The 141117-nt window shown below is 35.3% G+C and overlaps 14 protein-coding genes and 2 long non-coding RNA genes across 33 annotated transcripts; 9 read left to right on the plus strand and 7 right to left on the minus strand.

The window, feature by feature from the left end:
* The first annotated feature begins 3384 nt into the window (after positions 1–3384).
* Positions 3385–6989, plus strand: LOC130741217 (uncharacterized). Of its 2 annotated transcripts, none has more exons than XM_057594051.1 (6): positions 3385–3529; positions 4123–4201; positions 4336–5085; positions 5260–5397; positions 5482–5760; positions 6625–6989. In XM_057594051.1, the coding sequence occupies exons 3-5, from the start codon at positions 4762–4764 to the stop codon at positions 5755–5757; spliced, it is 738 nt and encodes a 245-aa protein (XP_057450034.1). In that variant the 5' UTR covers positions 3385–3529; positions 4123–4201; positions 4336–4761; the 3' UTR covers positions 5758–5760; positions 6625–6989. The 2 variants fall into 2 exon arrangements, with proteins under 2 accessions (XP_057450034.1, XP_057450033.1); XM_057594050.1 differs by having other exon boundaries at positions 4123–4182.
* A 4610-nt stretch (positions 6990–11599) lies between these two features.
* LOC130741218 (uncharacterized) lies at positions 11600–14366 on the plus strand. The gene is made up of 4 exons (XM_057594052.1): positions 11600–12430; positions 12599–12745; positions 13202–13471; positions 14036–14366. Exons 1-3 carry the CDS (start codon positions 12365–12367, stop codon positions 13469–13471), a joined length of 483 nt encoding a protein of 160 aa, XP_057450035.1. The 5' UTR covers positions 11600–12364; the 3' UTR covers positions 14036–14366.
* Positions 14367–21103: 6737 nt separating this feature from the next.
* LOC130741219 (uncharacterized) lies at positions 21104–22975 on the plus strand. The gene is made up of 3 exons (XR_009020343.1): positions 21104–21377; positions 21547–21616; positions 22665–22975. It is a non-coding gene; the product is annotated as an uncharacterized LOC130741219 (long non-coding RNA).
* Positions 22976–27483: 4508 nt separating this feature from the next.
* LOC130741220 (uncharacterized) lies at positions 27484–35171 on the minus strand. 3 transcript variants are annotated; one of them, XR_009020345.1, is made up of 5 exons: positions 34882–35171; positions 34635–34712; positions 29092–29300; positions 28845–28922; positions 27484–27828 (listed from the first exon to the last, which is right to left on the minus strand). It is a non-coding gene; the product is annotated as an uncharacterized LOC130741220 (long non-coding RNA). The 3 variants fall into 3 exon arrangements; XR_009020346.1 differs by lacking the exon at positions 29092–29300; XR_009020344.1 differs by lacking the exons at positions 27484–27828; positions 28845–28922; positions 29092–29300 and adding an exon at positions 33303–33639 and having other exon boundaries at positions 34882–35165.
* A 3227-nt stretch (positions 35172–38398) lies between these two features.
* LOC130741221 (hydroxyproline O-galactosyltransferase HPGT1-like) lies at positions 38399–44504 on the plus strand. Of its 3 annotated transcripts, XM_057594054.1 has the most exons (13): positions 38411–38999; positions 39092–39291; positions 39395–39458; positions 39674–39723; positions 39836–40035; positions 40503–40566; positions 40652–40724; positions 41151–41274; positions 42101–42188; positions 42283–42333; positions 43174–43245; positions 43335–43447; positions 44119–44504. In XM_057594054.1, the coding sequence occupies exons 2-13, from the start codon at positions 39179–39181 to the stop codon at positions 44139–44141; spliced, it is 1035 nt and encodes a 344-aa protein (XP_057450037.1). In that variant the 5' UTR covers positions 38411–38999; positions 39092–39178; the 3' UTR covers positions 44142–44504. The 3 variants fall into 3 exon arrangements, with proteins under 3 accessions (XP_057450038.1, XP_057450037.1, XP_057450036.1); XM_057594053.1 differs by having other exon boundaries at positions 38411–39291; XM_057594055.1 differs by lacking the exon at positions 44119–44504 and having other exon boundaries at positions 38399–39291; positions 42290–42333; positions 43335–43448.
* Positions 44505–49656: 5152 nt separating this feature from the next.
* LOC130737312 (uncharacterized) lies at positions 49657–50316 on the plus strand. The gene is made up of 3 exons (XM_057589063.1): positions 49657–49719; positions 49889–50156; positions 50234–50316. Exons 1-3 carry the CDS (start codon positions 49657–49659, stop codon positions 50314–50316), a joined length of 414 nt encoding a protein of 137 aa, XP_057445046.1.
* Positions 50317–51863: 1547 nt separating this feature from the next.
* Positions 51864–54379, plus strand: LOC130741222 (putative glucose-6-phosphate 1-epimerase). Of its 2 annotated transcripts, none has more exons than XM_057594056.1 (7): positions 51864–52441; positions 52538–52594; positions 52680–52840; positions 53184–53318; positions 53417–53519; positions 53757–53856; positions 53973–54379. In XM_057594056.1, the coding sequence occupies exons 1-7, from the start codon at positions 52244–52246 to the stop codon at positions 54140–54142; spliced, it is 924 nt and encodes a 307-aa protein (XP_057450039.1). In that variant the 5' UTR covers positions 51864–52243; the 3' UTR covers positions 54143–54379. The 2 variants fall into 2 exon arrangements, with proteins under 2 accessions (XP_057450039.1, XP_057450040.1); XM_057594057.1 differs by having other exon boundaries at positions 51865–52435.
* Positions 54380–56125: 1746 nt separating this feature from the next.
* LOC130741223 (uncharacterized) lies at positions 56126–59679 on the minus strand. 3 transcript variants are annotated; one of them, XM_057594058.1, is made up of 12 exons: positions 59534–59679; positions 59220–59387; positions 58783–59124; positions 58415–58663; positions 58131–58227; positions 57907–58028; positions 57729–57813; positions 57488–57617; positions 57225–57379; positions 57001–57118; positions 56686–56877; positions 56126–56559 (listed from the first exon to the last, which is right to left on the minus strand). In XM_057594058.1, the coding sequence occupies exons 5-12, from the start codon at positions 58166–58168 to the stop codon at positions 56422–56424; spliced, it is 978 nt and encodes a 325-aa protein (XP_057450041.1). In that variant the 5' UTR covers positions 58169–58227; positions 58415–58663; positions 58783–59124; positions 59220–59387; positions 59534–59679; the 3' UTR covers positions 56126–56421. The 3 variants fall into 3 exon arrangements, with proteins under 3 accessions (XP_057450041.1, XP_057450043.1, XP_057450042.1); XM_057594060.1 differs by having other exon boundaries at positions 57729–57801; positions 58783–59387; XM_057594059.1 differs by lacking the exons at positions 58783–59124; positions 59220–59387 and having other exon boundaries at positions 59534–59669.
* A 1018-nt stretch (positions 59680–60697) lies between these two features.
* On the minus strand, positions 60698–73758 carry LOC130741224 (uncharacterized). 7 transcript variants are annotated; one of them, XM_057594064.1, is made up of 19 exons: positions 71487–73621; positions 70876–70930; positions 70690–70761; positions 70399–70479; positions 70069–70140; positions 69856–69945; positions 69326–69764; positions 68314–69242; positions 66979–68196; positions 63526–63665; positions 63089–63350; positions 62872–62968; positions 62647–62768; positions 62469–62553; positions 62248–62377; positions 61924–62078; positions 61669–61786; positions 61391–61564; positions 60698–61285 (listed from the first exon to the last, which is right to left on the minus strand). In XM_057594064.1, the coding sequence occupies exons 2-19, from the start codon at positions 70892–70894 to the stop codon at positions 61142–61144; spliced, it is 4347 nt and encodes a 1448-aa protein (XP_057450047.1). In that variant the 5' UTR covers positions 70895–70930; positions 71487–73621; the 3' UTR covers positions 60698–61141. The 7 variants fall into 7 exon arrangements, with proteins under 7 accessions (XP_057450047.1, XP_057450046.1, XP_057450050.1 ...); XM_057594063.1 differs by having other exon boundaries at positions 61924–62081; XM_057594067.1 differs by having other exon boundaries at positions 60706–61285; positions 61924–62081; positions 66979–67077.
* A 177-nt stretch (positions 73759–73935) lies between these two features.
* On the minus strand, positions 73936–79945 carry LOC130741225 (uncharacterized). The gene is made up of 12 exons (XM_057594068.1): positions 79782–79945; positions 78967–79037; positions 78549–78810; positions 78297–78393; positions 78053–78174; positions 77873–77951; positions 77634–77769; positions 77305–77459; positions 77051–77168; positions 76752–76943; positions 76161–76590; positions 73936–75011 (listed from the first exon to the last, which is right to left on the minus strand). The coding sequence occupies exons 2-11, from the start codon at positions 78991–78993 to the stop codon at positions 76234–76236; spliced, it is 1545 nt and encodes a 514-aa protein (XP_057450051.1). The 5' UTR covers positions 78994–79037; positions 79782–79945; the 3' UTR covers positions 73936–75011; positions 76161–76233.
* Positions 79946–80311: 366 nt separating this feature from the next.
* LOC130737313 (DNA-binding protein BIN4-like) lies at positions 80312–83455 on the plus strand. The gene is made up of 10 exons (XM_057589064.1): positions 80312–80329; positions 80875–81154; positions 81282–81343; positions 81501–81554; positions 81857–81974; positions 82243–82289; positions 82423–82449; positions 82695–82770; positions 82878–83014; positions 83090–83455. Exons 1-10 carry the CDS (start codon positions 80312–80314, stop codon positions 83186–83188), a joined length of 918 nt encoding a protein of 305 aa, XP_057445047.1. The 3' UTR covers positions 83189–83455.
* Positions 83456–83628: 173 nt separating this feature from the next.
* Positions 83629–85426, minus strand: LOC130741228 (pathogenesis-related thaumatin-like protein 3.5). The gene is made up of 3 exons (XM_057594070.1): positions 84492–85426; positions 84123–84387; positions 83629–84013 (listed from the first exon to the last, which is right to left on the minus strand). Exons 1-3 carry the CDS (start codon positions 84967–84969, stop codon positions 83854–83856), a joined length of 903 nt encoding a protein of 300 aa, XP_057450053.1. The 5' UTR covers positions 84970–85426; the 3' UTR covers positions 83629–83853.
* A 4006-nt stretch (positions 85427–89432) lies between these two features.
* Positions 89433–95788, minus strand: LOC130741227 (uncharacterized). Its single transcript, XM_057594069.1, has 15 exons — positions 95353–95788; positions 95094–95270; positions 94505–94659; positions 94290–94425; positions 92724–92873; positions 92580–92633; positions 92335–92430; positions 92191–92250; positions 91963–92037; positions 91825–91878; positions 91500–91601; positions 90793–91395; positions 90606–90710; positions 90200–90307; positions 89433–89799 (listed from the first exon to the last, which is right to left on the minus strand). The coding sequence occupies exons 1-15, from the start codon at positions 95716–95718 to the stop codon at positions 89647–89649; spliced, it is 2394 nt and encodes a 797-aa protein (XP_057450052.1). The 5' UTR covers positions 95719–95788; the 3' UTR covers positions 89433–89646.
* A 10233-nt stretch (positions 95789–106021) lies between these two features.
* Positions 106022–107798, minus strand: LOC130741229 (uncharacterized). Its single transcript, XM_057594071.1, has 2 exons — positions 107646–107798; positions 106022–106789 (listed from the first exon to the last, which is right to left on the minus strand). Exon 2 carries the CDS (start codon positions 106731–106733, stop codon positions 106293–106295), a length of 441 nt encoding a protein of 146 aa, XP_057450054.1. The 5' UTR covers positions 106734–106789; positions 107646–107798; the 3' UTR covers positions 106022–106292.
* A 7091-nt stretch (positions 107799–114889) lies between these two features.
* LOC130741230 (probable inactive receptor kinase At4g23740) lies at positions 114890–118584 on the plus strand. 4 transcript variants are annotated; one of them, XM_057594076.1, is made up of 4 exons: positions 114890–115367; positions 115497–116769; positions 117653–118232; positions 118315–118584. In XM_057594076.1, exons 2-4 carry the CDS (start codon positions 115569–115571, stop codon positions 118379–118381), a joined length of 1848 nt encoding a protein of 615 aa, XP_057450059.1. In that variant the 5' UTR covers positions 114890–115367; positions 115497–115568; the 3' UTR covers positions 118382–118584. The 4 variants fall into 4 exon arrangements, with proteins under 4 accessions (XP_057450059.1, XP_057450056.1, XP_057450058.1 ...); XM_057594073.1 differs by having other exon boundaries at positions 114894–115367; positions 117653–118584; XM_057594075.1 differs by having other exon boundaries at positions 114894–115178; positions 117653–118584.
* Positions 118585–125141: 6557 nt separating this feature from the next.
* On the plus strand, positions 125142–127066 carry LOC130741231 (ethylene-responsive transcription factor CRF1-like). The gene has a single exon (XM_057594077.1). It carries the CDS (start codon positions 125842–125844, stop codon positions 126835–126837), a length of 996 nt encoding a protein of 331 aa, XP_057450060.1. The 5' UTR covers positions 125142–125841; the 3' UTR covers positions 126838–127066.
* Positions 127067–141117: the final 14051 nt, after the last annotated feature.

Below are 141117 nucleotides of genomic sequence, written 5' to 3' on the forward strand. Positions count from 1 at the left end.
AAACATTACCTCAGGGTTTTTATCAAAATAGAGATGTATAAGCTAACCAAACTGCAAAGAGTTCGTCTGAGCATCATGATAAAAATACAGTAAACATTATGAATGCAGAAAACCTGAACTACTTCTGTATATATGTCAAAATAATAAAAGAATTGCCACTCATGTAATATTGGAACTAACATAAAAGCCATCAAAATAAGATAAGATGTAATCCAAACAACTTCAGCTTCTGCCATCCAACAAAGACACTTTCTTTACTGCAAAAAAAAAAAAAGATTTCAGCACTGCAAACAAAGCCACTTTCTCCACTATAGTTAAATTTCTTCTACTTCACATTATCAATCAAAGCCAGCCTCCAAACCGCCCCGGCGACATAGATAACCTTGGAGGGGCCATCTGCAACTCACTCATTAATAAAAATAAACCAAAAAAAGGTAAGATAGGTCATCAACTTAGACAACCATGGTAAAACTTGTTTAGTGTAGAAGGCAAGTAAAAAAGGGGGAATGGCGCCATCCCTAAATTGAAATTTGGAATTAAACACATTATTTGGGTGTTCAGGGTTCCGAAATCTTTTTATCAGATACAGAGAAAGGGCTAAAATGCTTGTTCAGCCGTTTATAGGGAATCAATAGTGGAGAGATCATCAAGCTTAAATGTCATATTGCCATGGCAAAAAAATTCCCTTATTTCACTCGGTTCGAATGCTAGAGATCAAGCAGAAGATGAATGAGATAACATAACCATATGAAGGGCTTTTATAGGGAGAGAAAGAGGAGAGAGAGATATTGGAAAACCATGAAACAATTGAATTGCTTGTTCTTGGAACAATGCACTGAAAACTGGAATAGTTTGGAGTGGGAGAGAGAGATATTGGAACAACCAATAAAGAAACTGGAAAAATACGTTGGGAAACTGAGAAAGAAATGAACAAAGAATCAGATTTTATTTTAGTCTCCTTGGGGAAGGGAAAAAACTCAACAGACTCTTAAGTTTAAAGCTTAATGAACCTTTTTTGAATTTAAAAATTGGACAATTATATATAAATTTTTGTTTAAATTAATATAATTAAAATTGAAGAAACCAATAAAAAATGAGGATTTATAAGGAGCACAAATTTTTAAAACCGGAAAATAATATTTAAGATTTAGATATAATTTTTATATTTTTACGATGACAAAATTGAAGCACAAATTATATTTAAGATTTAGATATAATTTTTATATTTTTTTGAAAGAGAAAATTGAAGCACAAACTTTGTGGGTTTGTAATTAATTTCAAAATTAATTAGTATTATAATTTTTTTTGGTCCTTATTAGTATTATAATTTTGAAGTGGATAAAGGAAATCATTAATAACAGAATTCAAAATCTGGATGTAAATGAAATGATAAGCATTGAAAAAGGAAGGGGTGGTTTTAATAGGAGAATGAAAAAAGGGAATATGAGAGATTTATGCATGGAGAAAATCAAATGACATGTGTTTATATTCATTTGATTTTGGGGGAGTGTTAGTGGGAGAGAGAATGAAAAATTAGATTGAATTAAAAAAAAACGAAAAAACAGAGGAAAAGACATGTGTTTATATTCATTTGATTTTGGAACAAAGCAAATGAAATTGTAAGCGTGAGAGAGAGAGTCTGGAAAACCATAATTGAATTAATTGACTGAGAGTGTATCTAGAAATTTGGAAGAAAAAAGGGTAATTGAATTAATTGACTGAGAGTGTATCTAGAAATTTGGAAGAAAAAAGGGTTGGAATCGGTGAAGAGTTTGAAAATCTAAACATGAGTCCAGATAATGACAGTCATTTTAAATATGGGGGAATATGAAGAGATTCAGAACAGATTTGGAATACAATCTAGATTGTTCTTTTGTTATTGGAAAAAAACAACTTAGGATGAGGGAGGGAGTAAATGAACGAAATTAGTGGGGAAATATCTTTTTCATTTTAATTTTAATTGAAATACAATCAAATATTTTAAGAGCTTTTAATAATTTAGTGAAGGAAATTAGTTTTTTTTTTCTTTTTCTAAATGCTTCTGAATGTATTGATCACCGAATAGTTAGAGCAATTTTGGGGGGGGGAGATTAATTTTTTTTGTAAAGGACCGAAATTAAGGGAAAGAATGAAAGGGGATTAATAAGAAGTATTGGAAATAGATTTAAATGGGAGAGAGAGAGAGTGGTAAAACCAAGATTATAATGAAGATTGTTCATAATTTAAAAATTGAGTAATAAATTGGGAGAGAGATATATATAAAGTTGAATGTGAAATAGAAGCATTTAATAATGCTGAATTAAAAAAATCGAAAAAATGGAGGAAAAGACATGTGGCCAAGGAATGGAGGGAAGCAATATCAGGAAGCCACCTAGGATTTCCACTATAAAATTGCACCAATAAAAAAAGAGGATTTTTGTGGAACTAACACATATGCAATTGGTTCTCATAACCCTTACTGCTTTAATAAAGTTATAGATAGATATATATATATAGATATAAATAGGGCCGATTTTAACTTGATTCATATCATCAAAACAAATAAGTCAAAAAATACTTGCTTTCTATCACTCAGATCAGGATCGTCGTAGTTATCATCATCACTGCATGCTGTCACTACCTACATCATCATTGTTGTCACTACCGTAGTTATTAGGACCACCGTAGTTATGATCAACAATGTTGTCACTACCTACATCGTCCTTGGCTTCACTATCCTCAATCGTAATGTCGCGGAATTATATCTTTCGAGATTCCACTTATTTACTACCTAAAAACACTATTCAACAGAATTATTTCCTTGGAGATTTCGCTCGTTTACGGCCACAATCATTCTTTTCATAATGACTCGTGCTTCGTGATACAGATAAGCGTAAGGCCCAATTCTCGCTCAAACTTCACTAAATGATTCAACTCAAATCTTTTATGATGATAGGTCGTGCAAAGGCTTCTACTAAGCACTAGGGTTTTTGTTACCCTAACATTGTCAAAAGTCATTCTCATCTTCATCGGAATACTTAAATTTTTTTTTGACTCATTATTTAAATATTCGGGTCTTACATACCCTCACTCCTAACCCTCAACCTGTGACCCGCAACCCGAACCTAATTTATTTTATTTAATTGAGATTTTTAAGTCAAAAGAAAACCAAAAAAGTAAATGATAATCCTAATCCAAGTTATTTTTAAATAAAAAGAAAATCTAATTTTGAAATTATAATCTACACGACATGTTTGACGAAAGACTATCAAAAGTTTTTAAATATATAATTTCAAATTTCAATTTCAATTATCTATAAACGAAATATATAGTATTTCATTATTTAGTTTTTTCTGCAAAGGGCCCATGAATTTTAATGGCCCAAGTCCATATTTCAGCTTCTAAACCACAAATTCAGAATAGAAACCCTATTTGACCAAAAACAAATAATAGAAACCCTAATTTCACCCAATCTCCTTCCCATACCCGGCCGCCGCGCGACCACCGTAGACCACTCTCGCAGCCTCCGGCGCTCCGCCGAAGCTCTCAGGTAATTTTTTCGTTTCTCCACTCTGCGTCCTCTCACCTCTATTTCTCAGTTTCGCATCTCCGAAAGGCTTGTTTCTTCTCCTCTGTTGTTATTTACTTTCTGTTGATTTTTTGTTACTTCTCCTTTTCGTTTCGTACTGTTCCTTCTCCTTTCTCCTGTGTTACTGTTTGCTTAAATTTTTGTTTTCTTTCCCCTTTTTAGTGCTGGTCTCTGTTTTGCAATACACTACATTCTACTGTTTAGACTTTATTTTTCATGTCAATTAAAACATGAAGTCTTGAATTTGTCATGATGTTTTGGTAATTGGTATGTAATATGATCAATGAGAGTATGAGACTTAATATCTATTGAACCCTTGTTATGATTACTGCAAGCTGCTATGCTACCTGAAGTCTTCTTTCTATTCTGTTTGTGTCGGCAACTATTTGGTATTGTACAATTTATATACATATCTGTTTTAACATATTGGGTGCACTTTATAATCATCATGAATAGCTTGAACATGTTGGTTTGTTATTTAGATTAAATTCTACTGTTTAATTGGATGTTTGAAACGTATATTGATAAGGATATTTATTTTATTGGTGATACAGAAAATGGCAGAAAGTTCCCAGCCAAAACAGAGAGGATGCTTGGGATGCAAAGACTATCTTGTGAGCTAGAAAATGATGTGTATATGATTAATAATTTCTGGTTTAAAATTTGGACGCAATGACACACACCAGCCCAAGTCTTGTTTTAAAATTTGATTTTTCTCCCTGCTTAAAATATATATTGATAGGATATTAATATAAATGATGATTCAGGAAATGGCAGAAATTTCCCAGTCATTGCCAAAACGGCTGTGCAACCTCCCAAAATCTGTTCTTGCAGAAGTCCTCTCTTTGTTGCCGATCAAGCAAGCAGTATCTACCAGCATTTTGTCCAAGAGATGGGAAACGATATGGACTTCTGTCTCAGTCCTTGACTTTGATGACTCCCTCACGGTGGGCAAAAAGATGTCAGACAGGGAGCGCAAACTAATGTTCAGGGATTTTGTTTACTCTGTGGTTATTCGCCATCGACCAACGGAAATGAAACGGTTCTCCCTTGTATGCAACTTGAACTATGATGCGGTTGATGTTGCTACGTGGGTGGGCTATGCCCTGGAACACAAGGTGAAAGAGGTGGAGCTTAATATCAAGCTAGAGAGGCTGCCTAGGTGATTATTTAACTGTGATAGCCTTTCTGTCATGAAGCTGAAATTGGTTAGCTTGGTGGCACTTGCCTCATTCTCGGTGTCTCTTCCACAGCTCATGGTTTTACACCTTGGGCAAGTTACATTTAAGCACCACGATCACTTTGTGAAGCTCCTGCTTGGTTGCCCAGTACTTGAGGAGTTAGTGCTGGAAAACGTGATTCTTGATTGCGAATGCCTTCAAAGTAAATTTGAGTTGAATTTGGAGAAATTGTCACGAGCTAGCATTGGGTTCTCATACTATAAAGAATGCATGAAGGTCTTGTTTTTTCATGCCGTCTCTTGCAATGTTACGAGTTTGTTCATTTCATGGTCTGCGGTATGTTCTCCACTCAATCCTTAAAAATAAAGATATTAACATGATCTAGCAATTCAACCTGAAATAGCATTATCAAAACAGCTTTTTTCTTAATTGTTACTTTATTGTTTAGTTAGGTAATAATACTTAGGAGTTTATTGATTGCTATATGTTTGTCTTGTTTTCATTATGTAGGATCTATCCTTTGATTCAATTCCAGATGTGTTTATGAATTTAAAACAATTGGAAGTTTCATGGGGAATCTATTATTGGGATCGGTTGATAACATTTCTTCATCATTGCCCCCAACTTGAACAACTTATCATTTGCAAGGTTTGTTTGTTTGGTTGCAAAGTAAAACTTTATTTTATCTGATATTTCACCCTCATTTAAGGGGTTTTGTTTCTGTTATTGCAGGACACACTGACTAGTCCAAAACCACAACATGAATGGAACCCAATTCCTGATACTCCTTTGGAGCATTTGAAATTTTTTTGCATGAAGAATTATGTAGGATCAGACATTGAGCTTGAAATTATAGGTTATGTACTGAAGAATGCAATTATGTTGGAGACTCTCAAAATATATTTTGCTGGCTCCTTACCTTCGAATAAGGTAAGGGACCAAATTGTCAAGAGTTTATCTAAACTTCCAACGACCTCTAAAAACTGCCATGTTCTGCTCCTCGCTTAAAAGGTATGTTCTTTTTTTTGCAATTTTTTGTGCATGTATAATAAAATCATCAGAAGGTTTATGAAACTAAAGACTTTAGTGGTCTGACTTATTTTAAATTTGGAAGCTTTCTTCATTATGTGAGTGTTTGAGGCTTTCTTCAATTTTATCTTCACTCATTCCTTTCCGAAGGAAATAAAAAACGTTTGCTTTCCTGCTGCAGTTTTTTGTGATATTTGAGTGTCTTCAGTGAGTTTAATGTGCACGCATTTTTATTTTTGTTAAATGAATATGTATCTGTGTTTGTCTTGTCCCTCCCATGTGTCCTGTTACTTCCATTATTCTTGTCAAGGACCCTTGTCCATTTACAATTTCTCAATTTTTCAGTTTAAAATTGTATTCTACTACTTAGTATTAAAATAAGCCTATGAATTTGACCCACCAGGGATTCTATCTTGCCTCGTACTTTATTTGTAAACCAGACAATTGTGAAATTGTAGATGGACAAGGGTCCTTGAATGTTGGCGGCTGCGTTGAACAAAGTCTGCTTTAACCATTGCTTTGTCTGGAGAAAACAGAATAGGAACCCGATTGGATGTGGACCAAAAAGTAATTATCGGAGCTTATTCAATGCTTTTTCTAGTAAATAAGCTTTCACTAAATGCTCTTCAGTCTGTATCCAAACAGGCTAGTCCGTATCCAAATGGGTTCTTGATAGCATGGCTGAGGATGTAAAATTTTAAAATCTGTCATACCAGTAGTAAATTAAGCATACTTTTCTTGAATGTGATCAAAATCTTATTGCTCTGGTTTTTGTACTTTTTTGCTTATCCAATTGTCTCCTTGTTGGTATTTCATGTGTGTGTTTTCAATTTATGTGATTGACAGGTTTGCGTGCTGCTGCTGCTAATGGAAGATGGAGATATTTGAATGTGTTTTAGATTGGAGAACGAGCAAAAGGATCCTCTCGGAAAAGGTCTAAGCTGCAAACATAAGATGTCAAGTTTCATAGCGTAGTCTTGATTTTAATGATTACTTTAGCCATAGTGATCATGATGCTGTGGTGCGTGGCAAACACATTTTCTTGCTCTTACTTTAGCCATAGTGATCAACTACATGATTTTCTTTGCATTCTGCACCTGTAGCGGAGCTTTATAATCATAACCAAATTAGCTGAATTAGAGCAATTTTATCGGCTCTGTAGTTCTATATTTCTATGATTTTGTCTCGGTAAAGAATGTTCCTTGAACCAATTATCATCTCAATTTGCGCTTTAGTTCCTTTTAGGTGCAATTTTTCGTACACGGTTAGCTTGTTGAATCTGCATGTTCATCCCTTTGACACTGGGGTGGGGGGGCAATCTGTTCGACTCATGTTTACTTACAACCTTGTTTGTTTCTCCGTAGTATAATGTTACAAATGTTTTTGTTTGTTCTTAGAATTTGGTTTGAGCTTTACCATTACCTTAAAGCTAGCTGCTTTGGAGTGGGAATTGTTCCTTCCTTTGTAAAGAAAGATTATATCTCTAGTTAATATGTGATTGCGCATCACATGAGATGGACTTGATGTCTAGCCTTCCCATTTTCATAACCGTAAAATGTGAATGAGTTTTTGTTTCATTTTTAACCAGTGTATCACTCATTGATAATTAAATATCAATACATTGGTTATTTGAAACATCTGAAGTATGAGATTGAAAATAAGGATGTTTCTTAGAAAGTTTTGTTATTATATTATGAGGAGGAATTTGAAGTAACACTGAGTTAGTTTTCAATCATGCAGCCTATTTTCAATTAATTCTCACGTGACTCTCTTTTATATGTTTTTATCATAATCCTTTTATAGAGAAACTCACTTTTGAAATACATATTAGAGTTAATGAAACCTAGACGAATAAGATCTTAAACATAAAGAAAGGCATGAGGTGTTTAGTCATTTCTCGTGTAGGTTTTTCCGAAGGGATCATAGTCTTGGCAGGGGACGCTAGAGATGCCCATTCGGCTTCATCTACAAACATGTCTCCATCCAAAGCTGTGATTTGCCCAAGCCTAGGAGCATACTCCTCGGGTATAACCCCCATAGCAGTCACATCCAGGTGACCATCATCCTTGAGAAGGGTATCTTACTCCTTATCCTCTGAAGAAAAGTCCAAGTCGAATCTTTTTCCTCCCTTATTGGGGACAAGAGCGTCTAGCCCCTCTAGCCTAATTGGATTTCGATAGACTTTCCTATGTCGACGATAGATACATCTTGATGAACAACCATTAATTCTAAGGCTGAGTTTTGATGGGCTTCCATCACCCTTTCCCATTCCGAGGCGAATATTATGGATTCCAAGTCATCATCATCGACTTTCTTTTCCTCCTCTAGCTTAAGAGTTTCCTCCACCTCACGTATTTGTTGGACTTCTTCAAGAAGACTGGTTTCTTCTGCCTTTCTGCCTTCAAGCTTCCTTAGAGACCTCAAGATCCTTAATGGTAGATAAAATTGGATTTAAGGCAATAAAACAAACAAGTACTAGAAGCTCTCACATGGTTTTCAATCATTTTCAGCTTTCACTCTTCGCACACTGAAATTGTCTTCCCTTTCTAAATACTCCATGTGACATTCACATGCTCTCAAGATAAACACATGTTGTTGTTGCTGTTAGATATAGTTAGTTAGAGTAACGATACTTACTCAGATCCTCTCTCTGTCAAGCTATGAGCAGGTCAAGTTCATGTTCGTCCCCGCCGGGAGAACGAAGTACTTGGCCGCCACATTTAAGGTCCAGTCTCTCACCTTGGGCCTGGGCGGGCCCAATGGGCTTGATAATAGTGTTGGGCCCACGATAGAGATGTAGACTAGGATAGAGATAGCGGGCCGGGTGAGGGTGTTGCACCTGTTCAGTCATCACGTGGAGGCTAAAGCTAGATGCAGGGTGGAAATTGCAGTTTCTGATGGATCGGTGCTAGGATTTCATTGCTAATAATTCTTTTTCTTTTTCTAATCTTTCAATTTTGTAAATGTAAACTACCACGATTGTAGCAGTGGAAGTACCTTTCTCAATTTTTACTATATCATATGATTGGGCTTACTGTATTTTGAGGAATTTAAAATAAAGAAAGCGGTAATCTATTTAACCAAACATAAATCAACTTTATGTTAAGTAATCTCTTTTTTCAACAACTAAAAATCATTTTTATATAATTTTTGTGAATCTTTAACTGATTAATATATGACTATTGACCTATCAATTATAATGGATATTGTTTCAAAAAATAATTATAAGATATCCAAAATCTGTTCAACCGATCCATATGACAACCCTAGGTGCCACCGCTTATAAATGCATTGGTACATAAACCTCTGTCACGCAGCTTCCCACATACAGTTCTGTTTGCATGATGGCGGTGACGGAAGGAGAGACCACAAACAGTCCTAACTGGCTTGAACTTCCAAACGACGTGACACGAATCATACTGCAGACGCTTGATACCATTGAAATTGACGGGTGCATCTGGAGTGTGCTCTTTGTGGTGGAACATATATAAGGACCCTTCCATATGGCGAACCATTGTCATGATCAACCTCCCCAATTCACCCTATGATTTGAGGAAGATTTGTTGCTTTGCCGTTAGTCGAAGTTGTGGTCTTGTGGAAGACCTTAATATTGAGTATTTTGCCACAGATGATCTCCTCTTTCACATTGCTGATAGCAGTGGCGGAACTTGATCGGGACATTTGGGGGAGCTAAAATATTATGTTAATACATGAACTAATTTTTTTAATAGTAATACACAAATGGTCATTGTTGATTTTTTTTTAGCTTGTATAATTAATAGTATAAAAGTTATTATCAAGATTAATGATAAGTTAAAGGATGTAAATGAAGTCTCAAATAAATACTTAAAGACTTTCAAAAAAAATTACTTAAAGAGTACTAGAGACAAAAAAAAAATTAAAATTTCTAAGACTTATAAATTTAAAATCTGGTCAAAAGTGGAGCCAATTGGATAGTTGATAAAAAATAAAACAATGTGAAAATAACACCTTAAGAACTAGTGCAAATAGGATTCGATTCCCAGACCTGGGGAAAAATAGCAAGGTACTAACCACTAGGACATGGAGATAGCTTAAAACAAGTACGCACTACAAAATATTTATTATATTTTCCAAAGGCTGCGGGAGCCAGGGCTCCTCCCTGTCCTCTCCAAGATTCGCCAGTGGCTGATAGGTATTGTTTCTTGGATCAGATAACTTTTTGATCATATATTTTCATGTATTTTGTGGCTCTGATTTTCCTTTTCAAGCATTGTATTTGTATATCTTTCTATAAAAAAATTCATTCATATGTTTACAGGACAAGGAACCTTCGTCGCTTGCGTCTTGCACACTGCATGGACGTTTCAGAGAGAGGATTGCTCAAAGTTGTGAGGAACTCCCCTATGTTAGAGGAGCATGATATTTCTTTTGGCAATATATATTGTGATTCTCTTGGAGTTGTATGCCAGTTATGCCCCCTTTTGAAAACATTAAAATACAATTGGGCATATCATACGACATGTCTTTGTGATGCTCAGGCTTGAGGTGGGTTTCCTTGGAATTTTAACCCTTGAGGATTCTATGGCAGATTCACCGGCATAACCGGTGGTGCTGTCCTTTGAGGTGGTGGAACCTAATATTGGAAAACCTGTGGAATCGGCTGCTCATAGTATTGTGATTCTTGTACCCCTCCAAAACCAGTATTTTGCGCCAGTGTCCATGGTAGTAGATTCTCCCTCCCAATCCATGGAGGAATGTTGGACCAATTGTTTTTTCGACTACCAACAATGGCGACTGAGGGAAATAATTTCCTCCAGCGTAGTAGGAGGGTTGTGGGAACAAATTTGGCTGTTGCGGGCTGCCGATTCTGACGCCCTCACTACGTTGCATCATGGAAACATGTCCAAACTAAAGGGAAGTCGTGGTATGGTAACCTTGAGCGGCTTGCCCCCTAAGTGGGGATATATATTAAAAGACAAGAAGCAGAGATTTCCGCCGTCACTGTTGCACATCTTCTCTTGCAAAGTGCATCTCGTTGTGAACCATAGGCTTAACGATCTCTGCCAAGTTTTTGGAAACTTGGGCAATGATGCCATTAAAACCCAAGTCGATCTGCTGCCGGATGAAGGAAGTAGTAGTGACCTTATAGTATTGGGTTAAGTATGAAGTTATGAATATCTAGTTTCATAAAATGCATGAATATTGGACGACTAGCCGCTAAGGAAAACTCGTTTTAAGCCACCGACCGAAGCTTGGGAAATGATTGGACTTAATGATTATCAGTAGGACGATGTAAGAATGATTGCAATATTTATGCAAAGTTTTGGCAACGCTCGGGAAAGTTAACCGATCGCCGCAACCGTACGTGAAAACCTTTCGGCAATAAAATGAGAGCTCGGGAATCATTAGACGATTTCCGAAGACTTAAGGTATAAATATTTCGGGTGAATAGTAATTTTAGGTCGTAAACGAGCGAACTCTCGAAAGAAATATTTTCGCGACATGACGACAACCGATGCTTGAGTTTCACGAGGATCGATTAGACAAGGATCGGTAACTTCCAACCAACATTGGAATAGTGTCAAATAGTGTATTTGGTAGATGGAAAATTTTAGGGTTTTAGGTGTGTAAGATGATGGGAATTCCAAATAGTCTTTGTACCTCAAGTTTTGACCTTAAAACCAACCCACCCTAGTTTTAAATAAGCTTGACCAAGGTAAAAAGTAAAAATTCTCCCTCCCCATTTACCGTTGATGGCCGAAGCCACACACACACACACACACACGTTTGTAGGGTTTTTTACCTCAGTGAAATGGATGGAGTGAAGGACTGAGTGTGAAGTGGGTTTGAATCAAGAGTGATGAGTGAAGTTTTTGAGCCTCTTCGCCTCTCTTTTTCTCTTCCATGGCCGCCGCAATCACCACCCCCAAACGCCCTTGTTCTTTGATTTTCTCACTTGATTTCCTTGAAAGAAAATGATCTCCATCTTGTTAGCTTGCTTTCTATGGTTTTTGTTTTTCATTTAGTGAATCTTGGGCAAGAATCCAAGCTTAGTTTTGCTTAGGGTTTTGTAAAAGTTCTTCCCAACATCTTAGCAATTATGAGTTTTCCTTAATTTCATGAAACCACTGATCGACGTCCCGCATGACATGAGTTTTCCTTTCCGGGGAGAACTGAGCGATCTTCCAGATAAGATTCTTCACGAAATTGTCTCACATTTGCCTTCTAAAGATGCAGTGAAGTGTCGCATTCTTTCTCGAAAATGGCAACAAATTTCGAAATATTCACGGAATCTCGACTTTGATAGCCAGCGTGAATTGGACGCAAATCTTGACTTGAGAATGTCATTCCTCCAATTCGTTCATTGGGTTTTCATTTTCAACGAGGCTGAAACGATCGAGCGATTCCACCTCCGATGTCATGAGAAAAATGTCCCGGAAGAGCAACGTGTCAAAGAAAGCCACTTCCATATGTGGATCAATAGCGCCGTATCAAAGAAGGTCAAGAAGGTGGAGCTTAATGAAGGTGCCCTAATGATATCAACCTGGACATTAAGAGCTCTGTGCGGGTCAAGGTTGGGTTTTCATGGAAGATAAATTGTGGTATGGGAAAGGTCTTCCAAGCTCTTTGCAAGGTTGAACGTCTCTCAATTTCATCCATCACAGTTCAGGTATCCTTTCAACCCTTTGTCTTTTCTTTATGTTTCATTTGGGCTATTTAATTTTCCTGTTCATTCATCATTAAAATTTCCTTTTCTTTTTATGGAATGTGACAAATGAAGTTTGGTTCTTGACATCCCAATCAGATGATGTTTTGTTTATCTTGTTTCTTCATGCAGTGTCTAGTGGATCATTCCCATAGAGATATTCCAAGGAGCTTCGACAATTTACTCGAATTAGAGATTTCATTCAAAGACTCTCACTGGAATTTGTTACTAAAACTGCTTCAACGCAGTCCTAAGCTTGAACGCCTTGTGATTCATAAGGTTGGTTGCGTTGAACCGTTAATTTTACCTTTTGATGTTAGTTAACTTTTGGCTTTGGTTCCATGTTATTTAGATTTTTGTAGCTCAAGTTATGCCATGATAACACATAGTAAGGTCATGATCATGATGATAAAATTTGAGTTTAGCAATTAAGTAGAGATTTGTAGGAATGATTGACACAAATTATAGGAAAACATTTCATGATTGTACGATACATGTGTTTTAAATCTCTCTCAGTCCTCATTTACTACTTTGAATATCATAATTAAGATTGAAAATTTTGTAATGTATGAAATGAATAGATAATGTATCTAGTGACTCTAGTTTATTTATAATATGCATCATGATAAGCAAACAACATATGATATAATGGTAAGCAAAGTAAGCTTTTCTTAACAGTGGTTTTAAGTCAGAATTCATCTCATATTTTAGTGACTCTGTTATTTGTGTTGATAGGAATCAAATTCATCCGCCACACCAAAGTTGAAAAAACTTCCTGCGTTACCTTTGGTTCTCAAAGTATTTGCATTTAATAATTGCGAAGGTTCGGAAGATGACTTGGGCTTCATAGAATGCATGCTTCAAAATGCAGAAGGGTTAGAGAGGATGAGAATTGATTTTGCGAGTTCAACAGATTCACATACACAAAACCAAACTGCTGAAAAAGTATCTTCCTTTTCAAGGAGGTCTACAAATTGTCAGCTCAAGTTCAATCATATACCATAGGTATGTTTCCATACTCTCATTTATCCAATTACATGTTTTTGTTTAAATATACTAAGAATTGAAATTTCAATGACAGAGGATCTAAGTAGGCCCATTTGCTCTTGACTCCATATATCATATGTGCCTTTATTAAAGTAATGGAATGATGAAAAAAAACCGTTTATAAATGGAATGACCCAAATCATCTCAGGAACAAAAGTGAAATAAATAAAGTAACAAATACAACAGGGTATGCAGTTTGTTTTCGGGATATTAATTAAATTCAATCATGTCATTGAAGATATGCCCAAACACCTTAATCTACATTATTAATGTCATAAACAACTTTCCTGTTTACAATAATCAAGTTTATTATCCTTCCTAAATGGGCCAATTTTATTTCTTGTTCTGTACACACGATCCTAATTGGGCGTCTAACAGATGATTTCAAAGTAATGAATTTTCGACGGTTGGTGTTTTTATAATTTTATTGGAATTGTCCTAGGCTCTAAGCTGATGGTGTATTCTGCTTCTCAAACAGCATTTTGTTGTTTTCTCACAGGGTTTTTGTTATTTTTTTTTCAGGAAAGTTGAGGTGCTATTGTGGTTTGTGAGAGCAATGTTCTAGTTTTGGTGGAACTACAGAACCACTTGTTTGTTTAAGCCGTTGTGGACGTGAAGTTTTTTTGGCATTGTTGGAATTACTTGTTTAGTTCAGACCTTTGGTATTAGGAATGTTTAGATGAAAAAATTACTCATAGGATATTGTTTGCACGGTTTACTTTTTTGAACAGGAGAATTCATTGATATTGCATTGCAACTCAAATAGATCAGAAGTTCAGAACAATCCTCTGATCATAGGAAACTACTCGACATTATTAATCAGTACAGCCTAAAGAGTTGTTTACACGGTTTATATCCTGGCCTTTTCTTAACACCATTTTAAATTTAAGCTTAATTACACTTTTAGTTACCTTATTATAGTATACGAGGGATTTAAGTCCCCTAGTTTTCTTCGCTTAATTTTAATCCTTAGTTTTTTAATCATGCAATAATGAATGATCCTACCGGTAAATTACCATCCAAAAGTGACTGGTTTTTAGTGACTAAATTTCAGTTTCAGAGTTTCTTTAGCATCAATATGATGCTGCCATTATTGTTTATCTAGTTTGTTTTATGGACTTATGCAACGATAATGAGTTGGCACCCAAAGGTGGAAGTATCTAGAAGGCTCACACTTAGGGATGTCAAAATTACTCACACCACGGATACCCACACCGATAAAAATTTGCTATGGGCAAAATTATCCGCACCCATGGATATACACAGATTTAATTTTAGTGGATATTTTCATTATCTATTTCTTGATGATGGGTGGGTATGGATCTTGAGGTATCAATGCCTATGAATACCCACCCGATATATAAAATGCTACAAATATATATAATGGTGGACCATATATAATCCAACAATATATGTATATTGAGTCTAATCTTTAATGACTTTGTACTTTGGGCCTTGAGTTTTAGTTTTTCTTCAAGTAAACATGCACAATGGTAATGGTAAAAAGAAGTCATTAGACCAAAAAAAAAGGAAGAAAATAATTACTCGTCTTTTATGCATGGATCGTGAGTCTAACTTTAAATTTAATTTTGAATATTATTGTTGAACAAATATGTGCGAATCCATATGTGTCAAGTGGGTATCCATAATCCATAGATTATCCAAAATCTGTTAAAAATCCACTTAATGGATATCCATATGGGTATGGAGCGAGTACGCGTAAAGATTCTTACCTGCGAAGTGGGTGATAGATATATACTATCCATGCTCACCCGTACTCATTGACATCCCTACTCACACTACATGGCAAATAGGATCATGTGGCGGAATCTCCAGCCATTCGTTACATCGGTGGAACTGCGAGGATGATGGAAGAATCTAAGTTCAATTTCTATTAGGTGTGTATCGATCGCTTGTGAAACTCGAGCATCAGTTGTCGTGATGTCGTAGAATTATTTCTTTCGAGATTCTGCATTAGGTCCTTAGGAATTGTCTTATAATTCTCGAATACTCGTTCTGAGGTCTAGAAAGCTTTTCTCGTTCGGTTGCGGCGATTGGTAAAATTTCCCAAGCGTTGAAAACAAACTATATATAAGTCACAATCATTCAATCTCTTTGATTCCTCTATTGATATCTATTGACTTAATGTTAGATTTTCACTTTTCATTTCTAGGGTTTTCAGTTCTTACTTGATGATCGATTAGGTGATTTTTTGGCAAATATAAGAGAACTTATGAAATCAAATTTGTTGTTATTGAAATTGAAACAGGTATATTGGCGACTTCAAAACCTAAGAAACAAGACAACAATGATCCAATAGTTTCCTTTAGCCGGCCTCCGCCGCTTCCTCCGGTTATAGGACCCTTGCTTGTTCTTTCGCTGCTGGAGACATGGTGGAACAGCGGTTCTGATGATGATGAATGATGATGGCAACTAATGTGAAGTGAGATCATACTCATACATACCCTCTACTTGAATAGGATTTTAGAAATAAATGCCAAAAGCTTGAATGCGTCGATAAGCAATCGAACCGTGAAGCCCCATAGTTTTATGTACCCATCTAGTAGTGGTTTAAGCATAGGCTCTATAAATATGCTGTAAATTTTCAGTATCCATGTTAGTATTGCATGAGGCTTTCTTAAGAACCCTGCATGAACAGAGCACAAACATGTATGTATTAGTCGATGTTTTAGGATATGATTGAAATGAAATGAAAAATCTAGTTATGTAGGAAAATTGACTCACATTCAGCTGCATTTGGAAAGGCATCAAATAGTGAAGTCACGGTCTTCAACACAGTCTGAATTTCTCAAAAGGAAACAAAATTACCATAGGATTGTCATATTTAGGATGAACGAAAGGAAGATGCTTAGATTATCATAAGAATCAGAATGCTTAGAAGAGTTAGATTGTGTTCTTTTGGAGTTACCAAAACTATGCTTCCATGTTCTTGTTTGTATATTGTATCAACTTCATCTAGTTTTTCATGTTCCATCCTCTGTAACTTGTTTTTCGATTTTTACAGCGCTAGTTTTCAATTATCCAGTTTTGAATATAACTTTGTCAATTTTGAGGATGAGTTTTGCACTCGTACTCATTTTTTATGGATCCATACTTATGCTATATTAATACTGGGATCAAGGTGTTATATTTTATTGAGAAAAGATGTGTGGCACGACCCAAAGTGTCCACGAATTGCACACCGTGAGTAAAATATGTAACAACTCTGATTCTTTTCCAACTTAATCCATGTTGGTCCAGTTTAGATTTCATTTAGTTTGTCATCGTCTTCGTCGCCCGTTTTCTCGTACCATATAGCTTTACTCTATTTTATTTATTTACACTAGTCAGTAGCCCGTGCAATCCACGGGGTTTTTTGTTTTTTTTTTGTTTTTTGAACGTGGGGTTTTTTGTAAAATATATATATATATATATATATTTGATTTTCTAATAATATTTATGTTAAAACTATTACTTTTTAAAAGTAACTATAAGTTTATTATTCCTACGATAAATATATTTATTAAAATGAAAACTTAAATGATATAACCGATGAAAGAGTAAAATAGCTGATCAATATAGAAATAATATAACTTTCAAAAAAAATATAGAAATAATATAATAATAAAGTTTTGTGAAAAAGTTATATATACTTTTTTTTTTAAACAAAAGTTATATTTGGTAGCATTTATTTAGAATAGAATTATTAATAAAAAATATTTACGACATATATATTGATTGGATGTTAATAATTTAGTATATGTACATATCCATTAAACTCTTAAATAATAAGCAAAACATGTATTACTCTTTTTTGGTGCAGAAATATTTATAATATCAGAGACAACTAAAAGCACTAAAGAAAACAAATATGAATAAAAAGCTTGAACTTCACTAAGCAAAAAGACCTGAGTAAGGATGGCACGACATATAACCATCAATAAGACTAACTTAATGAATATATTAAAACATAGACATGAGCTTAGACATTGCCATTTTATGATTTTATCTGAGTTGTCACTTTTCAAAATCTTGCAATATGTTCAGGCACCTTGTCGGTTGGTTATTACCCCTGGTGGAAGGCAATCCTGGTCGACTAAAAAACAACAAAATCAGTATTGTTTAATGAAACTATAACGCAAAAATTTTATTTCAACAGGAAATCTATAAGCTAATTTTGTTAATAAAACTCTACAAAAATGATAACACAATTACTCTTTAATTTGTGAAGTGACTCCATATAATATATGGAAATGGAATCCTACATTTGTCAGCTGATGGTTAAATGTGAAAAGAAACATTTTTTCAGAGTAAAATTAATAATCCTATAGTTTCATTATTAGATTCATCTCTTTGGGAGAGTGAGATTTAGGATCCATTCCAATGAATCCATATGGAGATACAACAAAACATGTTAAGAAACATCTGAATGGAAGAAGTTTGCCTGAGGCTTCCAACTTGGTTTAATAAGTTTAATTAACTTACCAAAGTGAAAAATAAATTATAATAAACTTGGCTTATGTTGCGGGCTTAACCTTTACTCCTTTCTCATTCTGCCTTTACTCTTCTCTCCATTTCCAACCCATTACCCATGATGTCTTCTTTGGATTCTACAATGAAAAATCCTCAAAACTACAAAATCATCACTCCATTTACAAATTCATTCACCCAAACACAATAATGATATTTTCAGTCACTTGTAACATGCAAGAAGAGAAGGTTTATATTATGTTAAGAATTTTTCTCATATGATATAATTATCTTCCATTTAGGTCCAAGCATGTATGAAATGTTCTTAAATTTTTCCCCTGAGTTTGATTTCTTATTCTGCATAAAGTCACAATCCATAGATAAAGACCACAAATACCCAATTTTCCTTTAGGTTTATACCATGTAATTTAATGAGAGCTAGTGCTATCAGTAAGCAAAAGGATGTTGCTAGCTGGCATCTTATATGAAGGCTGAAGCTAAGAATGCAATGGAATCTAAGGTGGAAAATGGTGGCTCTATGATGGCTCTATGGTGGCTCTATGATACTCAATTTCTCGGGAGGATGAATCACCGATCGAGTAGCACCTGCACAGCCAAATAACAACTCAATAATCAACATAAGAACTTCAGTAAATTGCAGAGATTGAAATTTCCCAAGGTTGGAAATCATGGAATGGTAAAAGGGACATAGTAACAATAATTATAAAAAAGACTGAAACTTGCAGTTTTGAAGATTGGAGTTGATTCAACATTTCCACTCTTTCCAACCTAATCTTTCCAGGGAGAAAACCTCAACTTCAATATATAATAGTTGTTAGAATATAATCATTCTTGGGATCAAATAGTTCATTTAAAGGTGAAAACTTTGGGCCTGTTTGGTTGCAGTTTTGTTTTGGCTAAAAAACACTTTTGGCCCCTGATATTTTAAGTTTGTGCAAACTCTGCCCCTACTCTATTTTTGTTGATGTTTCTACCCCTCATGTTTTCAAACAGTGCACCGTCTACCCCTCCGTCAGTCAGACGATAAAAAACTAACGGAATAAGCTGATTTGGCTTTTTTTTACATATTTTTTTGACCTGCCACGTGGAAATTACAAGTGAAATTGGAAAAAGGCGGCATGAAAGATTCAAACTCAAGACCTCTAAGTAGCAAAACATGCATTTAACCAGTTCAATTACATATATAATTGATATATACATCAAGCAAATTTAATTTATATCATTTCCTTGATCATCATCAACTTCATATACTCCTCTTCATCTCTCCAATCCACTCAGGAACCTCTCATAAGAAAGCCTTACTAACGAAGGGGTAGACGGTGCACTGTTTAAAAACATGAGGGGTAGAAACGTCGACAAAAATAGAGTAGGGGCAGAATTTGCACAAACTTGAAACATCAGGGGCCAAAAATACTTTTTAGCCTTTTGTTTTTCAGTTTTTAAAACAATTTTCAGAAACAAATTTTAAAAACAGTTTTCAGAAGAAGAAAACAGGTTAAATGCCATGTTTTGCAACATTTAGAAATCTGATATCTGAAAACTAAAAACTGAAACTAAAAACATCTTTTAACTGTTTTAGTTTTTTAGTTTTAAAAACTGAAATGAGAACTATTTTCAAAAACAGTTTTTGAAAACAGGTCATACCAAACAGGTTTTCAGTTTTCAAAAACTGAAAACTGTTTTGAAAATAGGAAACAAACAGGCCCTATATGATCCGTCCCCAAAATATCTCCTCTGTAAATCTATGTCTAACACATTAAAAATACAATTGTCCGATAATCAAAACACATTCTTTGACACATTGGAACTCATGCAAATTCTGAACCAATATTATGTACTCTAACTTCTAATAAAAATGATACTTTTAGATTGGCAAATCAATATTTCATTGACCGACAACTAACATAAACTAAATTTCTACATCCCACTACTCTAAGTTTGCTTGACTCTTTGAATTGATAAGCTTTCATATCCCATAACCATGAATTCATAGTTTTCTACTGCAGAGAAATCGGTGATAGAAACCTTAAAAAAAGTTTAAGGGAACACATAAATCCCAATCCAAATTTGAGCAAGACATACAAAAGCTTATTTAAAGAAGGCTTAATTGCAATTTTGGTCCCCGACGTTTACCAATGCCACGATTTTAGTCTCCCACCTAATTTAATTACATGGATGGTCCCCGACGTTGTAGGCTGTGTGCAACGTTAGTCCTACCGTTTATTTCTTAATGGATGAGGTTTACGTGGACGTCCAGTTGGAGAGAGAAAGGAGGTATGAGGAGAGAGGGAAGCACGTGAGTATCACGTGACCCTTATCTGAACCCATTATACCCAAACCCTTGACCTCCCTGGAACGAAGAAGGTAACGCGATTTAGATCCCTAGGGTTTCAGATTTGGGTATAATGAGTTCATATAAGGTTCACATGAGTTTACGTGCTTCCCTCTCTCCTCAGATCTCCTTTTTCTCTCCAACTAGACGTCCACGTAAGTCTCCTCCATTAAGAAATAAATGGTAGGACTAACGTTGCACACGACTTACAATGTCGGGGACCATCCATGTAATTAAATTAGGTGGGGGACCAAAATCGTGGCATTGGTAAACGTCGGAGACCAAAGTTGTAATTAAGCCTTTAAAGAAATATAAAGTAATAAATTTCTTTATGAAAAACCACAGTTTACTGGTTTCGAACTAAATACAAACAAAAGAACCAATATCCAAACCAAGAGTTAAATAGAGAAAACGGTGATATTGGTCAAATAAAAAAGAACAAATTCAGTTAAGAAGTCCAAAAACCATATAAAAGTAAATAAATCAGATCACTAAAAATATAAACTAACAACTTAGGAGTGAAGAGTACCTGATACATGAATCAGTTGTTGCTAGGTGAGTGAGCATCAAGTCGCAATAAGAAGCCTGCAAGACAAAGGGGAATAAAAATAGTATCAGATTTTTTGAGTTTGAGAGTTTTTGAATTTGAAATCAGTAGAGGAGATGGGGAGAAAACTTTTTGTGAATAAAGAGGCATCAGAGAATGTGAAACGCACCGTTTGGTTTTTTTAAAAAAAAAAAACAGCATTTAATAAAAAGAAATGGTAACCGACCCACCCCACCACTTTCCCTTTCTCCTTTCACTTTTCCCATTTTCCTCTCCTTCGACAATAGCTTCTCCTCTAAATCACTTCTTCATCAATTTCTTTCTTCTTCACCAAAGAGCTACACTAATACCCACCATAAACTACAAGTATTTGAAGAAGAGGCTTGATGGTTCACATGGGAAGCTTTTGGGTCAGTTTTGGGTGCTAGGGATTATGCTCTAAGAGAGGAGAAGTTTACCCACCCCATAAAGAGTATTCACTTAAGCTCAATGAGGTATTTTCATAACCCAAAAATCCTAAAGATTGGTATTCTAGTGTATGATAGTTATGGGTAAATTAATTTTAGGGATTTGAGCTCACAATTAGGGATTTCATGGTTGTTTTTGGATAATAGATAGTTAAATTAAGTTCTTAACGAGTTGAAATCTATTGTTGGTGTTCAGATTTGCCAACCACGAACTCATCCGGGCATCTTGAAGTTGTTGGGAGCACTTCTCTTGATCCTTCATAGTTGTGAGTGGTTTATGATCATTGTGACATATTTTAATTACTCTATGTTTTATGGTTTTAACTATTTTATTATAACTAGGAGATGTCTATTTATTTAAAATTGGGGGAACATCCTTTCATTCACTTGACTATCTTTTAAATGGTTTATTCAAGGTTATGTGTTTGAATAGATAAATTTGAGAAAGTTTATGTATTGTTACAAGCTATGAAGTTACAACTTTGTATATTGAATCATGTGATATTGAACATGACATTTTGATGAGCTTGATGATTATTGAGAATAATCATATATGAAACTTTGATATGAGATTGATTATGGTTTTGAAAGATTATTTTTGGAATTCATGTTAGAACCCCGTAGCCGTTAACGGAGGTAATGGCCTAGGTGCACCTAGTTATTTGATTCCGGGTGGAGAGGGCTATCCGTTAGATGGAGCCGCCAGTGCACGGAAAGGGCTATCAACGAGATGTAGCTTCCCCCGATGAGATTGATGAGATATGTCACGGTTCCGGGCGGAGAGGGCTATCCGTTAGATGGAGCCGTCTCTTGGATAAGACAATCCTTAAGAGGAAAGGGCTATCAACGAGATGTAGCTTCCCCCGATGATGCGATGTGACTTAAGAAAGGAAAGGGCTATCCGTTAGATGGAGCCGCCCTTAGGGGAAAGGCCACCTCGTAGGAGGAAAGGGTTATCAACGAGATGGGGCCGCCTCATGACTTTGGTTCTCTCATGTGTGACCCTACTGGATTGAATTATCAAATTTTGAGTGATTTTATAAATTTAAAATGATTTAACCGCATTCTATGATTCTTTAAGTTTTCTCTATGTTAATTTGATATTGATTTGAGATAGTAAAGCATGAAGCTTTTGCCATAACATACATGTTTTATGAAAGTGATTTAAATTACTTGACTTGATCAATTGTCATATTTATCCTGAGTTTTAAAGAGAAACAAATCGTGCTTATGATGTCCCCCCTTCTAGTTCATGGTGGTTAATAGGCCCTCACTAAGTCTTTGTGACTTACCCCTCCCTTATTTCCATTTCAGATTCGCAGGCAGCTGTGTAGGAGGCTGCTTCAGTTGTAGATTGTACAGTTACTTCCTTTTTTGTAGGCCTCCTTTGATTGGTGGCCATGGTGATGTTTTGTTGATCTTTTTGGTATTCTGCAACTATAAGGAATATGTAATAGTCATATTTTGTAAAGTGTAAAAAACTTGATGTACTTGATGATGTTAACTCTTGGATAGTGGACATGTTTATATTTAGATCCTTGGCTGGATTTTGAACCTCATTGGCAGGTCTTGATATTTTGGGAAATGAAGAAATACAAAGGAAACTCTGTCCAATTATTGTTAAACTGTTCATTTTCATAAGTGGTATTACAGAAATAAGTTGTGTGAAAGCAGGCTTGCTAGGCTATGGTAGTAGCTTATGCGCCGGTCACGGCTTAGGTTTATGGGTCGTGACAGAATGAGTAATGGTTGAGATAGAAAAGAAATAGTACCTTCTGAAATTGCAAATAGATTGAGAGTGAAGGATGGTTGATCGAAAAAGAAAGGTATGTTGAAATGGATAACTTTGAATAGAGAAAACAAAAACGGGAGGCTGGTAATTAGGGATTTGAGGTTGCGAGAGTTAACAGATTTGCTGAGAATCAAGGATTTGGGAGATGATTGGGGCGATGAGAGTTGTTAAGCGAGATTTAGGGAGAATTGGAGCTTAAACCGAGGTGATAGTTATGTGGAGGTGAGAATAATATGGCAAAGAAGAAAACGATGCAGTAGGAGGCGCGTGTGAATCACCGGGAAACATATGAAGAGAGAGAAGGAATAATTTAAAAGAAAAGATGACTTGGAAATTTGTGCACGAGTGTGTGGTGTTTGAGTGCCTCACTTTTCAGAGTGACGTCTCAAAAATATTAGATAACATGTGGATGTGGATGTTCTTTGACATTTTTCTCTTTCTGTTTTGATGTTACCGATTCATTAGCTTTGAAGTGGTCCGCTTTTGCCTTTTTGTTTTGGGCACACATTCATTCAGTGTCCAACCCAACTACCGTTTTGAGAACTCATTTTTCTACTACTGTTGCTTTGTCTGTCAAAGTTGTTTCAATGGTTAATCTATCAAGGAGCACAATTTTTTTTTATAGGCAAATGTTAGTTGTTAGAAATGATAGTAAATTAATCTTTCATTCGGGTTCGAACCCGGGACCCTTCACCCTTATCTCACCCAACCCTTATGTCCTCAACTCTTACTTCTTACTACTTGAACTATCATTCTGAGACTCAAGGAGCACCATGTACTTGGAAGTTGATGAGTCAAAGATCACAGATGTTGGAAGTTTGACAAACATAAACTTTGACACACAGCGCCAGAGTAGCAGAGGAATGGGTTCAACAAGTTTCATTCACGCATGGTGAAAGCCAAATGGTAGTTGGGTTGGACACTGAATGGATGGAATCCGACAGTTCTACAACAATGTATTGAGGATAAATGCCTAATCTTCAAACTATATATCACATAGATTATATTCCCAAGCCGCTCAGAAACATCATGACACATTTCGAGTTCAAATTTCTTTGGGTTGTGGTTAAGTTTTATATTTAAAATCTGAACAACATGATGTCATGGTCAGTTTTTTCACCAGGACTAAAATGTTTGGCAAAGAAGCTCATAGCTAGGTCTTAAAAGAACCAAATGCATCAATGCAAGCATGTTAACCTTAGTGAAGGGCTTGCGTACGCTTGCCTTGATGCCTATGCTTGTTATAAGATTTGTAAAAAGCTCCTAGTTGGTGAAGGACGTGTTGCAATTGCAAAAAACATATTCAAGCAAATGTACCCGGTCAATAGATCACAGGGTATTGCTCAATGTCATTAATGTCGCTATTCATATGTGTTTTCAATTTTGAGCTTAAATTTTTAGTTTATTAGGATATGATGATTTAAGGAGATTATGATAGAGTTTAAGGGGATTTTATTGTAAGATAAGTATCAGTAGAATTTACTATAAATTTGATAACATTGTAACTCTAAAGCAACACAAGAGGCAATTGTGTAATTGAGAGAAATTGCAATTGCCGAGTAATTGATTATACAAATCAATGAAGAGAACTATAGTTACTCTATAGCTACATAGGTAGGCAGAATTTACCGAACTAGATGACCAAAGTTTTATGTGCTTATTCTTATATATGGCTTTAGGTTCTCGCTCCATTATACTCTTTGCGATCCAAATGTTTTTCCTAACAATAAGAAAGTTTGTGAAATATAATTTTGTTATTGAAATAGGTAAACTGGCGACTTCAACAGCTAAGAAACAAGAGAACGAACCTGGTGTACTAAGGAGATGATTGACCCAATAGTTTCCTTTAGCCGGCCTCCATCTTCCACCAGTTATAGGACCCTTGCTTGCTCTTTCATTGTTGGAGACATGTGGAACAGCGGTTCTGATGATGATGGCTACTAATGTGATAAGCAATCGAACCATGAAACCCATAGCTTTATGTACCCATCTAGTAGTGGTTTGAGCATAGGCTCTACAAATATGTAGTAAATATTCAATATACATGTTAGTATTGCATGACGTTTTCTCATGAACCCTGCATGAACAGAACACAAACATGTATTAATGGAATGAATGAGAAATCTAGTTATCTAGGAGACTTGACTCACATTCAGCAGCATTTGGAAAGGCATCAAATAGTGAAGTTAGGTCTTCAACACAGTCTGAATTTCTCAAAAGGGAATAAAGTTACCATAGGATTGTCATATTTTGGAAGATTGAAAGTTGGGGAAGAGGGGGGGGGGGGGGAGTGAATAGGCTTTGATTATCAAAAAATTACCATAGGATTGTCATATTTTGGATAATTACCGTATGCATTCATCCATTTCTTGAGATTTCGCATTTTTATAATTATTTTAATCTTTTGTTATATATTTATCTTATCCTTATCCATTTTTTATTTTTATTTTGAAACAATTTTTTGTTATTCTTATGTAATTTTTTTACGGTATATGGTTGAATATCTTTTTAAGTTATTTATATTGTCATTTCAAAGTTTTTTTTTTTCATCGAAAAACTTTAAAGTTATTTTATTACAAACATTTTGATGATATAGGAGCATATTGGAAAAGAGAAAAAATATAAAAATACATCGGACTTGGTTTTCACGACTTTAAGTCTTTTAATCAAGCTTTAGTGGCTAAAAATTGGTGGCGGCTGTATACTAACCCGGGCTCCCTTGTGGGGAGGATTTTCAAGGCACTTTATTTCCCACAGACTGATATGTGTGGTGCTACTCGAGGGTTCATACCCTCTTATGCACGGATTAGTATTAATGGGGTTAGTTGGATTTTCCAATGGGGTGGGATGTGGAAAGTTGGGGATGGTGAGTTAGTTCGTATCTGGGAAGATCGATGGCTCCGTAATGGGACCCCTAGTTTATAATCATGGGGTGGCCTCAGACTTTGGCATTACTCATGTAGCTCATATGATTTCTTCCCTCCACGGGGGGTGGAACCGTTCTTTGCTGGAGATGTTATTTCCTCAGGAAATTGTTGCCTCTGTCTTGGCAATTATGTTACCAGCTGTTCGTTGTCCTGATATGTTGTTTTGGCCTGAGGCCCAGAACGGTCATTACTCTACCAAGCTGGGGTACCGGTTTGTGATGGGAATTAAAACGGGGGAAGCACCGTCTCCTCATCCATGGGTCAGCTCACTCCGTCTTTCTGGAATGGCTTATGGAGGTCGACAGTTTTGCCCAGGTGCAAGGAGCTTTCGTGGAGGGCTTGCAAGGGGTGAGTTCTAGTGAAATCAAGCCTGTTGAAGAGGGGAGTGGTGGATTCTTCTGTTTGTCCAGGTTGTGAGAGTGCTGAGGAGACTATCGAGCATATTTTTCTGCATTGTCCAGTGTCTAGGCGTGCCTGGTTTGCTTCTGCACTGCGGGTTCGTATTTCAGATGATGTGACCAGCTTGGGCGGATTTTTGCAGCAGCTATGTTCTGATACTGATGCAGAGGTGAGGGAAGTTTTGCACGTTCCTGTACGCAGTTTGGGACGCTCGAAATCGTTAGGTGTTTGATGGTGATCCGTTCACGGTAGAGAGGATTCTCGTTAGGATGTAGCACTTGGCTCCAATGGCTCCAGCACCAGTTCGGGGACCACCACAGCAGCGTCATCAGCCCTCGCATTGGCAGCGACCAAGTCCAGGTGTCTACAAGCTTAATTTTGACGCATCTTTCGGCACATATGGGAGAGATGGACTGGGAATGATAGCCAGGGATAGTGATGGTGCGGTGATTGTTGCAGCGACTATGAGTCATGTTTGTGTGCATTCGGCAGTCTTGGCTGAAGCGGGAGCTCTTCTGTGGTCCCTTAAGCTCGCGATTGACCTTGGTCTTCGGAGGGTGGTGGCGGAAACAGATTGCCTCTCCTTGTTCTAGATGTGGAAGAAGAATGGCGAAGGGGGATCTTATTTGGCTGCAATGGTTGGTGATGCTTGTGCTTTGTCTTCTTGTTTTGAGTTTCTTACTTTAAGCTTTGTTCGTCGTAGTGGTAATAGTGTAGCGGACTTTTAAGCTCGTAATGTTTTTGATTTTGGCTATTGTGTTTGGGTGGAGGATGTTCCATCGACCGTTATGAAGTTTGTAAGTCGTGACTTGTTGCCCCTTGGGCCTTTGTCTTAGTCGTAATAATATGAGCAGTTTCAAAAAAAAAATGATATTCTTTGTTTCTTTTTTTTGCTGTTTTTTTTTATAGACAGATGTTAGTGGTTAGTTGTTAGTGAGTTAGAAAATGTCACGACCCAAAATCCTAAGCCGTGACCGGCGCACAGACTACCACCCTAGCCTGGCAAGCCTCTTCCTCATAGAATCATTTTCCAAACAATTTATTCGAAATGTCTTTGTACACATATATAAAAGCACTAGAATCTCTTTTGTAATTCCAATAGTTACAAATTAACAACATCTGCCAATAAGTTCTTCCATAACCAGCATTTTAAGTGAAATATAAAATCAACTCGAGCACTCAAGTGCCAACTCTTAAAATATAACAATAAATCACAATCCCAAATCTAAATCCACCTAGGACTCCCTATAGCTGCAGATAACCAGGATTAAATAAAAGACACCAATATGACAACCTGCTAAAGGAAATAAGTCGAATGGTCTGAATCTGACAACAGTCTGCTACTCAGTTGCCTGAAAATCTGTGGAGGGAAATAAGAAATGGGGTAAGTCACAAAGACTTAGTGAGCAGTCAACAACCACCATGAACAGGAAGGGGAAACAAATTAGGCACGATTTTTTCCCGCTCTCAGCTCAGTATAAACAATTTATATCATCAATAATACCAGTTTAAATCATTTCAACAATGAACTTGAAAAAAATCATAAAGTTCATCAATAACCATTTCAAATAAATACAGTTAAAACCATGTCCAGATATAAAAAACATAAAACCAGAAATATAATTAATAGGGTCACACATGTAGAACCATGAGGCGGCTCCATCTCGCTGATAGCCCTCTCCTCCTAAGGGATGGCCTCTCCAATAGGGGTGGCTCCATCTAGCGGATAGCCCTTTCCTTTCTCAAGTCGCATCGTGTCATCGGGGGAAGCTACATCTCGTTGATAGTCCTTTCCTCTTAAGGATTATCTTACCCAAGAGGCGGCTCCATCTAACGGATAGCCCTCTCCACCCGGAATCATGTCATATCTCATCAATCTCATCGGGGGAAGCTACATCTCGTTGATAGCTCTTTCCGTGCACTGGCGGCTCCATCTAACGGATAGCCCTCTCCTCCCGGAATCAAACTAGCTAGGTGCACCTAGGCCGTTACCTCCGCTAACGGCTACGGGGTTCTATCAAGGATCCCCAAAACCATTTTTTCAAATCATATCAAGTCTCATCAATAATCTCAAAATCAGCTTTCGAATACTCATTAAAGGTTTTCAAAATAACATTCTCAACATCAACTTTTCAATTCTCATCAAAGCTTTTCAAGTTCATAATTTCAAAATTAACCCAATGTCATTTTCTTCTCATACCAATTCATAAAACATGCTCAAATCAGCTTCATAAAATCAGCTTTCAGAGTTCAAGAATGATAATCAAACATATAAAAACATGTTTCCCCAATTTAGATAAATAGGCAATATGATAAAGTAATTAAATCAGTTATAAGACTGTTAAAAATATGTCATAGCAGTTGAAAACCACTCACAACTATGAAGAATAACCACAATTGCTTCCAGCAATAAAGCAATCCTACGACCACCGAACGACCCTATCGCCGTCGAATCTGAACACAAAAATTAGCCTCAAACCTTCAGCATTTATAACCCTTTTGACATACTACTAATGAGCAACCATAAAATTCTCAAATGTGTAACTAAAACCCTAAAAATAATTCTACTAAATTCTAAACTATGCTATAATATTATTATTGAAATTTTGGGTAGTAGGAATACCTCAATGGAATCAATGGTGTCACCTTGATCCGATGAATACCCTACTCCTCCTTCCTTGGAGCACCAATCCCTAACACTCAAATTAATACCCAAAGTCTCTTCACTGGCCGAATGGTAATTTGGTTCAAGGCTGTGGATTAATGGAGGGGTTTAGTGGTTCTTTGGTGGGGGAGAATTCAGACTTGAGGAAGAAAGGAACAGAGGCGGCGCTGCGAATAGAAGAAAGGAAGAAGGAATTGGTACTGGACGGGTTTTATGACTTAGTGGGTAGTCAATTTCTTTTATTTTTTAAAAAAAATTAAGAAGTGGGTTACGTGAACCCCTTTTATACTCCCTGGTCCCCTTTTTTTTTACCATTCTTATATATAATAAAGATAATAACAATAAATATTAAAACTATATTAACACTAAACGAGTTGTTTCAATCTTCCCTCCTTAGAACAATTCGTCCTCGAATTTTAAAGTACATGATTACCTCAATTTCCCCAGTCATCTTTTTGCTAAAGAACTTTCACTAATCTGATGTCCAATGTACTTAGAACGTAGATTTTCCACCCTTATTTCAACCATGGCTACCAGTTGCTCCATATAAGATACATGTTCATCTAGTTGTATATCCTCATGATGAATAATGTGATAAGAATCATATGAGTACCTCTGAAGCATAAAAAACATGAAAAAAAACTGTATAAACTACAAAGGATCTTGTAGAAGTGTCAATCGAACCCTCTCTAAGTCCGACGAATTTTGGACTTAGCTTTCCAGTTTTACCAAACCATCATACTTCTTTCATTAGAGAGACGCACCAGAGCACATGGTCACTAACTCCATTCTTTAAAGGGCGTCGCCTCCTATCAACATAAGACTGTTGCACACTCTAAATTGTAACCAATGATTTCAAACCATCTTAACATATCTCTATTGTATCTTGGATAAGTTCTAAGAGTCTACAAACTTAGCTTCTTCCACCTCAAACCAACCTATTACTAATCCGTCTTGCCTACCAAATAAGGCCTCAAATGGTGTCATTTGTGTGCTAGACTAATAGTTGTTAAATTCCATCAAAACCAGCTCAATTCCAAACCCCTTTTAAATTATAAAACACAAGCATGTTGTATCCACAAGGTCTGAATAGTCCTCTTAAATTATCTGAGTTTTTTGGATACTAAATTGTGCTCAAAGTTAAGTGAGGTCACACAACAACTTTGAAAATCTTCTAAAATAGTGCACTCCATTAAACTCCTTGATCTAAAATTATAGACACGCTTACATCATGCAAGCAAATGATCTCATCCAAGGTAAATCTTAGTATACAGAGTTGTAGTATAAATGCTATTCATAAGCAAGAAGTGTCCATACTTCATCAATACAAAATCATACACATTAAATTTCTAAGGAAACCTATCCCCAAGTTCATAATAGTACCTTCCAACTTCCTCTATGGTATCTTAAATAGATTGAAGGAACATTTCTTGCTTTTGTGTTTATCCTTCCCTGCTGACTTGCTAAAACAAATTTTTTTTTAATGTCTTTCTTCGTCATTTCCCACCAATAAAACCTTTCACACCTTGATACATTTTACTAGAACCTAAATGAATGGTGAAAGCATGATTATGAGTATTCTCTAATATTTTCCTCCTCGAACTATCTACATTAGGCATACCCAACTATCATACAAGTTGTAAAATATCACTAGAGTCTTGAAAAAAAAATGTGGAACCCTTTCACCTTAGAAATCCTTTATCCTCTTTGCCATCTACAAATCTTGACCATGATCATGTTTAACATCACCAACCAAATCTCTATTCAAACTAAAACCAATTTGCACATAAATCAACAATGAGTTGGAATGGGCAAGCCTAAACCAAAATCTATTATCAACAAGCTTCTAGTTTTAGTCCTTATACTTTGGAATATACCAGAATAATCAATAAGCACAATCAGTAAATAATCCAAGAATGAATGCGGCTCATTAAATCCATAAAAACAGCAGTGGCATCACTAAGTCCAAAGGCATGAATAATAAGTAATAACTCATATCATGTTCCAAAACTCATCTTCAAAATGTCTTCTTTCTTAATCTCTGATAAATGATACCCAAATCGCAGGTCCTTTTGTTTTCAAAAACTATTGTCCTCATTGCAGCCCTCAACAACTCATGTAGGTGAGGTAAATGATATTGCTATTTATTGGTACATTATCCAGTGCATAATTGCACAGTGCACTGCATAGTTCCATCTTTCTCTTCACACACAAAACTAGTGTTAGGAACCAAATTTATGGAAAACTCTATCCCCTTATTAGATGGTACACCCGAAAATTCTCCAAGGAACACATTCAGAAAATCACACACTAGAAGAATCTCTTTTAGTTTCATTTCAGCTGTTTGAGTATCTTTACCAAAACCAATTATTATAGACAACCCTTCCTTAGCAACTTGCTAACTCCAAATGCTATGGTGTTCAACTTCATTCTCCAGAAAATGTGTAATCTCCAAATAGTATAAATTTCATTACTTCGTGACAACCCAAAGTGTTTATGAAAGATTAACCAATCTATATCCAAAGATCACATTAAAATCAATCAGGTCTTAAGCTATAATGGCTATCAACAACTCTCAATCTCCAATCGATACCTTAAAAAGAATGGTGCACAAACTCAACCATCAAATGCTCCTCAAGATGTGCAGCAACGGTCAACGCCTTATTCAGGAAAGAAGATAATTCACTAAGTTGGCTACAATGATAAAAAGAGTATATATCCTTAGCATGAAGCATAACATAATCATCTCAAGATCATATAAACAGTATACTTACTGCCACGACATTGGTTGCCTAAGCATCTTGATGAGTCAAAGCAAAGACTCGAGCTCGACTCTCCTAACACACCATTGACCTAGACTACCATCTCATTTACCATTAGTTTTAGATACTCCACGACCTCGGCCAAAAGAACTCATAGCTTGTCTAACAAGTATTGTAGGGGGTCAAAGAAAATGCTAAAGCCGCTCTTGCTAACACTTATCCATGATTAGAGGAAGTTACACCACCACCATATGTAAATCCCTCCTAAAATGACTTATCTGAAAGCATTAATTTCACACCCTACTTTCTCCAAAGAAATTTACATGTTGAAACATTTGACAAGCAAACAAGGTGTAGATTTCGGGCAAAATGCATTTGAGGAAAAATTGATCATAAAGGCCCCCCAAAATCTAGTCTATGACTCAGCACAAAGCTTTAAGATTATCTACTATAACTACTCTATGGTATCATTCTACTCAGTTTACTCCAACAACTCAAGCATGTGAGTCGAACCATCTATGATAATCTCTAGAAGAATACGATTCATCAATTTATGGGAAAAAGTCACCTATGTTATTAGAGGTGATCACAACACTCTCGTACACCTAAAGTCATCACGTCAATCATATGCTACACGCTCCAACTCAACGATGTTAAATCTAGTACCCTTATGCATGAGCATCCAAGTGCTCTCCATAGACTCTCAAAAGCATCAATAAACCTCTGATCCACGCTTGACTAGTACTAGGAAAGCATGAGAATTAAGCTTAACGTGAACAATCAATGTGACATCAACCTCTCCGATGACACCTACTTGTTGTTGCTCCTCTTTTCTAACCCTTGGTCGACAATCCCAATAACAACTCCAATACATTGATTCATATCATGTTGTAATCCCCTCAACCCAATAGCAAGCTCTATCATTCATGAATTTCATTTCTCGATATAAGGACCTTAACACTTTCTACATCAACGAACAACCAACGTCTATCGGCGACGACCTTTGGCTTGCACTACATTGTCGAACACTACCAACCACAAAGGCCTTATAGAGGGTCCTAAGAAGATAATCGTCTTATAGTAGAAATCCTAATTTAGGTGACATCCTCACCGAACAAAGAATACTCATCAAACATAAGACATGAATCAAATTTTTGTGAATGAGGGACGAACTCAAATCACACTTGGAAACAACATTAAGTCTCTCATGAGGCATTAATAGCATCTTTGAAGTAAGTTGTGCCGCGGTTCACAATTTACTAGAAAGATTTCATCACTACCTCATGTCTGCAGCTAATAGGACCTACAGCCAAAGCTCTGATACCAACTTTGTCACGACCCAAAATCCTAAGCCGTGACCGGCGCACAGACTACCACCCTAGCCTGGCAAGCCTCTTCCTCATAGAATCATTTTCCAAACAATTTATTCGAAATGTCTTTGCACACATATATAAAAGCACTAGAATCTCTTTTGTAATTCCAATAGTTACAAATTAACAACATCTGCCAATAAGTTCTTCCATAACCAGTATTTTAAGTGAAATATAAAATCAACTCGAGCACTCAAGTGCCAACTCTTAAAATATAACAATAAATCACAATCCCAAATCTAAATCCACCTAGGACTCCCTATAGCTGCAGATAACCAGGATTAAATAAAAGACACCAATATGACAACCTGCTAAAGGAAATAAGTCGAATGGTCTGAATCTGACAACAGTCTGCTACTCAGTTGCCTGAAAATCTGTGGAGGGAAATAAGAAATGGGGTAAGTCACAAAGACTTAGTGAGCAGTCAACAACCACCATGAACAGGAAGGGGAAACAAACTAGGCACGATTTTTTTCCGCTCTCAGCTCAGTATAAACAATTTATATCATCAATAATACCAGTTTAAATCATTTCAACAATGAACTTGACAAAAATCATAAAGTTCATCAATAACCATTTCAAATAAATACAGTTAAAATCATGTCCAGATATGAAAAACATAAAACCAGAAATATAATTAATAGGGTCACACATGTAGAACCATGAGGCGGCTCCATCTCGCTGATAGCCCTCTCCTCCTAAGGGATGGCCTCTCCGATAGGGGTGGCTCCATCTAGCGGATAGCCCTTTCCTTTCTCAAGTCGCATCGTGTCATTGGGGGAAGCTACATCTCGTTGATAGTCCTTTCCTCTTAAGGATTATCTTACCCAAGAGGTGGCTCCATCTAACGGATAGCCCTCTCCACCCGGAATCATGTCATATCTCATCAATCTCATCGGGGGAAGCTACATCTCGTTGATAGCCCTTTCCGTGCACTGGCGGCTCCATCTAACGGATAGCCCTCTCCTCCCGGAATCAAACTAGCTAGGTGCACCTAGGCCGTTACCTCCGCTAACGGCTACGAGGTTCTATCAAGGATCCCCAAAACCATTTTTTCAAATCATATCAAGTCTCATCAACAGTCTCAAAATCAGCTTTCCAATACTCATCAAAGGTTTTCAAAATAACATTCTCAACATCAACTTTTCAATTCTCATCAAAGCTTTTCAAGTTCATAATTTCAAAATTAACCACAATTCATAAAACATGCTCAAATCAGCTTCATAAAATCAGCTTTCAGAGTTCAAGAATGATAATCAAACATATAAAAACATGTTTCCCCAATTTAGATAAATAGGCAATATGATAAAGTAATTAAATCAGTTATAAGACTGTTAAAAATATGTCATAGCAGTTGAAAACCACTCACAACTATGAAGAATAACCACAATTGCTTCCAGCAATAAAGCAATCCTACGACCACCGAACGACCCTATCGTCGTCGAATCTGAACACAAAAATTAGCCTCAAACCTTCAGCATTTATAACCCTTTTGACATACTACTAATGAGCAACCATAAAATTCTCAAATGTGTAACTAAAACCCTAAAAATAATTCTACTAAATTCTAAACTATGCTATAATATTATTATTGAAATTTTGGGTAGTAGGAATACCTCAATGGAATCAATGGTGTCACCTTGATCCGATGAATACCCTACTCCTCCTTCCTTGGAGCACCAATCCCTAACACTCAAATTAATACCCAAAGTCTCTTCACTGGCCGAATGGTAATTTGGTTCAAGGCTGTGGATTAATGGAGGGGTTTAGTGGTTCTTTGGTGGGGGAGAATTCAGACTTGAGGAAGAAAGGAACAGAGGCGGCGCTGCGAATAGAAGAAAGGAAGAAGGAAGTGGTACTGGACGGGTTTTATGACTTAGTGGGTAGTCAATTTCTTTTATTTTTTAAAAAAAATTAAGAAGTGGGTTACGGAACCCCTTTTATACTCCCCGGTCCCTTTTTTTTTTTTTTACCATTCTTATATATAATAAAGATAATAACAATAAATATTAAAACTATATTAACACTAAACGAGTCGTTTCAGAAAATCCCTTCAAATTTCCCCAACTCTTATGTCCCCTAACTCTTATAAGGATAAAAAAGATTAGATGAAGATAAGATAAAGATAGAATAATATACAACAATAGTCTCTTTTATTATGAAAAGAAGTTAATACAAGTGAGAGGGCGAGAGAGGAGAAAGAGGTAGAGAGAAGCGAGAGTCAGAGAGAATACTGTAGAATGAGGGTTTTGTTGCTTGGTGCAACTACCCGTTTTTATTTTCTTTTCAAAAACCACCCTTCTATATATAACATTAGGTCAAGACAAATACACATGGGCCAAGCCCATAGACTTTCTAGTGTGGCCCAAACACCTAACTTTGATTGGTCATCCAACTATTCACAACATCTTTGTAGTATTTGGATTGAAGTAGATAAAATTCTTTAACGAATTTATTTTTTTATTTTTTAAATTGCTACAATTAAGTTCTAATATAATTTTACTTTACTTAAAAATCTCAAATTATAATTTTTTCAAAAGTGAAATATTCACAAATTTATTTGATTATATCATTGTACATCTTGGTTTACTTAATTTTAAAAAGTTTTACAATTAAATCCCAAATAATTTTACTCTACTTAAATTTACATTATACCTTTCAAAAAATAAAATTACATTATATTCTCAATCCATCAGCATAAACACCAAAATACTTGAATTAAAAATAAAGACTGAAACTTTTTTTTATGTGAAAATCAATTGATAGATTAAATTCTCCTACTTTTAAAAGAATGAGGACTTTTTTTTAAGTAAGAATGAGGACTTAACTAGCTAAACATTTAACGGAACAAGTACATACAATATAAATTAATGGGAATAAAATGAAATTAAATATTTCTTTTATCATGAACTACGCAGAATTCTATTTAAAAAAGAGACAATGTTTGGGCCAGAAAGCCCAGTTTCATATAACCATGCTTGGGCCAGAAAGCCCAGTTTGGGTGAGAGAAAAACGACAAAACAAATTTTTTTAAGTACAAAGTAAACAAAACAGAATCTAATTTTTTTTTTGAACGTGTAGAATCTAACTTAGATGTGCTGTATTTTATTTTAATTAAATGCTTATTTATTTTAAAACCAAACAAAGTTTAACTTTGGAAACGGTTTCCAGGTTTTGCCCTATATATATTACGTAGTACGTACAAAGGAAAATAGAGAGCAGATAACAATTTCCTCTTTGATTAGAAAAACAAAACAAACTACCTTATTGTTAGTTTTGGAAGTCATGTGCATGTTGCATATTCCCGGATTCGCAATAGTGAACATCTTGATTCTTGTTTGTCAAGATGTTCACTATGGCAAATATAGGATTATGTAGGATTAGCAGCTTATCAGACACCTTCCTCTTCAACATATTCTCTCCTTCATCCGAACCAATAATGTTATGGATAATTTTGATGGGAAATTTGATGCATCACGTTTCTGTTTCTTTTCATTTATCTTATTTTCTTTTGGTGGTACCAGATTTGCAATTTTGATGTAGTTGTTGGTTTTCCGGTATTTGCTCAGACATTTTCTTATCGTTTTGCTAGCACTAGCCCTTAGGCTTGATTATTTGACCATTTAAATCAACTTGTCATTTAATTACACTTGCTACACCAAATTCATGTGGTTTTTAATCGAAAAATATTCAATAATAGTATTAGACAGCCTACTGCCATGTAAAACCAACCTCTGTTAGGCTTTTCCAGGTTTCTGTTTTTAATTTTAATATTCAAGTGGTTCATAAATCTAATGCTTCTTTTCTTCAAATTGCAGGGATATAGAGTACATGCCTAGATATTGTGCAATGTCTTTGACCCACTGTTGATATTGACTTATGTTAGATTTTCAGTTCTTATTTCTTGTCACTTGATGATGGATTGGATGAATTTGCACATATATAAGAAAATTTGTGATTTAATTTTTTTTTGTTATTGAAACAAGAAAATTGGCGACTTCAACCTAAGAAACAAGAGAACAATGAATCTGCTGTCTTGAGAATTTAATTGTTTCGCTGCATACCTAATGATCATGATTTCTCCTTCTTTTGATAACTTGAAGAAACTGGATACTACCTCTGGTGAATGGGATCTGTTTCTTTCTTCATTCTTCCATATACCAAAAACTTTTTCATCAAGCCCTGTGTTGTTTGTACCTTAGGAAACAGTAAATAACAAGCAGAAAAAATAGTAAATCACTTCCTGCAATGTTATTGTTAGACTTTGTAATGTAGTGTAGTTGCTTAGTAGATGTAATTAACCCTGGCTTATATTCAGGTGTGGTCATTATTGAGAGAGAGAGATGCCCTCGGTGCAAGGGAAACAAGACTCCCCGGTAAAAAAAGGTGCAGGTTGTGAAGGGGATGCAGCAGTGTCCAGAAGATTGTATTAAAAGGATGAAGCTGATCTGAGTAGAGATGATTACTGTATTAGCTTAGGCATTGTAATTTATAATTCAATGTTATATTACTGTGTTTACATTATATATTTGAGTGAAACCAATTGGGTTTGAAAGGTTATACATAAAAGTATATTACTGTTAAGTTTCATCGATTTTGGACTTATAGTTTGATTGCAGTTCATAAAAAACCAGAAGTATCAGATTCTGAATTCTGATATAAGACAGTTAACTTGAAAAGGTTGTATCTTAAGTTATAGGACTGGAAATTTAATGATAATTATCTTTATAGAAAGCTTATAAGGTCTATTTTTTTGTTGTAAAATCTCATATGTAGATAACTTATTGTTTAAGTGAGGCAATCCTTCTAGTTTAGTTTAATTTTTTTAAGAAAAGCTTTGCATATCTCTAACTATTTTAGTCCAACTCAAGTTATTTTGGAGATTAGAAAGGTTGAGTAAGATATTTGTAATGTCAACATTTTAATTGCAAAACCTTGTTTTCATTTTATTTCACATGTTTAAAGTTTAAAAACTGTGAGTAGCTTTTGGATTTCATAATCCATTCTTATGAAAAAATCTAATCCAAACATGCTATAAAATAGCTAATACGGAAGTGAAATGAATATTTTCTTCTTCAGCTAATAAGTCAACTAGTATACAGATTTAACCATACTTGTGATATTGATAACTGATATAGCAATCTAGCCAGTCAACCTCTTTGATCTTATCCTCTTCCTCCTACCATTTCTTACCAATTGGCAAAAGAGGCTTTCACCCTCTTGTTTTTCACCTCAGCTACGCTTTGCCCTGCAGGTTTTCTCTCATGTCTTGCTTCTTTGACTTCCCAGAACAAACCCTGAAGCACTTTGTAAACGGCGTGGTGGAGATGACCCATCAGAAACTCCGAAGAAATGGGAAAGAGTAAGGGGGGAAGAAGGTTATTTAAAATGTTACGTAGAAAAAATAAAAACGAAAAATATAAAAACTGACATGTGAACATATTTAACCCTTATTTTTATAAGTAATGAGTTCATTGCCCGTTCATCTACTTATTTCAAATAAGACTTGTCAATTGAATTGAACATCGAGTGCCAGGTCGTGTGTATTTTGCTTTCTTCCCTCGCAATTAGCACTGATCCATTCACATGTATGTATGTATGTATGTATCTGAATCTGAAAGTGGTTCTTCATCCCAGCTTTCAGATACTTTGTTGAAACTGGTAACCGAAAAAGCATAGACTCATCAACATTGATAGAGCGGTTATAACGTCGTCGTCTTCTTAGTTAAAACTTGTAAACATCAAAGCCCAACCAAACAGTTTTCTTTCTTTCTCAAAACATCGATTTGATCCCTCTTTTCGTTTCCATATCCAAATTTCACATAGAACAATCAATCTCCCCGGATCTGGAAAAGTACAGGAATACGAGTCGATTGCATGAGAAATTTCTGAAACTTTTTCCAAGTTGAAGAAATGCGTAGCTGGGGATCGCAAAGCCGGCTATCTGGTCAATCTTTTGGATCTCGAGTTTCAGCTCTCGTGTTTGCCATGATCGCTACAATGGCTACTGTTTATGTTGCCGGCCGGTTAGTTATTCTATGAAAAATTCTCGTTCTTCTTCAATATTTGTCTTTTGAAGTTCAGTTTTAGGTCGCGGTTCGAGTTTTTCATACACTGTTTCATGTGCAGGCTGTGGCAGGACGCGGAAAATAGGGTGCATTTAGTTGAAGAGCTTGAAAAAAGAACTGGTCAGGTATGATTTTAGTTTTCTTCATTGCAGTCATGGCATGTCATACATTGCACATTATATGTGTTTTCATATAGGTATTAATATTATTAATTTCATTTTGGTTACTTTATAACATATCTTGTGTTGTTTGTAGCGCCATTGCTCGCATGTTTATTTTTAATTTTTAGTTATAATAGTCTTAGGATGTTAATGGAGTTGCATAGTTCATTTGATTTCAGGGTCAATCTGCCGTATCTGTTGATGATACACTGAAAGTTATAGCCTGCAGGTAATCTTCCTATAGTTAGGGTCTTGCCGAAGTCATTTTGGTTGCTGAATTCAAATTTGGTTGGGATTGATTGAGCTTTATTTGAGATTATTGCTGACAACCTTGATTTCAGGGAACAGCAGAAGAAGTTGTCTGCCCTTGAGATGGAACTAACTGCTGCTAGAAAGGAAGGTTTTGTTTCAAAGCATTTGTCAGGAGACAATGAAAAGCAGAAGCATCCTACGAAGAAGGTTCTTTCAGTGATAGGAGTAATGACAACCTTTGGCCGAAGAAAGAATCGAGATGCAATCCGCAAGGCATGGATGCCAACAGGTATGTTTTTCATTTGCTTGGTTTCCTTTTGCAAGACCACTGCATATTAGCATTCACAGTTTTATTCAATGGAACACCTGCTATGTGTCTAGAGATTTCAGGTGCTTTGCATTTTGAAAGCTGGTATCTGATTACAATGATTGTTAGCTACTACTGAATAATCAGGACTATCAAGTGTTCTGTTATTGTTTTTGGTTTAGGGTGATTTGCAGTGAATTCGTAGTGAAATCAGAACTCAGATTTGATAACAGCTCGAGCTAGGTGTTGATCACATCTCAGTTTCAAGTTATCCACGATTCTCTAATAACCTTTGTCACCTATTTCTGTGGTTTTATAATTTATTTTTGTTTAAAAAATTTAACATCATTATTCATTAGCTATATGTTCAACCAATCACATTAGTAATTTGTTCTATACCGTAAATATTGTAGAAGCTTTATTAGAACTCATTGATGCCCTATTTGCAGGTACTGCTATGAAAAAACTAGCAGATCAGAAAGGTGTCATTGTGCGATTTGTAATAGGAAGAAGGTATAGTTTTGGATGTTCAAATTCAAATTTAGCAAATGATTGTCTTTTTTAGTTTTTAATTGGATTGACATTTCCTTCCATACAGTGCAAACCGTGGAGACAGTTTGGACAAAGAAATTGAAACAGAAATCAGTCAGACGAATGACTTCATCATTCTTGTATGTTAACTTTTTTTTTGAACTTTTGTATGTTAACTTTTATAATGATAGTTATGAGCAAAAAAAAATTGATGGGTATAATAGATTTAATTACTTTCCCAATCCCCATATGACTAAATGGAATGATTGAATGTGCAGACCTTATAATTACATCAAATATATTTTTCAATGCCAAAAAAGTCTTGGTGTGATTGAGATGTGGGTTTCAAGCTTCTTTTTCTAAACTCAGATTTCTGGTATATTGTTGGCATACATTTTGGCCATTGTTTGTTTTTACCCTATGATTGTGGACCTATTGAGTTGATGTGGTGATGGACTCTTGGTTGGTATTTGGAAGCATGGCATGAAGTTGTATTCATATACTTTAATATATGAAACAAGTAAACATCATTACGTCATTAGCATATCATTTACTTTACTTCACAGGATAATCAAGTGGAGGCACCAGAAGAGAGAGCAAAAAAGATAAAATCGTTCTTCATTTATGCGGTGGACAATTGGGATGCTGAATTTTATGCCAAGGTCAATGATGATGTCTATGTTAATCTTGGTATGTGGCCCTTAATTCTATCTGCTGATGAAAAATATATAAGTACATAAGGTTTATTTCTGCAAGCAATAGACTTTTAAAAATTAGATAATATTCCACAGTTTGCAGTGTAAATTGATTAACTTCAGAGGGACTGAAGAACACACCTTTCATGAAAACAAACAAGGGAAATTATTTGTACTGATAATATGCTGATGAGCTGGAATTTCTTGACTCAAACCTCCCACTAAGTTATATAAATCTCTCGAATTCCCTGAATATTGTGAAGATTCAGAGGTGATGACATTAATCAAAGCCAATTGGATTACATATCTATTAGCTGTGGTAGGGTTCAAAACTTCATAAGAGACTCTTTTGCTTACCGAATTAACATGTATGAGTACTTTTCCAATTCTAGTTATAGATTCAGTGGACTATTAGGACTTGCTGTGCGACACTGTCATTATGCACATGCAACTTCAGATCAACAGTTTTCTCCTAAAAATTAGGAGTGTTTCAGAGGCTAGAGAATGAAACCACTTGTTGGATAAAGTTATATCGAAGTTTGGTGTATTCGCGTAACAGGAGGTAATAGAGAAGAATGAGCAGTTTGACAGATTGCATTTATTTGTTTGAATGTTCACCCAGAGTGCTTTGTAATTTCTACCAGGTGTTTAGACTGGAAAATGAACTTTATACTCTTGTGATTAAACAAGCTTTCATAAGCATACATGAGTTGATTTCAGATATACTTTCATAAGCAAAGGGAGTTATTGAGATATTTAACAATATCCAACATATTCAACAGGAGTTATGGTTCTAAACATTATTATCCTTTCTTCTTCAGATGCCCTCGGGGGAGTACTAACTTCTCATTTGGACAAGCCCCGTGTTTATATTGGTTGTATGAAATCAGGCCAAGTTTTCTCTGAACCGTGAGTCTTGTCAAAACATTTCATTGGGCTAGAAAGATAGTTTATTTTGGTACTATAACTTCTTCCCTTTTCTCATTTTGTCTAAATCTTATAGGACACAGAAGTGGTACGAGCCAGACTGGTGGAAATTTGGTGACGGAAAATCGTGAGTAATACAGACGTAGTTCATTTTATTTCGTTTATGATAGAATGTTGATAATAAAGTCAAGATTTTCATTTCTAAGATATTATGAGACATATTTCTTTATCTGAGAAGAATTTCTAAGTTTTATTTATTTATTTAGTGACATATCAGTTTTAAATTCATTTTTCAGAAAAATCTACTGATACCTTTTGAAAAGATGTTTCATTCTCATGAAATGAATTCTTCAATGAGCTTATGCAGCAGCATTGTAATTTTGATTTATTATGATAAATGAATTTGTAAAAAAGTTGAAGCATATAAGTTTTTGGTGGTGGAAATTTTGATTGATTCTTGTGAAAAAATTGAGTAATGACAAAATCCACTGAGAATGATGTATCCATAAGTATCATATACACTCTATATGGTATAAAAGGAATCATGATATAAAGCTTCCACCATCAAGACCTATTGTCGGTCTATTCTATAGGCAGTATTACCTTACGTTTGCAAGAGGTTGATTTTAGGACTTGAAATGTGATCTCCTAATCACAACAGTAATGTTATGTGCTTCAGACAAATGGGATTAATTTTCTAACAGTTTTTCTAAATACTGGTCCATTGTTTTGTGCTTCTATTAAGATAACAGATTCTTTTTAAATCAATTTTTTTTGAAAAAACCTTTAAAAATTTATTTAGTACTTTTCTCGTAGTAGTTTCTATGAAGTTATTATATCACAACTCACGAGAAACTTGTCCAAAAAACACTCTAAAACTACTTTGTCTAAATCATTGTCCTAGATCCAGAAATTGTTTCCCTCTTCTTTCTTTGTTGACATTCATATTCATGCTTGCTTGATGCAGGTACTTTCGACATGCTTCTGGCGACCTCTATGTCATTTCAAAAGCATTGGCTCAGTTTATTTCAATAAACAGGTATAGTTTTCCTTCATCTTATTGTGTGTTTTAAGAATGGTTGTAATTATTAGCTAAGTATGCCGGATCAACAAATGTTTGCTTTGCAGATTAATTCTTCGTACATATGCACATGATGATATAAGTACTGGATCATGGTTTATTGGGCTTGATGTGATGCACGTTGATGAAACGAAGTTTTGCTGCTCCTCCTGGTCCCCAGGTATGATTTCTTTCCGCCCTCGCTCTCGCACACATGCTTGCCATTTATATATGGTCAGGAGTTAGGATCTTATCCATTCAAAAATTATGGTTTGGAATCAAAGAATGATCTTGCAAATAGTACATTTGATGAACCACAACTTTTTCTCAAGCAAAAAAATGCTCAAGTTGGATTATTGACATAGCACTACTATTGCCATTTTGCAATTGGACATTTTAAATCAGATAACTTCTAATGGATTGAGATTAAATACGACTAACAGGATTAATTAAACAAATCATATCGGATGTGTATTAACTTTATTGTTATGAAGTAGTATTGATCTTGATCCTAGGCTTTTATCTTGAGTAACAGACATTTAGTCTGGAACAGGTTAAATATTACAAATTTTCTATCCATTTTGTGCTCTCTTAGCAAGAGTTTTAGCATCGTACCATACACGCCTCGCAAAAGGTGATTGATTTAGGCTATGTTAGATCAGAGTCGGTATGTGTAAATGAACATTAACACTTATTTCGAGATAAAAAGTGAACATAATTCTTATGAATTGAGATGAAGTCAGTTCACGTTGCACTAAACTGATATCTCAAAACACACTTTGCCACGTCCACGGTTCTATTGAAATGGATCAAATTGCAATTATATATACTGTTTATCCTACATCTTTTCAGGGGCAATTTGTGCAGCAGTATGACGACTTACCACTGATAAATTGAGTGACATACAAATGATGTATAGCAAACCGAAACCTGTTACTTCCTCCATCATCATTTTTGCTTCAGGTGATTTTCCATTCTGATAATCTTCAACCAGAAGTTGATTCTTCCACTAGATAGTTACATACGTTCTTCTCGGGATTGTTCAAAGTATTGAGAAAGGATTTTGATACATTCACGACTAATATGCGCTTGCCTGATTTTGACTTTTGAGAAAATTATCCCATTCAATTTTGTAATATAAATTGCTCTCACATCCTAGTCAAACTACATATTTTTACCCTCATGGGATGATTAATGAGATTCGTATAAATTACTTAATCACATTAGACCTTTTTATACGTCCTGATTTTGTTATGTGGTGGAAAAAGTTAACTTCCTTGTAAATTCTCAAGTGAACTTTTGGATGTTTTTCCCCAGTTACATCACCTGGGAAGTTCTGGTTAATGCCAGAAGTTGGTAGAAGCAACTTCCGGGAAGTTCCTCGAAAAGAAGTTTTTTTCCCTTCTTTGGTGGATGCTCCAAAAGCTATTTTGGAGGACACTTGATTTACGTATCTGACATAACTCCATTCTTAGAAAGAAACAAAAAATACAAAACGTTGATCCACACTCAAAGTTCTAACTGAAACCAACCTTGCGATAAGGCTATTAAATTAGAGTCTGTTAGTATTATAAATAGGAGGCAATTCTTATCAAGTGGCTATTGATGTGGTGTAATACATTTAATGGCCAACCTTGCGATAAGGCTATTGATTTTATTATCAACCGTGATTATTATAAATTTAAGAAAATATATTAAATTTCAAAGTCATACTATATTTTAATTACATTAATATATTAACTCTAATAATACATCATTTTTATCCAAAATGGCCGGTATGCACTTAAGTTTCAGGCTTATTAATAGGTTTTGCCACGTGCAATCGTATCATATTGATAAGTTTGTTTCTGATTTCTTATTTTCCTTCCTCATTTTTTCCAAATTATGATCACGTTCATGCACGTTGACCAAACAAGGTGAACTTACTACTTCGAATGATAGGGTAAGAGTATTTTGCTTTAGAGTATGTTTGAATTGATGGTTGGTAGTGGGATGGTGTGAGATGTTTGTATGTGTTATTATTTGAGTATGTTAAATGAGGATGAAATGGAATGAATGTGATAGAATCCATTCCATCTCATTTCATGGCATACAATCAATTTTAAAACTCTCAAAATTGGATGGAATGTAGAAACTCATTACTAGTAAAACTATATATTCCTATCCTTACTTACCCATATATATAGTACGTATCATATGAGAATGAAGCTTTTACGTGAGAGTGAGAGGAGTTATTATATGTCATTAGATCTAATCATGAACAGTCAAGATTAAAACATAAAGTTATATGACTTTTTTAAAAAATATTTTTAATTGATCATGTGACAATCACATGATGATTCAAATCTTCTAATCTTGATCGTTCATGATTAGATCTAATGGCTCATAATAACTTCTCTCAATCTCACATAAAAACTTTATTCTTATATGATACATCATATATATATATATATAGGGGAATGCTAACTTACTCCCACTTGATTTTATGAAGGAGTAAGTTAGCAACCAACACCTTTTCCTTTGGAAAAAAAACCCAACCCTTTTTCTTTCAAGTCAGTTTTAATTTGAGGGTATTTATGTAATTTTCGTTTTTAATTCTCAAAAATCAAATTTCTCTCTCCTCCCACTTCCCTAACCCTTCTGCTTCTCTCTTTTCAACAGAGTGAAATGATTTCACTCTTTCTCACTTCCTCCATTATCACTCATTTTTTCATTTCCCACCATTATCATAATATCATATGACAAAAAAATTTGTAAGTGTTGATACCAAAATTTTATATATATCATGTGCCAGAACCTTATAATTTCTAGTCGAAATATGGTGCTGGTTTTGGTGTCGAAATTATATGTTGATGGAGCATTGTTCATGGTATTGGTTATCAATTCAACTATTTTTTAATGTGTCCAAGTTGTCTAATTGATTGGTGAAGTTCTCGACTAAAGACAAGGAAAAAGATGGCAACTATCAAAGAAAGTGGAACGTGGTAATCATGGAGGTGGAAATGGTGCAAGGAATTACCAGAAGTATAGCTACGGGAAGTTGATAGAAGTTATTTTATTTATAATTATGCCAAGTGTATGGCTCTAATGTAGGGAGTTATTTTCTAAGATTTAATCTCTACCGTAGGATCTAGTGACAGTTTCATTTCTTGCTCTATAAATAGCACATTTCATTGTAAAAATATTCAGACTCACACAATTACTCAAAACTCTCCATGGATGCCTCCAAGTCTCATGTGATATATGGCTACAAAGAGACTATGAGTGTGCTGTGATTATCACCTTTAATTTTCAATGCAATTTCATTTCCTTTGCCATTTTGATTTCCTTTTACTTTCTGTTATCCTTTTTTTCTTTCAATCTTTACCTATCTATTCTTTTTTCCCTTTTGTTCATACCGTTCTTCACAAAAAACCCGACCTTGACATTTAAAACGTCTTCACTAAAGAACCCAGAGAGGACTCCGAATCCGGTCCTTAAATTGCTTTTAGATTCTGTTTGTTTACCAAAAATCGGTGTAAACAGTAAGAAAAAACAATGGAATCATATACCTTAAGTTCCTTTTCAACTGTGTTCCATTTTGTTCCCAAACAAAACAACACCAAACAATTGACATGCTTACAAAAAAAAACCAATCAATTCACAATACAAATTAAGAACACCTCTTGGCTTCACTGGTCATTGCGCGTCCTAAAATACTCCCAAATGATAAAACACTGATTTCTAGAGAGAGTCCAAAACTAGCACACGACACAAATAAAAAAAATTCAGAGAAAAAGAGAAAAAGAGGGGCAAAGCAACTGAACAACGAGAGGAGGCAGCGAGAAAGGTGGGAAGTGGGAGGAGAGAGAAAACGGTTTTGTTTGAATTAAAAAAATTAGAAACAAAAATTACACAATTACCCCAAAATTAAAATTAGCTCGAAAGAAAAAGAGTTGGGTTTTTTGTCCAAAGAAAAAAGGTGTTGGTTGCTAACTTACTCCTTCATAAAATCAAGTGGGAGTAAGTTAGCATTCCCCATATATATATATATATATATATATATATATTCAATATTAGTGTTTTAAAAGTAAGGGTAATATAGGAATAAAAAAGTCATTATTCATTCGGCTAAGTCTATTATCCAACCATTAGAGTGGTAAATTGTTCCACTCCATCATAAAATATTTAAACAATGAAAATAGATTTTTATTTCATTCCATTTTGCTCCATTGTATTTCATTTCATTCGCTTTAATTATGTTCCATCAATATAAATAGAATTTTTGGGTATGTTTATATTTATTGAGAGCACTTTTAACGACGGGTGATGTATTGTTTGATAAAAAAAGGGTTGGGTCAAAATCCCATCCCATACATTTAGTTACTTTTCAATGAATTTTGTGTTGTTGCAAATGAGATGAGATCAAGATCTTCTATTTTTAAATGATGTTTCATTCTCTGTCTCGCCACAATTAAATTATGTTAGGTCAATTAAAAATCACTCATTAATAGGTTATAAATGTTGCGTCAATGTATTTTTAATAGACATGTCGTTATTTTATTGGTTGGACAGAGAATGAAACATCATTTGGAGACAGAGGATCCAAATCATACTCTATAGGATGTTTAAATCAATTAATCAGGAATAATTTTGGCATAATGGAGATATGATTATATCGTGCCTATTTGGAAAATCGTGTCATATATATTTATAGTAGGATGTAGCGGTTAGTCACCACATGGTGATAATAACGAGTAATGATATATACACACCTTATTTTTTGAAACACTTCATTTCCACATCTTTTTATTTCTATCTCTCTCCTCTTATCATTTATCACATCTAATATTTTCTCTCTCTTATTTTTTCTTTTATTCCTATCTCTCTCTTCATTTCACCTCTCTCCACCTCAAAGAGAGGTGTAAAGATAACATCTATATACTTTAGAAAAGAGGAAGGTTGTGAGCCCCACCTCCTTGGTTTGGCACTCCAAGAATGACTCTCGCCCACCCCGCCTCTTTGCATGACAAGTGTCACCTTCTAATTGTTTTGGACCAAAATAGTAGAAGCCCATTTTAATTTCAGTTTTTTTATAGAGGCCCATTATTCAAAGTCATTTGAATGATGATTTTGTTTTTATTGTTTTATAACCCCCTAATTAATTGTTAACATAAAAGTTGTATACATATGTCATTATATCATTGATTATCATTTTTCAAAAAAAAATTGAATTTTTGATAGGCATGAAAAAGGTAATTTAGTAAGGTGAAAACATTCTCAAATTCAAAGTTTAGGCTGCAGAAACTTTTTTGTTTGAATCTGAATCTTCAAATTATTTTTAAAACGGATATTCACAGTCTTGAATTTGAGATTCAGCACCTGCACTGAATGAAGAATTAATGGTGTTAATTATGTAAAGGAAAAGAAGTCAAGAATTAAAAGGGTGTAAATTCTACTGAGCAAGACACGTGTTAATTTGTTTCAAGCATTCACATCATGTTAATGCTGCTTTACAAGTCATACCTTAAAAACTTAATTTTGAGAACCATATTAATGACCCGTTCTTGAAAGAAATACGCACTGTTTTTTTTTTGTGCGAAAATAAAGAAATTAATTCTTGAAAGAAATTAATATGATTTGCAATAAAAGTCAAACCTTAAATACTGTAATAACACCATGTTAATCTTAATTTCTATTTTCCTTTAATTACTCATCAGAATGAGTAATTCACGTGGAACGCATGGTATTTGGTCCATAATAATTAATTTCAATAGTGAAAATTGACCTGAAAAAAAAAATTTACCTCCTTGCAATCAGATTTGTATTACCGTCCAACCTTTTTTTTTTCTTTCCTTTTTTAACATTCATTGACCATTAACCCTAATTCTCAAATTCCTATATAAATCATCTCATGCTATTCTTTAACTTCATCATCCCTTCCCACCAACTATTAGCTTTGTAATGTACTCCCTCCGTTTTTTATCTTTTGAAGTTTTAGCCTTTGGCTCTTAGATTAAGGAGAAGTAATTGTATACAAAGATTTTTCTCTTAGACAAAAATGACCCTAAATAAAACCTCATGAATTTAGGTTACAGTTTCAACACTATAAATATAGCACAGTTATCTGTATAATATTGATAGTATAGTCCACAGATGATACTTGATAGGCATACTAATTTAATGATATGGCATTGATAGTTGTACATGAGAGCATAGGTAATTGTATACTGATTTAATTCAGTTTTGAAAAATTAAAAATCACAAATTTTAGTGTGGTTTCCAATAAGGGTATATGTGAAAAAAAAAATATTAATTGAACTTTGAATTCCTAAAACTTCAAAAGATTTGAGTTAAATCACAAGTGCTAAAACTTCAAAAGATAACAAACGGAGGGAGTACTTTGTTCTAATGGCTATCGACGATCTCGCCACCATCGATGCCTCAAAGGAGAACTGGTCTGTTGTTGCAAAGGTGAACCGGTTGTGGCTTAGTCCGAGCTTATATGGCTCCAAGCTTCCATTTTCCATGGACATGATTCTTATGGATGACAGGGTAAATCACGTTTTCACATAATAACCATGTATTACGTTCTTTTTTTTAAACTATAAATCTCAAATTTCCTCATTTTATTGAATTTTAGGGTTGTAAGATTCATGCTACGGTTAGGAAGACTCTTATATACCGATTCCAATCTTTGCTGAGTGAAGGACGTGTATATCAGATTTTGTCTTTTGGTGTTGGTGAAAGCGGTCGTGATTTCCGTCCAACCTCGCACCCATTCAAGATCAACTTTGATATTCATCCATTTGTGCGCTTGGTTCCTAACAAGGCCATCAACTTAAGCCCTTACAAATTTGTGTTAATATCTGATATAATGTTTAAGGACCTGTATACGTCTTTTCTTATAGGTATATACTATTTTTTAGTCTTTTGATTTTTAAATTACTGTTCTGGGTTTTGGATTAATGTTTCTATGATTTTGCAGATGTGATTGAAATTCTCACTGGTGCAAGTGCTGAAACTGAGTTTGAGAAAGATGGAACAAAGCAGAAAAGAACATTAAGTTGAACTTGACCAAGATGGGTACACACAATGTTTAATGCTTATTCATATTTTTTCCATCTTTGATTATTATGAGTAAGGTTTTATAATTTCTCAATTTTCTTAGTAGGGTTCGGGTTGAATGCACCTTTTTTGGAAAGTATGTTGCTGAAGTCGTTGGTTATTCTCTTTATTGTTGACAGCATAAAAAAGATAACAAGCAGTTTATTGATAATCTAATTTGAAGGTGTATTGACGTTTCTATAAGTATGTTTAACACTTTCGAATTATACACAGTTTATGTTTGTATTGGCACTGATAATTTTTTTTCCTTTATAGGTTCTATAGCTCAAATATGCTTGATTGACAACAAGCTCGGTTATGAAGTCTTTATCATTAATCATGGACTACAATTTCGAATAAGGGTTCATGTTGTTGTCATTGTTATGTTTATATTATTTCAATTTCAATGTAATGCATTACTTAAAAACTTGGCTTTTATTACTATTCAAGTGTTGATACTGTGAGGTATCTACAACCTCATCAAATTAATATATTTACTGTGGTCCATTCATCTACATGTTTGTAACATATGTTTAGTTCCATATCTTTTATACTTACTGAAAAGAGCATAAACTAAGTTAAAACACATTACTACTGATTCATCTTTACAAAAAATTCAATCGCCGTGCAACGCACGGGTAAAGAACACTAGTTATTGTGATAATAACTATACTTCCTGATCTCAGCATGGAGGGTGGTCATCTGATTACAACAGGTGGCGTCTTTGCATTCTCCTTGTTGAAAAATAGATGGGATTTGTCGGATACATATCTGCAGTTATGAGATGTCCTTTATTCTAAGGTCATCCATGGAAATATCTATGGTAGCTAGATTAGGTCGGGTCGGGTCGAAGATGAGCATATGAGCTCAATCTAATGGATCACAATAAGTAAATTTAAATTCCACCTTAATACACGAAAATTTGAAAATCTCAAGTCAAGCTCTCTTCTCTCACAAAAGCATTCAATTTACAAGGTTTCTCCATAAAACAAAATTTATTAGTGCTATAAATGAAAATACATTAATTTAATATTCTTGAATTTAGAATCCTCTAATATGGTTAAAAATTACTAATCCAATGGAGCTTGATTTCAATTACAGAGCTGAGCTTAAGCTCTGACTAGAATGTTCCACTTGAAGGCAACCCATATTGAAGTCGTTAGTTAATTCCGGTATTGTAGAGTCAATTGTTCCTATTGAAGTCCGCCGTTGAAACGGTAACCTTTTCGTTTACGAAATACTAGTACGAAGAGTATTTGTTAGCCTAATTTGAAACTAGTGAGACCCATCAATCAATAGATTTGGTCTTAGGATCGTGTTTATGACCACCCACTACTTTTCTTCTTAACAACACACAGCGTTTTAAAATCACCAAATAAATACTCACGCTGATTTTAATAGTATTACCGTGACGTTTAACGGCAAATGATAGAAACAAAACAAAACTGTCGTTGTTACTCTTAATTAAAGACCAGATAAGATAACTGAACTATAAAAGCAAAAGCGTTTTGGAACAGGCGGTGCCAAAAATTGATTACTCTTTCTTTCTATCTTCTCTTGTTGTATTACTACTAATCACTTGAATTGGATTGGATTTGGTTCCACTTCCACTTGCACTTGCACTCCATCATCACCCATTATAACCCAAACACCAATTACAATCCATCTTTCTGGATCTGCTAGTTGGTGGAAGTTGGACTATCGGTTTCAAACTTCACAAGAAAGGTCTCTTGGGTTGGGAAGGAACCTTGTGATTTTTTCACCTGCTTCCTTCCGTGACTGCTCAACCTCTTCTCTTCTGTCACGTCCAATTTGGGGTTTTATTGATAAGTCAGTTTCAAACTCCATTTTCTTCAATTTGAATTGATATCTTCCTCCTCAGTGTGGGGTTATGGAGACCGTTCATTCAAGTGCAGAAAGCGATAACAGACCAACGGTTGAAGTCACCAAGGACAAGAATGGAATTGACCAATTCGTTCTTCGCAACCTTCGTGGTTCTTCTGCAACGGTAAGCTTGCACGGAGGCCAGGTTCTTTCATGGAAAACAGAACGCGGTGAGGAGTTACTGTTCAGTAGTAGCAAGGTGAATGTAATGAGCTTCAATTTTGTGACTATTATTTCTGAATTATTATCAATTAGGCAATCTTCAATTGAATTTGTGAATCTTTGTTGACTTTTCAATTAGGCAATATTTAGTCCTCCGAAACCCGTGCGAGGAGGAATTCCAATCTGTTTTCCACAGGTAATTTTAGGTCAATGCTATTGAATAATTGCCGAAACATGTGAATTCATAGTTAACAAATGAGGTTTGTGCAATTGATTTCCAGTTTGGAGCCCGTGGATCGCTAGAGCAGCATGGATTTGCCAGGAACAAGCTATGGGTTATTGATCAAAATCCTCCACCGCTTCCCGGTGATTCCAATGGAAAAGCCTGCATTGACTTGCTGCTCAAACCATCCGAAGACGATATGAAGTTATGGCCACACAGGTGAATTCTTGATTTAATTAGCATTGAATCCTCTATAGTTGACTTGCATCAGAACCAGCATTTTACTTTTCTTTTGAATTTGGGGCTAAGAATAACTAAGATAAATTGGGAGGATACATGCTGTTATTGTCACAATCTCTGTATGTGAATTGTATGAAAAGATAAATGAATTGTCATCAAGAATGTACAAGCCCTAAAAAATCATGTAAACAGTTTGATTCCTCACTTGCCTGGGCTACAAGCAAAAGCAAACCATAGGCCAAAGAAAGTTAATCATCTCTTATCATCTCATTAGTATAGTCATATCTCATGCATCTTGATATTGCTGAATTGTTTTATCCAGCTTCGAGTTTCGGCTAAGGGTCTCTTTGGCAGCAGATGGCCATCTAATCATGATATCCCGCATCAGGAATGTCAATAGCAAGCCTTTTAGTTTTTCCTTTGCGTACCACACGTATTTCTCCATCTCTGATATTAGGTCTGTGTACTATTTAAGTCCCTATCCATCACTTGCCTAATCCCAAGTTGCAAAATTTGAATAAGCTAATTAAGTTAACATGTGCTGGTTATTGACAGTGAAGTGAGAGTAGAAGGATTGGAGACTCTTGACTATCTGGACAACCTGTGCCAGAAGGAACGCTTCACAGAACAAGGAGATGCTTTGACATTTGAATCAGAGGTAAGGCAATTGATGATGTCTTCATTCAAGTCATATGCATACTTTTATCAACTTCAGTTACTCTGCCAAGGTGGTGTGTTTGGTTTTCTGTTTACATCAATGTAAATAAACATCCACATCTACTTCGAGACAAAAAGTGGATCGAAAGTTCATTCACGTTGCAGTTAATTAGTATCTAAAGGCACACTAAGGTTTTATCAGAAAGCTAAAATCTTATCTTTCCCATATTAATTTAAGGTGGATCGGGTCTATCTTGATTCCTGCGACGTGGTAGCTGTCCTAGATCATGAAAGGAAGCGAACATTTATGATAAGAAAGGAAGGACTACCAGATGTTGGTAAGGATCTCAAAATCAAGTACTATCTATTATTGGTAAATTCTGTCTTTAAGTTGCACAACCAACATAACTAAAACTAACCATACCATTCAAAATAATTTTGGTGTTTCATATAGTTGTTTGGAATCCGTGGGAGAAAAAATCCAAGTCCGTGGTGGATTTAGGGGATGAAGAGTACAAGCACATGCTATGTGTTGATGGTGCAGCAGTTGGAAAACCAATCACCTTAAAGCCAGGAGAAGAATGGAGAGGCCGCTTGGAGCTTTCTGTTGTGCCTTCTACTTGATTTCAAAGTGACTTTTATACTAACAGAATAAACCACCATGCAAGCATTGTTTTTGAGTAAGTGGTAGTTGTTTCTGCAAATCTTGTCACCTAAATAAAAGTCTTTAATGAGCATGTAAATATATGAGGGAAGTCCTCATATCTAAGATGGTTGACTGAATTTGAATATTCTTCACATGGTAGGGTATATAACTTAGAGGAATGTTAGCAATGCTCTTTTAACATAAACTTCAACGCACCCATTGGTTTATATTTTTAAAAAAATGTATGGGTCTTTTTACTTTTTAGAAAAAAACAAACTAATTTCATGAAGAAGTGTGTGAGAGAGCGTGTTTAAAAGACTCATGGATATGTTTAAGAGATTGAAATACTCTTTCTCATATCTTGTCCCACCAATAAAATTCTGACTTGTTCAGGAAACTGTGGTTATTCCTTCATTTTATTATGACATGTCAATTAAAAATACATGTGTATCCCAGTTATAACTTTTATAAACTTAAATTTCAGATTTTTAATTGACAAGAAGCAATTCTATTGGTATGACATGCTAGGGGATATTAACTGCAAAGGATCTTAATCCATGTGATCAAAAGCTTTTCCCTTTTACAATATAAACGTGTAAGTAATGTACATGAAAATAGTGCAGTTAACCTTAAAAGGTTTATGATTATGAATATATTATTTTTTCTCCGTTTGGTATACTTTGCACCCAAAAATAGTCAAAATTTAATTTTTAGTCATAAACTGTATTAGTTGAAAGTTAAGCAAATATTAGTTGATTCAATTAAAAGTGTTTGGTAGGTAACATGAGATATTGGTTTGACCCAACACCAAAAAACATATTGGTTTGAACTTTGAACGTTAAATTTAAGAGTTTAATTTATCATACGTACACTGACAGTGTAAGAAATACAGTCATCCATTAGAATGCATGTCATAATTAAATTAAATTTTAAAATAGAGAGACGTGATTAGAGATGCATGTACAAAACTATTTATATTGTCAGTGCATATAAATTAAATCCTAAATTTAAATGATACTTGTTAATATAAATTTTATTCTAATTTTACAAATAATTTTTTAGCTAATTTTAAATTTAATTTTTTTTAGTTTTATAAATTTTTATTTAAACATCAATATTTGATTAAAATTACTAATAAAAATTAACAGAAAAATAAATTAATATTGTACAATAATTAATTTTTTTGGGGATTATATTATAGGAGGTCCAATGGCCCAAGAATCTTTTTCAATAATGGGCTCATGAGAATCTAAACTAACATGGATCTTATTTTGGTGTGTAAACTAACATGGATCTAGAGAAACTTTATTACTGTGGGATATTATTCACTTTTTTTATTCACACAACTGAACGGCTGAACCTTTTGTCATCATGTTAAGAGTATGTTTGTATTAGTATTTTTTTTCTTTAAAAAAAAACTAGGACTATAGCCCGTTTTCCGTGCTATGCACGGACGAGTAAATCTACAATTTATCATATTTATTCATTAATTAGTTAAACTTCATTATATTAACTCACATATTATAAGTAATTGTATCATATAGTAATAACAACACAACTATGGCTTTGTGGAAAAACAATTGACAATATAACTACACAATTACAATGTTATAGTTTTTGTTATAAATAAACAAGTGCTAAGATCATAAGACAAATGATATTTTAACAAAACAAGAACCTAACCAAACTATTATTTTTAGAAAAAGAATTAAATTAAATAAAAGGAAACAAAATACCATGATAGGTTATTTATCAACCTCCCGTTACATATTGGTATTAAGTACACAAATATCATACTGCAATACAACGAAGAATAAAATTTGAAAATCAAAGAGATTTGATAAATGATAACATAGAAACTCTCATGATTAGGTCAGAAAAAGCTCCAAAAAAGAATCAAATCCAACCAATTATGCAGCACAAACATACAAACCACTCACCTCCACATGTGCAGAATGCAATTAATCCCACAACAACGTAATTGATTGGAAGAATTGAAACTAACCACACAGGCAAACCATAGAAAGAAACAAAACAGCCAAAAAACATCCTAATACAATAAACTTACTTGATTACTACATAAAATAAACAGCAAATAAACTCCCCTAATTACATTGGTAGTAACGCTTTTAAAATCTTCAAGGAAACTATCAACTAAGAGGAAGTACAACCATTAAAGAAAAAGTCTCTAACATAACAAAAGGAATGAACTCCATCTAAAACATGAATGCCCCGAGTTTAATTGCGTTTGTGAAATTTAACCTTCAACCTGATTCCAATTATGCTTGACATTACTAATCATCTCATCTTCATCCAATAAGCCAACTTTTTCTACAACACATACAGCTTGCTTATTGTCTTCCTCCAGATAAGTGACCCGTGAATCACTCTTAGACTGAAATTAACCAAATAATACAAACTTCAACAATTAAAACCACATGTTTATAGATATACTTTCACTAATCACAAGGTTAGTCACAATTATAAATAGTTGCTGGTACAAATAAAATAGAACCTGTACCTCCACCAATGTAACACTTGTACGTTTAGCACTAAACTTGTCCATTGTTTCAGAATCAGAACAAATGTGAAGAACATCATAACAGAAGCAGCCATCATATAACCTCCTAACATCATTACGAACTTTGAATAAAACTTCTGCACCAACCAATTTTTCTTCAACTTCAGGTGGAAAATGCGCTGCGAGCGGTTGCTTAATTCAAAGAAAAATATAAATTAGATCATTTAGCAAAAAATCATAACACAAGTAGCATCATGTAGTGCTCAGCTATGATTTACATGATATAGTATAGAACTATAAACAATGACAGATTACCGGTGATGCATAAGCAAATTCTTCACAAGCTTTTTTAATGATGTGTGTAGCTTCTGGATCACTTAGAATAAACACGGAACTTTGAACACCATCAGATACATGAACATTAAGACGATACCTATAGAAGTAAAATATCATTATCTATTGTCATACAAGAAAAAAAATACTGACATAATTTTGATTTTCATGTAAAATCAAGTAACCAGTAAACACAATTATCTTGCCTATGCATCATTTTCACCATTGTTCTACAACAACGACTACAGCTATAACCATGGTTGACAACTTTCAATTCAGAATAGCAACGGCAGGAAGGGTATGCCCAGCCAGCAGCTTTAATCACAGAAACAATGCGAGCTTGAACAATGAATACACCCCTCTATAGAAAACAATAAAAGAGATTTCAAGAAAAGAACATATGATAAAAATGACAAACACACTATATTCATTTGATCTACAACACTCATCCCAACTAAATTTTAGAAACCTGTTCTGTGTGAATAAGCTGCAATAATGTTTTAGCTGGATGCAAGTGAATAAAATCATCTTGCAAGTTAAACTCACTATCACGATACCCAAGATATTCAACCGGCTCTTCAATTTCAAATCCACTAAATCTGCCAACATAAAACAAAACAACAAAATTTATTAAAATAGATGTAGAAAAAACATTAGGATAGGATCTCAACATGCAATAAGAATACTCATATTTATAGAAAATGGTTTACCTCTCATTGAAAACTGACTGGTCTTCCACAACAGGGTTGATATGAAGCTTAGTCACATTAGGAATACTTTGAACTATAAGTTCCCCTTCAACAAAAGTTTAATCAAGTTAGGAATAATATGTTTAACAAATAATGTCAACAACGAAAGTAATTACTTAATCAAATAATAGCTTACTACCATCCTCATATTTAAGTGTAACAAACTGTAGCCCAACAACAAATTTTGCAGTCCAATTTGAGCAGAGGTATTGAACAAACATAGAAACAATATCTCCAGCTAAGATACAAAGCATCTTCCCCCTATAAGTGCATTTGAACAAATTAAGTAATCATTTACACAAGCATACGATTACTGAGGACAAAGGAATTTAGAGGTGCAACATAGGCAAGTGAATAAACTACCCATTGTCAACAAGTTCCACATTTATCATTTTAAGCATAGTGTTATTCTTTATAAGTAGCTTCTCCTTTGATGCAGAAGAAACCAGCCCAGGAATATCTAGTTCACATCAAAGACAAATATAGTATATCATAAACAATACAAAAGTAAGAAACAATAATAATTTCTAGAAGTTAGATAGTATAGAAATAGGAAAAAAAATTATAGGATAGCTTTCTTTTATGCAAATAAAAACAAACAACTACTACTGAAATTCTGAATAACATGGACTAAGAGAAGTTAAAACCTATCAGGTAGGTGAATGTGTCAAAGTCTCTTCGAATATGCCCAATATCAAGGAAAAAGGAATACTTGATTCCACAGATGGGAAAATCATAGTACGAGAGTGCAGGAGCAGCTTGTAACGATGATTTGTGACACGATTAACACCATGATTGCAAGTGACCTGGAAAATTGAAAACTTATACACACCACCAGGAACAATGTTCTTAGTGATTGGGTCTTCCTTGCATACATATGCTTCAATCTTGACAGCCTGCATATAAGAAGAAACAAAGATAAAAACATCTGAACAGGTAATAAAAAATAAATCAATAATAACAACTATGCAGAAATAACTTGAGAATGAGATATGTTTCAATGAGATGAATACACCTCACGATCAATCAAAATCATCTTCAAGGATGAATGACTCGATTCCAGCATCTCTTCAGGAGTCTTCCACAAACATATTACACGAACTTTAATTGTCCATATATGTGGCCACAGTGAAAGTTGGTTTAACGTGTGGAAAGGAATCACAGCAGGGTCCATGGCTCATAAACTTAATTCAAGTGTAAATGGACACCAAGAAGTTCAAGAAAGAAACAGAAAGTTCACTACTGTGGTAGTATACTTAATAATACTTGCTATGGATATTTATATAGACAACACAGACAGCTCGTGTAGCCTTTTAGATAGTATGAAATAAAAAATGATATCTTCATATAGATTTGCCTGTGAATGAACATAACAGAGAACATGAGACAAATTTCTTATCAAATAAATTAAAAAATGAACAATGAACAATATAAAATGTGGTGTGACTTAACTTGAAATGCCAACTGGAAAAGCTTAAAGCCACAAATAAATAACTGACAAATTGAGAATGATGATTTTGATCTGTATCTGACTAAAAGAGTATAAGCTAGGTTGTAATTTAACATTTGGATGGGATATAACATAATGAATCACTTGATGTGGACAAACAAACCAAACACCTGCAGATAGTACACAATAATGAGAAATCTTGTTTGAAGTAACCATTCCAATTCCACAGAGAGAAATCATGAATTCAAATCCTGATTTGAGATGACACAAAATAAGGAGAGTAACCAGAAGTGGATAAATCAAAAAAAATTCTAACCTTGCTCTGGAACTCGGAATCGATGACAGATAGCAGCTACTCACAGAGACAAAACTAAGAGAAAAGAGATCTACTTAACGAAATAAATATTTAAGTGTTTTCTATTGTATAAATCAATAAAAACAGAAGAGGTAACCTCAAGTGTGGATTATAATAATATATTTGATAATCTAAAATACATCAAGTTTTATAGTGAGATTAAACCCCTTTAGTTAGCCTACTTTTTAGAAAAAAAATATATTTGAGCATTGTAATTTGGTTTGTGATAAAGATAATTAATTTGTTAAAATCAATTTCATCGTCAACTTTTAAATTTCAAAACTCTTTGATTTTTTTAAACCAATTCCAATACTCACAGAAACATAATTTATAAAAAAAATAGCATTTTAGAAACTGAATAACTAATTTTCTACCACACCTACCATTCAAACAGAAAGAAGAGTTTTCAATTTTCAAATACAAACACTTAGAACAAAATAATTACATTTAGGAGATTAAGTGTTTATATATCTAATACAATTAAATTTGATGGACTAAGATTAACAAAATGGCGTGTTATACAAGCAGACTAATAAATTATGACTAAAATGTACGTGTGTGCATTTAAAAAAAAACATAAGATGTACATGTGTGGTTATATCTAATATTTGTCTTGTTTTCAAATGTCATTTTGTGCTTAGCATCTCAAAAACATGATCAGCGCCCAACACCATGGTAACCACACAAATGGCAGTGAAACTTTCTTTCACATGCTAAGCACCTTCGCGACACGCTAAGCATGAATTGGGCAGTTGATGATATAAAAACTTGCGGGCTAGCAACAACTTAGGATGCCAACCATAAATTCAGCAGTGCATCTGACCAATCTCACTTCCATTAGGTGCGTGCTAAGAAACAATTCAGGGCGCTAAGCATTAATTGGACAGTAGATTTCAATGAACATCAGCTTTCTTTAGCTGCTAACCATGATTTTGCCAACTTGCACAAATTCTGAAACTATAAAATCCTGAAGTGGAATTCTTCAAAGGTAACTGGGTTGAATCTTCCTAAACTTCTTCTATTTAAAATCATCAACTTGTTGATAAAAGTCTATAGCCTACAAATAAATTCGAGATTGGATACATATTCACATGACCCTTGCTTTTTTATAACCACTGTGGAAGTTGGTATGGCTGAACAAAAATTTGTGCTTCACAAAGACTCTGAACTAATACTATGGAAGAACTTGTAAGAGCTTATCCAACATGAACAGCAAACTAACATAAATAGATTGATAACGCAAGCAATTCTTAAACATAGAGTTAACTTTAGATAACAATGAAATAGGAAACATAAGTGGCATCAGTGGCTTTCATTGTACCATAAAATATTCTTGACAGACAATATGACTTGCATCAACTTAAGGAAGCAAAAGTTGCAAATCATAATTTGAAAGAAAATTAAAATAGCTGTCGCAGATAGTCCTAATGCTAGCCATCACCAAAACAACAGTTGAAATTTAAGCATCGTTTACAGCAACAAACACATCAATTAAATCTCCCACACGACCTTTCTCAATGGGAATGGCCTCATCACCCAGAGTAACAAACTCATCTTCTAAGTTTCCATTTAACTAGAGTTGTGAGAAACTGAACTGCTGCTTTCACCACTTTCTTCTTCATCAATATCATTACCCTGAGAAACATCTATCATGGAGGAATCCTCATGATGTGATCCACCATCCATATTACCAGCTGGAGGAGGAATCTTTGGCTGCAATTAACCAATTCAAAAAAACAGCATTAACTATAAAATGAGCCATAACAGTAGAACACAACTAATTGTCAAAAATAGAATCAGTTGAACACAGGTAACAACCACATCATCTGCATGGAAAAGTTCCAGCATATACTGATCAAAAGAAATCCTGATGATCTCATAGATTTGCACCCCTTTGTATGTGACCCCTGTGCTCTTCCTAATCTTGCACAGAATTTCCTTCCCAACAAGCATGTCTTTAAGATGGACAGGAAACTTAACAGCATTTGGTAACTTGACAATTTAACATGCAAAAACCAATAACACAATTAATTCTTGTGTTAAATAATAATAATAAATATAGTAAATATGAAGACACATAAATCTAAGTAGACTACCCCCTCAGATGTTACAACTTCCACACAAGATGAATGCATTAGCTGAATAGCTTCACTGTCTTGTAGCAAAAATACGGTACTATCAAATCCGTCAAACACCTCCAGTTTAATACTGAACCTATTACATACGCAAACAATTATTAAGAAAAAATCCAAGTGTGTTAATCCAAACAAAATAATCAACAACTAAAATCAAATTTTAAAGGATAACCAAAATAATATTGAAGTCAAATGATTTCAAACATAGATACTTGCCTAGGAAGCATCTTTCCAATGGTCCTCTCACAGCAACCACAATGATAAACACCATTGTCCACAGTTAATTTAGTATAACACCGACAAGATGGGTACCACCAACCACCCTCTTCAATCACAGCTAAAATTCCAACATGCACAACGAAGATGCCACTCTTCTTGCGAAAAAAAATATATAATATATAAATATCAAATGAAGATATGCCTAAAAATGGTTGACCTCATTGTATATGGCAATACTCCCAATAGCTTGTTGTAGTTAATTCTACTAAAATTTCTAATATTTCTACTAAAAGTGCTCTAAAACATATAAAAATTACAAACCTCTGTTGTCTGCAATAGCTGACCTATTGTTTTCTTGGGATGAACAACAAGCATATCATCAAGAATATTATGTTCACAATTGCGGTGGCCAATATACTCAATAGGTTGGTTGTTTCCAATTCCAAGAAGCCTGCATAATAGACACAATAACCTACATAAGAGAAATTGATCCTAAATGAATTAATAAAGCACACTAAAGAAATGTGGAATTCAATACCAACCTGTCACCTATACCCCTCTCATTGTCAAAAACAGGATCAATGTGCATCTTTGTCAAATGGGGAAGGGTCTGCAGAATAACCTTTCCTAAAAAAAGAACACAATACTCCTGAGAAAAATTCATATCATACAGCATGGAATTAAGGAAGACATAATTATAGTAACACCAACATAAATCACCTCTGACATAATATACAGCCATAAACTGCAAACCCATTACAGGCTGGACAGTCCAATTAGAAGCCATGTAATCAGCAAACTTGTCAACAATGTCACCCATCAAGATACATCGAACAGTGCCCCTAATTATGTTATTGAAAAAAATAAAGTAGATAAATAATACATATAAATGAAATCAAAGATAGAGCTAATGAAGATATCAAAAGGTTAACATCACTAAACAACCTAGTGTCCTGGAGATCGACAACCATCACTTTAGTTATGCCACTATTCTGCACCACGAGTTTCACGTTGGATGCAGCCTTAACCAGCCCAGCAACATCTACATGTGAGACTTAATATTTTACTTATACAATACATAACAATGCAAGCAAGAAATATATGTAATAGGCTAACCGTTTATGTAAAAATTCAACCAATAATACCAAATGATTTACACTACCTATCAAATAGTTGAAATTCCCCCAACTACTTTGCACATGACCAAAATCCAGAAAATCCCAGCCATAATAAGGAATGAAAGCATCAACATCAAGAACTATCCTGGTACGTGAATTGAAAAGCAACTTGAAACCATGGTTGGTAACACGTTCTGAATCCATGTTCCTCTTCACACGAAAGAGAGATAGTACATACACACGCCCTTGGATAATGTTCAATTTGCTTGGAATGTACTTATGAAATGATGCTTGTATTTTCACATGCTGTAAATGAAAACAACAAATAAGTGAAAATATGTCCAAAAGAGATAGCAACAAACGAACAGATTGATAAAAAGATAAATATAAGAAGATGACATAAGTTTTATTAACTTCCAAAAAAATTATTTAAAAAATAGTGTAATAAGAAAACATTGTAACAATATTCAAGATGCTATACCTCCTTGTCTATTAGCACCATGTGCATGCATCTTAAACCATGGGCTTGGTCAAGATGATCTACATTCCACACAGCAATGACTCTAACCTTGATTTTCCATGGATGTTGCTTCAGTGAAAGCTGCATAACAGAGTCAAATTCTGGCACAGGAGAAGACATATTTCGTTTAAGCAAGAAACTAAGAAAAAGTATCTGTGAACAATATATCAAAAACTTAAGAAGAAGTTGACAAAGAGTACTTGATATGTGAACAACAAGTGTTTATATAGCAAAAGGAATGGTTGCACTGATTTTGAAAACTACTGTCACTTAACTCTGCCAAATTTATTATTTAAGAAACAAATTAAAAAACATATTTAATAAAATAGTTAAAGTACAAGATACAAATTAAAATTAAAAAAATATCTAAAAAAAGGTTCAGAGACTATGACTAAACACAACAAACTTCTGGTGAAAGATTATTGATCATTGCAACAACTACATCATGTGCTGCAGTGTACTTTTTCATTAAAATTATAAAATGTAAATCTAGTTCATGTTTAAAACAAAAATAGCAAGATAATATACTAATACTAATATACTAATACCATGAAACACTCTTCATTAATATTAATATTAAAATTACATTTATAGTACAATTTGTGACACATTAGCCTGACATAGGTAAAATTTCAATACTCTTAACCACTATATCTCTCATCTGTCATTCATTGCACATAAAGAGAATGGAGAAAGTAATCCAAGTGATATTATACAACCTAACTGGCACGGCAGTAGCAATGAGTACATATATTTCCATAGCACTAACACATTTTCCAATTTCATTCATTATAAGATAAAATTTGGATATAAATATAGGAAAAGATGTTACGTGAAAGAGTAAAACAAGAGTGACTACACATTGATTGAATTATTACTAATGATACAAGATATCAGAACAAAATGAATGGAAAATATAATAGGTTATCAGTAGTGGCCAGTACAAGTTAGCAAAAACCTGATATGTATCATCTATCAACTGATTAAGATATTAGAATATAATAATATTGATTAATATTATATATGAAACACGGAAAAGGGAGGATTTGAATATACTTAGGTGAAGATAATTGTTTCAACTATTATAAAAGTGTTTTTTAAAAATCTAAACACATTAAATATAGAATAGAAAACTTTATTTAGCATAGAATGAAGATCTATTAAGTTTGATAAAAATGTTTTTTTTAATAAACTCGTGAATCCAAACACAAAATAAAGTATACAATATATCTTGCTACTATATTTACAAACTTAATTTAACCATAAAAAAAATAATAAAATTGATATGATATCTCATAAAGGTTGTCGTTAAAGTTTCAAGATTAGGATGACTATCTTGTATATTAACGCTTCATACTTGAAAAAAAAATGGTATTAAGAACTCAATCAGATTTTACGATATTTCTAACTTTGAAAATATAGGAAACATCAAATAAATATAGGGTTTACCACTAAACTTCTATTTCAAAACTAATATGTCTTCCAATTCTTAATACATGAGTTATCACACAAGAGACAAGAAAATAAATATATTAGCCAACATAAAGAAAAAATAAAAAAAAATACTGGAAAAACTATCAATGAAATCATACAGAATGTAATCATATTAAAGTAGAAAATAAAACTCAAAAAAAATAATAGTAGGTCAAAAAATTTAAGAAGAATAAATCCTTTGGAAAACTTCCTTGAAGACAATGTTCTTCGTGACATCTCGTTGACTAATATCCTCATTGCAAATTAGAATTTTCAACCCAGCTCTTGTCTTCACTCGAGATATAGCAACATACAACTGACCATGTGAAAACACAGGATTTGGTAAGTAAAGACCAACATGTGATAGAGTTTTCCCTTGGCTTTTGTTTATAGTCATAGCAAAAGAAAGTAGGAGGGGAAATTGTCTTCTTTGGAACTTAATAGGCATGCTCCCATCAGTTGGCATTAAATCCATTCTACCAATAAATACTTGTCTACCAACATGTGTCCCTGATATCACAATGCCACCAACCACATTTGGACGAAGATGAGTAACAACAATTCTAGTTCCATTGCACAAACCTGTAGAGACATCTAGATTCCGCATGAGCATAACAGGAGCACCTTCTTTCAATACTAATTTGTGATCAGGAATACCAGAACATCTAATGTCATTCAAAAATTCAGTTGTTATCCAATCAGCTTCAATACCAACATCCTCAGTAACACTCCATACTGAATACGAGCTTAAATAAGTTCTTTCATTACCAGGAAATAGTGACAACACATATTGGTTGACCAAATCAACAACATCCAATGTTGGAGCTAGAATAGCCTTGTCTTCATAATACTTGGCACAACCAACATTCTCCATAATTTCAGGGTAAATAGCACGAACAATATCAGCTACAGGATTAGAAGATTGTTGAACCAAGGTATCCTTTGGCACTTTGATATCAGCATCACCATCATTATAATCTCCAAGAACTCCATCACCAATATCTAGAACCCACTCTGCAAAGACCTTAATTTTCTCTACATCTGAAGTTTCTGAGTTAGAAAATAGACGCATGTTTTCAGTCAAAGTGAGGACCTTACAAAATCTCCACAGTCGAGATGAGTTAATGGTAGCCATAACAATCTCAGCTCTACTTCCCTTAGGGATGACAGGTAAAATTTGTCGAAAATCACCACCTAGAACAACAACTTTCCCACCAAATGGTTTATTAAAACACTCAGGATTACAGATCCTCATTATATCTCTTAAGGTTCTATCCAATGCCTCAAAAGCATATCGACTTACCATGGGTGCTTCATCCCAAATAATGAGACTGCTTAATTTAAGTAATTCAGCCTTAGGACTCCCTTGCACTATCCCACAACATGAATCTTCATCTGCATTAAGTGGTATGCAAAAAAGGGAATGTGCAGTTCGACCACCATGAAGTAGAAGAGATGCTATACCGCTGGAAGCAACATTCAAGATAATTTTTTTCTCAGACCTTAGTTTGTAAGTTAATGTTGTCCAAAGGAAAGTTTTTCCTGTTCCACCATATCCATAAACAAAGAGAAATTCACCACCATCACTATTAACTGCAGATATAATCTCCTCATATATCTTAGCTTGCCCACCATTTAACTTATTCAAACACTCAACATGCAATTTGCTCATCTCAACTGTGTCAAAGTTAAGCTCATTGAATAGCAAAATATTGCCATATTGAATCAAAATGTTGGAGTCAACACATGGCATATTGTCAAAATCTTTAAGAGATCTACCATTTATCATCAAGAGCTTCTCTATCTCCATTAAACATAATTGTTTCAAATGTTCATTATCAATAACCAATTCTACAAAAAGGAATGAATTAAAATTGCAACAAATATATACACGAATATAATAATTAATAAATCATTAAATAAAAGTAACAAAAAAATTACCTAAGTTATTGTGAGTTCTTCGCAATGCATGCACAATTCCATCAGCCAAAACTGACCATGTCTCCCTCCACACATGCGACGGGTCAGCCATAGCATTCCCTAAGAGAAATGAAACAAACAATTCCCTAATGTATGAACCAGAAGCAAACGTGGCCACATCAAGTATACCATCAATGTATTCACGATCATCTTTTAGTAATGACAATGCAAGACATGCCTGTCTAAAAGTATCATGGACATGATTGTTAACTGATCTCAAATCTTCAAAGCTAGTACATCCTCTTTGAACATTCAATAGCATTCTCAAGTAATACAACTCTCCTGATCCAGGTGGGACAAAGTTCATGCGACCAATACAAATTCCTTTCTTCCTTGGATGCCACTCTTTTTTTTTCTTATCATAAACAAATGATGATGGAAATTCAGCATACGTTAATCCTCTACCCAATGGATATTTACAATTTGCTTCCATCCACGCCAAAAACATGCTTTTCTTGACTTTATTTCTTTCAAGTACATCATCAATTGGAGCTCTTTCATTGAACAAAATAACTTGTTTCTTAGGTAAATGGTAGCTTTGCTTAAGAACAGGTGGCCATTTATCATGAATATAAAATGAGAAGGTTCTCCACACAGCTTCACATGGAGAAAGATATCGACAATCATGATACTGCTTTATTTCATCAACAACAGTTGTTTCCTCGTTACTGCTTTGAGTAACAGACATAGACATTGTTACCCTATCAACTCCTTTGTTAATATATTTGAAGAGGTATTTTATACAATTAGACTTGTTGCAATACTCAATGTTGATATGAGCCTGATATTTCATCAAAAGTTTAGGATTATATGGAACAACAAAACCATTGTCCAAATCAACCCCCCTCCTATTGGTAGAGATACCAGTATTCCTTCTTCGATAAACTGGATACCCATCAGAGTCAAATGATGTCTTTTCTACAAAATTTTTTGGGAAAAACTTGGAGCACCTACCATTCTTCATGCAAGGAGAGTTTGTTCTATTCACTCCACATGGACCATGAACCATATAATTTGACACACATTGATATAATAGAGGGTAAACCTTAGGATCAGGTAACTCAGCGCAAATAACTGAGTCTATCAACTCAATAGAATGTAGTTTATCCTTAGTACTAAGCCACAATAAAATATGTGCATGTGGTAAACCTCTCTTCTGAAATTCAATCGTGTACATCCCTATTTATAGATAAAACTTATCAAAATATTTAATCATCAAGGAATATGATAACTTAACGGAAATAGAAATCATTGTACAATCTAATATAATCATACTAATAAAAAAGTAGAACTTACAAGAAATTGCTTGCCCAAAGAACTTTCCTTTCTTCAAATTTTTCATGAGTTGATCTAATTTCATACGAAACACTCGACATGCAAGATCTGGTCGATCATAAGCAGATAAACAACGGGCAGATACATGACGCTCAATTTCAGGCCATTTAGGATTGCAGGTCATTGTGAGGAACAAATCAGGATAACCATATTCCCTACATATACCCATAGCATCCTGGCAATTGTTGAACATATAGCGCCTACCACCAGTAAAAGACGATGGAAGAACTATCCTAGAGCCAACCATTGATGGATCGGTATCACCACGATGAATTGCCTCCTCAATTCCTGATAAAAAATCTCTACGAATGGTTTCCTGATTGTTTCTGAGATAATACAAACGCTGTGATTCAATCATTGAATAACAATCAACGACTAATTGTTGCAACAACCTTCGAGATAGAGTTATCCTCTTACACTCAAATTGCCTTTCTTGAAGTCTGAAAGCAACCCATTCACGTAATGAAATGGTCGTACGCTTGTAGATTGAACTATCATAATTGATTCCATCAAACCCGATCTCGTCTGAGAAACCTTCTTCCCCATAAGGAAATATCAATGGGTATTGTAATGGCAAGAAAGATGAATGAGTATCATAAATCCTTTGCAAATTGCCACTGCTTGTACGAAGTATTATATCACGACCACAATCAGAAGTATCAAAGTCTTCAACAATCAAAGCAGCAACCTCATCTACAGTTGGGAGATTGTATGTCTTAGGATCATTAACACGATGTCTAAACAATCTCAATGCAACTTGATTCGAATTAGCCTCTTGAACATGGTCTCGTACCCTTCTAAATGACTTTGCTAAAACATTGAACTCATCAACCATTGCCATTAACTCCACAACTAAATCAGAGTTGAGGCTACATTTTCCAGTAGAATCACTGAAAACAACAACAATAAAACATCCAAATTGAATTATATAAACAAATTTTAATATAAATGATATAACAAAAAAAAAATATACCTGAAATGGTTTAGTCTATTCTCAAATTCATTCCTCGTGTCATATATGTTTAATTGAGCAAATTTGGGATTATCACCTTCAGCTGGCAGCAAACTACCTATACGATGGTAATTTTGGCCACTTATAACAAACTGAGGAGGTCCCTGCCCGTTGTTCACACTACCGTCCACTTTACCACCAATCGATGTGAATGCAAACATGCTATTATAAGATCTAATGTTATCAATAAAATGGCCACTCCTTGGATCTATATTTGTAAGCAAATTGGACAAGAGGGTCGGCGCATCTTGTAGATAAGGCAGAGATATTTTCCCTTTCATACAACAGATTGAGAAGTCTGGAGAAATTGCATTTTTTGCCTTCTGAGCTCTTTCGTGATACCACAAAATAGCTCCACAATACTGACACGCCATATTCATCTCTCCAAGGTCAAAGTACACTGGAACATTAATCAATAAGAGCCTAAAAAACTTTTCAAAATTAATGTTCCATACTTAACTTAAATTCAATCTTAAAGATTAGAGCCTTACTTTGAGACTCAGCTTCAACAAAGGCAAAATTGGTGTTAAAATTATTAGTACAATCCGAGACATTCCTTTGCTGCGGCAATAATTCTTGACCTTAAAATAAAAATTATGATCATTCATAAAACTATTAATCAATCTCCAAGTTGAAATTATTAACAACAATTTTGAAAAAAAAAATCAATAAAGAAACACACATTAATTTAAACACATATAAACCTGAACAAAAATCTGGATTACTATGCACCGTATTAGATCGACTGCCTTCACTTGATGTTTCCCACTCAACCACTGAAAAAAAGGAAATGAAGCAATTGCAACACTAAAACCGTAAATATAATACTCCTGTTGCTAAATGAATTTCATAGATGCTACATAACCAAACTCAAATGGATGTAATATAATACGAAAAGAATTACGACATAAATAAAAGATAAAAACCAAAAAAATAATTTATGTAATCTCGGAGATTAAAGTATTCATGTTGCCACATTCATTCTGTAAATTTGAATTACTTATAACAAATACAATCTAATAAAGTAAACTCACTCATGTTGAGCCTTTTCTTTGAACGTTGCATATTAGGCCTCCTTACAGCAAAACCGCGTTTAGACTTCTTCCTTAGTGGTTCTGTAGATATAAAATGGTTAGTAAATTTTTTTTCCTAAATTCATATCTATATGGAAAAAAAAAAATGGATATTACTGTTGCAAAAAATTACTTTTTCCATGATAACAATTACTAATAAGCATGATTTTTAAGGCAAACTATGTAGCTGAAAAAATAATAATGCAAAAAAGTTCTGTTAAAATACTTTTTCATAACATGTATCAAACTAACCTGTATTTGATGTCAACTCCTGCTCAATATGACTTGAACTTAGTCCTTCATGAGATAAAACTTGGCCACCGACTGCAACAACAATATGCCATAAATGAAATAAATATTAACATGATTTAAAAAGAAGCCATCAATCTTTGACTAAAATTAATACCCACCATTCTCTACACTACTCACGATACATACCTATAAAGGGAGACGACATCCCTTTGCGAAGATCTGAGGAATTAGCATCTTGAATCTATAAAAAAAATTTGTGGATAGCTCAATGACTAAATATAAGAAACAATCAATAACAATTACATTCTGGTACATTAATTGATAACAACGGATTAATAAAACCAAAAAAACTTATATACACAAACAAATTTGCTACATTCAATTTTAAGAAGAATGAATTGGCTGTCCTGAATTAAATAATCTAGTATTTTAGTAAAGAATGAAGACTACTTATATACAAAAACAAAATGTAAATCCAAAGGGGCAAGAAACAAACCATGTTGATGAATAAATGAAGGTGAATGAAGACACATGCAAGAGCGAGTTCAAGAATTGAAGGAGGAAGAAAATTGAGTGAAACTTTGTCATAGAGTATGCTTATCTCACTTATAAACTACTTATATATAGTGTACTCAAACAACATTGAGGCAAAAAACAATAGATAAATAAGAGAAAAAAATGATTAAACCTATACAATTACTTTAAATAAAATACAGTAGCCTATGTATAGAATCAAGTTTATGCCCATATCAGGCAAGGTTGGATCCTGTTCTCAAGACAAGGGTGCAAGGGTATACCGAAGGTGATATCAGAACATGATTATGTGTTGACCGTCTCACGGAGAAAGTGAAATTGAATGGACCAATCCCTAGAGCTCATATGTCTCAGAAAGCTCAAGTTTGGACAAATTTTCTTCTTCATAATATATGGCCAGCTGCCCATACTTCAGGTCTTCCCATTAATAAAGCAAGATTACTTTGTGCTATCTTTGATAATTGTCAAGTAGATATAGCAGCTGTTATTTCTGATGCTATTGCTGATATTATTGATAGGGGTGTACGTTTTTTTTTTTTTTTATAAGCAATGAGATTATATTGAATGGGAGTACAAGGGGTACTCCAACCCAATACAAGAAAAACAGAAAAGAAAACAACAAGCTAGATAAAAGAAAAAATACAAGACAACAGCCCTACAAAGACGAATACTACCCACCCCCACTACCTTGAGATTAGACAATATAAAGGGGGCCTCATTAAAATTTTACTTGGATAAAACCCCCTTGGGAAAACCAAGAAAGGAAAAAGAGTACCCAATTTATAAAGTCAAGAGGAAAATCCAAGGAAGTTTACAAAAACAGAAATAAACCCCAACCTAAAACCACCCCAAAACCAAATACCAGCCATGCTAATTGCCAATAATAAATTAGGAGTCCATTCCAATCAAGCTGCCACCAAGAAGAAAAAAATCACCAACACATCCAAGTGGCCTCCAATTCAAAGCATAAAATAAGCAAACAGCCAGCTCCTAAATAATTCAAAGCAAACAAGTCACTTTCTCACTATGGCAATGACGGATCCAGTAGACAGATTGCAGACCAACCAATTGACAATTCACAAATCCAATCCCACTAAAGTTGGGTAATACAAGAACATGGGTCCATAATCCATTCAAATAATGAACTTCTGAAATCCTTTACCATAGATGACAGCCATAGCCAAGCCTTCCACTGGATAATACCTAACAAATTGTTCCAATCAGGAACCTCATTGGAGAACACCAACCTATTTCTCACACACCACACGGACCAAACCACTGACCCCCAAATAGCCCACCAAGCCCGAGACTGCTTCATATTCCAACTGCCATGGACAAATTGCAGAAAATGCAATTGAGGATCACAAGGTAAAACAGAATTGAATCCAAGCCAGTGAAAAACTGAGTACCAAATAGGTGAAATTTTCCTGCAGCAAAACATGAGGTGTTCTACATCCTCCAGTGAGTCATCACAAAAAGGGCATGCTGAATCAGAATCATTTAAATGGATCCCCCTCCGAATAAGGTTTTGTTTAGTTTGAATCCTTCCCCAAAGCAACTTCCAAATAAAAGCTTTCACTGTTGAAGGGACATATATTTTCCATAGATGCTTAAATGCTGGAGTCTGATCAAAACTTGTTGTCCCGGTGATTAGAGAATATGCTGATCTAACCGAGTAGCCACCACAAACATCATCCTTCCAAATCCATTTATCCACAGAATCACGGCACAAAGGGACCTGGTTGACAACAATTAAGATTTCAGAAACCCAGGCTTGCTCCCATTCCCGCAGATCCCTGCGCCAAGACAAGCTCCAAACCCACTTATTGTCCTCCCAAAGTCCCATATCTGATATCATACAGAGCTGTTGGGTAGAAAGCCTGAAGAGCCTATCAAACTGCACTGCGATAGGGGTGTACGTTTTGCCCACACGAAGTATAAGAACTCTCTTATCTTCTATGTAGTAATATGTAGTAATATAACAGGTAAATTACTATTACTATATCTTTTTATCTCTCTATAAGTACAAATCAAACACAAAAACAATGTACTACCTTATTTGAAAACACGAAATTGTAGGTTAAAGAAAATAATGATTTCACTACATACCAAACTTGATTTTTCCTTGTCAATCATAAATGAGATTATTCTTTATTGTGGACAGTGTATGCGAGATCAGTTCAGAGCATTAAATGGAAGAATTGACAGTCTCACCAAGTACAAAAAATATAAAGAATAGTTGGTGGGTTCATTAAATGCAAACAATGATTATTATAACTCATAAAAAAAAAAAAGATCAACAGATTCTACTTGTAGCCAATTTCAGGGAAAAATCGAGAATAGCACTAATCTTATTCAACAGTGATATGTCTATCCATTCGGAAAAAGCTAAAAAAAAATTACCTTCTCTTAATATAACTTGATAACACCTTCCCTGAACAAATAACTCAAATCTACCACAACATGGAAAATAATTAATCAAATACTAAAAATTCATAAAATCTGGGTACATAAGACAAAGAACTTGAATATATAATTTACTTCCCTTTATAGGTACAGATTTAAATGTTCAGGAATTTGAGATTTATGGTGCTTAGCGCCCCATACCATACTAAGCACAAAAGTGATAGAAGACCTTTCAATTTACATGTGCTGAGCATCTGCAAATCACGCTAAGCATAACTTGTCAAGTGGATGATATCAAACCGTGCGTGCCAAGAATCAATTGAGAATGATTAGCAATAACTGGTCAGTGGTTCTCACGAAACATAAAGCATAACAAATATAAAGCAAAGTACCAACAATATAACAAACTACTAAAAACATAACCAAAGTACAAAAATTAAGTCACATTCTAGTAAAATATCACTCAACTTTCGTGAGTCCTTCTCAATCCATTGGAACATCCCCTCCTTCATTTCCAAGCCCATCCTGTTGTCCCTCCCCTCCCACCGAATATGGCCCAGCCCCAAGCCACGGTACCTGAGCAACATACTCCTCAACTGTGGGCCAATAGTATGATTGAGGCTGAGGTGAGTAATAAGAGTCCCTTGCATGCCTATACAACTCAACATGTGCTTGATAGCACGCATGATATTGAGCTCTGTTTTCCAACCTCATATCCCCAATTGTTGTTTCTAAGCGCTGCACGGAGGCAATAAGAAGCTCTAATTGGGAAGCCTGGTTACCAACAGGTTGCTCTTGAGTTTGAGGAGTATATTTTGATTTCCGCTTCTCAGCAAGTTCTTGAATAATAACATCCACTTGTTTTTCCTTGCAAAAGACATTGATATAACTTTCATCAATTACACCTATTATTGCTTCTGTATACCCAGATAGAATCGGCACATCAAGAAAAAAGCACAAGGCAGTAATAAGAGAGGGTAAAATCATCATCAGAACTACAGTGGGCTGACTTCCATGGGTTCCCAAGATAGCTATCGATAGTTTTCTTGTCATATCCTACTCGAACATTATTCACCCATGTCCATCTGTTTGCTTTTGCTTCTTCATTGTATGTGGCATTGGCATAGAATTGCTGCACTATTTCTGGATTGAATTGTTTCGGTGGCTGGGCAACCTTCATCCACTTTCTATTCATGAGTTCCTCCAAGAAAACTTCAGTTGGGTCATTCACCAAGACCACCCTTTTTTCTGGATGAAATTTGATACTCTCTTTCAATATATAAAACTTCTTCCTACTGGCACTGCATTTAAACCAACCTCCATCTGCACTTGTACTAACAACTTCTCGGGTTCTCTTGTTAGCTTTGACCTTTGATCTAGGCCTGCAAAATAAGTAGAAGTCCCAATATCCAAAAGCAACATAATTTTGTTTACACATTTAAGAAACACAAAACAAGCAACTTCTTCAGCTACATTTAATATTTCCTTGCAAAATGTTTTCATTCCCAACTAAGACATATACACATCCTACTTAATTGTCAAAAGAACAAATTAATATTCACAATTCCCCTTACCTTCATTGACAATGTCAAAAAAAAAAAGAAATCAGGCATGACACTTAACAAAACTAAAGCCATTTATGTACTATATTAACTTGAACCTTTCAACGAACACATTGTAGACACATCAATTTTTCATTCTATCTAAATTTGAAGTTAAAATGGCTAACTGATCCCAAAAAAATCAACTGCACCAATTACAAACCACAATATTACAATTAATTTTCTTCATTTACAACAAGATTTTATCCCAATTCAAGTTTCAAATAAATCTCAATGACCACAATGAAAATATCAACTACATGCTACTAAAGACACCAGGAAATTGATTACAAATTTCTAAAATTCCAAAGTTAAAAAACATTAAATCAAGAACTAACATGCAATTCATTCTATTTTTATAAACAGCAAATTAAAGGTTTCTTGATAAGAAGGTTCTTGGGCACAAACCTACCAAGTACGGAACAAAATAAAAGTGAGAAAGTAATTTCCACACATCCAATAACTAATATAAGAAGGAAAGAAAACAACTGAACATACACAAAATTAACCAAAACTATACACAGAACAGTTAAGGAAAAAAAAACACAACGACAGTACCTAGAACCAGCTAAAAAGGATCTCACCAAGGTAATCTAACAACTCCTAAATAGCCCTTCCAACAGCTCAGTCAACATGCAATCCATTCTTTTAAAAAGCAAGCCCATACGCTAACATTCAAAGAAATATTGAAAAACAGAAAACTCCAAAAATCCAAATTTGTAACCTAAAGGTTCAAAACCAAACATGTAAATTTTTTCAACTATGGAACTTTAAATTAAGAAGAATCACGAAATCACTCATCAAGAATGAAAACCCACAACTTATTACCCTCAAACTTTTAATTAAATTCAAAAATTTTAATTCACCCATTTGCTAACCTACGTTGCGAGTTCAATGAAGAATGCAGAAAAAAGAGGAAAAACAACTTACTAATGAAAACTAAAATCCACTTGACCAAATTCAACCAAATCTCCATATCTTCATACTTTCCATGAAACAGACGCTAATGAATAGGCAACTCAAAAGTCTGATCCTCAACCTCAGAAATAGCATTCACCTCGTCAGAGATTTTAATTACTTTTAGACGATTAATCTCATCTAACATTTCCTCTCCAACATTGCACTGATCACCATCATAGATTTTAAGTGCTTTCATGCGCTGAATTTCACCTAACATTCCTTTTTCATGGTTTTCCATCACCTCACTTTCATTCTGATTTAACTTGAACCCCACATCGAGACACACATTTTCAGCTGCTCCCACTAACTTCCTCTTCATAATTCTTTCATCACAAGAACCATTGATACTTTCTCCAGCTTGCAAAAATTGTTCACTCAAATTTGCATCATCAAGTGAGCCCTGTAAATTATTCAACAAATTAATGAAACATGTAATAAAGACACTAATTTGAACAATATAATCTTTATCTTTGAACAAAAAAATAATAATTATAACATATACTTATAAATAACAAATAACAAACACTACTGAATCTACGATAAAGATCTCAGCTTACAAACCTGCAGTGGTGTGGTAACTGCTAATCCAGAACGAAACATTTCGATAAGTTCCAAATCAGAACAAACTCTTATAACTTCATAGCAAGGGGTTCCATTATATGTTAAACCCGCAATTCTTTCAACCTTGAATAACATTTTCTTGCCAATAACGTTTTCCTCAACCTCCAAAGGAAATTCAACATCCAATTGAGCCTATATAATTAAAATAGAAAGAAAAAAACATTACTTAAATAATTTTAGATAATCACAAAATTTCCAAATTATCCCTAACACCACAAAAATAAAAAGAGCATACTCACTTCAAAGGGAATGACAAATTTCTCGAAGGACTTCTTCATCACCTCCTTGACCTCTCGGTCACTTAAAACAAATACAGCACTTTGGTATCCATCAAAAACTTCAATCTTCAAACGATACCTAATCATTGAACCAATTACCAAATAAGTTAATTCCAAATGAACCAGCCACTTACCAAAAAAAACAATGGAGAAAATGATTCGAAATTAAGTATTCAGAACACAATTTATAACATAATCGAAACAAAAGAACTTGCCTGCGTATCATCTGATAAAAAAACCGATCACACCTCACACATTCATACACACCGGTACGAACAATCAGCTCATCATGACAAATACACGATGGATAGGTCCATGGTTCATCTCTAATAAGCCCAACAATACCACCATAGGTAACGCACACACCAGTCTATAACCATTCAAGTAATTAGTTTTACTGCCCTATTTTGAATTTTGAATATATTCAATAATCAATACATACGAATTTAACACCTAAACAAATATAAAAATCAAAATATGTAGTGAATGTTGCTGTTTGAAAGAAAAATAATAACTAACAACTAATAATAAAGTGTGAAACAACCTGTTCTTCAACCAACAGCTGAGTGAGTGTTTTTTTGGGATACAAATTCATCATTTCATCCTTCATGTTCATTTCCAACTTTTGATAAGGAATGAATCCAACATGCTCATTAATTTGGATAGATTGCGAAAACAACCTACAAGTAATAAATGACAGTTCTTAATCAAAGAATTACAAATAATTTAATTGCTTTCAATTAAACACAAATGAATTTTAATAATAAAATAAGGAATGAAAACCTTCTGGTAAAGATGGAAACAGCCTCAAGATTGATGTGGAGTTGGGAGGAGTGAGGTACCATTTGAATAATCATTTGATCTGATTATTAACAAAACAATTAAAAAACAATCATCATAGAAACAATGACAAACATAACTACATAATTACATGTATTATTTAAAAATTGATTAGTTAAATACCTGCAAAGCTTCTAACTTTTACAAACTGGAGGAGCAAAATTGGTCTCTTAGTCCAGTTAGAGCATAAATGCAACATCAATCGATCAACAACTTCGCCAAGTAATACACAACGAATCTTGCCACTGAACGCATAATAAATACATTTAAAAAATTTACAACTGTGTATTATAATAACAATCAACTAACATCCATAAACTTTAAATAAATTAATCAATAAAATTAAACAAAAAATGTGGTGTCTTACACAGGGTCTACAAGTTCAATAACTATCATCTTCTTATTCCTTCCTCCAATAACCAAACGTCTCACACGTGACACAGCAGTTAACAAACCAATAAAATCTGAAAAAAAAAATTAAACACAATAACTCTTGCTCAATAACCACAAACACAATGAGTTAATGAAAACAAAACCTAGTAAAATATGCAACTTATGTGCAACATCTAAAACGACAATACAATATATAATTATATATGTACAAGGTTTCATAACATACCAATCAGGAATGAGAAGGTCGCCCCACGTCTTTGTATGTTAAGAGTATCATAGAAAGACCAACACTCGCGAGGAATTGTTGTATCATCAAATCGGACAATATTCGTCGATGAACCGAATATAAGTTTGTAGTTGTGATTGGTGAAACGGAGACCATAATCATTTGGAATAACATTAAACTTGGAAATCTTGTAAACAAATCCAGGCAAGATTTCCAACCTTAATCTATGAAACTTACAAACCGAAGCTTGTATCTTTGTCCCCTACAAATATACAAAGATAATAAAACTAGTGTTGTTTACATCAAATTAGACACCAAGAAAAATACAAACACACTATAAGAAAATCAAAGGATCCAAATCAACCTTTTTAGTTAATAGATATATAAATATAAAATATGATAACTAATACGAGTTTACCTGCTTATCAAGAAGAATTAATTCCATGCAAGACCTCACCCTTTGTAGAATAGAATGAGGGGTTCTCCATACTGAAATAATCCGAACCAGCCAGTTACAATTTCCAGAGCTAAGTAAAATACTACTCACATCACTAACATTATCATAGGACATCAATGCATTTGCCATGGCAAAGAAATAAAAAACAAAACACTAAAACAGCTGCAGTATCAAGAATCAAGAACTTCACTATGATTGTTTTACATATGGGGAAAACTTGTATTTATAGTAGATGTGAAATATTATTTTAATCAGTCAGTATAGAACTGGTTACATGAACTAAATACTGAAACTAATAACGTCAGTAGAAAAAAGATTGGATAGAATAAATATAAGGTACACATGGAAGTCATGAAGGATTATGAATTAGAAAAGACCTTTCAAAAGTATGGAAACTTGAATCTAAATTGAATGACAATACATAGAAACCACTACCATAAAACTAACAACTACACACAATTAGGCAGAATTGTCAATCAAACTTGTAACACACCATTGATGTTGATAATTGATAATAATTAAAACTGAAATGACAGAATTGGTACAATTTTTTTTGATCAAACAGATACTGGAATTAATAAAATAAATAAGAAATTGTACTGTCTAATCAACCCAACGTGCAAAAAGATATTGTATACTCCAAATAAGAAAATGTTGGAAGGAAATATCATATGACTGCAGTCAAATGATGAAAGGAAAACACCACATAAAGAATAAGGAAGAAGACCTAGAGGATGAAAAGAGAATACATAAAGAAATTGACATAACGCACGCACCATAAATCTGGAAATCGATCTACACGCAAAATCGTGAACAGCACACAGACCGGGTTTCAGAGACAACTCGATGGATTCAGTAATAAGCTTGTAATTTGGGTACAACTGCAGATCGTGTGAAACTCATAGGTTGAATGATAGGATAACAAAGATGAATGAATGAATGGGGGGCTGGGCTGTAAAACAAATCATGACACTTGAAATACAATAAGAAATTCTTTTATATTAAAAATTATTTTATTTTAATATAGAAAAACTTAGAGGAATAAAAAATAAAAAATTTCAAAGTATTTCAATTTCACTTTGAAAAACAGCTACAGCAACAGAGATACATAAAGTTAAATTAAGGTATAGTTTTTTTTTTTTTAAATTTGAAAATATTTGAAATTGAAATCTAATTTAATTGATAATTTACAAATGTCTTAGTTTGAAAAGTTATTTATAGATACATTTCACAGAGACATCCTAATAAGTTACAACATTTTACCACATATAATTAAGTTAAAATTAAGGGAAGACAAAATGGCAAGATGAAAAGATGTGATTGGGTATAAAACTGTTTATATTGTCAGTATACTAATTAAATTCATTTTTTGTTGATTGGAAAAAATAAGTATTGATTAAAGGAATTAAGGAAAGTAACATTATCCTCTGGTTGAATGACTATTTAAAAAATAATAATTATTTAAAAAGATAATTTATATTGATTTGTCTTTTGTGACTTCATGAGATTCAAGAATGAAGACTCAAATTTATTATGCATGGTTGATTGACATGAGCATAGGATGTGTAAATAATTCTACAGCTTGATTTTTCATTTAATTGACATTTGGTCCTTATTATATGACCCAGGAAACAGTGAGGAAAAGAAGATTGTGATTGAATCGAACGTTGACAAGCATATAGACCATAAAGTAAGACCCATGCAGTTACCTATAATTAGGGGGGGGGGGTATGCCATGTTTGATCCATTCAGATTTTTCTCCCAGTTTGTCTTATTTTGCTTAATGCCTTCGTTGCCTTCTATGAAAAATAAGTGTTTGGCCTGCTACTTTTTTTGTAATTACTGATAATATCAACTGATTTTGCCTAGGAATCTATTCATTCAATTTGGAATCTAACATCAGATTCTGAGTCATGCCATGATCATAGCCCAAAAGGAGAAGATCATATTGATCAGGTGGAAACTTCTCAGCAGCAAATATCTCAAATCCTTGGTGAAGGAGAACGTGGGGATGGAATTTCCCTTGGCAAAGATGGAAAGTCTCCATCCAAAAAGACTTCAAAAGAAAAGTCTTTGCAAAAACAAATAGATACAGAAGGTTGTACACCAGTAAAAGGGAAGAAAATAAAGGGCAGTGCAAAGGGGAAAGGTACAAAACAAATTCTGAATATTCAAAAACAGATACAAGATATCACTCCAATCCCATCTTCATGCATGTGGATTTGAGATAGTTATTCCTTACCATTTTATGTGTGTGACATGTGGAAATGGAACAGATAATGATGGAGATGTGGAAGCTGCGGAGGAAGAAACTTTTGAAAAGCTTGTTGAACCAAATGTAAGAATGAAATGATTAAGGTTATAATAATTGCCTGAATTTTTTCATCAATCCCATGACTCTGAAACATGGATAATAACAATCAAAGGCCACATTGACTGTTTATATAGCCTATTAGCTTGGCATATGAGTTGTGCTTGCTGTTTGTAATTTGCAGGTTTCCTCCTCAATGCTGCCTTTGATGCTTTCTGAGAAAGTTCATCGTACAAAGGTTAGGTGATGACTATATGTGGTACATTTCCCTTTGGTATATGTTAAGTTATATAATTGTAAGGACCATATTTAATTACTGTAATGGGGATGAAAAATTCAGCAACAGAGGTTTCACTATTAAAAACAAATAAAAATTTGAGAGAAGAAAAGTTGCTAGTTTGGTTTGTAGTTTTGTTTTGAGTAGATAGTCATGCGACACATTGTAGCTTTCTTGTAATTGTATTAATTTTTCTCTTCGTAACTTCCTTATCCATGAGAAAGGAAATGAGCACTTGACAAAGAGCTTCTCTGCTTTTACAGGCACTTATTGAGTGTCAAGGTGACTCCATTTATCTGAGTGGTGATATGGGTGCTGTAGGTCGGGTTATTATTTCAGATGCTCCGTCTGGGGATCAGGAAATGTGCTTAGACTTGAAAGGTATTTTACATGTTGCGTTTTTAAGAAACAGCTGATCTTGTGCTTCAGGTTTTAAAAAAAGAAGTGGATATCCCAGACTCATAATCATAATACCTTACCTTTGAACTCTTTATTTTTTCCAGTTACTTTTATTTCTCCTTGAAGTTATATGCTGAGATAATCTTTCCATTATAAGCCTTCCACTTTCTGAGTTACTGATATACTACTTTTGTTTGATAGTGGTGACCTGTATGTATCTGATGGTTCATATTTTACTCATATTTTTCAGGAACAATATACAAAACAACTATAGTTCCTTGCCGGACGTTTTGTGTTGTATGTTATCTGCATTAAGCATCATGACCTTGATATTTTCTATTAGGACAATTAGCTTGTAGCTTGTTACTTTTATGATTAAGATATCGTACCTTTCAAATACCGCTTTTATATGAGCTTGTTATTTTTCCAGGTTAGCTTCGGACAGTCAGAGGCAAAGGTCTGTTGGTTATCTGTCTACTTATTTCCTCCCTTGACCTTGAGTCCCTTCTGCTTTTTTGAATTTTTTTTTATATATTTGTAATTACTAATTACTACCTTTTATCTTTTAGTGAAATGTGTTCTAATTTATCTTTTAATTTTTTTATATATTAACATTCTTACCTGTTAGTGATTTAATCATCCTCAATGAGTATTCTGAAAAATATGGCTACCATTGATGTTTAACTTGAAGTTTCTTCTCAGATAGAGGGCGTAATGAATGACTTCATACAGCTGAAGCCACAGTCTAACGTTTATGAAGCTGAAACTATGGTTGAAGGTTATTTGCATCAACCAACAATTATCTTATTTCTGGACTCTGGTAGTGTTGCCTTTATGTTATGCCTAATTTCCTTTCCTGATATTCTATGATTTTCATTTGAGAAGGGACATTGGATGGTTTCTTCTTTGATTCGGATGAGGAAGCTGGCAAGATGCAAAAAGCTGCTCACCAAACTGATGAAAATGAGCATGCGGAGGAACAGACAAATGGTAAATCCAAAGGGAAGGCTGACAAAACATCAGTAAGTTTCCAGACAGTTGCTTTTGATTTTAGATTTATCCTTAATAATACGAAAATGCTGAAAATCTGGATGCAGGGTGCTGTAAAGAAAAGAGGTAGAAGTACGGGAGTAAAATCACAACCGAAGATAGTAAAGAAGAAAGCTCCAGCCAAGAGGGCAAAGACCAAGAAATGAGTCAAAGGAACACACTCTTGCTGTATATGCCATGAACCAAATTAATCATCTCCGAATTAAAAGCACAGATGCTGAATCACTTCGCCCCTGACAGTAGTGGTGATAGTAGAACAGCTGCAATTAAGAGTTCTTACCAAACCCTGAGCAGAAGAATTGAAAGCTAATGGTCCAGTTAATGAGTTATTATCAATTCATTCTTATTATGTTCTTTTATTTTAGGCCTGTTTAGACAATACTTATTGTAGTTTCTTTTCCAGTGAATATTATGTTATCTTTTCTTTGATTTATCTGCGTTAGCAGGCTATTATTATTCAAAAGGGTCGCTTTGCAGAACATGTCGGATTGTATATTTCTGTTTACATTGGAAATGGCTATCTGAGTCATTCCAAACAAATATTTTTCTAGAATTACAAGTTCTCTCTAGAGGCCTAAGGGGTCTGAAATGATGACTGGGTCTGGGTGATGTTTAGCCGATACTCACTCTTAATCACCGTTACTGGAGGTTTTGGAAGAGTATTTTCTTAATTATGTTTCGAGAAGGTCCTTCAAGTGTAATCTTCTCGCTGTTCCCTATTTCCATCTCATCAAGTGGCTTCTTTTTTTTCCTTCCCCTCCTCCTCAAAAGCACTTTTGGAATATTCTTCAGACACTATTGTTATTGTATTTCATTGGCCTTGTCTTACCAATAAAGTAAGAACTGGAACCAAGAGAAAGATTGGTACTCGAAAAGGTAAGAGAATATTTGATGAGGAAGGTACATGCTGACGTGTCTGATGGGGCTGTCTAATTGGTGGAGGAGGAGATGCAGGGCTTGGTTTTTGCATCCTGTGTTGTCAAGTAAAATGTTAGTTTTAGATTAGGTTTTTATTGAAAGTAAGAATAAGTAATGAATTGAAAGAGAAGGGAAATTGATGTAAATTGTTGGAAATTGTACCCATTTGTGTTGGGACAGAAAACAATATCATATTCATTAGCTTTGCAAGTGAAAGTGCTAGTGCCATCATCAAATGCATAGCTATAAGCACTTGGACAAGCCCTCTTGAAAATGGTGGAGTAATAAGAAGGCTGGCATGTCTGTGGGTTTGCAAATTCTCCACTGCAGCAGTACTTATCCAACTTCAATGCCTCACAAGCACTCCTACACCCGACTACACTCTGGTTTCCATCGCCTCCCACTACTTGAAGTTCTTTAGGGCAACCTATACCATTGCATTTTTTTTCATTGTATAAGGTAATACTCGGGTCATTTTCCAATGTCACATTTATATACCTAATTGCTTTTGTACTTTGAATAAACTCTCACCTCTGTTGATATCTGTCATACAACCTGTTGCACCACTATATGCACCTCGTGGTAGAGCAACTAATGGCAAATTGTAGCCATCTACCATGCTTACATCATAGAAGTCTTGTCCACCACCTGCACCGAGTGTTATCTCAAACAGTGAGGTAGGAGGAGCAGCACCACTTCCTTCACACTCAAGCCTTCCTCCACAGTCACCTGTTTGGCATTTGCCAACTCCTGTTGCATCAAATTTGCAGCCAGTCCTTGCCCATATCCGTCCTGACCATCCCGGAACAGTGGTGAGTTTGACGCTTTGGCCAGAGTCCAACCGGAATCCGGTCGTTGAAAGTCGAGGGCTTGCAGATCCGGCGAGGGTACCGGGCCATATAGTATAGGGGCAGTTGTTGAATATGGTGAATGTGGAAGAAAAAGAGCAAGAGAAGAAACTAAACAGAATAAGGGAACTAAGGAGCTTCCAGGATGCCTTAGTTGGCATTTTCAAGGATTATATTTGATACTGTAGGCTGCTATCCTAGAGAGAAACAGAGGGATTGATTGATTGATTGCTAAAGGAATGGCCAATGGCAACAAGATTTGTAATTTAGAAGGATATTGAAGGAGGAGGGAGTTGTGTGCTGTTTAGTTATTTATTGCTTTCATGAAATTCTCAGCCGCAGGACCAGCTTTATGGGTTTAGTATTTCTTTTATTGTGGATGGCCTCATAAGGAAGCAGTTCTTTGCTTTTGCAGTTACATATAACAAACCTGGATCGCTATGTGACCTTCTGACCTGAGATATAGTCAGTTTCTTCAAAGAATCATTTAGGGAACTCTCACATTGTGTATCATGTAGGAAGCTACATGGGATTATGGATTCATTGGATTGTAAGGATTCCTTTTAAATGGAATAAAGCAGATTAGGTAATACGTTAGAGTGAAGATTATAAACATGGTTCCCCAAAATTCACTCCATGGTAAAAGTTCCTTCATCCCAATATATGTAAGAACTAAGAAGAGTTGAGTTCATGTTTTAAAATAAGAATCCGCAATAGTTCATTCAAGTGAGTGTCTAACGTGTGCATTGGCAACATGTCAAAATTCAAACTCTCATACTCAAACTCAAACTCAACCCATCGGGTTTTGAGTTTATCAAAACCACTCAAAACTCGCTTGTAGCCTCAGGCTCACGTCCAAACCTGTTTCGATACGTAATTTTTTTGCAAAACAAAACGCAGCTTATGTTATTTTGTTGCAGATAAAACGTTTTATATCATTTTGCAAAAAAACATGGTACCTTGTTCAAATTGGATCGAATTGTTAACAAATTAAGAGATAGAACCCACTAAGTTTTGTACGTAAGTTTTATATCATTTTGCAAAAAAAAAAAAAACATGGTACCTTGTTCAAATAGGATCGAGTTATTAACAAATTAAGAGATAGAACCCACTAAATTTTGTACATAAAAAATAGAGTGAACCAATATCCATAATACATATTTATGGTTACAAACTCTTATATTCAAGATTTTCCATAATTAGTTAATCATCAATACAATATATATAAATAATAGTATTTTTTATAATTTTATATATAGTTAATAGGATTTTTCATGGTTCAGGTATCATCAAAACCAAACCTGAACCCAAATCCAATCATAAAGGTTTTATCCGTCAAATCGAGTCGAATTCGTGGTGCCCACATGTGCGGGTTCCATTACCATCCCTAAGAGTGTTCTATATAAATTACTGTTACAAAATTTAATGCTCTACAATTGTGCGGTGGGAGCTGTAAATATTTTATACTATAAGTGCTCCATATTAGTGAATTTAAATACCACCAAGGGAAACATATCACAATCTATTTATATTACTACTATATTATATATTCATTTATGTATCATAAAGATGGAGTGTAATGAAGAATTCAGTCCCATCAAACTAGTGTTTCGACTCTCTTATAAGCTTTAATTTATTCACATTCTCGTTTCATTTACAATTTTCCTTTCATTTATTTCTCTTTTCTCTTTAAATCATATCATAGTATCATTAACTTATCTCCTACTTTCTCTTTCTTTTAACTCTGTCTCTTTCTTTTCTTTACCTCATTCGCACTTTGAATGAGATAAAGAGAAGAAAGAAACATATGAAAAGAACCCGAAGATGTAAATAAAGAAAATAAAAAATTAGATAAAAGTGAAGATGTAAATGAGGTGAGACTATGAATAAAGGCTTAATTGCAACTTTGGTCCCTGACGTTTACCAATGCCACGATTTTGGTCCCCCACCTAATTTAGTTACATGGATGGTCCCCGACGTTGTAGGCCGTGTGCAACGTTAGTCCTACCGTTTATTTCTTAATGGAGGAGGTTTACGTGGACGTCCAGTTGGAGAGAGAAAGGAGGTATGAGGAGAGAGGGAAGCACGTGAGTATCACGTGACTCTTATCTGAACCCATTATACCCAAACCCCTGACCTCCCTGGAACGAAGAAGGTAACGCGATTTAGATCCCTAGGGTTTCAGATTTGGGTATAATGAGTTCATATAAGGTTCACGTGAGTTCACGTGATACTCACGTGCTTCCCTCTCTCCTCATATCTCATTTTTCTCTCTAACTAGACGTTCACGTAAGCCTCCTCCATTAAGAAATAGGTAGGACTATCGTTGCACACGACCCACAACGTCGGGGACCATCCATGTAATTAAATTAGGTGGGGGACCAAAATCGTGGCATTGATAAACGTCGGGGACCAAAGTTGTAATTAAGCCATGAATAAATTATAGTTGTGTCTCTAGATTCAATTCCTTGAGGAATATACTCTCAACTTGATAGTCGTGTCAGACTAACAATACTGGTGGTGTACATATGAAATACTATGACTAATTTTATGTAAATACAAATATTAGTAGATACTACCAATCAAAAGTTGAAAATCCATTAAATTGAACTAAACAATAATAAGGTTGATAAAGCCAAAAAGAGAATTAGGCAGAAAACAATCCAAATCAAACCCACAAAAAGTTATTACAAATTATCAATATTCTCTCATAAAAATATGAATCAAAAGGGAAATTTACAATTAGTCAATAGATAATGTTATAAGTAAAGATTATTATTTCTGAGAAATAAGTCCATCATTTTTACTATTATAAAAAAAAAGGCTAAAAAACATTTTTGGCCCCTGATGTTTCAAGTTTGTGTAAATTCTGCCCCTACTCTATTTTTGTCGATGTTTCTAACCCTCATGTTTTCAAACAGTGCACGGTCTACCCCTCCGTCAGTCAGACTTTCTCATGAGAGGTTCCTGAGTGGATTGGAGAGATGAAGAGGAGTATATGAAGTTGATGATCAAGGAAATGATATAAATTAAATTTGCTTGATATATATATCAATTATGTATGTAACTGAACTTGTTAAATGCCTGTTTTGCTACTTACAGGTCTAGAGTTTGAATCTCCCCTGCCCATTTTTTCCAATTTCACTTGTAATTTCCACGTGGCAGATCTAAAAAATATTAAAAAAAAAATCACATCAGCACATTCCGTTAGTTTTTTAACGTCTGACTAACGGAGGGGTAGACGATGCACTCTTTGAAAACATGAGGGGTAGAAACATCGACAAAAATATAGTAGGGGCAAGATTTGCACACACTTGAAACATCAGGGGCGAAAAGTGTTTTTTAGCCTAAAAAAACATAAATGCTCGAACGGAATAATACTGGCTTCACATTTTTTCACTCATAGGCGCTTTGTAGAAGAAATGCTGGCGGTGTAAAAACAGGGGGAAAATGAAATTAGATTGATAAACAGCAGTAAATTGTGCAAAGTAAGCACCGTCCTCCTTAGTAGGTTACACCTAATATTGGAATATGATAATTTACAACCCATTAAGAAATATAATAAGTATTGGAAATGGCAATAAGTTCATTTCTGAGATTAATTAATTGGCTGCTTAATAGGATAGTTTGATGGACATAATCATGTATGATAAACAATTGTAACACAACAAAATTAATTAACACAATTATTTACTATACATGGCTTATGGCAAATCAAACCACACTGGTAAGAAGGAGTTGAGTGGAAGCTAGCTTTATGAGGTTGAAGAAGTAGATTGAAAGTTTCTTCATATTGCTACATGAATGGAAGGATGATGATGAAGCTGTGATATTGGTCAAGGTAGGTTGTGGTTTTTAATGAGTGTTTTCGTCCTCTCTGGAAGAAGTGTGTAGAATGTATTTAAGCAAAATGGTGGAGAATAGCAATATGAAAATCAAAGGGGGTGTTGGTGGAAAATGTATGTGCAGAGTGAATTATATGTATGACTATGAGAAGGTTGAAGGTGGGGAATGTGTGTTAGGGTGATTTGTTGGCAGCATGAATTCTGTGTGAATAGTGGTGAGGTAGTTGAGAAATTGAAGAAATGTGAGGTTTTTTGGGTACATCGCAAAATGAAGAAATGTGAGTTTGTGTATGTGTACTAGGTGGATGAGTGATTTATTTATTTATTCCCTTTTTTTTATTTTTATGACTTGGTTTTATATTTAAATCCTAAAATATTAAAAAGGAAACAAAGAAAAAAATATTTTAGTTAAAGATAATTTTTTTTGATGGCATGGTTTTTTTCATTTTTATATATTTTTAATCTTGGTTAGTTTAAATTGAAATTTGAGGTCAAACTAAAATTAACTTACATAACTCAAGTGGTAAGAGCTGATGACATTTGGGTTAGGAAGAGGATGGTCCAATGATCTATGTCTGACGGGTGCAATTTATCTTTCCGATGTATAAAAAAAAATCTTTTAAAATTTAAAAAGGGGCAAATTTGGCTAATTGGGTGTTGGCAACATATTGTTCCAGTAAAAAATACTATTTTGTCGAAATTAGAAAAGGTCGAATCGACAAGGTTTGAAAAATTGATAAAGACGAAGAAGATTCCACGGACAAAGGCAACCAGGAACAAGAAAATAAAAGTGAAAATAATTTAAGGTTCAATAATGACAAAGAAAGTTTGTCTGGATTAAACGCTGTAACTAAATTCAGTAAGGAATAAGAAGCAACTAATATCCTTTCAAAAAAAAAGCAACTAATACCATCAAAATTCTATGAGAAGCTCAAAAAGGTTCATTCCAAGAGCAAAATAATCAGTTCATAATGCAACACCACATTTATTGGCTCATTGTTTCCATGCTTTCCTCCCGCAAAACTGTTTGCCGGCCCGCTGTTGTTGTTTCCTCTTCTCTGTTTTAGATTTTGCTACCTTATATCTCTTTGCAGCCAGGGGCATTTTCTTCTTGTGTTCCTTTTGTCGGTTGCTCAGACCACCCGTCTGTTCACAACAAACAATACGTCCATTGGTTTTTCTTCCCACAATCAAAACTCATACACATAATCCACGGGAACTTCCATTGATAATTAAAAATTTCCTAGAAGTTCTTATGTTTAGGCCAAGTGAGTAGAGTAGTTCTTGTAATGTGTCTTTTTTGTCGATACTAGTCATATAGTAATATACTTATATGCATAACAAATGTAATATCACTACTGAATTTGGAGAATCAACTGGGGCCTTCACCATCGGGAGAAATTCAAGATGACCATGTAACATTTAATGATTAATTTGAAGAGAAGACACCAATTAATGCAAAAAAGACATCAATGAAAGATCTAGATATGAAGTTTAAGTTATCTATCAGTTTTAAAAGAATTGCAAAAACGAGCAACAAACATACCTTTTTCTGTTTTACAGCTGTTCGAGCACAATATTTTCCTCTGTCCTCCCTGCCTGCTCTAACCAAAGCCAATCTTTCTTCCTTGTTCATCTTTTTCTTTACATGAACCTAGAAGGTACATGCATGAATAGGTAAATTCAAACACAGAAGTGTAAAAGAAGAAATATTGTTTGAAGCTGTTGAAGTCTCACGTTTACAATAGATATGACTAAATAAATCCTTATGAAGGGCACAGAGCAATTACCACCCCAAAGCTAGCTATTGGGGTAGACATAATATGAATTCTAGGAGAAGCAAATCTACAAATGTATCTATAATTTAATCAAAGGCTTCTGTTTTGATTTATGGTATGGGTTGCAGAGAGACATCATCTACAAAACAATTTAAACAAGCTAAAGCTACTTACTTCAAGCGCGGCGCCATCTACTCGTTTTAAACTGAGTTGATCAGAACTTGGAACCTTAATTGCTAGTCCGTGCTGAGCCAAAGCATTTCTTGCTTCGTTTTTCGCCTATAAATCACTTGAACAAATTTAACAGACCAAAAGCTATAAATGTTAGAAATTGAGCTCACTGAATGAGAAACTATCAAACCTTTAGCTTCTTTATCCTCTGGAAGTCCTCATTAGAAAGAAATCCATCCTCAGATTCTGGTAGGGCTTGCCCGGTTGTCGTCCCTGTCAATTTCTTCAAAGCCTGAAGACTTGTATCAGCAGCTGTAAGTGTACCATTAAAATCAGCAAACTTCCTCTTTTTTGAAGTCTCTTTCAATGTACTTTTTGCCTCTACACTTCCATCATTATCTTCATATTCTGAAACTTCACCAACCTCTTCATCAGACTGTTCACTGTCTTCAAGGTCATCCTCCTTAACCTCAACATCATCATCATCATCATCATCATCACTAACACCAATTTCAGAATCAGAACTTTCCTCATCATCTGATACAACGCTATTATCTTCAGCTTCATCATCATCACTTCCAGTATTATCAGTGCATAGCTGGTTCTCATCATCAGAGCCACTGCATACAGAATCATCAGAATCACCACTCTCCTGCTCATCATCACTGTCAATATGTAAAAGCTCAGCACCAGGAACTTCAGTCGCAATATTGACTTCTCCATAGGCCTTTGGTCTTGCCGTAGGGTTGGTAGGCCGCCCACGGTCCTTCTTAACTAGTAGAGAAGGGCAAATCTGCAAAGGAACAACACTAATTAGATGTTTGGACAATGAATATGAGAGTGCTACTGTGCTAGCACACCAGCAATCACCACCTTATAAGAGTCGGGTTAACCCACCTCTCTAAATACTCCAATCAGAGATCGAGCTGCTACTGAAACTGCCTTCTCATGTGACTTCTTATATAATGCAAGGTCTTGTAGTAAGTCTTCATTCATTAACTACAGTCCCAAATCAAAAGATCAATAGCACAAAGGAAAGGATTAGTAACTAAACAGAAGCATAGGATATTGGTAAAAAAAGTTGAGCAAGGAGGTGGTCCGATTCCAAGGCCCATGCCACAAGCCTCCTAATGAAGATGCTCATGGATGACCTATTAATGAAGAAGCAGCAGTAGGAACCGGAACATAAAATGCAGATATGTCCAATGGACGAGCAGATTACCAGTGGCATGCGCATGCAGATCTCTCTGACTGCATTTAGTCCAACAGTAATAGCCTAAAAATATCAATCAAACTCATCAACAAATCAAAGCTGAGTGCCTCAATCAATAAAATCAAAACATAAAGCCAAAAAGAATACCTCTGGAGGTGAGCGGTCATGTACAAATTGATTTACTATTTGTTTGAACAAGGGCTCAATTGCATCCGGAGGAACCTGCATCCAAATAACACCTTAAATGAGATATGTTGCAAAGAAAAACCCAAAGAGACTACTTTACATAAATCTACTGAAGCATCAAATTGTGAAAAGGAAAAGCTATTATTTATAAAATAATTCTGACTGACAAGAGTCACAATCATACTGTACCATATCATGGCAAGCCTGAACTACTGCTGCAAGCAAACTTGTAACATCGCGTTGATGTGGCTGATAACATAATGCATATAGCACATTGTCACATTTCAGTTATATACAAAATACCAAATTTTACCAATTTATCAAATGATATACCTGAATATATTTCTGAACAAAAGGATAAAAGTTTAACAGAATTAACTGGTGAAGTCCAATGGTTCGAGCAATCAAGTTCATAATCATCACCTTGATCTGAAACTCAGAGGGTAATTGTAGAAACCAGTAAAAAACGTAATCTTAAATAACCATGATGATATATAGAAAGGAATTGCAAGCCTTCATTTTCAAGTTACAAAATTACACTATGACAGGAATGTTTAGATTTTAATTAGAGTATGCACCTCAAATCGTTCATTACAATTCTGGAGATACGAGAATAGTTTCTCAGCAAAACCCTGCAGATCATATGGAACCGAGATTTTGATTCAATAAACATTGAAACCCAAAATGTATTTAAGATGATGATAAAAAAAAAAATTACAAACCTGGGCATCTAAAAGATGGTTAAGTGGGGAATAATAACTATTATTTCTCTTTTCAGATGACATGCGTTGTTGCTTTTTCATGCTGCGTATTACACGTTCCAGTTTTGCCTTCTTTTTCTTTTTGCTAGCTGCTGTCCCTTGGTGGCTTGCCTGAAATTTTGTACCAATGACCATTAACTATAAACAACTGAGTGCAAACCTCAACAAGAACTATCTGAAACATGTCCCAATACTCCAAATTTCATTCTCCCAAGAATGAGTGCAAGTAAACTACTTTAGGCTATGTTTGGATGATGGAGGGAAACCGTGAGTAATGGAGTAGAACAGTAAAACTTAAAAGATCTATCTCAACCCATTGTTTGGCAAGTTTATTACAAATATAGCAAAATAGTTGAGGAAACCCAAACCACTTTCAACACTCAAACCTCCCAATCTCCGTACCTCCCAGTTTGAGGGGATTCAGGACATAACACTTGTTTTTTTCTAAATGTGAATTATAATAATAACCCTAACACCTTTTGTCTTACTAATTTTTCCTGTAATTGTTCTGAACGGAACTCTGTCTTATGTCCATATTTCCACTTACCATGCTTAAGAAGTGAGATTGGTTGTAACTAAATTATTATTGTTAATTGATGTTTTTCTTGAGTGACATTATATATTGGATTCTAGTTCAGTTCATGTTAGGGAAAGGAGCAATAAAAGGGGTGAGTGATTAGTTCACGCAAGGAAAAGAGAAGGCCTCGAAGGAGAAATAAAAGGGATGAGTGGATAGTTTACACAATAAAAAGAAAAGGACCTCAAAGGATTGTCAAATAACGGGCCAATTTGTTTGGAGGGAGGTTATTAGGAAGAGTATAAATAGTTAACTACTCTGGTAAGAGGATACTTGAGACATTTGATTATGTTGACTCTCTAGAACTTGTTACAAGAGTTTGTAATAGCAAATTCCCTTTGTGAAGAAGGACATTCCTTCTTGTGAATAATACTGAGATTCTTACTGTACTCTTCATCAGTGCAAGTCACTTGAAAAAATTGGCTCGCTGACATGTAAAATACCTCAATATATATATACACGTTTCTGTTACAAGTATTGTAATGACCAATGTGTTAAAGAATGGTAAATAAACCACCCTATTTTATTTGTGTATCTGGCCTTTCATGGAGTTGAATATAAAAAATGAAAGGTCTGTATTTGTTCTGAATTCTCTTCAGATCTAAAAATTTATCATAATAAATTAGCACTTTTTATCTTAATTTTGATTGTAGGTTTTGATATTTCTCAAATTATTTATGAACTCATATAAAAGGTCTATAAAGACTAGTTACAGTTAAACTTGTAACCCATTTCACTCTATTAATTACCTTTCAACTCTATCCCATTCCACGCCAGTTCATTATGAACCCATCCACTCGACCCTCTTCAAAACTCCCAAATATAATGCCGACATGTTTCATATCAACTTATATATAATTCTAAGGTTAGGACTTGGGAACAATAGATATGAAAGCTACTGCTTTAAAGTATAACACAGCGTTAATAAAATGGTTATCATTCAACCTCACCTTATAAACTTTCTCCCTGCTGAGGATAACTTGAGGTGACTCAGTCAATTCTTCATCGCTGCCGGAATCATCACTATCTTCATCGCCTGTAATCTTCTCATAATCAAGCAGAAATTGTAAAGCCGTTATCATGATCCTGAGAGGCAAAAATACAAAAATCATGATCTTTAAGTCCCAAGATTAAAAAAAATTCACAACAACAAAAAACAATATACCTCGATTGTGGATGGAGCGCAGCATTGCAAATTGCATTTGCTGTTCTCTCATCAAACCACACTTTTCTCCTATGAAGCTCACACAGAGTCACAAGCGCTCTCATGGCATGTTGTTCCTTCTCTCTGTTGGTGATTTTTTCTGAACAGTTGTGACCCTAGTTTGAAATTGTTTGAAGAATTGTGACTTTTCGGAACAATTGTGATCATTCGTGCAAACACAACCTTCTATATAAGGTTGCTTGCAGCCTAAGGAAAAAGTACACAGAAAACAAAACCAAAATCGCTCTCTACTTTCTGATCTGTTCTCTATTGCCAGAAGCAGATTGATCTTCAAAATTATCCCAACAAGGATTTCGTGAACCCAGGCAAGAATAGGGTCGAAATACTTTGTTCGGAAAGTGTGCAAACACGATTTTCGAAGTTATCCAGGATTATCACACCCAAAATTCTAACACTCTCGCTATTCAAAAAACACAAACCCCATTCACACAGAAGAACAATGTGTATGGATTAGCCTATTTCATGCTTCATACAGTTTGAATTCAAAATAAGAAAGAAAAAAACCATTCAGAATTCAGAAATCACAAACCTGTAGCATGACAAAGAGGATGTTCTGAAGTGAACGGTTCTTGGCATCGTTCTTATGCTTTAGATTCATGCGTTTTATGTTGTGAATAACGTGATCAAACGCGAGCTTCTTCAGCGTCTTGTCACCTAGGGTTTGAAGCTCCATGAACAACGACAGAGTTTCTCCAATATCAACAATCTGCAACAAAAAAAAAACCACATCAAAACCAAAACCACAAAACAATACAATTCAACGGAAATGGAATCAAACGGAGGCAGACCGATCGATTGACGAGGAGGATGAGGGCCTGGGCGAGGTGGCAGCGGAGGCCGGAAGGCAAGGTGCGGTGGGCTTCATGAAGCAACTGGATGAGTTTGGACGGGAAATCGGCGAGGTGGTTAGGGTAGAAGGGAGTGACATGGGAGAGGAACAAGGCTCTATCAGCGAGGTCTTTGGCGACGGTGGGGTCGGTGCCGATGCCGGAGATGGAGGTGAAGCTTTGGGTGGCTTGTTCGAGGAAGAGGTAAAGGGAGGAGTCGAATTGGTTGCGGAGAAGGAGGAGCTCCGACTCGTTGCCTTGAGGGTCGCACTTCATTTTGGATTGGAGTGCTGGGCCTGGGAGGCTCAGCTTCTCGGGTGGACACATTGGAGGGTGGAGAGGCGGTGGTAAATTAGGTATATGATGATGAATCTGTTCTGTGTGGGGATGAAGAAAGGAGTGAGCTATTTATATGTACTTGAGAAGAAAGAAAAGTGCTGCGGCGCCAAGGAGTTGGGCTTCGGAGGAGGGCAGTGCATTGTACTTACGGTGGGGAGTTGGGCTTCATAGTACTTCATTACATTACTTTATTTTATTGAATAAATTCATAAAGATAATCTGCTAGGGTTTCTTCCGTTGAGGTTTTGCTAGGATTTTAGCAAGCTTTGGAGGTTCACTAGGCAGAGTTCCTCTTCTCCTACTGGGAGACACTCTAAACCACCCGTTTCTTAGCTCAGTTCCCTTGTTTCCGACATCTTTCCCCTTCTCTAGCTCAGATTCCCTCTACATGGAGGAAAACTTGGGCTCAGGAAGTATGAACAATAACTTGATACCCTCTCTAGATGGTGCCACCATAGATTTAGAAGTGGAGGACCACATTTCAGAAGAAGCTGCTCAGTAAACTCTTGTGGGCAAAGTAATAACCAACAAAACTCTAAATAAGAGTGCTATAAGAACCATCATCACTAAGGCTTGGGGCTGCCATGAGAGCCTTACTATCCAGGAGCTGGGAGGCAATAAATTCCTTTTTAGCTTCAAAGAAGCACGTATAGCCAAAGGGGTTCTGAAAGACAGCCCTTGGAACGTTATGGGGCACTTACTCTGCTTACAGATCTGGGCTCCACAGATCTCCTTCTTTGAAGTATGCTTTGACTGTGTTGGTTTTTGGGTACAACTACATGGCCTGCCTTTGGATCTCATGACCACGAACAATGCATCAAAAATAGCCTCTCTAATCGGAAGACCTGTGGAAATAGAAAACCCAAGAGTAGATGGTCAGCTGCTACGAACATTCATAAGAGCCAGGGTTGAAGTCAACATTCGCAACCCTCTTCCTACTGGCTTCTAGGTGCCTAGAAGGGACCTCCCCAGAGTGTGGGTGATGATTAAATATGAAAAACTACAGGATCTATGTTACAAATGTGGGATTATCGGTCACGAACAAAAGATGTGCAAAGCAGAGAAAGCTATGTCCTTGTGCAACCCAACTTTACCTAAGTATCACCCCTTAGTTGGGGTTCCCCCTGCAAGACCCCTAGCAAACCTTACAGGGTCCTCCGGTTCTAACAAACAGCATAACACCTCACAAGATCCAGTTCTGAATGCAGAGCATACCCAGGAATCCCAGTCTCAACAACCTGATCACGAGCCACCTCTTGGGAAAGCAAAGCTAGGAAGCCAGAGCCAGCAAAACGATCAATATGTGGAACGGATGATCGAGGATACGAATGCTAGAAGGGCCCAGGTTCAACAGGAGATGCCCGATATAACCAGATCCACCGGGGACATCCCCTTAGCTACTCAACAGGCGATTCTTGTGGGACTTGGCATCTTAGAACCACAAGACCAAACTCTGCCTCTTCCAACCCCCTCCCACACAGGTAACAGGCCCCAGGAGTGTGATCCAGATTCAACAAATTACCCCAATACACAGAGACATGTTAAACAAACAGGGATACCCAAAAAGCCCCAGAATATGGCCTCCAACCATAACGAAAGCCCGCAGGAAGTCCGCCGAACTCATAGACAGAGCAATGCCCCAAACTTTGTCAAGCAGCTACCACCAAATGTCTCCTTCACAAGGATTGATCTAAAATCTAGGAGCAATCAACCAGGCCTGGGACCACAGCACATCGAGGACCTTGGACTGCATAAAGAAGATATTGGACTGAAGGAGAAAGTCATCTTAAAGGATTACCCAAGCCCAACAAGGGGGGGGGGGGTCCAGCAGCTTCTCACCACTCCTAAGTTCAGCAGATATGGTTGCGGATGCAAAGCATGCAATGGAACACTATCCATGGAATTCTCGATCAAGGAACTGAGATTCTCTTGGTCCATGTCTTCTTGCTGCCGACCTCTAGAGGTGTATGTCCTGTATGTCTCCTCTCTAGATCTGATTCAGCTATCCCACACTCCCACTCACGTTTTGGTCTCTTTCTGTTAGCTGAATTATTATTTGTCAGAAAGTTAGTTCTGCTCCCTTATTGCATGTTACTCCTATTTTAGCTAGATTCCCGTAACTTTGTCTGTATTGTTTTTATCATCTAAAGTGTAATTCGGGGCCATCAAATCTGGCTTCTTGTACCTGGGCTTTGAGCCTTTTTTTCTTGAAGTTATGAAATATAATCCATTGACCAAAAAAAAAAGTTCAGCAGATATAAGAAGAGCTAGGGACTCTTGCTCAAAATGGAAACCAAAAGGATATGCTCCCACTGAAGCTGAAGTAGCGGAGCTGGCTGCAGAGGTAGATGCAAACCGTCCCAAATCCAGATACAGCCAGGGAAATCCTTACAACAGTAGATGCCACCACACCAGACAACAACAGGGAGCTGTAGAAAACCAACAAAATGCCTACTTTGTGGAATTCCCAGAGGAAGAAGGGGACACTACTACACCAACAATCACAGAGGATCTAGAAAAACAGTTGGCTGCAGGACTGAGCAATAAACTGATATTAAAAAGAACCAGAGGCCCTACACTGGAAGATGACCATGAAGAGCAGCAAAGTGGAAGCTCCACAAAACGTCTCATGATTATGGGACCAGAACAAAACCTGACGGCCGAGGAGGCGGGCCTAAACCTGCCCCCAACGGGGCCATGATGCTTCTCAGCTGGAATTGTCGTGGCTTGTCGGTGGCCACGACAAGAAGTGAGCTCAGGGACCTTACCCTGAAGCATAAACCGTCAGTGATATTCCTCATGGAGACTAGATCCAAGAGGAATAGAATAGCACAATTAGCATTCAATTTGAAATACAGTTCCCACTTCTCTATTGACCCCGATGGTTTGGCAGGTGGCTTATGCTTACTATGGAACAAGGATGTGGACATCGAAGTACTCAGCTACACCAAAAACTACATTCACATTATCCTTACCCACAGAAAAGAAGGCAATTTCTGGGAATTCTCTTTCATCTATGGTGATCCGACACCATCTAGAAGGCACAATCTCTGGCAGCACATAGGAAGATTACACGGAGGAGCTGCCACCCCTTGGCTATGTCTTGGAGATTTCAATGAAACTCTCCACTCTCATGATAAAGTAGGACTCAGGCCTCAACATCCCTAGCGTATCCAACGCTTCAGGGACTTCATAAATGACTACAATCTGATTGATATGGCACTCGGTGGCTGCAAATTTACCTGGACAAGTAACCCTCGCAATGGTTTTCTCACAAAAGAAAAAATTGACAGAGTGATCTACAACTGGCACTGGAAGATGCAATACCCTCATGCCACGGCCCTGGCCCTTCCCGCTATAACCTCTGACCACTCACCTATCCTTGTCGAACCTATACCCATAACTAGAAGTGGCCAACAGTTCAAATATGAGGCGTACTGGAATGATCATGATGACTGCAAAAAAGTGGTGTCACAAGGATGGACTGGACCACCAACAAACCCCGACAACTGGAAGGATACCATTCAAAGAATGAAGACCTGCAAGCGACATTTGAGTTCATGGCAGAAAACCACCTTCAAAGCGGCAGATAGAGAAATCTCAAAGCTTAAGCATAGATTGAACATGCTACAGAACAGGGGCAGCGATGACGGGCAGTGGCAGGAAATACTTGAAATCAAGAAAAGAATCAGGGATTTATGGAGCCAAGAAGAGAAATACTGGGGCCAACGGTCTAGACTTAACTGGGCTAGATGGGGGGATAAAAACACACGTTTCTTCCATGCAACTACGCTTCAAAGAAGGGAGAGAAATCGTATGCTCAGTCTTAAAGATGATGTGGGAAACTGGGTGGAGGGGCAGGACAGCATCATGAATGCTGTTACAAATCATTTCCAGGGCATTTTCATGGCTTCCAACACCACACATCTCGACGCCTGCCTCTCAATTGTCCCAATTATGGTGAATGAAGAAATGAACAAGAGCCTCATGAGCAGAGTTACAAAAGGGGAAATTAAGAAGGCAGTGATGAGCATGGGGAGCTTAAAGGCCCCTGGCCCTGATGGGCTGAATGGGCTCTTTTACAAGACCCACTGGGATACCATCAAAACTGAGATTTGTGAAGCTGTTAGAACCTTTTTCAATTCAGGTTGCCTCCCTCCTGAAGTGAATGAAGCTGCTGTTGTCCTTGTACCCAAGTTTGATATGCCAGAAAGTGTCCACCAATATCGTCCTATTAGCTGCTGTAACTACCTTTACAAGGTCATAAGCAAAGTGTTAGTTACTAGACTCAAGGGCTTCATGAATTTGATTGTAACCCCCAACCAAAGTGCTTTCATAGGGGGACGGCTGATACAGGACAACATCCTCATTGCTCATGAAGTTTTCCACTCATTGAGAAAAAGCACCCACACTAAGCAGCACCACATGGCAGTTAAATTGGATATGAGCAAAGCTTATGATAGGTTGGAATGGAGCTTCATTGAGGGTGCATTGCTAGCTTACGGATTCCATCCTGATTGGGTAAAACTTGTGATGAATTTGGTCAAAGGGGTCTCATACAAATACAAAGTAAATGGTTTCCTTAGCAAAAAACTCCTTCCCCAACGAGGCTTAAGACAAGGGGACCCCCTCTCCCCCTACATCTTTGTGCTGGCCATTGATGTCCTCTCACACATGCTCACCAAAGAACAAAAAGAAGGAAACCTAGAGGGTCTCCGACTTGCCCCTACTGCCCCAATACTAACCCATCTTTTTTTTGCAGATGATTCTCTACTCTTTGCAAAGGCAAATCCTAAGGAAGCTTATAATCTTATCAAAATTCTGAATTTGTTCTCACATGCTTCAGGCCAAATGATTAACAATGGAAAATCTGGCTTCACTTGCAGCAAGGAGACCCCACAAGCCCAAAGGACTCAAATTCATAACATCTTACAGATGAACCACTGGGAGGATCCGGGGAAATATTTGGGTCTCCCCTCACTCTGGGGTAGATCCAAAACCAAAGCTCTAGAGTGGATACTGGACAAAGTCAAAGGAAAAGTAGAAGGGTGGAAGGAAAGCTATCTCAACCAGGCGGGGAAGGAGATCTTGATTAAGGCTGTGGTCCAAACGATTCCAACTTATGCTATGGCTGTTGTAAGATTTCCAAAGAGTTTTTGCAAACTCCTGAACTCGACAATTGCAAGATTTTGGTGGAGAAGCCACGGGAAGGAAAGAGGGATACACTGGCAACGATGGGACAAACTCACTTCAGCAAGGGAGAAGGGGGTTAGGTTTTAGGGACTTTATTCCCCAAAATCTGGCTTACCTTGGCAAGCAGGCCTGGAGGCTCCACAATGATCAGAACTCGCTGTGGGGCCAAATCCTCAAAGCCATTTATTTTCCCTCAACAGATTTCCTAAATGCGCCTACCAAGAAGAAGACTTCCTGGATGTGGTCGAGCATTATACAAGGTAGAGACTTCCTAATCAGAAATGGAAAGTGGGCAGTAGGTGATGGCTCCCAAATTGATCTATGGAACCACTCCTGGGTCAAAACAGGGGAGAACTTGCTACCCTACAGGAATGGTCCTCATCTCCAAGTCAAGGATATCATTAACCGCACCACAAACTCTTGGGACTACCAGAAAACTCTGGAAATCTTTCCACCACCAGTAGCAGAGGATATCTTCAGGACACCCCTCAGCATCACAAATGGAGCTGACCACCTCTTCTGGCCCTACTCACCTACAGGGGACTTCACAGTGAAAACAGGGTACCATGTCGCTAAGGATGAGCAACTACCAAACCTTGATGATCCTTCCAGCTCCACCTCAATTCCCAGGGATTTCTGGAACCAAATCTGGAATATCCAAGCGCCCCAGAAAGTTAAAATGTTCCTTTGGAGGGCCTGCAACAACAACTTAGCGGTTATGAACAACCTGCACAGGAGACGAGTTGCCAGCACGCCAATGTGCCCCATTTGCTTGAATGAAACAGAGACCATTGAACATGCACTCCTCACATGCCCCTGGACAACCCCTATTTGGTTTGGTTCTTGTCTGCAATGGGACCCGGGAATACAACAACCTTCCAGACTTGACACTTGGCTTATGAATAGATTCAGCACCCTCCAAGGTAATCCTGAGTCCCAAAAACAGACCATGACTTTGTTGGCTGGACTACTATGGCACATATGGAAAGGCAGAAATGAATGGATCTATCAGAGCACGCCTCCAAATCCCTTTAAAACACTCAGGAAAGGGCAAATATTCCAGGCAGAGTCGTCAGTAGGGAAAGTCGAGGAAACCACAACATCGGAAAAACCAGTGACAAATGAACCCAAGACAAGGAAAAACAATACCTTGTGGCTGCCCCCTATGCAGGACATCATCAAAGTCAACTCTGATGCTTGCTGGTCTCCAGATAGCTCAAACCACAGCATAGGCCTCATGGCTAGAGACCATCAAGGACAACCACTCGCCGGCATAGCAAGAAGGATCCAGGCCTCCTCCCCTTTGATTGTTGAAGCTATGGCTCTTAGAGAAGCCTCCATCCTGGCTCACAACTTCCAATGGCAACAAGTAGTGTTCGAATCTGACAACCAACCTCTCATTGAGGTATGCAGGGGTAACAAGAAAATTGGGGAGATCAGCACCATAATCCAAGATATCAAAGAGCTCACAAAGGATCTTAAGTTCAGAGGTTTTACCTGGACTCCAAGGTCAGGCAACACAGTGGCTCACACCATTGCTGATTTATGCAAGACAGGGGATCTACCACAAATTTGGCTGTCCAACCCTCCCCAACCATTGAGACGAGCCATGGTTGCGGATGCAAAGCATGCAATGGAACACTATCCATGGAATTCTCGATCAAGGAACTGAGATTCTCTTGGTCCATGTCTTCTTGCTGCCGACCTCTAGAGGTGTATGTCCTGTATCTCTCCTCTCTAGATCTGATTCAGCTATCCCACACTCCCACTCACGTTTTGGTCTCTTTCTGTTAGCTGAATTATTATTTGTCAGAAAGTTAGTTCTGCTCCCTTATTGCATGTTACTCCTATTTTAGCTAGATTCCCATAACTTTGTCTGTATTGTTTTTATCATCTAAAGTGTAATTCGGGGCCATCAAATCTGGCTTCTTGTACCTGGGCTTTGGGCCTTTTTTTCTTGAAGTTATGAAATATAATCCATTGACCAAAAAAAAAAGATAATATATCTATCATGCCTAAATTGTATATATAAAATTTAGATGTACTAATTGAGTTTCTTAGATGTACTAATTGACTTAGTTCACGGTCTATGAAAAATCATTAGTTTTATGGCTGCCGGTCGTGCAGAATATACTTTGGAAAACTAAAATAGTTAACAAATTTAATTAATATAAACTGATTATGTAAAAATGATGATTCGAGTGGTACATTTTGTTTTCCTTTATGTAAGGTATTGAGTTCGAGTCTTACGAATATTCTCGGCTCGAATATACTTGTTTCTCGTGGAGAACGTGTAAAAAAAATTAAATTTATACATATGTCTTATATATCTTACTAAATTACTATCTCTTTTTATTTTTGTATTTTTAATTAGTTATGATGACGGAGGGATCTACCTTTTAGTCATAGTGGGGGCATTTGCCCCCACATGATTATAAGAATATATACTAATAGTGTACTTTTTTTTTGAAATTTACTAATAGTGTACCAGAGTATTAAGATACTAGTATTATGTTGTTCTCATACACTAGAAAATGTCCCCACAATTTAAAAGTGCCCCCACACTATGATAAATTTTAAATTTTTAATAGTAATATGTTATATTTTTTATGTTATAAATTTATGAGAATATATTGCTCCCATATCTAATAGATGTTAGTAAATTTGATTTACACTTTATGAAACTCAAGTTTGATATAAACATTAACATATCACATGATCCTATAGCTGCATCTGTTAATTCAGATTTTGCAAATCATTATTCAGTTGTGTAAGCGCAAAAATTTTAAACATGGTGTCAATTGATCATATGGAGATTGGAGACCACTATGTTTATACCTGAATCGGCATGGATCTTGTAATGAGAAATCATGAGGAGTCTGTGGTAGCTGTAAGCCTGTAGCAACTTCTGTACAAAGTGCTTCCCTTGATCCTTCTTTGACTAAAGCTCTAGCATTGAAATATGGGGATTGCAAATGATATTTGCATCGCTAATATTTGTATTGAGACTGAATGCTTAATTGTTGCAAATGCATGGGACTATGGGAGTAATTCTGGAAGTTCATTATCATACCTTAATGTTGTCTGTCATCATTCTCTAACTTCTCAGTTCCAGCATTGTCAGATGTCAGATGCCATATGCTAGGAGAGAATGCAATTCAAGTGCTGATTTCATTGTCAAATTGACTTCTTTCGATTTAATTTGGATTGAGGAAGGTCTTAGACTAATTTCTATACTTATTCTGGATGTAAAACATTGTCTTCTTTAACTTCCAAGCATTTTATACAACTTTGACCTTTTTTATATTTCCACAAATGTTCCTCATCAGGAAATATTAGAAGTAGATTTCCAAGGGAAAAATGTGTGTACTGTGTAGTAAGTAATAAAGTTAAAGATAGAATTTAAAAACAAAAATGCACTAAACTTTTGATACCTACGAGAAACTCAACTGTTGCGAATTGAACAAAAATGCACTAATAGGTGTGGACATGAAACTTAACTATTGTGATTTCAAACGACAAGGGTGTGGTACGAACCTCTTGCATTACAATAACAGGATACAGACTTACCTTCTCCCTAGAAAACAAAAGCAAAAAATTGACAAGCAGAGGTAAATTTACTGTCAAAATTCAAATGATCCTCTAATGTGTTGAGGAAAAACATGCAGGTTTGACAGATAGATTGCTGAATCAATGCCACAACCCCTAAACCCTCAAAATAAGTCTTATATTTCAAACTAAATTTGAATGGGTATAAAGGTCTTATATTTCAGACCAAATTTGAATTGAGTATACATCAGCTTTCCATAAAGTGTGGATCATCCACCCAAACCTCTGAAGAGCATCAGAACTGGCCTTTCCTCAACTCTACCAACCTCATCTCATCAGAATTGAGTAAGCAACATTTTGAGCTTTCCATAATGTGTCTGAATCATCCACCCAGACTTGTAAATGAGATAGAAATGTCCTTCGTCTCTGGAATTGAGTGTGAATATACTTTTTCAGCTTTCCATATTGTGCTCAAAGTTACCCAAACTAAAGTAAAGTGTCAGAATGACCTTTTCCCCACTGTTACATCCTCGTCTGAGAATTGAGCAAGCACATACTTTTTCAGCTTTCTATAATGTGTGGATCATCCACCCAATCTCGTGAGAGCATCAGAACCATCCTTTACTCCAAAATTCTCTTATATCCTCCTCTCTAGACCACCATTCTCAACTCATGACTCTTTACAGTTCTTTAACTGTTGTTTGGCGAATGCTTCAGTAGAGGTAGACTCAAGCATAAGTAGCAATGCTTGTACCTACATCAAGAAATAAAAGGCACTAGACAAAATTTCATATTCTAGCATAAAGCAATTCTATATCACAAAATTTTCAGTGTGTCCCTTCACCAGATTAAAGCCACAAAACCACATCCAAGTGCAAGTTCCCCCTTGCAGCTTTTGGAGGAACCTGCCTTGGGGTGCAGGACTAAGCAAAAATACCAAACACCCTATTTATATCCTAAAACAAATGTTTTGAAAGCTCCTTGCTTGCACAGCTTTAGAACCTGCGCAAGTTGCATTAAACTCAAACGACCAGCCATAAGTCAAATCATGAAAAGAAAAGACAATATAAAGATGAGATTAATGAAAATGTGAACTTTGAACTATATAGTCTCTGTTTTCTGCAACAGAACTGGGAACAAGTTATAGTTAGAAGCTACAAAACTATGTTCATATGTGGAATTAGAGTGCACCTGAGCTTTACACAGAACGTCGAGTAGAGAACACTAATGCTGAATAGTTATCATCATAAGGGACAGGATAATAATTTCTAGCTGTTCTAATTGAATCATGGTAAATAAAAGTAATATAATATAACTCATTAGCAGTGGAATTATTAGTAATGAGAACATAATGCTGGATAACGCTGGAATAGCACTGCCCTGTGATAACAGTTACACTAGAAACTTGACAGTCGGCTAGGATAGGTTTACAGGTAAGAATAATGATGATGCATAGTGAATTATTGAGCTCCTAAATCAAATTTAAGCATCATAAAGATCAAAGGAATGCATCTGATAGCCAGCTACAATAGCAAGCCTCTCACTATGGTTAGCAAGAAATTGAAGTAAATTCAGATTTCATAAACATCTGAATTCTAAACATCGCATTCTCAAATCTCTATTCAACAGTCAAGCTACTTTAAGCACTACATTACATTAATACTAGAAATATGGAGTTCCTCTAATAAACGGACACATCAAGTCCACAAGAAGAGATCTATAATTGTTCAGACTTCGTTATTGATACTAGTCGGGTAGAAAAAATGAAAAGATAAAAAGGACAAGAGATACAATAGTCTTTTCAATTATATGACATATATCTAGCTCATATCCATGCCATCTGCAACTTGGCTGCAAATAGGATTGACAACAGAAAAAGATTTCTCAAAATGAGAAGGATGGAGCTGGGCTTCCCGTCTACGCTTAAAGCCACAACTATCAGCAGTTTGTGAATTATTCGCATCAAGCTTTCTTCGAACGCCTCTAATTGCTTGTTCCTCTGTCGGTGTAAGGGAAAAAACTTGACCACTAGCTCGGCAAAGGGAGCTATGGTTGTCATAAAGAATTCTCTGGTCACAGTTCTTATCACAGATGTGAGTCAGCCCTGTTAGCTTGCAGCGATACATGTTTCCACAAACATGTTCATTTTGGCATTTCCAGTCGCATTTGTGAACAGGATCAGGACCATCTCGGCCCAAAATACTAGACAGGAAAATAACATTTGCAGGACCTGCAACCATGGATTTGCCAAGTACCTCCATTTCTTCAATCCAAACAGCAATTCCTAAGTAATCCTAAACACTCCAACTTCAATTGCCTGCAGGGCCCACCACAACAACACAGGATTTAGTCAGATTCAACAGAAATTTATTGCTAGATGGGAAAAGATATAAGAGAGCCAACACTCTTCCATAACCAACCACCCTTATTTCATTCTCATTCACAAAAGCCCAAAATAATTGCTACATGAGAACCCAGCCTCAAAAGTTAACAGCCACAAACCAACTAAAGTCAGAAATGAAAGTTAACTAAGACATCATGAAAAAAATCTAGAATCAAATCCATGCATCGTGAACAAAATAATATGTAACTATCCATCATCTACACTTGACAAACAACTTGGGTTTTAAAATTGTGATCGACAACCGCGATTAGGGCCGAGAGTCCCGCAACAATGGTATCACGTCCGCAATCGCAGCAAGCATCAACCCACGTTTGTACACAATTCCACAAAGCAACATCAATTGCAGCCAACATTTATTTATTCTAGGCTTGAAAAACAGCTAGGGTTATAAACTGCGATCGGCAACCGCGATTACCGCAGCGAGTCCCTCAATGATATCACAACGACATCGCAACCGCAATCACGGCAAGCATCAACCCACATTTGCACCCAATTCAAGAAAGCAACATCAATTGCAGGCACAATTGAAAACCCTACAATCAACATTTATTAATTCTAGGTAGAAACAAACATGAAACACCTACATGCAACAGATCTAAACCAAGGCCAAGTAGAAATTTCCTAAACAGCAGATATCATGACAATTAACACAAAATTGATATACATATACATATACATGTTGCTGCATACCACGCGCTCAAACAAATCATGCCGCAATAACAACACGTAGGAAAAGAGAATGAGAAAACGAAAGGAGATTAACTGTCACCTTTAGCTAACTGAAATGCACACACAGGATCTTCTTCCTCCTCTTCAGTACCTAAAAAAATGAACAACCAGAGCTCTCTCTCTCTAAGAAATTCACTCTCTCTCTCTCTAGAACCTAACAAGAATGGGAGAGTAAAGAGGAGGGGTATTTATAGAAGCATGGTGTTGAATGCTCGTACTCGTGACTTTACACTTGTGGGGTACACGCTCGAAAGAAGACAAAACACACGCAAAAACTAAATGGCAAATGCACCCCAAATTTCTCTCAAATGTAAATTCGCCACACCTTACCTACAATTTTGGATAAACTACCGGATCCAACGCTCTTTTCATATAATTTTATGCTTTGTTTATCACGTGTCCAACGGCTCTCTCACTCTCTCTCCCTCACCTTTTCTGGTGATATTCAACGTAATTTAGTTTTATATAGTCGTGAGATTAATATTTCGCTTCAGCGCATTAAGTAGTATGAGGGTGACAAATCAATTTTTTTTTATTCGTAAGAATTATGAATCAAACCTACAACTACTTACTTAAAAAAATAAAGTGTTGAACTACTATACCGATTCACTTATTTTCTTTCTATTTCTCTTTTGGCTTTGCCTTCACACTTTTCTAACGTATCATTCATCATTTGTCCATTTTCAAATACAAACACTTAGAACAAAATAATTACATTTAGGAGATTAAAATGGTCCATGTTGTTTTGTTTTAGTTTTATAAATTTTTATTTAAACATCAATATTTGATTAAAATTACTAATAAAAATTAACAGAAAAATAAATTAATATTGTACAATAATTAATTTTTTGGGGATTATATTATAGGAGGTCCAATGGCCCAAGAATCTTTTTCAATAATGGGCTCATGAGAATCTAAACTAACATGGATCTTATTTTGGTGTGTAAACTAACATGGATCTAGAGAAACTCTATTACTGTGGGATATTATTCACTTTTTTTATTCACCCAACTGAACGACTGAACCTTTTGTCATCATGTTAAGAGTATGTTTGTATTAGTATTTTTTTTCTTTAAAAAATGTGTTTTTTAATTGTAATGTATGCTAATGTGGGTTAGAAGTGTATCCAAACACACTAATTGAAGGAATCAATCATAATGTGTGGCGTGATGATTTCTCACATCGTCTCTTAATCATAAGGTTAGGGTTTGATGTTCGCTGAATACTAGTAAACTGTAAGTTTAGTGAATGAAAATTATAAACCAAACAATGTACTTCCTTTTTGTTTTACGTGATGATATAGGCATTAGACCATTAGTAACTTAGTGTTGATCTGAAAAACAAATTACAACATCATCATTGTGACATACATGTATAGGCATTTGTATCACCCTTCTCTCATTCCCCACCCCCTCTTTTCCCTGCTATTCTCCCCCATGTCTCCCGTGATCTCACCCATATCTACTATCCACTTGTTGGAGGAACAATGAATCTCTCACTCATCATAGCATTTCTGGTCTTAAATGCCTTTACAAGCATTAATGGTGTACGTGTTCCTTGCATCACTAGCACAGGATCTCTTCTCTACTAGCCCTGCCACCCAATCCTCAAAATAAGGCATTAGTGAAATCGTGATTATACAAGTATACAACAAACATAACATTTTTGTAGTTACTACACCAGATATGAATGAAAACATCAAATGCGACATATGGCTTCTATTTATATATCTTCTTCCCAATACTAACAGTAATTCACATGATAAACTAAAAATGCTGCCAACAGGATTTAAGCGTGAAATTCATACTTTCTTGAGTATAGGGTTTTGAGAAGGGAGTGATTGCTGAATTTGGAAGTTAGGCTCGATTGTTTTTTTCCATGCTCACAGCCGTTATTAGACTAATTTCCCTAGGATTTAAAGATCATATTAAGTAGGTAGATCTCTTCCAACAATTCATTACGCATAACTAAATTATCTACCAATTATGCTAAACGTAGTTGATAGTTGATACTCATGGACATGTCTAAATTTAAAGTTGAAGTTATGCTCAATAATTTAGTTGAATTTGAAGTTGGGCTCAATTATTTAGTTGCACATGGACATGTCTAAATCCTTCGGGCTTATCTTCCACAACCTGATGACTTCTGGTTCAATTCTTCTTGAACAAAACAAACTTACTTTGTCCAAGAAAGGAAAATAACAAAACGAACTTACAAACGGTTCAGAGTTCACACGAGGAAAATAAAACACACACTAATTATAAAGCTATTTGCATCCCTGTCGATGATAGGAAATTTTCAAAACAACATTTGTTTTCAATAATCTAAATTGCGGACCTAGAAAAAGCAACAATGTATGTGTGTAGGACCTTTTTTCCTAGGGGTTTCATAGGTTAGGTGGGCCTTTGGCTCCGTGTAACAAAAAAAAGACAATGTATGTGTGCATACTTCTTGTGCTTCAAATATATTGAAAAGTTGTTTGAGCACAAAAGTTATTTAAATTATTTCGTTGCATTTCAAAATTATATGCTCAGGAAAAAATATTATGCAATTATAATCCAAATTTATTTAATTTCAATTATTATAGTATTTAGTCATAATAGTTTTTAAACAATATAGAGTTCAATGAAACTTTCAAATTTATTGCATATGTGAATAACTTTATATTTTAAAATTTGTAAAGTCAAGGTTTTAATTGAATCAGTAATTCTTGTGAATAAAAAAACACATTGGCCGAACTCTACTTTTTAGTGTGTTGACCCTAGGGTGAGAGATTAATTTTACGGCTACCGCCCCTGACGACGGTTTAGCTAAGACCGAAGAAAAATCTTAAAGACCAAACAAAAATTATAGAAAACGTAAAAAATCTAAATAATTAATTTATTTGAAAACAATATTTTTTTGGTTACAAGAGGAAAATTAACAAATTAAAACCAAAACTAGCTAACAACATCCAGATACAAAGATGCATAAACTAACAAAGGGAGCCGCCTCCAAATTTGTTTCTGAACTCCTGATAAACTAGCCTAACACGCCAAACAACCCGTCATATTATTCTTCTCACGTTGAACATGTAAGAATCGCACCCGCAGGAATATGGGCACCATATCTCTGATTCGCGGTAGAACATATCTCTAGCGCAGAAGGTTCTAAAATCAACATTACTTTGGAAAGCAACAACTACATTCAAACAATCAGAAAAGCAATTAAACAAAACTAATATAATTAGACATGTCTATTTTATATTTAAATTGTATGAAATAAAGTGTTGAACATGTTACTTATTTCAACACTTAATATACAACAATATATTAATCAATTTAATAATTAATTTATATATTAAAAAAATTATTCTACTTATTTATAATATTATATATTATTATATTAAATATAATATTTAATACATATTCAAGTTAAATTTACTGATAAAATATTTTATTCTATTTAGAAAACAAAACAAAAACATTATTTTATTCGATTTATTTACCCCACCCAAAAAAGTTCTATTTATTTACATTATATATATGAGTAATGAGTGCATTAGATATAGTAGTTAATACTTGTTCAAGTCAATTTAACTTTTATATATATATATATTATATTTTTCTTTATAATATTTATATATATTATTATGTTAAATATAAAATTTATTAATTGTTTTTTTTGAAACAAAAATTTATTAATTGTTCAAATTACTATTATTCATCAATTTATTAGAATATCAAATATAGTTAATAGTGTTCAATACTTACATAATTTATTTCCATGCTTATCCAAGCATATGAAGAATAATTTTATATAATAAATACATAAAAAAATTCAAAAAGACTGAAGGGGTGGAGATCTTGTTAATTTTGAACAACCATGTCAAGTTTTATCATCTTCTTTTTTTCGACGTTCCAAAGTATTCTCTCAGCCGATAAGTGAAAGATTAATCTCCTGATATACTGTCAGACACCAAAATGGGACCCATCAAAATCGTGTTTTTTCATATACATTGATTCAATAATTGAACTCAGAACCACATGCTTAAGAGACTTGAGCTCCTTTCACTCAAATCCCCAACCAACACATTGCTCGGATCAAGTTTCATCATTTTTTTAACTAGTAAGTAGCCCGTGCATTGCACGGGTGTTTTTTAAGAAAATATTTAATATTTATTTTAATTATTATGTAGAGATTAAATATGTTAATGTATGTTTGAATTGACATCTAGTAGAATAACATTTTAAAATTTAAATTAATAAGTTCTTAGACTAAATTTTGTGGATAAGTTAGTTCTTATATGCAATAAATGAAAGGCCATGCTTTAAAAAATAATAAGAGAATATACAAATCATGAGGGGTTGGTGATGGAGTACATAGTTATAGGTGTTTCTATTAATTATACTTGATAGATAATGCTTTAGTCACATGCTCATTATTCAGATTCACTGTGGCGGCTCAAAATGCAATAATGTGTGGAATCATATAATAGAACTCCAATCTTTTTAAAGGAAAGAATCGAACTATTCACCAGAAACTTATGAGAACATATCTTAGATAAGATTAAGATAGATACAAACTCTTATCAAGCATATAAAACACCTCCCAATATAATACCAATTCAATCACCTATCATTTCTTAAGTTATAAAAGAATTATCCCCATAAACCCATGACCAGATTTACAAAAGAGTTTAACAGGACGCATCATTTCACGTTCCAATCCACATTGACCTTTTTGCCTTACTCCATCACCTCCCTGGTTACAAATACACGTTTCATCCACAAAGACATGCCAGGTCCCACATTACAACACTCCAATCTCAACAATACAATAGTCCCCTGCCAAACGAATTTCCACAATGCAATACTTCATATTTGCATCTTGACATTTTGATCAGATTATTTGCATTGGCCGCTTAGCTCTAACTGAGACATCACACACCCCACAGCTTCAGGGGTAACATGCAGTCTACAGAGCCTAATATTGAACCTGCTGCACACATTCCTTTTGCTAGATCCTCATTCCCTAGGAACAGAGGCAACGGGAGATTAAGTTTCCCTTAAGTTCCTTAAGTTGATCTATTCTTCAATAGTTTGCATTTTACACAAATTTAAGTGTAGAGAATTAAAATTCGAATTAAACACTCATGCTCGACGCACACACAAGCTTAGATTCAAATTCAAATTGCATCTCATAAAATTAATAAAATTCAAAATTCAGTTAAAGAAATAGCGAATAAACATGCATGTAAAATACCATGCTCCATCAACAGTTAATCAAGCGCGACTGCAACTGTAAAATTACGTTGAATTTGAAATATTAAATCATGAAAGTGGACAATAATAACACCCTAGCAAAATTTATTTTAAATGAAGATGAAGGTTCTGGTATATAAAGCAATAAATTTGTTTTTCAGTTACACATTTTGTCATATCTTTGGATAGAAGTTAAGTAAAAAAAAACGAGAACCTATCACAATGAGGCATCGATACTAAGTTTAGATCCTTAAAAGACCCCAACAATGAGGCATCGATAAATCAAAGTTTGATACCTTTTGAATGAAATAGGAGGAAATTAGAGATTAAAACTAAGTAAAAAATCTCACCTTTAAATTCATTTTGAATCTGCTACAGTAGATGAATTTCTGAAATGCTATGCAGAGGGAGGATGAAATAGTGAAATTCTTTTAACTTCTGATTAAGAGAAGGAGGAACAACCTGACCAGACTTGATCCCAAAATTTGTTTCACGGGTGAATGAGAGATTGTAATGTGATTGAGAGGTTGTTAAATGGGATTCTTAAAACGGACATGAGCAGAAACAAAGTAAAAATTGAGCAAAAAATTACAATTGAACAATGAAAAAATATAAGGGCACAAAATCGAAAACATACAACATGTATAGTATAATACAGCGAAGGAGAGAAAGCCAACGATTGAAAGATAAGAAGGATTTAACGCCCCAACTACTCACAAGAGCACCGAATCCAACTGCGGCGACCGAAGCAAGAGCGACCCAGTGAGCCTGCAAAGATGAAATTGTTGTTGAGTTTTGGGATTTGGCCCCAAATTTTCTCTCGAAATTCAAATATGAAATTTTCACTGAGGTAACGAAATAGTCGAGGGAAGGAAAAAATTGAAAGTTTCGACTGTGTGAGGAATAACTGAATAACAGATTAGGAGATAACAGATTAGGAGAGGAGAAATTTCAAGGGTTTCAGCAGGAGAACAAAGGTGAAGCAGAGTCTACAGCGCGTGAGAAACACGGTTGCATAGTTGAAGAGAGAGAATAAATATTTTGTAGAAAAAATGACGTGGAAATTTGTGGAGGAGGGTGTATTTTTTGAGTGCCTCACATTCCAGAGTGAGGTCTCAAAATTATTAGATAACAGGGTGGATTATTAAACTCGTGCAAATTAATAATTCAATGGCAAATTTAACGTGATTAAGTTATTTTTTTGTTTGGTAGAAATAATGCAATTGAAAAATGACATGAATGATGGGATGAAGGTGTTAGAACATGATTATATTAGAGAATCTTCAATGCAAGGTTCTTAGTTCTTATTGTTGAGCTAAGAACTAAGAACTGAGTTCTTAATCATTGGAGGCGATGACATGGAGTTCTTAGTTCTTAAAAATAAGAACTAGGTTCTTATATAAGAGCATCTCCAATGCTAAATCTTAGTTCTTAGCAATATTCATGTGGGCCCGAGTTGCCACAAGTGCTTAAGCAACTCTCAAGCAATTTTGCTCCAACCATGAGTTCTTAGTTCTTAGCACTATTCATTTGGTCTCACCAACCACATTATTTATACTTTTTATTTTCATAAAGTAATAAAACAAAACTCATAAAGTAATTTAGATGAGAGAGAAAAAATAATTTTTTATGCTAAGAACTCATAAGAACTCAAAAAGTAAAACTCATTATATAAGAACTATATAAGGAGTTTTACTTTTTGAGTTCTTAGCATAAAAACTTATTTTTTCTCTCTCATCCAAATTACTTTATTACTTTATGAGTTTTGTTTTATTACTTTATGAAAATAAAAAGTATAAATAATGTGGTTGGTGGGACCAAATGAATAGTGCTAAGAACTCATGGTTGGAGCAAAATTGCTTGAGAGTTGCTTAAGCACATGTGGCAGTACATACCCACATAAATAGTGCTAAGAACTAAAAACTAAGAACTAGCATTATTAGAGATGGTCTTATCTTATATGAATGAAGGAGAGCAGTCAGGCAGGTGGGGCTATCATGTTGTAGGTAAGCATCATTCTTTCTTTCTTTTCCCTCTAGACCTCTCTCTCACTGTTACGGTTACTGCTGGTAACAACTGTCTTTCTCTCTCTCTCTCAAATGCGCGCATGTGCCACCATTAAGCTGCGTCTGTCTAACCTTCTCCCACACATTCATTCAATATGAACTTCGTGCTAACCTTCAACCTGGTTTGATTTTCTATTTAAACACTCATCCACTTTCTAACTAACTCCATTTCTCATTACCAAATTCCCCTGCAAACTGCAAATGCATTAATTCTACATTCCTAACGCCATTATTCTACGTACTATTCACCATTACTACAAGCTCGTACGTTTTCCCCAACTACTTCTCTCTCACTACATTCTTTCGTTAGATCTGTAAAATAAAAAAATGAATAAAGAAATAAATCAACGCCATGATTGATGGGGCCATGTGAGCTTTGAACTTCGTTTTCCAATTCCTTCTATTTCAATTTGCAAGCTCTATGCCTTGATAAACAAATTGGGAACTGCAACAGTTGAGTCATTTTTTTTCTTTTTGTTGACTTGTGCAATCACATTCTTTTTTCTCACTGTCCTCTTCTACCCTTTTGAGTTGGAAGGTAAATTTTGTGTCTTTTTGTTTTTGACATTTTGCACTTTTCAGGGTTTACTGTAACTAGCAATGCAGTGTCAATGAACTGAAGTTGCAGAACAGAAACAACTGAAAAATCAGGAAATGGAAATTTTCCTACGCATTTTCTGTTCCATTTGGTTCCTGGGTTTCATAGTGTGGCAAGGAAATGCAGAAGCGGTTGAAGACAAGCAAGCATTGCTTGATTTTGTGAAGAATTTCCCTCCATCTCGTGCTTTGAACTGGGATGAGAGGTCTTCACCGTGTACCAATTGGATTGGAGTGTCTTGTAACCAAGATAAATCCAGTGTCATATCGATTCGATTGCCAGGGTTTGGATTTCATGGCACCATTCCTCCAAACACAATCAGCCGCATCAAGGGGTTGCAGACATTGAGCTTCAGATCCAATTTCATCACTGGCAATTTCCCTTTTGATTTCTATAACCTCAAGAATCTTTCTCTGCTGTACCTTCAGTTCAACAATTTCACTGGTCCTTTGCCAGATTTCTCTGTTTGGAGGAATCTCTCTGTTGTCAATTTGTCCAATAACCGTTTCAATGGCACCATTCCTATCTCGCTTTCCAATTTGACTCAGCTTGCTGGTTTGAACCTTGCAAACAACTCAATTTCTGGTCAAATCCCTAATCTCAGATTGCCCAGGTTGCAGCAATTGTATCTGTGTAACAACAATTTGCAAGGGGGTGTTCCTGTTTCTCTTCAGAGGTTTCCAGATTCAGCATTCATTGGAAACAACATTTCTCTTGGAAGGACTCTACCATGTTCTGAATGTGACAAACATGGAAGGCTAAGCGAAGGTGCAATGCTGGGAATCATTGCTGCTGGTGCTGTTCTTGGCCTTGCAGTTTTTATTGTTTTTACCTCTATTTGCTGGTTGAAGAGGAAGGATGGAGATGATGCCTTTGATGGCAAGTTGGAGAAGGGAGAAATGTCTCCTGACAAAGAGGTATCAAGGAACCTGGAGGCAAAGAACAAGCTTGTTTTCTTTGAGGTGTGTAACTATGCCTTTGACTTGGAGGATTTGTTGAGGGCTTCTGCTGAGGTGCTGGGTAAGGGAACGTTTGGCGCTGCGTACAAGGCTGTGCTAGAGGATGCAACCACAGTTGTTGTGAAGAGGTTAAAGGATGTAGCTGTTGGAAAGAAGGATTTTGAGCAACTCATGGATCTTGTTGGGAGTCTGAAACATGAGAATGTGGTTGAGCTAAAGGCATATTACTACTCCAAAGATGAGAAACTGATGGTATATGATTACTACAGTCAGGGGAGTGTCTCTGCTTTGTTACATGGTATGTTTGCTTAAATCTGTTTTTCCACAAATTACTTTTAAAATTAATATTGATGCTCAATTCTTTACATTCTTTTGATTTTTGGTACATGGATGTGCTTGTTACTTATTGACTATGAGCTTATTATTATCCAATAGCAGGCATTGGTAATATAGGTCACTTACATGTTTGACTGACATGCTACACAAGTCAAAATGTTGTCTCTTGTGAACTTTGATCTGACTCAGAATTCAACTATGACAAAATTGAATGGATAGCATAAGATTTGGAGTTTGAAATATAGTTTTTGTATGTGTGTTGTATCGTATGTATTAAACCAAAAGTATTTTCTACTTCTCTCTGGATGGCTGTTCATCTGATTGCTGGTGTTCTGTATTTGAAATTTTGAATGCTGCTCTTTGAAGAAGTCTAATGCCTGCTCTCCACAATAAACAAGTTAGAAACTCGTATCTAGTTGTGCACAGAACCTTTGTTGTCAAACTGGATAAGGCATGATCATATATTCATGAAATAGATAATCAACTAAAAATAATGTTGATGTCACACATTGAATAAAGATATGGTATAAAGGGTAGGACAATGCTCACCTCTTTCCCAACCTAGCTTTTGGGGCAGAGTTAATTTTATTGCATGTTAGTAAATCTCTCTACAATTCATTTTAAAGAAAGAATCAAATTGGGGATAAGTTTATGTCAGTAACTTCTGCTTCTCATTGCTGCCATAATTGTCTGTGAGGAACAGAGAAAGTAGAAATTGATCCTAATATACTATTAGCCTTCATGCTTGATACAATATGGTCTTGATTACTTTTGTACTCACTGTACAGCAATACTGTCCTTATGTGTATAAACTATAAACACTATTGCTTCCTGAATTTTTTCAGGTAAAAGAGGAGAGGATAGGGTGGCTTTAGATTGGAACACTCGGATCAAAATAGCTCTAGGTTCTGCACGAGGCCTTGCTCGAATCCATTCCGAGAATGGTGGAAAACTTGTACATGGCAATATCAGATCCTCAAATATCTTCCTCAATACTAAAAAATATGGTTGTGTATCTGATCTTGGCCTGGCGACCATAATGAGCTCACTTACCCTTCCTGTCTCGAGATCTGCCGGTTACCGAGCGCCGGAAGTCACAGACACCAGGAAAGCAACACAGTCTTCAGATGTTTACAGCTTCGGTGTGGTGTTACTTGAGCTTCTGACTGGGAAATCCCCTATCCACTCAACTGGAGGTGATGAGGTTATGCACCTTGTGAGATGGGTTCATTCCGTTGTGAGAGAGGAGTGGACTGCTGAAGTATTTGACTTGGAGCTGATGAGATGTCCTAATATAGAGGAAGAGATGGTGGAGATGTTGCAGATAGCACTGTCATGCGTGGTCAAGATGCCTGATCAGAGACCTAAGATGCCAGAAATTGTGAAGATGATACAAAGTGTGAAGCAGATTGAAATGGAGAATCAGTCCTCATCATCTAAGAACCAAGCTAAAAGTGCAATGCAGTCCTCCCCTTTAACGAATGATCATAACTCATAAACATGGCAGTGACAATTTACCTTCTTCTACCCCTTCCTCAAGTCCTCCACCTCCTGTCCAAAAAGAAAGTGAATGATGATAGTAAGGTGTTGCAGTGTCTAAAAATGCTTTACTGCACATTATAAACTAGAGCATGTTTTGCCCCCTCTAATTAATCTGGTAGATGAAATGGGTAGTTGGCCCTTGTAATTCTTGTTAAACACATTTGGTTATACCCTGAAAAAGCCAAACGAGTTGTAGTATTTTTAATAAGCGGTATAGCAGATTGGGGGTTTCTCATCTTGGAAGCGGTTGACCGTTAGCCTTAGTATTTTTTTGTCAGCATAGTTTGGTGTTTTTTTTATTGAGATCAGGTATCCACCGCTGACAATATTGACTAATCTTCTTACCGTAGGTTCTTGCACTAACCTTCAACCTCATGGTTAAGAGATAAGGCTTGTCTTTTGTCAAGGCTAATTTAGTAGATAGAAGACAAACTTCATATAAACAATACAAGAGTAATAGCTATGAACACAACTTTAGCACTTTTTTCAACACTCTTTTATTAATCAATTAAAATCCATGTAATTTATTTTAAATTTGAAGTAAGACTCATTTTTAGAGAGCTTAACATGAATTTCAACTAATGAATGAATTTGTTGAATGTTGCTAGCATTTTTAAAGTAGCAATGCTACATAATATAGAACATTGTGATAGCGATAGCAATGCGTAGAGTCTATGTATGGTACTCATGCATGCACCCGCATGCATCCCATATCTGTCTGGGTAGTAGCTTGAATTACCTTCTTCGTACCATATGGTATGCATACTTATATGCTCATACACCTGCGGCTTAATCAAACTATAACATTCACTATTTACATTTGTAAAAATCAAAATATGAATGTTATGAAAAAATAGAAAAATATTAATTAAAAATACAATAGAACATCAAAATATTTAATGAGTAAAATTATTCAATTAAACATAAATTTTCTACTTCCAAAAAAAAACTTAAATTTTCTAAAATGGGTACACGAGAAAGTCAAAATTTTGAATTTGTTAATATTAGGTCACTAATTTTTTTTTGGGTCTTACCCAACCCGAGGTGGAGCACTTCATTCATTTGTTTGAGCGTTTTCTGCTGAAGCCCAATTAGTTTGAACGGGAAGCAAACTACATTTGTTTACTTCGCTCACCAAAGCAATCTGCGGTTGCAACTTGCACGGCCCATTTTCCTAAATGAACATGAAACCCATTATCATACTTGTATTTACGGTTTTTAGTTTTCTATATTTCAATTCCTATACTGCTATTAAAAAAATTAAAAATTCCAACATTTTAAAGTTTGGCCTTCCCTGACTGGGTCCAGCAGTCTTTGAAATTCCTTCTTGTTCATGTCTCTCTCGCGGTTGGTACTCACATTAAACGATAAATGATTGATAACAATATGCATTTTATTCTCATGGACGAGAATTGAACTCCTCACACCATGGTTAAGGGATGAAGCAAGCTCACTATTACATCACACCTAATTACGAAGTACTTTTTAAGATAGGTTACGATATATCAAGGTTGGAAGTGACACCTTTTATTATACAAATTCTCGCCATTATTGATATAATTTTACTAGCCATCGCGACAAGATGAGTAAATATCGCAATTAACAACAATCTGATCTTCAGTGGTAGTTGTTTTAAAAAAAATTATTGGTCATTGACGATCACCACATACACTAATGACAGACTTTCAATAATTTTAAATTGCATACAATTTTGGCTGTCGATGATGATTTTCCATTTTTATTGATTGTTATTCTATTAAAAAAAACATTTATAAGACTTTTCACTGTTTACTAGTTGAAATCGTTGGTTATTTGCTTACAATACTGTTTGTTCATAAATTACCAACAGATTAGACCATCAATAACTTTACTATTCATCCATAGCCATGGTAATACCATTGGTAACTATAATAATAAAAGTATTCGACGGTGCATAAATTAATTTAATTCATCTAAAATAATAATGGCGAACTCTTTTTAGTGTAAAGCTAGTTTCCATAATGGAGGTTAGTTACATACGTCAAAGTAAACTCAGTCATATTTAAGAAAAATCAAACATATATAATTAAAATATTCCCTTAAGTTCATTAATTGAACATATCAAATTATCAATTAATTGTAACATGAAGACATGTATTCAGTACACTTAATTTGAACTTGAGAGAAACAAATCTGGGAGGGTTTAGATTGAGAAAATCCTAATTCAAAGTCATGACATATCCATGTCGATCACTAGAGACATATATCCAGCACAGATACGGTACAAATTAAGCAGAGAAGAGGGTCAGCTAGAGTATAGAGTAATTTTGTGGTCGATTAAGGAAGGAAATACAAATAGTATGTTTGATGATCAACAATTAGTTGCAGAGGCTAGTACTACTACTGCAGGCAGATACATAGTGCGTGGTTCAGGGTGCAGCAAGCATGCACATGGGGATGTAGAAATTTATTAACCTCGCTAATCGACACCCTTATGCCGCCTCATTTAGACCGACTCTGTCTGAACCACATGTCTGTACTCTTACCCCGAGAGTGAAATTGTTCTTAGGACTTCAGTATACTTCCAAACTTCATTAATGCGGACTCAGATTATTTACCCAATTCAAGAACAGAAACTTTTTTTTAATCCTGTAGGAATATTAGTTTACTAAGTTGGCATTTACCTTCCAATATGCAAACTTAGCTTCTCGATATCATGACTCAATGTTGGATCTATCCTTCGCTCTTGTGGGATTTGGGCGGCAACTACCCCCAGATTAATGTTTCTTTCTTTCTCTCTATGTGAAAATCCCAACAATTTCTTGAGTATGCACTAGTGGGTAACAATATTAAACATTAAATTTAATATATTACTAATATAAAATTATTTAGTTGATAGAGAGTTGTTCTAACAATAGTAATAATAATAATGATGTAAAAAATTACATATTCTACTAAAACTTTTAATATTTTTACAAATTTATAATCTATTTTAATTAATTTTAAAAATATTATATGTTGAGTAAGTCTTCAATACTGTTGTAGTAAAAAATAGTAGTAGTAAAAAACAACGACACAGGACAAGTACGTTTTCACAGGAAAAAGAAAACACAAGGATAAGTACCAATGTTACAAATGGTGCAATACGTCTTTAGCATTTGTACCTCAAAAGTTAAAATATCATTAACGCAACACATATTTTAAGTTATTTTTTATAAAAATGATCGATGTGTATCTCTATTTTGATTCTTATATATAAAAGGTGAGGAATTATGTAATGTTGCATCATGAAATTTTAGTATTCATCATAATTACAAAAAGTAAAAAGGTCTTTTATTTTTATAACTAATTTAAAATAAACTAATAGTAATTACTTGGTTTACTTTAATAAAGAATTTTGTGACATACGTCACAATCTTATAAATATACATTTTTATGATCAAGTGAGTTGTGTAGTAGTTCAATATTCCTCCTTTAAGTAAGTTGTTGAAGTTCAATTCTCAACTCTTTAATCAACCATTAACGCTTATTGCGTGATATATAAGTGTTGTTTTTATGTATATTTGAATATGATTTTAAGAACTTATATTAATGAAAATTATGTTTATTGAACATTTTATCTTGATTTAGTAAATAATTAATTTTATTTTAGATATTGTGTAAAAAAATGTTTAGTTTCATGATTTTTGTGTGGGATGGAAGCTTGAAGAGGAGTTAATTAAGAAAATCCAAGTTTTGGGGTGAAAAATGGAGTTTCGAGATGTGCAAACTGCTTAGCCCCATACCCTAAGCGCTTAGCCCTCATTTAACTTAAGCAAACTGGCACAAAAACTTCTCAAGTGGGTTTACAACCGATTAGCCCCAGATTTCTAGGCGCTTAGTGCTGCCTTAATTAGCCCCAATAGGAACAACTCACCCCCAAGCAAGAGGCTTAGCCCCCATAACAAAGAAAAAAGGTATAAAAGCTCATCTTCATCTATTTTTGAGGGAGTTATTGGGATCTCTTGCGACCTTTGAACGCGGAACATCAACAAGGAGTTAGGAGGCTAGAGAGGGAAGCTTTGGAGTTGGATTCATTGTCAAATAATCGTGAGATAGTTGTGACTTGTGATGACCAAATCCTCAATGACTCTTTAAATGAGATAGCAAGAAAATAAGTAAATGGGCAAAATGTATTTAAGCCAATAGTTTTGGAATGATAGAGAATACAACAAAATAAGTTTTTTTTTTGTTATAACAAAATAGCTTTTTATACATTCCTATTTTAGTTGTAATTCTAATTGTTTAAAATAACTCTTAGGAATATTGGGCTCATGCAGTTTCTCTTTTTGGTACCCACATGTATAATTTTTCAATGGGAGGGTGCCTTAGGTTGATGTCTCAGGATAGCCTAGAGACTCCTCTTCTCCTTTTTTTGGTTGTTATTTACTCTCTCCGTTTCAAAAAGTTTGTAGTTTAAAGTTATGACACAAACAGTAAGAAAACAATTGTTGATAGCATAATTTTACTTATTTCAAACAGGAGTAGCTGTTTATTTTTTCGGGGATAGCCCCTCCTTAAAAAAACTCGTAGAGATGTTAAATTTATTTAAAAATTTAAAAACATTAATCATATTAAAATCAAGTCAATTTATATTGTCTATCTCGAATTTTAAAATAAGTATCCTTATTAAACACCCTGTTAATTTATTTACCTTGAGAATACTATTGAAAGCTTAACAGTAAAATTGTGACAATACAAATCCCGGTGCTTAGGCGGTCGTTTAAGACATTATGATAGTGTAATGATAATTCAAAACTAAGCACAGTAAATTAGATCTTGGCGACAGTGCTGATTGACTTCTATGATAAGGAATTGAATTAAGGAATGGAATGGAGACATATGAGTGCGGTTGAACTCCAAAAAGACAAGTTTCGGAACTTCTCTGTATTTTTGTGGCTCAAGGCGCCATGCCATGCATGCAGCAATGTAGTTGCACCTAGCTGTAAGCCTGTGCATTGGAGACGATGCTCTTTGTCTTTGACCTCTGCTACCTTGCTCTCGTTCTCCAACGCCAATGGTAGTTGGCACTTGGCATCCAACACTTCTTCCCAAAGCAAAATCCAAAAAATAAAATAAAAAATCAATATAGCCAATGACTCTATTTAAAAATTTCTCTATAATTGGACTTCGATAATTGGGAAAATCTAAAGTAACCCACATAATAGCAATTTGCTTGTTAGATTCACATTACATTGGTTAGATATAGCATACATATGTTTTATAAAGCGTAAAACAAGCGTGAACTTTTGAGTTAGTTTTTTTTTTTTTGTTTGAAATGAGTTAGTTTTTAGAGCTGATTTAGACTTTTCAAATTTTAATACGGTGTTAGATCATATAATTGAATCATTTTTTTGGTGAGATGCCTCATATTTTTATCACTGCGCATATTGCAAAAATTCTACGCTTCATATGTCAAGCTCTAGGTAAGAGGAAGTGTGTTAGAAATCTCACATTAGCTAGAAATATAACATATATAGATAACCTGTATTAATGTAAGAACAACCCTAAACTCTTGAGCTAACTTTTGGTTGAGTTAGGTCTCTAAAATTCTAATTTTGCTTGTGTTTTTTATAATTTTTCAAGTATCTACACAATCGACAACCATAAGATTATTTCTCATGAAATTCAGAGATCACCTTAAGTAGGAAGATATCTCCCAACAAATCATTATTCATACACATCGCTCAAGATCGATCCTAAGATTAAATGCTTAAAAAATAATTATCTACCAATTATGTTAGATCTTGTTGCTATGCGATTTTATCTTCTCGGATAATTGTTTGGCTTCGCCTAGTTATGATTTTTACCATAAAATAAATAAACTTTTATGCATGGATGTTTAAAAAAAATTAAGAATGATTTGTTTTATTTCTGATAAAATATAATAATAGTACTATTTTGTTTTTAATTTGATTTTAGTCTATAAATTTCCTCATTTTCCATAGTACGAACAACTATAATCAACAAGTTAGGTGTGAACCTTAAAAAAAAAGTTAGGTGGGACTGTGTTATTTAAAAAAAAAATTAAATAAACATTCTAATAATAAGGGACTAAAACTAAATATCATGCGTTATATTTATTTAATCAAACTGCCTCTTTGATTACACTCCTTGTTGATTTCTAATGAAGTTTTTAATTGTTGATTATGAGATAACTTTACCTTTATTTTTAACGAATTTTTATATAAGATTTTTTTGCCTTCTGACATTCAAATGAATCCTAACCGTTACATAAGAAGAGTTATGCAGCAAATGGGCATTGAATTAATTTATTAATTGAAATTGAATTAAAGTAGAGTATGATACTACCTTATTGTTGATATTTTCAGTCAAAGGAGGACTGTGCCGAATCTCTCACCTCACGTGATAGGACAGGCTTTTGTCCTTTCCCACGTGTCCTTTTTTTATTTGCTTCACACGTACGGACGTGTGTCCAGCATTTGCCGGTACACTGCATCATCACTTCACTACCTAGCTACTTCTCAAATCCTCTATAATGTTAACAAAAAGACTCATTTTCTTTTCTAACTAGAATTTTTTTTTAATTTTTTCTAAAGAAAGAATATTAAAATAACACTTAACATTTTTGAATTTTTACCAACAACCATTTTATATTCTTCTCACCATGTACTGTACCACTCTTGCATTTTTTTTGGCATATGAAACCAAATTTTATTAGAAAGAAAAACAAAAAGATTAAAGTAATTTTTAAACATTATGTAGCGAATAGGTCTGTTGGGATCCTATAAATTAGGTAGGTTGGTAGTACTTGTTCTTGTTCTCTACTTGAGCTTCACTAGCATCTCTTGACCTTCACCATTTTTTCTTTCCTTTTAAGCAGTACAGCACTCTCTGTAAATTTTCTGAAATCTTCAGGGTTTCCGTTACAGATTTCACATTTCACAGCTATACAAAGAAAGTACGGTGATTTCTCAGAGCACAGCACAGAGGAAGATTGTTTCTTTTCCGGAAAAGACACTGTTATTCAAAACAGTGTTTTTATACTTTTGCCCCCACAATTTCCACAGGCCACACCTCTTCATATCATATCATATCCCTTCACTTTTATTTTTCGTACCTTCTGTCTCCTCCTCTTGCTTCACTCAACTTGTATGTGCTCTCAAGCTTGTTTTTCTCTCCTTCTTTTCATGAGTTTTCTTTCTCTCCTTTTTAACTCACTCCACACTTTCCTTGAAATTACTCCTCCTTTAACACTTTCTCAACCTTATGTATTCAATCTATAAATTCTCTTCCTCTACCACTCTCTCCCTTTGCTTTCTTTCTCCCTAACCTTCTTTATTCTCTCTTCCCTTTCTGTCCCAAGAAGAATATCTCTCTTTCTTTCTTACTTTTCCTCTCTATTTCACTCCCTCACTTCCACTCACTCCACCGTTCTGTTCTGTTTTCCCTCTTTCAACCAAGAATCTGATACATACATACATACACAGAGCTGCAATTTCCACCTTCAAACATGACTGAGAAGAAGTACACTCACCGCCTCTACCAAACCGACTCACCTAAGCAACCGTTTCCTAGAGTGGTCCGAATAAGTGTCGCCGACACCGATGCCACCGACTCCTCCAGTGACGAAGAAGAACAAACCATCCCCTGTTCTACGCGCCGCCACCGACAGAGAAGGGTTGTTAACGAGATTATCATTGAGCCGTGCGCCGCCCAGAATGACGGCGACGGTGTCGTTTCCAGGAAACGAAGCAGGGCTACTAAGGCCAGAGCTCCGGCGAGCCGGCGGGTTTCCTCCTCCTCCGACGGGAAGAAGTTCCGGGGAGTGAGGCAGAGGCCGTGGGGAAAATGGGCGGCGGAGATAAGAGACCCGGCGCGGCGCGTGCGGTTGTGGCTTGGCACCTTCAACACTGCTGAAGAAGCTGCCATGGTGTACGACCACGCTGCCATCAAGATTCGTGGACCTGAAGCGCTGACCAATTTCTTAAAGCCACCCACCACGTGGCCGGAGAATGAAGAAAAACCCATGAGCTCCTCCGGTTACAGTTCCGGACAAGAAGAATCTCATCACAGCAAGAGTAATCTGTTTTCTCCCATTTCTGTACTTCAGTGCAGTTCTTTATCTGAAGAAGGTGAATCTGTTACTGTGAAAGAAGAAGAAAACTCTAGCTTTTCAGAGAATTTGAGTACTGAAAAGATTGCATTGCCAACAACAGAGAAGATGGAAGAATCTGAATCACTGTTTCCAATTCCAAATGATGTGATGCAATTTGACGTCCAGTTTCAAGATGTTTTGTACGGAAACAACAGCTTCAATGATGTGTTGCCAGAAAGAAGCATGTTTTTCGAAGATGATGGTGGTTGCTGCAGCTCGAGTACAAATTTGTTTGAGGATTTGGAATTCGGATTCAATAGTTGGAATAATACTACTACGATGAATAGCAACCGTGACTTTTTCCAAGATATTGATGATTTGTTTGTTTCAGATCCGCTTCTTGTTCTTTGATTTGATTTGATGGGTTTATTAGCAGTTAACAAGAATGGATGGATGGATATTATGGCTTGTCGTTGTGTTGCCTCTTTACCGGCAAATTTTGTATCGACAGCAAATTAGTATAATGACTGTAATCAGTTTAATTACTAATCTCTTTTTGTTTGTGGTACTTGGTGTACTCAAGTAGTAGTGACTATTATGGTTTAAGGAATGAATGGATGAGACTTTTTGTTTTTTGTAATATTTATCTTAGTTTTATTGCTTGTACATGTATGGAGTTTGAGGGGTAATGGTTAGGGAGATCGCAATGGGGTTTGGGTTTGGGTTTGAGGGGGAACAAGGCTTATAAACTTGTTTGGTCGGAGAAACTATTGGAACTTAGCAAGTTGCCGCTAAGTTGCATAGATATGAGAAAGATATACCGAGTTTAACTTAGCGTTGGTTTAATTAAACATTAAGTTGACAGTGAAATTTGAGTCGTTTCTGAGACATCGTTGATTGACATTGTACTGACCAAGGTTCTAAATATCGGTCGCGGTTGCGGTCGCGTTCCGAATTTCGCGATAACGGATATTACGGTTGCTGCGATCCGTGTTGCGTCTGTTGCGGTGTGAATGGTTCACAATTTTCACAAATTATGTTAATATTATCAAAATTGAATTTATAATTTATCATAGTAAATATTTTTTAGTTATAATACAAAAACAAAGTAGAGAAAATAGAAAATGGTAAATACTACTATGAATAAACTCATATCACCCATTGGAACAAAAGAAACCTTTATCACCCACAAGGATCACCATCCAAGGGTCACATTAACATCTCACTAACACAAATTCAATGGTCAAGATCAATTACCCCATCTCACACAACTTTCCCCTCTCTCTCTCTCACTCATTTCACTCACGACAAAAGGAAGTGCTATCTGAAAACGCCAAAATGGAAGCAAAGCTTGGTCAAATTCGAACCAGAGAAGCCAGTGTTTGAAGAACAGAGCAAGGTTGAGAAGCCATTTCACTAAGCCGAAGAGATCTCTGAAGTTTCCAACTTGAGCGAGAGCGTGTCCACGACCATTGTGACTTATAAGAGAGAAGAGGAAGAAGAAGTGAAGAACTGATCAGAAGGGTCAACGGATCTCCGGCGAGTATACCTACAAATCGCTCCTTTGCTGGTGGCAGAACAGAGAGGTCACCGACTCCGAAATCGCTGGCGAGGAGGTTGATCACGGTTTAACCTTGACGGAGACGCCATGGATAAGGTCGAAGAACCTTGTTGCGGCTATTGCGCTGTTACGCGGTGGCTGTTGCGGCCGCAAAATCGTTCTGTTGCGGTCGTTATTTGTGATTCTCCTTCACTCCGCTATATCGCCCTGTAACGGTATCGGTGGCCGCCGATACCGAGATGTTGCGGCCGATTTTCACATATCGGTCCGATATTTAAAACCTTGGTACTGACATATTGAGTTAATCAGTGGTTTTAGTGTCTGTTCATGCTAAATGCTAATAACATTTTAACTGACACTAAGAAGCGCCGAATTTTTCCAACACTATATTGAATTAATTAATTTTTCATTTGACGTGTGTTTTTTTTGTTTTCTTTATTTAAAATCAAATTTCATAAGAACGTCACCGGACAGGGAGGGTTGATTAGGATGCTTGGGGTAATTAGCTCCAAGGTTTCTTCTCGTGAGATGAGGGGGGGGGGGGGGAACCCGTTGCATGGCAGAAGCTTGAAGGTTGGCCATGAGTTGGCTTGGAACAAGGGGCATAGAGAAGTGGTCTGCGAGGTGGATAGCTTGGGGCTGCTGGAGGTGCTTGAAGATGAGGAGAGCTGTAGGTTTTGTTCTCTTTTTCGAAATATTAGATATTGGTGTAGGAGGGAGTGGTAGGTAGAGCTTAAATGAATCCTCAGAGAGTGCAACGCGGCATATGATTGTCTTGCAAAGTTGGGCGTAAACTCAATCACCAAGTGTTCGCCATTTAGAGTTTCGCAGTCGAAATTGGTAGTCTTAATGTTGAGGGACTGATTTTCTGTTGTATAATCTATTTTTAGAGTTGTCTAGTTTGCCAAAGAAGAAAAAAAAGAGAAAAGGAAAGATTGAATAAAGTGTATTGAAACATTTTTTTTTATTTCAAAAGTGTATTGAAACATTAAGTAAATCATAATTTGAAAACAAAAAATCAAAGCACATATTTGAACTGTTTTGAGTTCTTAGTTTTAAAAGCAACAATTGAGAAATATTTTAAAAGCCTTTTTGAAAACATGTCATACCAAAGAAAATATAAATTTTCAGTTTTTTAAAGGAATAAACAACTTTTAAAAAACTACAAATAAACATATATTGTGACATTAAGGGCTAATGAGGGTGGAGAGTAATCATTGGTTCATTGAGAAATGTATTATGAGACTTTATAAGTTTCAGACTATACAGTTGATGCGGACCGAGCTTATAAGATTTAATGAATACTGCTAATTATAATAACAATGAATACTTATAATAAAAAGATGCATTTTTTTTCTTGAGAGTCAAGCTCACAAAAACTCAGGGGATGGGTGATCTGCTAGGTTAATATCATCACCTAACTCTCTTCCTTTTCTTCTTTTTTCTTTATTCTCAAAATTCTACAATCATGTCCCATTAGCATGGGCATGGTTGTTCATACAATAATTGTGCTCAGAAATTTCAATTGTGATTATTTATATATAGCAATTTCACCTGCGTTTGTTTATAAGAAGTTAGTTCAGGCAAATTTATGCCTCGTACCTACATTTCAGAAATTCAATCCTTGCCAACAACTTTCTATTTCCGGTAGCCAGGGGATGAATTGTATTTGATTTTTCAGTTCCGTAACTACATGTCACAGTCAATTAATTTGTCCCGACATATTCCGTCCCTCAATAGATCTTGGGATATTTAATTCAATTCAAGAAATAATGACATTTTTTCATTAATATATGTACATATTTTTTTTTATTTTTTTTAGTATCTAGGTACCAGTAGGATTTGAACCCATGACTTGAAAATTTTTAATCCATCAAGTACCATTTAAGCTATCCATACCAATGTGTGTGCATCATTCGTGTAAATTTTATTTGCACTAATAAGAAAATATATTATTTAAATTCAAGGTTAACAAACAACTTAGGGGTTATGAATAGTTGGGAGACGTGTGATATTTGTGCTTGAACCTCAGCCTCAAATTTGCAATGTGAGCACGAAAACTCTCCTTTAGGGCGGGTTATGTTATGTAAGTACATAACTCTTCAAGTCCTAAACATTACTTAGTAGACGTATAATAGTTAAGCTCTCTTTTAGGTTGGGCTATTGCAGGCGATATCTCACTAGGTACACCACTTCCAAATCTTAACAATTTCCTTAGAGCTAAGGATGTAGTTGTTATACCCTCTTTTTTTGTTCAGTTGGAGTAGTTAAACTCTCCTTGATATGGGCTATTGCAAGTTAGCTTTGGTAAACGGTCTTTCAAGTACTAAGCATTTACTTAAGGACTTTATTGTCGAACTCTCTTTTAGATTTGATTATTGCAACCAATACCTCAATATATACAAATTTATGTATGATTATCTCCTTAGAAAGATATCTAATAACCTTTAAATAAAATATAACTTGTACAAAAGAGAGCATTGATTAAAAAGCCAATTTAGCTGTCAACAGAAAATAAAATTAATTTTTACCACAAATAATGCGAAATTAGTCAATTGTACCGAATTGAAGTGAAATATATAGATTGTTTGTGCTATTGCGGAAAGCTATTAAGAGCAAGAAGACTTTTGGCCCCTTGAAAAGCCAAAAATTGGAAATGAGATACCAACAAGGTTCTTTTCGGTGTTTATTTTCTGTTTTGGCCAAATTGAGACCTGTACTCAACCAACATCGATCAGAAAATAAAAGCAAAAGAAAAATATGAAAGAAAGGATCTCATAGATGACAAGTGGCACATGAAGTTGGAATTACGATTGAAGGCAACATGAAAATGCGTTATGGCTTTTGGTTTGGATAGAACCCAATTTCTGACACAAGCAGAGAGAGGGGAGCAAGTGGCACCACACTTTTTCATGGCATTTAGCCAGCCAGCCTGCACTACCTAAACTCTGCCACTGCATTTCAACCACGTCACTCTGGGAGTTCATAGTATTCCCATGTAGTACACTATTTTTTTTTTTTGATAAAGATGAATTTTTTGTTTCAAAGATATATAGATCGATGATTTAATTAAAGTATGATATATATGTTAAATGATGATACACAAATTCCAAACAAATGATTCAATATTTCAATGTTTTAGGAGCAATAGGAGCTATGATTATTCACACTTTAACTCCATTTATATCTATTTACTATTTATTTTTCTCTTTTTTCTTTATATTTTTCAATTCTCTAAACTTTTTTTTACTATTAGTGAGTGTGCATAAAACTTTAGGTGACACCTAATATGCACCATTTTTATAGTGGTGTAACTTTACACCACTTTTTTTAACCTGTTATATCAGGTCAACACATCTTTTTTTAAACAAATTTAATATATAATAAATTTTTAATGATACTTTTTTTAAAAATAAATAATGTGTTGACCTGCTATAACCGGTCAAAGTAAGTTGTGTAAAATTGCACCACTTTTTAGAGTGGTGCATATTAGGGGAACCCAAAACTTTATTCATATTTTAGTATAACAAGCTTACTCCGTTAACTTTATTGTAAAATTCAATTAATTATTTTTTACAATAAAATTCTTATTTAATCTTTTTTCTTCTCCTCTTTATAATTTTCAACACATTAATCACGCAAAGAGATTAAGAAAAAAATAAGTTAATGTAATTTTTGAAAGTTCTTTTAAATTGAGAAAATTTAAGGTCACTCCTATAGTACTATTTAAAAAAAAGAAAGATTGAGACTCTTTAGTTCATAATTTAGTGTATAAATGATTAAATTGCAAGTTATAAAAGTTTGTTGTGAAAGAATTTAGGGCAAATTAAGCCTAAAGAATACAAAATTTTGCCACTTTTAGATGTGTATTAGATAAAATATCAAAATTTAATATTACAAACTACATTAATCGTATTTTTTAGAGTTTGTTTGATTAATGTTTCTTTGTCTTATCTATGTTCTCGATAGATGCTCCTTCTCTTTGGTCTTTTAGTGCTTGATATGGTTTTGACCTTGTCAATGTCGCTTGTGGTTTTTCTTGCATTTTGTACAAAGTAGGCGTTCAAGAGGTGCTGGATTTCTAAAGTTTTATCTTTGGACGCACTTGACGTATTTTACTTTCATGAATTTATGTGTAATATTAAAGGGGATTATGCTCACCTTATTGAGTTCTGATTGTATCTCCAACCTTTCCGTCAAATAAATCTTTTGCTTTAAAAAAAAAGTTTGAAAGTGTGGGTAATACTCTTCCCATTACATGTCAAAGCATTTGTCCCATTAACAAAAAGCAATTACACGTTTTTTCTCAATGCTTACAACTATGCTTGCAAGATTAAGATTTTTTGTTTACAAGCAATGTTCTATCACTAAAATTATGACACGTCAATTTATTAAAATTACCAAAAGTTATATGCATGATATTTGTAAGTATTTTTCAATTAACATGTCATGGGTTAAAACAAGAAATGATGAAACTATTTAGAGATAGAAAATCACAGTCTCATTTCTTAAGCGACTTATTTAATTGATGAAGGGTGTAACTCATAACAAACCAATTATGCACGTTAACTCAAGAACATGAAATAAAAAATAAAGACAAAAAACAATTGTCTCTTTATGTTGGAAATATACGTTTGATCAAAATCTCTTTAAGACTATTCCTCACAATTTCTCTCCAAACAAATTCCCCTCAATCAGAGAGAGAGTGGGTCAAAGATACCAGGTTAGTTTAAAGTTTAAACAATTTTACAATTTAAAATGAAGATATTGTTATTTATCGGGAAAAAGCTAGAAATTCCATTCCATTTCAAGAAATAACAAAAGGTTATGCAGATAGATCATGGTATGCTGTAGCTGTAGGTGGTCCTGCTTGCTTTGCTGCAGCATGAAAATATCGGTTCAACACAAGCACAGAGCAGAATTGACAGGTTTTTGGTTTCTGATGAGTGGTGTCAGGCTTGGCCAAATTGTTCTCAACTTGTGTTGAACCGTAATATTTCTGACCATTGTCCCTTGTTGATGAGGCAGTTGGTGTTTGATTGGGGGCCCAAACCCTTTAGGGTCCTCAACTGTTGGCTGGATGATCCAAGGATTACTACTGTTGTTACTAGCACTTGGAAGGACATGAAGGTTAAAGGTTGGGGTTCGTATGTGCTTAAGGAGAAGTTAAAAGGCCTAAGAGGGCGTCTTAAAGACTGGAATAAAGCCGTGTTTGGTGATTTGACGACTCGGCGAGAGGAGGTCGTTCAAAAAATCAACATCCTTGATGTCAAGGAGGAAGAAACAGGGCTGTCCCAGGAAGAGGTGGCAACGAGAGAGAGTCTTCTTTTTGATTTTTGGACTGTTTTGCGTCACCATGAGTCACTATTGTGTCAGAAGGCTCGTTCCAGGTGGTTAGCAGAAGGCGATCAGAACTCGGGGTTTTTCCATTCAACTATAAACTGGAAGAGAAGAACAAATTCCATTGTTGGTCTTTGGGTTGAGGGTGTCTGGGAGGAGGACCCATCTCGGGTAAAAGCAGCAGTGGAAAGCTTCTTTGAGGCCAAATTTAAATCAGATGTGTGAGATAGGCCGAGGCTTGAGGGTGTTCCATTTAAAACCTTGTCTGACAGTGATAATTCTGTTCTGATTGGTCCTATGGATGAGGTGGAGATTAAAGATGCTGTTTGGGCTTGTGGAGGAAATAAAAGCCCCGGTCCAGATGGCTTTAATTTCCGGTTTATCAAACAGTTTTGGGATGTGTTGAAAGGCGATGTGATCAAGGCTGTGAGGGAATTCTGGCGTAGGGGAGCTTGGTCTCGCGGTTGTAATGCTTCTTTCATTGTGTTAATTCCGAAGGTCAATTCTCCTCAACCTCTTAATGAGTTTAGGCCTATTTCTCTAATTGGCTGCATTTATAAGGTAATATCCAAACTGCTTGCTACTAGATTGAGTACAGTTGTTGGGAAGGTAATTGATGAGCGTCAGTTTGCGTTTGTGGGTAACCGGAATATGCTGGATAGTGTTGTAGTCCTCAATGAGGTAATTCATGAAGTTAAACGGAAAAAACAGCCAAGTATTATTTTCAAAGTTGATTATGAAAAGGCTTATGACACTGTGGATTGGAGCTTTTTGGAATACATGATGGGTAGAATGAATTTTTGCTCTAAATGGATAAGTTGGATTATGGGATGTCTGAGATCAGCTTCTGTTTCAGTGCTTGTAAATGGTAGTCCAACTGGTGAGTTCAAAATGGAGAGGGGTCTCCGGCAAGGGGATCCCTTGGCACCGTTCCTGTTTCTGTTTGTAGCTGAGGGTCTGAATGGTTTATTTCAGAATTCAGTCAGGTTGAGCAAATTCAAGGGTGTTAAAGTGGGTGCGGATACGGGCCTTGAGGTGTCGTTGTTGCAGTTTGCAGATGATACTGTTTTCTTGGGTGAGGCAACTATTCAGAATTTGGTATCTTTGAAATGCATTCTTCGCTGTTTTGAGCTAGTATCTGGTTTGAAGGTAAATTTCCATAAAAGTAAGTTAGCTGCTATTGCAATTGAGACTGGGGTAGCACATCAATTTGCATCTTTTCTTAACTGCAAAGTTATGACTATTCCTTTTGTTTACTTGGGGATTCCCGTGGGTGCTCGGGCAAGTTGCTTGAAGACTTGGGAGCCAGTAATTAAAAAGATGCGCAATAGGCTAGCTTTATGGAAGCAAAAGCTGATTTCTTTTGGTGGTAGGATTTGCTTGATCCAAAGCGTTTTGTCAGCATTGCCTCTAATTTTCCTATCTTTTTTCCGGATCCCTGCCTGTGTTGTGAAGGTTTGCAATAGGATAATGAGGGATTTTTTGTGGGGTGCTAGTGACGGTGGGAAAAGGATTGCTTGGGTGAAATGGCTTGATGTCTGTCAACCTAAAGATGTTGGAGGATTGGGTATAAAGGATCTTGACCTCTTCAATAGATCCTTGTTGGGTAAGTGGCTTTGGCGATGGCGTACGAAAAAGCAAGCTCTTTGGTGCCAAGTGATCCGTGCAAAGTATGGGGAGGATCTTACTTGAATAGTTTCATCGTGGTGGCGGAATATTCATGAGGCTTGCTGTTTTGAAGAGATTGACTGGTTTCATGAGGGAACTCAGAAAATAGTTCGTGGGGGAGATAGTACAAAGTTTTGGTTGGAAAATTGGAGTGGGGGTGGTGTCCTCCGTGAGCAATTTCCTAGGCTGTTTAATTTATCCAGAATGAAGCAAAGGTATATTTCTGATTGTGGTATCTGGGTTCAAAATCAGTGGCAGTGGGATTTTTTGTGGCGCAGACAGCTACAAGGGCGGGAGCAGGGATGGCTAGCTGCAATGCTTCAAGTGATTTCTAACTGCAATCTTCAGGGGGGTGCTCGGGATTCGTGGGTTTGGCTTCCGAGTTCAGATGGGGTTTACTCTGTGCATTCTGCTTACTTGTTTTTACAGGAGCCTTCTCTTGGCCCATCTGATCCTGCTTTTGAGATTATATGGCGCTCCCATGCACCTTCAACTGTCAAAGCTTTTGCTTGGCGGTGTCTGCTGGATCGTGTCCCTACATGTGCTAATCTGGTCAGGCGTGGTGTTGTCTTACAGGATGGTGCTGCGGTTTGTAAACTTTGTGGAGGGTATTTGGAAACAACTACTCATCTCTTATTCTCATGTACTGTATCCATGGACATCTGGCGAGCTTGTTATAGATGGATTGGGTTTCATACAGCTTTACCAATTATTCCTAAGGACCATTTTCTTCAGTTTGATTTTGGAGGCTCATTGAAGCAGCGTTGTGGCCTGATCACGATTTGGTTGGCATGTATTTGGTCAATTTGGGTGGCACGTAATGGAATTGTTTTCCGAGGTGAGGGATTTTGCATGGCATCAGTTTTGGAATTAATAAGATGGAGGTCGTGGCAATGGAATTCTGCTAATTTAAAGGGTTTTTCTTATTCAATGTTTGAATGGAGTACTGAGCCTGTCTCTTGCATCCGTTCTTTGTAGTTGGCTTTTGGTTTTTGGGTGTCATTAGTTCATGTTTCCCCACCTGTTTCCAACCTGATGCATTTTGGTGTTGTTCGCTGGGTGTTGGGTAGTTGATATTAGGGGATTTTATTTGCTTTGCTGTCAGTTTAATTTTGTTATATGCTGCTCTTTACTTTGTTCTCTATTGTATTGGGTTTGAAGTACCCCTTGTACTTCCATTTCAATACAAAATTTGGCTTATCTAAAAAAAAAAAATATGGTGTTATACCTCCATACCATGAACCAAGAAAATTTAACAATATATATCGATCATACCCCATCCATGAACCATGATGCATGACCATACTAACAAATTGAAGCACTATTTTACTATACATTGCTTAAATTAAATAACAATATAGTAGTAATAAACGTGACTGGATGTACGTGCGTCTCTTTCCCTGTTCCGTGAGTCATATCTAAGTAAGCTTTGATATTCAATATGTTTATTAGTGTCACAAAGATCATCATGTGAAAAGTTATGATGCTTAATTAATAATCCACTTGAAGCTTGTGTGTGAGTGTTTTTGGGAGAAGAGAAAACGGTAGGCCATAGATCGACGTGTCACTGTCTGGAAGATCGAGGAATGGCAGATTTATATATTCTGAGAAAAAGGCCTGGCCTGCATGTTTTGTCTTTTCCCCAACTGGGATTGGTTTTTGAAACCAAGCCCACTTGCTTCTGGCCTCCTATCATATTCTTATTCATTCTCACCAAGATTTGGTCCCCTACTCTGCTCTCTCATGCTATCACATTTATTCATAAATACAGTAATTTCTCTCATGATGGCTACTGATCCATTTTCATATTTATGACTTAATTAATTTGCTCTTTCAATATAACAAACAAACCCAGCCACAAATGTAACAAGCCTAGGCCTATGTACACACAGAGAGGAAACCGAAAAATGCCAAAAGAGCTTCAGGTTCACAATTGAGAATCAGAAAAGACATAGAGAGGATCTCCTATGTTATTCTGAGGACCCTGCAGATTGAATCCCATACGAACACGTAACATCAGACCAACGATATCATCCCTCGTTTTGTGCTAGCAAGTGTGCAACATGCTCATTTTGGTCCCCTCGTGACACGTCTTATCCAGCTCAATAGATATTGTTTCATTCCTACCTGATAATCCCCGCATAGGCAAAGAAAACACACACTGCTAATCACTGATTCCACTCCATATATTAATGGTGTCGCGTGTATTTTTTTCAGCATACATTTCACAATAATTTGGAGGTGTTTTGGATAATTTGTAACTAGCTATATCTATATATCATCTCATTAGATTAAATACGCTTCTCGCTAATTTAAACTGAAATGCATACTTGAATTATATTAATACTTTGCATGGTTGACGAGGAAAAAAAAGGAAAAAAAATATGATTAAAGAGAAAAATATGAGAAATAAAAGAGATTTTGTACATTATTAAATATAATCAGTGTTTAGAAAACATAATTAGTCGACCGACCGAGCCGGTCTGACAATTTGCTCATTCAACTAAAAAATTGACAAACTCACCACAAACATGTAGGAATTTATTTCTAATGAAACTAGCCCTTTCAAGGAAACCTTATTGACACCAACATAATTTACACTGTCACATTTTTTTGTTACTTATTACTGAAAATGAAAGTTGGAGCAGAAGTAAATATTATAGTTAACTTAAAAAAAGTTTAAAGGGGCCAGAACCCAAAAGAGAAAACTACCAAGAGCTAAAAGTTATAAATGGTATGGACATTTTATTTGCAGTTATATATTGAAATCCATAACTCACCTATTAAAATTAATTTTAATACCCATAGCTTTTGTACCTATTAAAAGGAGTCTAGTTCTTATTTTTTGTTTTTGGTTTTCATTAAGTGGATTATTTGGGATGCCTGAATAGAAGGCGCTGACCCAAAGAAAACAGTGGCAAGAAATCAAAGGGGATCCAACCCCTCGGTGAGGCAACAGAGCCTATATGAATGAAAGTGAGACAACTACATAAGCACGCGTGCCCAACTAAACATACATCAGCACTAAATTAAATCCAAATGTTACTTGAATTTGAATTTTTCATTTTCACAAAACAGTATTGTATGTTCGATCTTCTGCATAATTAATTGAGTAATAGTGTACGTTCATCTTAATTTGATCATAATTCAGGACAATGTGGAACACTGTACGAGGTTAAAGCTTAGCAGGTTAGTGTTGGAAATTTGGGTATGATAATTTTGGATAACTTCGAAGAATCGTGTTCGTACACTTTCCGAACAAAGTATTTCGACCCTATTCTTGCTTGGGTTCACGAAATCCTTGTTGGGATAATTCTTGAAGAACAACCTGTTTCTGGCAATATAGAACGGATCAGGAATGTAGAGAGAATGTATGTTTTGTTTTCTGTATATCAAATATGAGGCCAAATGACTCCTTATATTGGAGTTTGTTTCAGAAACCGAAAAACAGTTAATTCTAACAGCCAGCAGGGGCTCCGCCCCTTGGAACCCCGTTTTGTATTCGCGGTCAATTATACGTTGGCTCAACGAACGTGCACTCCGCACTACCCTAACGCGTAATCGCATCGGCCTATAGTAAATCACAATACAACTAAAATCCATTGATGATAGTAAAATCACCAACAATTAGCTCAATATGATTATAAAACTTGTTGGAAACGAATATGCCAAAAAATGATGATGAAAATGTTAGAACATCACATTGCGTTTTTAATCGATCGGAGAGATGTTTCCATCTAGAGAGAATAGGATGATGTAGCTAATTAAAGTGAGAAGGGAGTGATTATCCAGTACTGTTGTAACTTGTAATTAACATGATTAGCTCTATAGTAACTTCACTTGTATTCACAATAATTTCTTTCTGGTTACTTATCATAGCTAATTAAAGTGAGAAGGGAGTGTTTATCATTGGTTGGAAAATTGGTTGAGCTGAATTCTTCTGAGCTTCATTACGTATAAATTATAATTGATCTGAACACAATTTTCAATTTTTTTTGTAAAAAGTAAAAACACAATTTCACACAATTTTAATTGATTTTCATGATATATATATTACCACGTACACCATATTTTAATGGGCCAAAGCCCATGTTCCATCTAAAAGGCTTCCATGACTTTCATCCCTTATCTCAAAGTCAGCAACGTTTCGACTCAAAAAAATAAGTCAGCACGCGGGAGTATTTATTCATTCAGACTGTCTCATTATTTCTTCACTACATTTGCACTAAATTTTGTCTAACTCTCTCACCACTTTCTATCATATTACCTATAATATATATGTTGGGCTTTCTTTCTATATCTCTCTTTCCTCTATCTCTTTTCCACTCTAATTAGGCTATATATGTTTAGATTGGTGATACATAAATGAAATGAAATTGAATATAATGGAATGAAGCGTAACAAACTTACTGATGATGGAATAAATAAAACTGACCTCTCCATTATTTAAGTAATGAACAAAAGGGGAGTGAATTATGATATTTTTTATTCCTATATATTTTTCTATTTTATTCCTATAACTTTCATTAGGCTACAAAAATCAAGCAAGCCATATCTAACTGTTTCTATTCAAAAGTAAGAAATATGCCAATTCTCTTATTATTCAAATTTTCTTCATCATCCATGATTCATCTACAACTATGTAAGGGCTTAAACAAGGCTTGTGCATAGAGAAAAATTAAAAGACTAGCCAGAAGGAAAACAAAGCTAATAGGAACTAGCAATGGTGGGGAGATAGGAAAGTCTAAAGTATGATATCATGCATGCACTAATGCGCTAACATTGAAGAGTGAAGACCACCAGGAGAACCAAATACCACATCTTAATTCAAAATTCTAAGGCATTGATTTTATGGGTCACATTTTGTATAAAGTTTTCACCCCACTCATTCTTAATCAATGTGAGACTCAAACTTAAACTCAAATTCTCACAATGGGGTACTGAAAAATTAAGATTACTTTTAACACCAAAATGGGGTAAAAGGGTCAAAGAAAACAATTTATACACTATCAATATGATACCAAATTCTCTCATTAGACATAGATAACTTACTCAACCTATAATTAATTAATAATAAAATTCTAATATATCATCTATCTTAATACATGTATAAAAATTAAATTATTAATTCATATAATTCATGATAAAACATAATATATTGTGATTAATTTTTTTGACAGAAAGTTATACTTCATTAAAAAACAAAGGCCATAATGTCCGACCGAATACAAGAGTTAAAGCAAATAGGATAACTACCAACCCTCATCACCACGATATGCTGGATATTTAACTATACTATGGACCGAGCACAACTTATTAGCCTCCCTATAAACATGCATGAAAGACACATAGCTAGGCAAATGAAGAAAAAAATTCCTAATCTCCTCAACAAATTAACCATAATTCATACAATAAAATACAGAATCAAAATAAATAATCCCACTTTCATCAAATTAAAAATATAAATAATCCGTCATGATTGAAGCTCCAGCCCCAAATGCAGGAATTTTCATGTCCCAACTATATGGATTCCCACATTTGATGGCCCAATGAGAAATAAGGAATTGTATATACATAGATTTCCCCGCCTGAAACTGTACATGCTGCACCAGGCAATCATGAATGAAGAGAGATAGGTATAAAATTATCATAACACCAAGTTGAATCAATTCCAATTTCTGGCTTTTAATCTCCTTTAATATCATCGTTGTTGTGAAGCAAACAACAGTGGTAGCCTCGTAAAAATATATCCGCATGAACAATTTGTATTCGGACGAATCCTTTCTTGGGTCGCAGTACCAGCCACCACAAACCAAAGAAGTAGCCACAAACAAACCAAATGTAATGGCTATGTAAAATGGAAGTACCCCATCCATTTCAGACAGATAATGTTGAATAGCTCCGATGATCGTATCAACAACAACAATGTCAATCCAAGTAGATAAAGCCATAATACCTTATATATACGAATAGATGAATCGCAAGGAAAATTAATGAGAGAAGAAAACTTGTAATACACAAGCGAACCTCAAATATCTACTTGAGAAGTGCTGAGTGTTTTATATATAGGATTAACTTTAATGGCTATTATTACGCTTCATATCCTACCAAATAGTGATTCT

Source organism: Lotus japonicus, chromosome 2 (genome assembly GCF_012489685.1).
Source record: "Lotus japonicus ecotype B-129 chromosome 2, LjGifu_v1.2".
NCBI classification, from domain to species: domain Eukaryota; kingdom Viridiplantae; phylum Streptophyta; class Magnoliopsida; order Fabales; family Fabaceae; genus Lotus; species Lotus japonicus.

Bases quoted from the DNA above. Each gene is read 5' to 3' on its own strand.
- LOC130741217 (XM_057594051.1), top strand. From the start codon at position 4,762: ATGAAGCTGAAATTGGTTAGCTTGGTGGCACTTGCCTCATTCTCGGTG. The intron at 5,086-5,259 runs GTATGTTCTCCA...TTCATTATGTAG, and splicing joins TGTTCATTTCATGGTCTGCG to GATCTATCCTTTGATTCAAT. The intron at 5,398-5,481 runs GTTTGTTTGTTT...CTGTTATTGCAG, and splicing joins AACAACTTATCATTTGCAAG to GACACACTGACTAGTCCAAA.
- LOC130741229 (XM_057594071.1), bottom strand. From the start codon at position 106,733: ATGGAGGTACTTGGCAAATCCATGGTTGCAGGTCCTGCAAATGTTATT.
- LOC130741228 (XM_057594070.1), bottom strand. From the start codon at position 84,969: ATGCCAACTAAGGCATCCTGGAAGCTCCTTAGTTCCCTTATTCTGTTT. The intron at 84,388-84,491 runs GTGAGAGTTTAT...GCAATGGTATAG, and splicing joins TATGACAGATATCAACAGAG to GTTGCCCTAAAGAACTTCAA. The intron at 84,014-84,122 runs GTACAATTTCCA...TTGACAACACAG, and splicing joins TTCTGTCCCAACACAAATGG to GATGCAAAAACCAAGCCCTG.
- LOC130741221 (XM_057594053.1), top strand. From the start codon at position 39,179: ATGCGTAGCTGGGGATCGCAAAGCCGGCTATCTGGTCAATCTTTTGGA. The intron at 39,292-39,394 runs GTTAGTTATTCT...TTTCATGTGCAG, and splicing joins ACTGTTTATGTTGCCGGCCG to GCTGTGGCAGGACGCGGAAA. The intron at 39,724-39,835 runs GTAATCTTCCTA...CCTTGATTTCAG, and splicing joins CTGAAAGTTATAGCCTGCAG to GGAACAGCAGAAGAAGTTGT.
- LOC130737313 (XM_057589064.1), top strand. The intron at 81,344-81,500 runs GTAAGAATGAAA...TGTAATTTGCAG, and splicing joins AAAAGCTTGTTGAACCAAAT to GTTTCCTCCTCAATGCTGCC. The intron at 82,450-82,694 runs GTCTGTTGGTTA...GTTTCTTCTCAG, and splicing joins TCGGACAGTCAGAGGCAAAG to ATAGAGGGCGTAATGAATGA.
- LOC130737312 (XM_057589063.1), top strand. From the start codon at position 49,657: ATGGCTATCGACGATCTCGCCACCATCGATGCCTCAAAGGAGAACTGG. The intron at 49,720-49,888 runs GTGAACCGGTTG...ATTGAATTTTAG, and splicing joins ACTGGTCTGTTGTTGCAAAG to GGTTGTAAGATTCATGCTAC. The intron at 50,157-50,233 runs GTATATACTATT...ATGATTTTGCAG, and splicing joins GTATACGTCTTTTCTTATAG to ATGTGATTGAAATTCTCACT.
- LOC130741224 (XM_057594062.1), bottom strand. The intron at 70,480-70,689 runs GTTAGTTTGATA...TTATATCTACAG, and splicing joins GGAGTTGACATCAAATACAG to AACCACTAAGGAAGAAGTCT. The intron at 69,946-70,068 runs GTTTATATGTGT...TTTTATTTTAAG, and splicing joins TAATCCAGATTTTTGTTCAG to GTCAAGAATTATTGCCGCAG.
- LOC130741225 (XM_057594068.1), bottom strand. From the start codon at position 78,993: ATGGAATTAATTCTTCTTGATAAGCAG. The intron at 78,811-78,966 runs GTAAACTCGTAT...GTATATTTGTAG, and splicing joins TAATTCTTCTTGATAAGCAG to GGGACAAAGATACAAGCTTC. The intron at 77,460-77,633 runs GTTGTTTCACAC...GAATGGTTATAG, and splicing joins AGCTGTTGGTTGAAGAACAG to ACTGGTGTGTGCGTTACCTA.
- LOC130741227 (XM_057594069.1), bottom strand. From the start codon at position 95,718: ATGTGTCCACCCGAGAAGCTGAGCCTCCCAGGCCCAGCACTCCAATCC. The intron at 91,879-91,962 runs GTATTCTTTTTG...TGATATTTTTAG, and splicing joins ATGACCGCTCACCTCCAGAG to GCTATTACTGTTGGACTAAA. The intron at 90,711-90,792 runs GTTTGATAGTTT...AGTGATTTATAG, and splicing joins AGAGGATAAAGAAGCTAAAG to GCGAAAAACGAAGCAAGAAA.
- LOC130741222 (XM_057594056.1), top strand. From the start codon at position 52,244: ATGGAGACCGTTCATTCAAGTGCAGAAAGCGATAACAGACCAACGGTT. The intron at 52,442-52,537 runs GTAATGAGCTTC...CTTTTCAATTAG, and splicing joins TCAGTAGTAGCAAGGTGAAT to GCAATATTTAGTCCTCCGAA. The intron at 53,857-53,972 runs GTAAGGATCTCA...TGTTTCATATAG, and splicing joins GGAAGGACTACCAGATGTTG to TTGTTTGGAATCCGTGGGAG.
- LOC130741223 (XM_057594058.1), bottom strand. From the start codon at position 58,168: ATGCTTAAAATGATAAATGTGGAACTTGTTGACAATGG. The intron at 57,814-57,906 runs GTAGTAAGCTAT...CTTTTGTTGAAG, and splicing joins TACACTTAAATATGAGGATG to GGGAACTTATAGTTCAAAGT. The intron at 57,618-57,728 runs GTAAACCATTTT...TTATGTTGGCAG, and splicing joins CAGTCAGTTTTCAATGAGAG to ATTTAGTGGATTTGAAATTG.
- LOC130741231 (XM_057594077.1), top strand. From the start codon at position 125,842: ATGACTGAGAAGAAGTACACTCACCGCCTCTACCAAACCGACTCACCT.
- LOC130741218 (XM_057594052.1), top strand. From the start codon at position 12,365: ATGGGAAAGGTCTTCCAAGCTCTTTGCAAGGTTGAACGTCTCTCAATT. The intron at 12,431-12,598 runs GTATCCTTTCAA...TTCTTCATGCAG, and splicing joins TTTCATCCATCACAGTTCAG to TGTCTAGTGGATCATTCCCA. The intron at 12,746-13,201 runs GTTGGTTGCGTT...TTGTGTTGATAG, and splicing joins AACGCCTTGTGATTCATAAG to GAATCAAATTCATCCGCCAC.
- LOC130741230 (XM_057594073.1), top strand. From the start codon at position 115,569: ATGGAAATTTTCCTACGCATTTTCTGTTCCATTTGGTTCCTGGGTTTC. The intron at 116,770-117,652 runs GTATGTTTGCTT...GAATTTTTTCAG, and splicing joins TGTCTCTGCTTTGTTACATG to GTAAAAGAGGAGAGGATAGG.